The sequence below is a fragment of the Artibeus jamaicensis genome, unplaced genomic scaffold (genome assembly GCF_021234435.1).
Source record: "Artibeus jamaicensis isolate MK-2021 breed Jamaican fruit bat unplaced genomic scaffold, CSHL_Jam_final contig_76, whole genome shotgun sequence".
NCBI classification, from domain to species: Eukaryota; Metazoa; Chordata; class Mammalia; order Chiroptera; family Phyllostomidae; genus Artibeus; species Artibeus jamaicensis.
The window spans coordinates 23802871-23918830 of record NW_026521954.1 but is presented as its reverse complement, the minus strand read 5'-3'; the positions used below and the strand labels follow the sequence as shown (position 1 = coordinate 23918830).

The following is a 115960-nucleotide window of genomic DNA, read 5'->3' as shown; positions in this document are numbered from 1 at the left end:
CTAGACGAGAGAGAAGACCCAGGAAAGAGCCTCGGGCTGAGCAGCCGGCCCACAGCCTGCCTGGCAGGCGGCAGCCGGGCCCCGAGCCCTTCCGTGGTTTCAGAGGCCCGCTGTCGCAGGGCGGCCACACGGACCCCACACCTCTCCTGAAAGGGTGAGCCCCTTGTTTGTTTCCCACTGCTATGGCCTTGAGAGTAATAAAAATGCTGGAGGAAACACACTGTATAGGAAGGCAAGTTTCATTTATTCAAATTAAATTATAGTATGAGTTTCATATACAAATAAAATCTGTGTAAATAAAAATACAAAATGCAACCAATTTCAATCATGTAAAAATGGAGAAATATTTGTATTATTATATATATTTTCCCTTTAGCATGACCACACTGCACAGTAGCTAGTGCTGTCTATACCCCATCGGCTGGCCACGGGCTGGTCAGAGTGGCTTCCCCAGCCTCTGGCTCCTGTGGTGCCCACTACCACGGCGCCTGCTCCCACGCTACAGTCCGCTTCCCTGTGAGCCGGCGGCCTTCCCTCCCAAGCCGAGCTCACAAGGCTTCCAGCTACAGCCGCATCAGGAGGGAAATGGTCCCGCTGTGCCTGGGCTGAATAGAGAAGGCTCTCTCCTGGAGGAGGGCCTGCTGGACTCAGGAGGAGCCCCTGATGCTGAGAAGCGCCAGCACCAGCATCACTGGTCCAGCTCATTTTCGTTCCGCAGCGTCTTCATCGCCAGCCCCCACAGAGTCATGCTGGAGAAGAACTGGCCTTCCGAGTCTCTGTAGGCTGTGGCTGACACCCGGCCACCCAGAGGCTCGCCGCAGTGATTGTCCAAAGTGGCCAGAGAGGAGCGGATTGTGACCATGCCATCGGCTGGCAGTGGCCCATCACTGGTGGAGGCGTCCACGGCCGAGTAAGCGAAGGCCTGATGCTGCACGTGCTGCCCCGGGGCCTTGGTGAGTTTGCCAGGATCCAAACCGAGCTTCTCCTGGTCACTGACTCCGTGAGGCTGAGTCAAGGACCGGAACTTACAGTAGGAGCCGGAAGGGTGGCCGTCCAACTCTGTCACCGACTCTTCCACTGGGTGGCCAGGAGGCTTAGCAGATGCGGGCACCACAGGCACAGACACGTCTTGGGGAAAGGAGTCAGAGAGCTGGGCCTTGTCCAGGTCCGAGGTCTCCAAGGCGTGGGCGAGCTCCTGCAGAGCGTCCGGGCCCTCGTCATCGGGCCGACAGTGCATCCGCCGGTGCCGCCGCAGCACTGCCGAGCGGGTGAAGCACTTGTCGCAGATCTCACATGTGTATGGCTTCTCCCCGGTGTGAGTGCGGACGTGCCTGCGGAGGTCCCCGGACCCCCCAAAACACTTCCCTGGACAAAGGAAGAGGGGTCTTTTCAGAAGCGGGTGTTGAGAGGACCCCCGCCCCTTCCGGAACATGGAAGAGCCAGCACTGAGGGCGGAGTCCAGCCTGCCACCATCTGCTCACTCTGGAAGTCCCCACACCACCCACGGCCTCTTGGTTCGGGGGTATCTCCGTGGGACTCTGTCCCCGTGCACGGGAGCACCTTGCTGGGTAAGCTGGGCTGCCCGCCCCTGCGGCTCTGGGTGCTGGAAATCTGGTCAGTTTCATTTACGTTTTTGTAAATCTAGCACAGCCGATCTACACCATAGAAACAGCTTTTCTAAAGGCATTTGCATATTCAGCTGTGAACTTAACTTTACACATATTTCTCCTGGCTCTACGTCCTTTCTCTGTGGATATGACAGGCAGGAGGCATTTCCACGATTAGAGAGGTAAGGGGAGCAGAGGGGGAAACCTGTCAATAACCTCACGAAGTCACGGTGCATTTACAAAGCAGTGAGAACGGCGCACGCGCATACACACACACACACACACACACACACACACACACACACACACACACACTTCACTGCTCCCTTACTGTACGTCACTGATCTGAACCCTCGGCCCTCCAGCCCTGGTCAGTACGGTGGGCTCTCTACACAGGGCAGCCTTTGGGGCCTACGGTCCCCTGGAGCACAGAACGGGAGTGTTTCCACCGGGACAAGGGACATGGTGGCCAGAGAGCTGACCCGGAGCCCCTTGATATCCAGTGTAAATGGAGCGGCCAGAGGGGCCGCAGAGACCCCAGCAGAGAAGGTCTCAAACGAAACTGCTGCGATACCGCAGGCTGGAGGAAAACAGACGTCTGTGTCCTGGAAAGTGTAGCGGAAGCTGGGAAGGGAGAGAGCGGGAAGGGGCGTGAGGTGCCAGGGAGGGGGGGCAGGGAGAGGGGAGGAGAGGCTATACACATGCAAAGCCCAGAATGTGAAGCCATGGCAAAATGGAACCTGTCTTCTCAACTTAAGGAAGTGAAAACACACGCACACATTAACTTGTACATGAGTGTGCACTGTAGATTTGCTAAGTGAAGGAAGTCAGCTACAGAACACCAAGCAGCGTGTGATTCCGTCTCCATGAAATGTCTGGAGGAGGCAAATCCCCAGAGACAGAACGAGGCTGACAGTCAGCCAGGGCTGGGATGAGATGGGGAGGGACGCCAGGGTGCGGAGTTTCTCTGGGCTACAGAATGGTCTGCAAGCTGGCGAGGGCTGTACAGCTCTGTGACGGGCAGACCCTCCGATGGCTCACTTTACAGGGGCGGACTTATGGCGCGGGACTTGCACTGCAGTACAGCTGTGCCTGGCCATCTGGACCTGCCTCGCAGGAACGCCCTTGCTCCCTTCCTCCTCGTCACCCACCCCCAGGGCTGACAGCAAGGTGGGGAAGGGGTGGAGACAGACGGGGGGTGGGAAGAGAAGGTCCTGCCTTGCTCCCTGATGCAGGGGCCTCGGCCAGCAACAGGTCCCTGCTGGGGAGCGAAGAGAAGACGTAACCTGAAATCGGGTGGATGGTGGTAACAATGACGTGGGACTGACACCGTGTGGCAGCAATTAGAGACGGCACTGGTGACAGACGGTGACACAATTCTGCTTTCTAAGTGTGATGGGGACAGTCATGGAGCTGCCTGACTGAGCCCAGGAGACCTGCACACAACTGAAGCAGGGACAGAAACAAAGTCGTCCTCCGGTTACACCCGGGTCCTGCCCTACTTGAGATCCCAATGACAACTGGAAGGAGCCACTCTGCACAGTCCCCCGATTCCAGGCTTCCCATAGCTGGCCTCGGGGTGTTCCCCCCACTTGTTCCCATCAGTGTCAAGTACTTCTTGTCACAGGTGTGCAAACACACACACGCCCCCAGTTCTTCAGAGGCCGGAACATGCTGCCATCACAGGTCTCGTGGTCCGTACAACGTCAGCTCTCCCTCCCCTACCTCGATGACTCCACTGATCTGTCAAATGCCTGTGGGAATGACCTTTGCCTCCTGACACTCGATCCCAGGAAGCCCTCCCTCTCAACCCCGGTGTGAGCTCTGATGCTGCAGAGGACGGACTAGCTGGCTGCCCCTGCCCTGCTCTCCGGGCGCTGCGCCCCCTGGCCCGGACCAGGAGCGAGGCCCTGGGGCTCTAAGTCACCCGGAACCTGGAGCATCTTAGCAGAGTTCCGGACACCTGAGACACTCAGTGAATGTCTGATATATGAACACGGGAACGAGAGAGGAAGACCACGAGACGCTAAAGAAACAGCAGGGCTGCCACTGTACCCGTGAGGGAGGGACGGCTGACCCGAGGCCCCGGCACAGCCCAGCGCTGCGGCCGGCAGACACCCACCGCAGGCCGCACAGCTGTACGGCCGCTCCCCGGTGTGCCGGACCCGGTGCTTCACCAGCTTCCTCTGCATGTTGAAGGACTTCCCGCACTCGTCGCAGGTGAACACCTTCTCGGCCGTGTGCGTCTTCTTGTGCTCCTTCAGGTTGCTGAAGTTGCTGAACCCTGGGGAGGCCGGCACAGCAGTCAGCTGGGGCTGAGGGTGTCTCGGTCAGTGATCTTCACACACAACAAAGGCACACACGCAGCCATACCTCGGCCGCAGATGTCACACAGGTGCGGCTTCTCCCCCGAGTGGATGACGATGTGACGCTGCACGTCCCCAGAGGCTGCGAACCTGTAACGCAATGAGGAGATGCGGTCAGAGCCGTCCCTCACTGCTGCGTGTCCTCCTGACTGTGGGCCGCTGCGGGGAGGCCGGCTGCCCGGCCATTCCTCGGAATGCAGTCAGGAGCCTCCTGGTTTCACCTAAAACGCACATTAAAAAGACTTGACTGTTTTCTTCTTTTTAAAGGAAAGCAGAAGACACTGCTAACACTTCATCTTCTTAGTTGCATTAATCTTTCTTCCTCGGGGATGGCCACCACCTGGCTGGCAGCGACTCCTTGGGTGTGGAAAGCTAGGCCCTCTCCTTCCCCCGCACTCATCAGAGGAGGGTCGTGCAGTGCTTGGCCGAAAGGGAGGTGTGGGCGGCCGGGCAGCTCTGACCTGCTTTCCGCCCAGACGACTGCTCTCCTGAGACCTGAGCAGCCCCCACGCCCATGCTCCCGCAGTGTGTGCGACATCCTGCGCCAGCGTACTTGGCCTCGGTCCCCACGGGTCTCTCCCTCCCAGATTCTTGAGCAGGAGAGTCACAGGCAAAGAACTGGTGCTCCCACCACAGCACCCGCACACAGTGGCAGGTGGCTAACACAGTGAACGAATGTTTCAGTGAGTGACGACAGGGTCACGTGCCTGGGAGGGACAGTGCTGGCTGATGCCTGTGGCCCTGGCAGGGCCATTAGAACGGAGCACGTGGGCTCAGACAGTGACCCCAGGGGGTGGGACAGGCCTGTGCACACAGGAGGGACCCTCCTCAGACCACACTCCATCTCCAGAGCAAAACTACCGCCAAGCCCACGCTCACCTCCTGAGTCCGAACCCCCCCCCCCACCGTCCTTGGGCTGGCCTCCTTCCGTCCTTCCTGTTGCTGGCTCCCAGCCCTGAGGGGCCCACGTGGGGCCCTTCCTGTCACCCCGTCCCGAGGTCTGGGCACCCAGGTTGCAAGTCTCACATTCCATGCTGGACACTCACCTGCGTGGGGCATCCATCTATGTTCACAGCCATTGTTAGAAAAAGTGGAAATTTTAGTACAAAATAATTCTGTTTCATGTAAAACCCATTTCTAAGTCCCCTGTCCTAAATTTTCTTTCTTCACATTAACATCTGTTCCTGTTACTCTCATGGGTCGCCTGCTGGCCTGCAGAGGGGGACCGGGCCTGTGTCCCTGTGTGGCACAGGCAGCCCCCAGGAGGCTCGTGGACAAACTGCTTTCCAAAGAGACCGGGCCGCAGGGTGCTCCCCACGGGCCAAGGACCGGCCCAGCACTGACCTCTTGCCACAGACTTCGCAGATGTACGGTTTTTCCCCAGAATGCCGTCGTAAGTGAGTCTGCAAGTTACCTGCCTGCAAAAAAGGAGAAGAAAAGCACACCGATAGCGAAAGGGTTTTTACAGACAGTTGTATACATTCAGATGGAAAACTGACAGGTCTGGCCAGGTTCCCAGAGGTCCAACCGCCAAAGGAAGACTAGACGCGCAGGACTCGGAAGGAGCCACGTGCGGGGTGAAGGGCCGCCCGGTCCCAGTGGGGGGTCCCCACCTAGCGTCTGCTGACCCGGACTGGCTCTTGACTGTGCTCCTGGGCTGAGGGCTGCGTGTGAGCCCCCACTAGCCCCACTGCAGGCCTGCCCCATGCTTCTTTCTTAAAGGGGGCAACACACAGTACAGGCTGTGGTGGGGGTCGCTGAGCTTGTGTTGGAAACAGACCTTGATGTATTATTTGCAATATGTTTAAAGTTGGACCATCTATATGCAAGGATCACTTGGGGAAAAACTAGCACTTGCACAGTTATTTCATATTAATTGTTTATTCCTAAAAACATATTTTTGTTTGTAAAGGCAAGACACTCTGAACAGCCGTTCCTCCGCAGCACCAAGCTGTTCTGACAGGTTTGTAATTTGGCCCTTTGTGCAAAAATGCAAATCAGGGGTCACAAGAGTCCTCCGCTGCAGGGACTTCATGTCCCTGACTCTGACACTCGCAGGACTCTGCAAACACCTAACTCGTTTAAATGGAGGTCACCAGATGGACTTCCAAGTACTAATCAATAGGAAGTCAATGTTAAATTGCCTAGAGTACGGTGAACTTGAGATCGCAAGTGCCTCGGCTAGTGAAACTGCCCCTGTGTAATGCTTCACATTAGATCTGGAGACAGAACCCCCTGCCGTAGTTTAGGTTAACAGTCTCAATCTCTCACACCACTTGATTTTTTTAGAGTGTTCCATTGAAAACCAAACACTGAACTGAACAAATATACCCACGTGTAAAAAGCACAGGCATGCACAAAATAATCCAAAACAGGGAGAATGAACAGCAATACCCAACTAACATGCCTGGCTATGTAAATGTGCACATTATGTTTTCTATGGACTGCAAAGACAGTTCATGGCTCTGGGTTTGAAGGTGGCTCTGAAGTCCACGTGTGGATGGAAATGTACAGGAATAGAGAGTGTGGCCTGGATTTCCTGTGGTGACATGGAAGACTCTGTGTGTCCATCAGACTCCGGGAAACAGTGCGTTCAGTACCACCTTTCAGAATGTGACACACGGCGTCCAGCACAAGTAACACCCCATTCTCATTACAGAATCTTCTATTACAAAGTCATGAGCATGTAACTCTGTAACATAACAATGTCACACAAACACACCCTATGACATTTTAGGTGAAATGTTCACATTAAAACTATAAATTATTACACCCATGATATTACCCTGCCAACCACACTCAAGCAGGCCTTACTTCTGCCAGCTCCTGTATACGGTTTAGACAAAAAACCCCTCAGGTTTACTTCAGGTAACCAAAAAGAAAGAACTTGGACAATTGTTGGGAAGTATTTTGGTAAAATAACTATGAACCACACAACAAAGCAACCAACGTCAGCAGCAATATGCATGTGGTCTGCGGCCCTCACACACGTCCCCAAGGCGACCACAGTGACGGTGCGAAAACCTAATTTTCTGGGTGAAAAGCTGAGGTTCAGACGGAGCGGCTGCGGCTCCGTCACACAGCCGGGCCCGGAGCCAGCTCTGGTTTGTGGGAGTCTGAGGGCTGCCTTACGTGAGGGGAAACACTGAGGACGCGCACGTTTCTGTGCGTAAACTAGCTTGTGCTTGAATGTCAGTGTGACCACCAGGCACGCTGCCACCAGGACACGGCACACTGGGATCACAATAAGGCACCTCTGGCTGCTTTCAATCAGCCACTTCTGAATTTCAGGACAGTGCATGGGTCATACGACAATTCAAATGCCACCACCTGCTCAACCGTGAAATCGGACCCCTTGTTCAACCATGTTGTAAACTATGTCTAATGACTGGAGTTCAGCCTCCGAGCCCGCCCTCAGCAGCGCCGCCTCTCTCCTTTCAAAGCAAAGCGCAGCTGTTACGTGTTTTCCACGTGATACGATCCGACGGTCTTCTACTCAATATCACAATGAGCAACAGTAAAAAATCTTACAAAGTGTTTCTTTAACCCTTTAATAGTGGACATAAATCATAGAAATAATGATCTTTTCCCACATAAATGATATAAAAGTAGATTAAATAATGAAAAAATTCTGGCAAAAAAGTCCAATGAATGCATTCAGATAATTTATACCAAATTACATGGCAAACTGGGGCCCAGACTGTTTGACCTTTACTTGTTTTTGGTTTTGGTAACCTTTGCTTTGCTCTAGTTATGTGCTAAGTTCGCAGATCGGGCCCTGGAGATTGCCTATGGTTGGATCCATGAAGAGCTCTAGCAAGTGGCAGTAATAATAGCGACCGTTAAAGACAAAGACGTTACTTCGAATGAAGCACTCGACTTGACCATCGCCACGCCCGCACACAGCAGCAGCGCCCCCACTGCACCGAAGGGCAGGTCTGGCGGGGGAGTCAGACTCGCCGACAGCGGGCTGCAGACCCTCGCTGAGGTGCGTCTGTGGACGGTCCAGCCCGGCTGCCTCGGAGCTGACTGGCTCCACCATAGAATGTCGGCCACAGGAAGGGTAGCTTCCTAAGCAAATACACTGTTACATTAGGGTGCGGGTGACAGAGTTCTGAACAGAAACGCTCCACTGTAGAAAAGAACTCTGACTTGCTGAGAGATTTTTAAAATGTTCTGAGCCCCTTTAGCATGTCCCGGGACAGCAGCATCTGAACAGGAGTGAACCACGCACGCCAATCTCTACCAGAGTGCCCTTCTGACGGCTGCTGACTGTTCTCGCAGACCAGTCAGTCAGGAAATCACAGAACTTTAGAGATACAGGGGGTCTCAGATCTTACAAGTCATCTAGTTCAGTTTTAGGACTTAAGGGTTTCACAAGGTGATAAAAAGGGGGAAATCTGGTGATTAACACAGAAATCACCTACACAAAAAAGATCATCACAATGACAAAGGGCATTTAACAGCAGAACTGTGGGAACTACCATCTCAAGAGCTGAAAATTTTATAACTTGGGAAAAGTTCATTAAACTACAGTACTCTTATTTTTGCATTTTCACCAAGGATGGAGTGAAACTTTGTCACCTCTGGCACACGGCCACATTAGTGCCTTGGGGACCACGTATCTAGGCAGCCTCCCACCGGGGGCTGTGGCCCTCCACCTCTGAGGGACCCTGCAGCCACCGCTCCAGACAGCGCAGTGGGAGGCCGCAGCACCTCCCGACCTGCCTTCCTGCAGGGCTGCTCCGGTTCCCTTCTGCTTCCTGGGAGGGACACACCACTGGACCCCTCTCCACGGACAGCAGAGCACACCCAGTGCACTGACGGGTGGACCCGACCGGCACTCACAGCCCCGCAGTTTCCTCCTCCCGACGCGCCTGTCATCCAGCTTCCACTCTGCACAGGGGACTCCCCGCTCCCGGCGGAGACGCCTTCCTACTCTACAGTGTGACTCCTACTTACTTCCCGAGACCCAGACAGACGGTGTCCAGCATTCAGTTGTACGTATGTACATCCTGTGGCCCAGCCTAGGATTACAGCAGTTTCTCAAAGTCAGGGTCTGATGCTGCTGATCATTGTGAAGATTGTAGTTGGCTTTTTTTTTCAAGCTAACCCTATTAAATACTAAATGAATCAAACAGCATAAAAAATCAATCCTCACTGGCCAATCTACTTTCTAACTTTCGAATCTTCCAGAAGGGAAAACATTTACAAAGTCACTTCTACCCAAGCAAACTCTATGGCAACTGCATGGGACCCCCCAATCCGCCGCGACCGCAGACATGTATCCCAGGTCATTGTGAGAAACAGTGCTGGCTCGAGGGGAAGGGTGGGCAGCGGGCTCCCATCACTGAGCCTCTCTACGTAAACGACGTGACCGTTCTCCTGGCCTACAAGGCCAGATTTTCAAGCTTATCCAATGTCTCCTTGTCTTCAGGGGCCCCCTAAGCAATCTCTCAACCTGCTCACGTCCCCACCTCGAACAACACTCCGTTCACGGGGAGAGGACCGCCCTCTCCCACGTGTTCCCCCTGCCCACGTGCACTCCGCTCACGGGGAGAGGACCGCCCGCTCCCACGTGCTGCCCCTGCCCACGTGCACTCCGCTCACGGGGAGAGGACCGCCCGCTCCCACGTGCTGCCCCCTGCCCACGTGCACTCCGCTCACACGGAGAGGACCGCCCGCTCCCACGTGTTGCCCCTGCCCACGTGCACTCCGCTCACGCGGAGAGGACCGCCCTCTCCCACGTGCTGCCCCTGCCCACGCGCACTCCGCTCACGGGGAGAGGACCGCCCGCTCCCACGTGTTGCCCCTGCCCACGTGCACTCCGCTCACGGGGAGAGGACCGCCCGCTCCCACGTGTTGCCCCTGCCCACGTGCACTCCGCTCACGGGGAGAGGACCGCCCGCTCCCACGTGTTGCCCCTGCCCACGTGCACTCCGCTCACGGGGAGAGGACCGCCCGCTCCCAGGTGTTGCCCCTGCCCACGTGCACTCCGCTCACGGGGAGAGGACCGCCCTCTCCCACGTGTTGCCCCCTGCCCACGTGCACTCCGCTCACGCGGAGAGGACCGCCCGCTCCCACGTGTTGCCCCTGCCCACGTGCACTCCGCTCACGGGGAGAGGACCGCCCGCTCCCACGTGTTGCCCCTGCCCACGTGCACTCCGCTCACGTGGAGAGGACCGCCCGCTCCCACGTGTTGCCCCTGCCCACGTGCACTCCGCTCACGGGGAGAGGACCGCCCGCTCCCAGGTGTTGCCCCTGCCCACGTGCACTCCGCTCACGGGGAGAGGACCGCCCGCTCCCACGTGCTGCCCCTGCCCACGTGCACTCCGCTCACGGGGAGAGGACCGCCCTCTCCCACGTGTTGCCCCCTGCCCACGTGCACTCCGCTCACACGGAGAGGACCGCCCTCTCCCACGTGTTGCCCCTGCCCTTGTGCCCATCACAGAGCTTCTGCGGTTTCACTGTACTGCACGGTTTGCACATCTGTCCCTTCCTCTGGGCTCCCTCAACTTTGTCCCCCGCAGGGCTCCCAGACACGGCAGGCTAGCAGCAGACACGTTCAGAATGAAGTCCTTGTTCACAAAAATGTTATCATTTCCCTATGAAATAAAACAACGTGCATCTGAAAACCGTAACTATACATAACTCTATACCCGTAAAAATCTGATAAAAACACAGACAAGAGCAGAGACAAGGGTTTCTCTAGTTCCCACCAGACAGGGCTGCCTGCAAAGACTCCACCTCACGCTGAAACTGCCCCGCCCCCAGCAGAGGCGGGGTCTGAGGGTGGGCGGGCCTGCGCCCAGGACAGGGGGCTGGAGGCGCATGGCAAGATGCCTGGATGCTTTCACCTCACAGGCTGGTGACAAGGAGTCGCGGACGGGGTCCAAACAGGAAGGGGACAGAACCTAAATGATCGGAGTTTAAATGAATAAAGGGCTTTCCAGTCCATTTTTTCATTTAATCCTAATAATATTCCCTTGACATAGTATTATTCTCATTTTAAGAATTATTAAAGTGAAGCCAAAGCAGCTGTGACTGCTGTAATAACTGCGGTCACTCTCTCAGGTCTCGCCTGTCCCACTGCCCCGAAGCTGTGACAGTAAACGGGGTGTGGTTTGCGAGAGCAGAGGGACTCACGAGGAGAGAAAGGAGGTGCTGGCAACGAGACAGGAAATGACGTTTCCTGAGTGCCAAGCATGTGCCAGGTTCTAAGCACTTGATCTTATCAATCCATTCGCTCCTCACACTCAAGCCAGTGGGGACAGCCCTTGTTTTACAGATAAGGAAGCTGAAATGCCAAGAGGTCAGGGAGCCTGCCCAAGGTCACTGAGTGAGCCACTGGCCGGGCTCGGATTCAGACTGCCGGGCTCCAGGGCCCAAGCTCTGAACCCCAGGAGAGGCCGATATGAAGAAGCCCCAGCTAGAGCGGCGACCAGAGGAACGATCGCTCTGTCCAGGCCTCAAACTCACTGCACACCTAGAGGGTGCTCGGCATGGCCCTGGATGGTAAGTAAGACACGGCCCTTGCCTCGACTAACAACCCAAAGGGAGAGCACAAAACGTGCTGAACCGCTGCTCGCAGGGCACAGGCAGACTGAAAGCCATCAGGATTGCGGGTCTGGCTCCGTGGGGAAGGCAGCAAAGACGGCGCTGCTCTGGCTGTTGCCGTGGCCCAGCAGGGCCCGCCTCCCAATTCTCACGAGACCAGCAGGGTCCCAATCGAGGCCTGCCCGACATCCTCTCCCCAGGAGAACAGCCTTGCACGTGCTGCCGCTGCAGGATTTACCCGCGGTGTGTCAGAGCAGCTGCGCGGTGACTGTGCCCCTGCAGGACTGTGCTGCTGGGCCCCAGACAGAGCAGCCTCTGTCTCCTTCATCCCTGGAGCTGACCGCCGAGCCCGGCCTGGGGGGAGAGCAGTTTCCTCCTGTCTCAGGAGGAAAAAGCGGTTCCCACAAGCCTGCATCCAAAATTTCCTCTAAAACATTCCATCTCTAGGTTCCTTTGGGTCTAGCACCCAGATCAGCGCAATGCCCACCGGAGGATGTGAGCATTGGCGGCACGAGAGAATGAATGCAGGCTGTCTGAAGAGAGGTCAGCTAAAGGTAGCAAAAGCGGAGAATGAAAATTGTCTGGTCTGTTTCCAACACCCTAGTATCTACAGCCCCAGTAGGAATTGGAGGACATGTGTCTTAACGCAGCCCGGCACAGTTTGCAGCCTCCAGGCAGAAGCTCCACATGGTCTGCTTTACTCCTGAGACAACATACTAGGACCGGACCCGCTGTGGGATGCAGGGGTAAAAGCGGGAGTCCTCGCACCGGTAAACAATGGCATTATCCCCCCAGGGCACTTGAAAATCATTTTCTCCTGATAGAGTCTGAAGTCTTTTAAATTATGGGTCTCCTCAGAGGCTTCTCTTACAACCTCCAAAGTGTGTCTTATTCTTATCGAAAATCAACACTGGGTTTCAGGTTTCCGAGTATTAACAATAAATAAAAGTATTCCCACCTGAGAGAAATGTTTCCCACAAATGTTACATTCAAAAGGTTTCTCACCTAAAACAAAACAGAACAATAACTTGTGAAATCAGTCATAGTATTTGCACAGCAGTTTTGTTTGAAATGTTCAAACTACCCCGTGAACAGCCACTCTCGGCAGAGACGTCACCACACAGAGCGTGAACACAGGCGCCCCCATGCCCTCTGCCCTGCTCATCTTGTCCTCAGGTGGTAAGTAGAAATGACATGTGAACCTGGACTTGACCTATGGTGAAGTCAAACTTACTTACTGCATCCAAACCCTGCCTAGGTTCTGGGGTCTTTCCCTTCAGCTGAACGCCAAACGTGAGCTCTCTCACCAAATGGCACGAACCTGTCCCCAGGTCCTCCGGCCTGACACCCTCGCTTCCCCATGAACTCCTCACAGAGCCAGGGTCGCATTCACACCACACACGGCGTGGACACGGACAGCCCCCAACAGGGAGGGACCTCCCGACAGAGCGACATGGAAAAGCCCCTCGCCTCTACCTTTCAGCCTTGGCTGAACACACCAATGGGGGGAGCAGGATGACATTATCAGAGCCACCTCGGACTTCAGGAACTCTGAATGACTACGTTTTCGTATGGAATGGATGGTAGAGAATGGAGCTCTACTACAAAGAAATCACAACAGTTACGAATAGTCTCTAGAAAATGATCAGTTTAATAATATACTTCGAGGTACCACCTTTAACCTGGGTAACTCTAATAAACAAAGTTGGAAGACCAAGAACCTTCCAATTCCCTCTTCCCCTCAAACAAGTGGCTGCATTAAGATTCTCTTTTAAAAACAACCTATGTCTTCCTACTGCATTGCTGGGACTTGCAGGCTTCTGGGCTCCTGCCAGGATACTTTTATTGGGTTGACCAAAAAGTCCGTTATGTTTTCTCCATAAAATAAAAGACACGTTTTTCATTTTCACCAATAACTATTGATTTGGATATTTTGAGCATGTCAGCTATCTCCCGCTATTTATTGGCCTCTGGTGGGTAGAGGCCAGGGGTGCTGCTCAGCATCTTCCATCCAATGCATAGACAGCCCCACAGCAAAGGATTATTTGGCCAAAATGTCAACAGTACCAAGAAACTTTGCAAACCACTTTTGATGTGTTTGATCAGTCACCACACCTTCTCCAGACACTGCAAAAATCTTTTTTGTGTTTCATTGGCTTTTTGACCTTTCTTAAAATAATAAAGTATAATATGCTGAAAATTTTGTGTTTTCTTCCATCTTCAATATTAAAATGGCTACACAAAAATTCACCAATTTTGATGTTTTTAAAAAAATGTACGTTGATGTGACAACTGTCACAATACAATCTAATACAATTGTTTCAAATAAAGTTGAAGACAACTAAGTGCTACTAGAGCCAACTTATGGAAAACCACAAACATATATGTTGGCTAACTTTTATTTTTTCCCCTGAAACTATTTGATGGCTTCCTCCAGGATGGGCGGGCAGAAAGCTTTTGACTCTGAATAATTATAATCACATGAATCCTGTACCTTGGGGCCACATCTATGCTTGAAATTAGGGGGTAATAGATTAAAGCCCCCCTTATGAGATCTGAGAGTATAAAAAAAGAGATCGACCACTAAGCCCCCCGAGCAACCAGGAGTAACCCCCCACTCCAGTGGCTGTCCCACTGTTCGCTCTTAGCAGCCCTTCACACTGAGACCCTGTGAGCTCTGGTCTGTGTGGCTGGACCTCTCAGCGTGGTCCACATGAGAAGTGAAAACCGGGTGACTGCTAAGACACACAACTAGACACCACCTTGGCCACCAGAGTGACGACAGCCGTTAGCCGACTCCCCTGACCACGTGGGGGAGGAGAAGGAGGAAGAGGCAAGCGACACCCTACACCACAACAGGAACAGCTCTGGCCTCACAGAGCCCCGGAAGGGTGTCCCTGATCCTCGGTCAAGAACTGCTGCCCTCTCAATCAAGGACTTAGGTTCAAGTGAGCACCTTCACCATGATTTGTGACTATTGTCACTCAAATATGTTCTCACACAATAAATAATTTTTATTTCCTTCAAAACTAAATGGGTCTCTCAAACAACAATTACAGTGATTGTTAGGCTCTAAGAAATTTAAGCAAATAGAATGACCTAAATTAAATTTTTCTCAGAGCAAAACTGAGTCACTGATACTGCCTTGATGTGGAGTATACTTCTGAACTCCTAGTAATCATAATGGTAGTACTTTACCTGCAAACACACTACAGAGGCTTTCACAGATATTGAATGGGCCTCTCAACCGCGCACGGAGGAAACACCGAGGCCCACCAGGCATCAGAGCAATGACACAGCGTCACCTCGGTAACTGCAGTTACACGAGCACTGTAAAAGCAGCTCTTCTAGAAAGTCTATTACTTCTCATGCCTGTGAGATGACTGGCATTTATTTGTAATGTGTATTGGAGTCATCATGTTTGAGTGTAGAAAAAAAGCTATACATATTGTACAATGTTAATGTATATATGCTGTTTAACACTTAAAAAATATCTTTGTGCAAGAGAAACATCGATCGATTGCCTCTCAAATGTCTCCAGCTGGGGACCTGGCCTGTAGCCCAGGCATGTGCCGACTGGGAATCCAACTTCGAGACCTTCCCATCCCCAGCCCGGTGCTCAGTCCACTCTTTAGAGAGCTTCTAGAAAAAACAAACTTTTTAGAAAGGGGAGGAGGTATGAATTAAGGTAAGAAAACTTTGAAAAATCAATGTTCAAAAAAGAAGAACTTCCATTTGAAAATATCAAATGGTTGAAACTGATCCTTATTAAAAAGTTTACCTCCTAAATCCCAAATCACAATTAAAAAAATCTGATATTCAAATTACTCTATAGAGAACTTTTAGAATTACTCAAACTAAGTTATTTTAGTCTGAATTGACCTATATTATGCTTTTAAAGAATGAACTTAAAATAAAGGAATAAACTTAATCTAATTCTAAAGAGACAACTAAAGTATAGCTTATCTGTTTTAGCACTTCAAAATAATTTACTATACTTCTTTAGAGATGGAAAGTTTATCATATAAAAACATAATTAAGGCCCTGGCTGGTGTGGCTCAGTGGATTGAGCACAGGCCTGTGAAGCAAAGGGTTGCCGGTTCAATTCCCAGTCAGGGCACATGCCTGGGTTGCAGGCCAGTTCCCCAGCAGGGGACACATGAGAGGCAACTACACATTGATGTTTCTCTCTGGCTCTTTCTCCTTCCCTTCCCCTCTCTCTAAAAATAAATAAAATATTAAAAAAAATAATTTTAAGGCCCTGGCAGGTGTAGCTCAGTGGATTGAGTGTGGGCCTGTGAACCAAAAGATGCGGCTCGATTCCCAGTCAGGGCATATGTCTGGGTCGCAGGCCAGTTCCCAGTGGGGGATGCATGAGAGGCAACTATACATTGATATTTCTTTCCCTCTCTCCTTCCCTTCCCCTCTAAAGATAAATTAAAAAAACCAAAAAACCAAACATAATTAAGCCCTGACTGGTGCGGCTCAGTTGGTTGGCAGCTGTTCTGCAAAATGGAAGGTCACTGGTTCATTCCTGGTCAGGGCACGTGCCTGGGGTTGTGGGTTTGGTCCCCAGTCGGGACGTGTGCGAGCGGCAGCCACGAGAGGCTACGGATCCATGTTTTGTCTCACACTGACGTTATCCTTCCTCTCTTTCCCCCTCCCTTCTCCTGTCTTTTTTGTTCCCTTTCTCTTTCTCTAAAATAAATAAATAAAATCTTAAAAAACAATGTAATAAAAATAAAAAATGTGACATCTTTTAAAACTGGCTCAATAGAAGCATCTAAAGAACTTTAAGAGGCATCACCAAAAGTGTCGATGACATCACCAAGTGCAGGCCACCGCGTGCGGTCGTCCGCACCCTCCCCTTCCCTTCCGCCTGCGGGCACTGAATCAGGTTACCTGTATGAGACCGTTTGTGAAGCTCCAGATTGCTCGGGTGTTTAAAAGGTTTTCCACACAATTCGCACGAGTACTGCCTCTGGGACTGGAGCATCTGGGACTGGTCTTCTGGCGCCACAAGCTCTTCAGGCCTCTCCGTTTCCTTAACGCAATTAAAATTCTCAGAACTGACCAGTTCCTCGCTGTCTCTGTCTTCAGCACTCGGACTGCTCGCTTTCTCTACAGCGCTTTCACTAGCAGAATCGATCCTCTTTGTGATACCCTCCTCCAACTCGGGTGCAGAAGTCTGCTCTGCAGATTTCTGTGACTTCAGGAAATTGAGCTTCTTAAGGTGAATGGCCTTTTTGAGCCTCATCTGTTTGGTGGGTTGCTGGAACGTGTCGTCTGCCTCAGGGTCCAGGGCAGGGTCACCCGGAGGCTGGGCCAGGAAGGTGGAAGGCAAGTGCTCGGTGGACGGCAGCGCGCATTCGGAATGAGTCACTGCAGAAGGCTGGTTTTCCACGGCTGCCAGGTCTGTGGACGGGCTGACACTGAAAGGCTGCTCTATTAGTCTCTCGTGACTGGGACAAGTGGCTTGTTTATAGTACTGCTTACTGTACAAGTTTCTGAGTTTGTAGTAGTAACTTGGCTGTTTGAATGGCAGTTCTGTGCAGCTGCTATCCAAAGGTTCAGGGGCTTGTTTTGAGGCTGCACCTGCAGGGCGGTGAAGGTGAACTGACGCTGGACCCCGAGAGTGCGGCCCGTCCAAGACCTCGCCGTGCTGGGCGTCTGCCGCACACCCCTGCAGTAAGGGAGGGGAGTAGTTCTCACTGACGACACAGTTAGTGTCAGAAGTCAGAGTGCTCTGCGGGGAGAAGGCACTGTCACCAGGGGTGCCAGGGGGCTGTTCCATAGTGGCCGACTTCAAAAACGTGTGGCACAGATTCAGAACGTTCTGGACTTGCAGACACTGCGCTATGTCCAGCATCACCTGTACGTTGTCCTGGTTGAGATCCAGATGAGACGTGTACATGAAGTCCAGGATCTGCCCGATGCCACTTACACTTTTAATGTCCAAGTGGAAAACATCATTCTTCTGGCCTGAGGAATTCTGGAAGAGGCTCCTGGTGACAGAGGAGACATGTTCATGGTGACAACAATCATACGGCCTATAAATAATCCTCGTATTAGTTAGTATTCAAAGTCACTGTCCTTTTATAAATGCCAGGATTTTAAAATTAAGTATGTGTTACCCTTTTTAAAAAATTGGCAAGGCATCCAATAATGCAATTCAGATAAATAGATTTAGTGTGCTGAATACCCAAACTTCCAAGTAGACCTCAAAGTAAAATTCTGCAATATCCTCATGGCTCTTTTTTTCAACCGTAATTACTAGTATGTATTAATTACCTATAGAGTACAGAAAACTAAAGGACACGCATTTTTAACTATTTCATGTTTAGTCTGACAAATCAGGTATTTTAGGCCATAAAACACATATAAAAATATTTCCATATCTAAGTGCCTTGAGTCACTGACTCCTACTCCCCCTCCCTCTGCCCTGGCGGCCACCGCCCTGTCTGTGTCCGTGAAGGTGGCTGCTCTAGGACCGTGACACGTACCCACGTCCCATTCATCACTCATTGAGCTGTCGGAGGTCGTCCGTGAGCCAGCAGTGAGAAAAGCCCGAGGAGTTCAGGAGGGAAGGGGCGCACTTCTACAAAGGCCACGCGCTCTACTCCAGGGGCAAGACAAACCCGCCAGAGAAGGAATCTGCACTAACACCGTTGGAGACGTTTTACGGCGCAGTCACCTGTTCCCCAGACAGCCTCCAGCTCTCCTTTTTCTTCAGGGAAGCACAAGTTAGAGGCGGGGCCGGGAAAACACCGCACAGTCGCTGTATCACGACATCTAAACCCAGCCGTCCTGGGAGGGCAGAAGAAAGGCAGAGCCTGGCTCCCAGACCACTTCCCGCGAGGACGAAACGTGCCTCCCACCGCAGTGCGCTACGTCCTCACAGCACACGCAGCGGCTGAGATCGGACCTGGTGACTCGGGGCTACCGAGGAAAGACTACAACCCGGTCCGTGGGCAGTTACCAGTGCGGGACGTGTTCTATTAGGAAAGGCATCGGAGACAAGCTTCGGTGCTTACGGAGGGCTAAATACGGAGAGCTAAATCTAGTTAACCAGGACACGTATGGAGAACTCTTAACTCTAACGTTAAAAATGAAACATTGTTGCTTGACGTTACCATTCGCAAGTAAATCTTTCATCTGGGCAAAAATGATTATAGGGGTTAGCAAACTGAGTTGGAAACTGTTTTCTTAGTCAAATGAGAAACAAAAAGTAAAATGTTTTAATAAAAAAAACAACAGCACAGAGGCTGTTTCCCCTCTCTGATTTCTTATCACAAAAAAAGTTTTTACCAGAAATTTTGTCCTAAAAGGATAAAAAGTATATATAAAAGACTGACGTTAATTAGAACAATTAAAAAATCAAAGGACTAAAATGATTTCAAGCACCCCAAATATATATATTTTGTTCAAAGTCTCTTTTGCTCTGAGGTCACTGTAAACACAAAAGCCAACAACCCACAATGCTGGGCACGGAATACAATAAATGACGTGTTATAGTGCTGTGCACCTGAAACCGTATAATTTTATCAGTCGATGTCACCCCATAATTCAATTAAGAAAACCCCACAATGCACCACAAAAGGGGAGTGAAATCCAAGGAGCAAATAAAGCTGGGTGCAAACGCTCCCACCCGAAGCGCCCCGCCCGGGCGCCGCACCTGAAGCACTGGCTGAAGGCCGCCAGGACGTTCTTGTGCGCTTTGAAGCAGACGCCCCTCACCACCAGCGTGCAGTCGCAGAGCAGGCCCTGGATGCGCTGCTCGTGCAGCTGCTGCAGCAGGTGGCAGCCGTGGGCAGCAACGGGGTCCATGCTCGGGGCACAGGAGACCTGCAAGGCAGAGCACAGACGAAACAGTGGATTTTACGGCAACGTGGAATGAAAGGGCGCCCAGACCGGCAGACCGATCTGTGGATCCATGGTTCCCTGCCGCGACGCCGTTTAAAGACAAACAAGCAAGCAAACAAAAGCAGCTTCTGAAGCATCTCGATCAGTGCTGTTCAATAGAACTACCTGCAATGATAAACATGTCCATATCTGCACTGTTATCCACACTGAGCACTTGAAATATGGCTTGTACAATCCAGGAACTGAACTTTTAATTTAATTAAATTTATGCTTAAACAGTCCTATATATAAACACTTATGGGGTTAGAAAAAAGCCAACTGGAAAAGACCGAATCAGCATTTACTGAGCACTTGTATAAGGACGCTGAGTTAGAAGTTGAGGGAAGTCTGGGGCTTGGAGGGAGAGACGGGTGAGGGAGAGAAGAGGGTCATGCAGAACCTTGCGGGCCCTTCCAAAAACCATGACTTTGACCCTGAGTGAGATGGGAAGTCATTACGTGGATACAAAAGCTCATCGCCCACCATCTATTCCCTGACTGCCGTGTGCCAAGTCCTAGGGTGACGAGAACGCACAGAACACACTGGGTCCCCGCCCTTGTGAAGCTTCACTTGTGGGGCAGGGGGTGTGCCCACAAGCGAATGACACCCAGCTAAACAAGATGGTCTGAGCTGGACACCTGGACACACAGGTGAGTGAAAACACGGGCTCTGCTGTGCAGGAGCTCCGTGTAGTAGGAGACGATGTATGGACGGGCAATATGGGCACACTTCCTTTTATCCTGCTTCACTATACCGTGCACCGCGGGTGTTGCATTTCTCACAAACTGGAGGAGGCCAGACCCTCCTCCACCAGCAAAAAGACTACCACTCGCTTTATTGCAGTGGCCTGGAACCGAGCCCACAGTGTCCCTGAGGTGTGCCTACAGTGGGGAGAAACGGAGTCAGACCGGGGTCAGACTATGGAGGTTAATATGGCAGGCTGCTGCACCAAAAACCTAAGAGGTCACTATCCACTTTGTTTGTTTCCATTCCCAGTGCAAAAGCATTACCGAAAAATGTCGCTAAACCAAGAGGCCAAAATCTGAGCTTTTCAACAGGGCCCCTTCTTCTGTTATTATTATTATTTATCATTATTATTGCTTTACCCCCCATGACTCCAAGATGTGCCAGCCAAAACAGGCGGAGTTCTCAGCCAGGGCCGCACCCTGGCCCACTCTCCTCTGCTACGTGACTCTGGGCAAATGACTTCTCCATGCCCTGCTCTCCTCGTCCTCTCTCACAAGTTACTGAGCTAAACGTGAGAACCCAGAAGAACACTGAGAATAGCAACGGGCAGATGTAAGTACTCAGCAAACGCTGTTGGTAAGGAATGCCGGGGGAGCCCGTTCAAGATGCAGACTCCTGGACACCGCCCCAGAGTTTTGTTCCATTGATCTAGCATGCGGCCCAGGCGTTTGCACTGTAAGCATCTGGGGACCCTGAAGCAGGTGGATTGGGGACCCTTGCCTTGCTCTCCCCCCAGAAAGCCTCCGGTTCTGGTAATTCCTGTCCTGGGGGAACCTTATTCACTTCTGACTCTCCTGCCTTCCCCACCCGGGCCAGCTGAGCTGTCACTGACTCCTGGAAGCCTTTCCTGCCACTCGTAACATGTGCCCCCTTCCCTACTGTTCCTCCTCCAGCCTGACTCTGGGGCACCCCTCTAGGATCTCACAGCACCCCATACGTACTGCCATAAGATTGTCACTATGTTCTGTCACCCGTCACCCCAACTCTGCTGTGAGCTCTGCAGGCACTATCTTACTCATCTTGCCTGGCCCCTAGCACATGCTCAGCCGCAGAACCTCCTGCCAGCTAACCACTGTTGGCAGCGAGTGGTGGGCAGCGGTTTTATCCACGTCTTTCGACTCCCTCTACACTCCCCAGAAGGGTGCTCCTGAATCCGCTGCACTCTTCATTCTCACCACGTCTGTCTCCCTCACTCACAGAAATGACCCACCTGACTTCACCAGGAGGCGGAGCTGATGGACAGATAACCTGACACAACCTGAGTGCCTTTCACTTCTTTGGTTTCGAATTTCCCACTCCTCTCCCTCCATCCCCCCAGCTTCTGTGCCTCCGCCTTTCCCCAGCAAACTCCCCTCTCCCCTTGCCCCCTCCAGGACTTTGCTTTGTCCCCTCCCCCACTCTTCATTGCTTCACTCTGCCTTCCACTGGTTCACCAGATTTTACAAACATACAGAGACCACCCCATGTTGAAACAAAACAAAACAGGACAACAAAACACACCCACTAGGTACAATTATTCACCACAGCCTCTCACACAATGTCTTTTCAAGAGTGGGGAAGAGAGGGTGAGAGAGAGATGCAAAGTAACATGGATGTGAGAGAAACATCGAGAGAAACCTGGATTGGTTGCCTTTTGTACATGCAACCAGGGACCAAACCTGCAACCCAGGCATGTGCTCTGACTGGGAATTGAACTGATAACCCTTCGGTTTGTGGTACGAGTGAGCCACATGGGTCAGGGCGCCTCTCATCACTTTCCAAAGAGCAATCTACACATCCTGCTTCACTTGGGGCTCCCTCTTGACCTTGCAGTCTTGCCGCCATTCTCACTGTGCCCAAACAGACTTGCCCACAACGTTCTGTCCTCTGCTGCATCCACCTCAGCCTCCCCCAACAGGTGCGAGTGTGGTCTGCCTCCCTCCCTCCGCAAGTCCTCCATCCCCAGGACACGTCTGCTCCCCTTACTGCGCCTTGATCTGACCTGCTTTGCTTCTTCCTCCGCAAGACCCCCAAAGGTTAACGTCCCTGAACACTCCACACCCGCTCTTTCCCTTCCTTGACAACCACATCTATTCTTGGCTTTCATCTGTTCTAAGCAGACAAGTCCTAAATTTGAACCCTTAGCTTCGAAAACCAGTTCCGAATGTCTAACTTTCTGCTAAGCATCTCTAACTGTATGACCCCTCAACTCAGAATCTCCAAAACGTGTCCCCCCATCACCTCACCCTCAGCTCCATACCTTTTCTGATCCCCCCATTTCTCTATGGGAAGCTTAGTTTCTGGGGTGTGGGGTCTGGGTGATGGCATGACCTCCTGGTTCGAGGTCAGGGTGGGATTCAGCGGTGGTGTCGTCCATAGAGAGATGCCGCAGCACTGGGAGTTCACGGAATCACCCGAAAGGGGGGGGGGGGTTGTCCGCAGTGCTGAATCCTCAGAGGCCCCACACAGCCAGATGACGGAGTATGATTACCTACACCACTTCACTGGCTACCTGGAAAGGAAAGGGTTTTTGGTTTATTATTACTGGTTATCATTTACCAACTACATAGTATAGGCTGGGCACTGTGCTAAGCATATTACCTATGCTATAATGCTGTAAGAATCTCAATATTACCACTTTGCAAGGAAATTAAGAATTGGGGAGTTTCCTGCCTGGTGTGACTTAGTGGATTGAGGGCCAACCTGTGAGCTGGAGGGTCACCAGTCTGATGCCTGGGTGGCGGGCCAGGTCCCCAGTAAAGGTATGCGGGGACAACCAGTCAAAGTGTCTTTCACACATCAATGTTTTTTTCTCTCTCTCTCTCTTTCCTACCTTTTCCCTTTCTCTAAAAGTAAATAAATAACATCTTTTAAAGAAAGCCAGGATTTAAATAAGTCCTGGCTCCTAAACCCTGTAGTCTATGTGTTAGATTCTGCTATCACCCATGAGAAAAAGAATGTCGGAAAACGCAAACAAAACCTTCCTCCACAGACTTAGGGGCAAAATGCAGCAAATATTCTGTATCTGCATGAAACATTTTCTAGCTATACAAGAGCGATAAAGGGAAAATTGTTTGGGATGACTCTTAGAATTATGATGACATGCAAAATTACAAATCATCCCAAAATTTACTTTGACAATAAAAAGTATGACTAATCTGTATTTTTTAGTGTAATCCTCTCATTGCTTCATGATGTTAATCCTGTAAGTCCCTTATAGGAAAAAAACTCTAGAAAAAGCATCGGTAATTTATGTTTCTTATGTGTCCTATGCATAACAAGTGGAAGTAATAAGGTATATAACTAATATAAGTAAAAATAACAAATATGCATCAAATGTTTCCCATATGCTACCAGACACTATTCTAAGCCTTTTACACATTAACTCACTTAATTATCAGAACAATGGTAAGACAGCTACTACATTACCCTCAGGTCCTAGATGAGGACAATGAGATGACAGTGAGGCACCTGGCAGACCACAGAGGGCCACAACTTCTCTGATGCTCCCCCCAAGGGGAAGAGGGTCTGCCCCCTCCCCTCGAATCTGCGCAGCCTCTGCCACAGTCAACAGAACAGGTGAGAGTGAGACCCGCAGACCCCGGCCCATTTCGCGGCCTGGGCGGTGGTGCGGCTGTAAGATGCCCATGGAGAGAACAGACGAAGTGGGAGAAGGGCTCTGCTAGGCCAGCCGATCGGCCATCCTTCCCAGGCACCAGCTACGGCAGCAAAGCCACGGTAAACCCCCAGACCGGCCCCACCACAAGCTGACACCAGTCTTAGCTGACATCGCAGGGAGCTGAAGAACTGCCCAGCACAGCCCTGCCTGAATTTTGGACCCATACAAACGTGAGATAAAATGAAATAGTTTTAAATCACTAAGTTTAGGGTAAATTGCTGCCCAGCGATAGATAACCTGACCAGGTACAGAGAGGATGGTCACAGGGTCAATAAGTAACAGGTAATCAATATGGAGTAAAGTTGTAATTTAAACCCAGGAAATCTGACTCGACAGCCCACAGGTTAACTCCCACTCCAGGATGTATGTGACAGATCGAAGGCCTTCCCTGGATCAATCGGCTGCCTCTGCAGTCTACTGCTAGGCCTGAGTGTGCAGGTGGCCCACAGACAAGCAGGGCTTGAGGACCAGTGCAAGGAACACCAGGCGCCCTGCTGTGACACAGAAGCTCGGCGCTCCCTCTCCCCCCATGTTTGCAGTGAAGTCACTCGGTGACAAGGAGCACACTCTTCTTTGGTGAAATCACGGACATCTGTCTCACTGCTCAGTGTACCTCTCGTACCTAGACAAGGCCCTGGACACAGGAGGCGCTCGATTCTTAGTTTCTGGATTGATATGCAGGCTTCAGTTTTTTCATCTGTAAAAATGAAGGGGTCCCCCACTGGGCTAATCTCTAAAGTTTCTTCCTGCTCTAAATGCTAAAAATCTATACTGAGAACGTGATGGGGGAAGATGAATGGCACAATCAATCAATCAATGTAAGAAAAGGGAAATATGAGAAAAGAGAACAAGAAAAACACAAAAGAAAGCTTAGGCAGATGTATGTGAAGGGGGCTGCTGAAGGGAACAAGAGCCGGAATGGAACTTTATGCCCCAGAGATGGCTCCCGGGGCCGAGGCCCTTCTGTTTGGTAGGATGACCTACCCACCGGTCAAACGCCAGAGAGACGGACTTGGGGAGGGTTGTTCAGTGGGGCCATCAACAGAGAACTCCCCCAGGGTCCACAGCCCACATCCCCCATCCCTGGCTTGCCTCGCAGGGACCTGTCTTCCTCTTTGGCCACCCTGCTTTTCAGGTGGCACATTCCCACCCTCCACCCCAACTCCAGTGACAAGTGCCCCGGGTCCAAGCAAATCAGCCTGTAGTCCTGCCCTAGCTCCACATGACTCCACGATGCTACACAGGCCAATTCAGTTAAGCCAGTGTTCTGGGCCTACTATGTGCCAGAGAGCAGTGTGAGGTACACTTGCAGGGTACACTCCTGGACCTCCACAGGCTATATGTCTCGGTGTCTCAGTATATGTCACAATGTTCACTTAACTTCACAGTGTCCACTCTGTGCCAGGCACCGAGGCACGGTCGTCCACGCCTTCAGGAAGTGTCAGTCCAGTGGGAGAGGCAAGTGTAGATACACTTGGAGAAAATGCAAAATTAATGTGGGGCAGGAGGGCTGGGGAGGCTTCCCCGAGGTTGAGGCATCACGCAGACACCGGCGTGCCAGAGAGAGGGATGAGCGCTCACCCCAGTCACCAAGGGAAGCGAACGGAAACGCTACAGCAAGCGCAGACAAGGAGGAGGCGCCCACCCGCGCCCTGCTTCGAAACCTCTTGGCCCCTTGCCCCTTCTCTAGGAGACGGTTCCCCTCCTGGTCCACTCCAGTGAACTCCGTCTGTCCTGGTCTGACACGTGTCCCCCACCCCAAATTCCTGTGCTGACTCCCCAGGACCTCAGAATGAGGCTATGTTTGAAGATGGGGCCTTTAAAGGGGCGATTAAGTTAAAACCCACCCCAGTGAAGCTAAAACCCGAATCCAATCGGACTGCTGCCCTTCTGAGAAGAGGAAACCGGACGCTGAGACCGCGGGGACGCTCCTGCACAGAGGAAAGACCCGGTGAAGACGCAGCGGGAAGGCGGCGCCCACGCGCCGGGAAGGGCCGCCCAGGAGGAGTCCACACCGCCGACCCCTCGGTCTCGGACTTCTTCCTTCCAGAACCGGGAGCAAATAAAGGCCGTGGTGCGGGCCGCTCCCCCCCGCCCCCGCCCCCGGAGCAAAGCCCACACACGCCACCTCGGGGGCCGGCTCCCCGAACGCCGGGTGCCTGCCGCTGTGGGCCAGACTCGGCAGCAGGCCCGGGGCCGGGCTCCTGACTTCCGTCTGCCCCTCCGAACACCCACCGAGACAGGGGCCGCTACGGTCCTCACCCACATGAGGGACGGGCCCCGGGGCTCACAGGGTGAAGGGCTGAGCTGGGCTCCGCGCTCAGCGACGAGGAGACCAGGCACTCGGGAGCCGAGAGCCGGAAGCGCAGGGCGGCAGGGCCCGAGCCGGAGCCCGGGTGGGGTTTCCAGGCCGAGGGGGCTATACGAGGGCGAAGGCCCCGCTGCCGGAGCCGGATCGGGTCTCTGCGTCCCCAACCCGGAGCTCGGTGCCGCCGCTGGTTAACTTCGCAAGACCCGGCAGCTCTCCGCCACCACACTCGGGGTGCCCCGGGAGGCGGGAGCGGCGGCGGGTCCAAGCCCCGTCCGGCCCTCAGGCGCCGGCCCCACTCGGGGCGCTCCCGCGGTGCGGGACCCGCACACCCTGGGGAAACCGGCCTGCCGGCCTGGCGGGCACCTTACCCCCGGACGCCGCTCTCGGACCCGCCGTCCGTCACCAGGACCCTCAGCACAGCAGCGGAGCTCTGCGGGCTGCGGCACCACCCGGACAACGCCCCCTCGGCCGGCCGGGCCCGCCCTCCCGCTTCCGCACCGTCACTTCCGCAGGCGCGCCTTGTGGTCGCGGTGCGCATGCGCGCGGGCGGCTCCAAAAACGAATTTCACGCCGCGAAGCTGTTCAGGGAGGTGGTGGTTACGCTGGGCGGGCTGTCGGGGCGACTCCACGTGCTCCCCGCGGCCGGTTTCAGCCGTTGGCGGACGCGGGCTGAGAGGTGAGGAGCGGTGGCTCAGAGGTCCGACCTGGGAGGCTGCGCTAGAGCGTGAGGAGGGGAGGGCGGCGGGGCTAATGCCTGCATTTCCATCCACCAAGCCGGTCCCTCTGCTTCACGCATATGGAAGGAGGAAATCCATTCAGATCTGTTTGTGTTCTGCAGAGGTGAAAGGAGTTCTGGACTTAGAATGACCAGTTCTTCTAGGTTTTAAAGTGGAAAAGTTCTTGTGCAGGAAACCCTCCCTGTCCTGGGCGAAGCAGGACAGTGGGTCACCGCCGGGCTGCACAGCTGGGGACAGGGCTCTTCTCTGGGAATTGGGGAGCTCGGTCCTTGCGGAGGAGACTTCAGGGCATGGGGTTGAGAGCACGGATGCAGGGCCACATGTGAGTCCAGGTTGGCCACCAACTGGACGTGTGACCATCTTAATGTCTTTGTGCCTCAGTTCCCTTGACTCTCCAAAGGGAATGATGCAGAACCTAACTCAGGGCTGTAGTGAGGTTTACAGGAGCACAAACGTGTTAACTACCAATGACAGGGTTTGGCACATAGTAGGGTGCTCAATAAAAGTCAGGATGTTCTGCAGCTCCCACCTCCGAGGAGACAGGTAGGGCAAGGAGGTGGGCTGTATTTGCAAGGCTGACTTTCCTGCAGAGAGACCCCACTTGGGACTGGTTCACACAGCACCCCCGTCCCTGCATCTAGCATAGAGCCTGGCAGGTGGGTTCTGTGAACCCACAGAGGGTTCCACAGAGGGTTGTTAAACCAGAGAAGGGAAGCTGTTTAAGACATAGGGGGTGACATGGGAGGTTAGGTTGACTTCTCCCAGCCTCAGTTTGCTCATCTGTTAAGTGGAGATAGATGTACTGTCTTCTTGGAGGCGTTGCAGAGTGCAAGGGAGTGGTCCTGTGTAGTGCACATCAAAGCCTCCCGGGTTTAGGAGGGATGGTGGACCATCCCGACTTGTGTGTCCTTCCCTGCACAATACCTATGGTCTCTTGGACCTGTACCCCTGAAAGAAAGGGCTGGTTTGGTTGGCCTGACCCCGTGTTTCACAGGGGAGAACTTGAAGTTCAGTGGGACAGTGACTACATTCAGGTCAGAGTGCTCACTGGGGACCGTGCTGACATTGCCAGTCTGGCCTGTCAGATGGACTCTTGGAGGTGGTGGTGATGATGGGGTTTAGGTCTGTGTGTATTCGTGTTTGAGAATGTTTTAAGAATTGGGAATGTAATTTTTGTAAAAAAAAACATACAAAAACACAGGGAGGAAGGTAAAAAAAAACAAAAACAACCCACCCCAAATCCCAATCCTGGAACTAAACCTGAGGTCATGTTATCAGGGTCATGGTGGTACAGTAGCACCATGGTAGGGAGCCAGAGGAGCCCAGGGTGCATTTTTGGAGGATAGATGAGTGGATTGCAGGTCCTGTTTAAAGAAGCATGGGCTTAGGTGGGCACCGGGTGTCATAACATTGATGTGCAAATTCATAGGGCACAGGAAATTCTACCATTGGGTAAGGATGAATCTTCCATATTGTGTATCTTACTTAACTTTTGGCACAATGCTCTAAGACCCATTTGATATGTAAATGGGTTCAAGTTAGGATACCTTGAGGTCATTTAGTTTGCAGTTGGCAGATATGGGCTCCAGCTCAGATCCTCTGGCCCTGCATCCAAGCCCAGTTCAACAGAACATGACTACCATCTTGATAAATTCCTCACAGTTCCCATCCTCTCACTGATTCTGTCTCTGCCCCTCAACTGAGCATCACTTTCCAGTACCTGACACGCTCCATTAGGACACGGGTGGTTTGGCACAGTGTGGGCTGGCCTGAGAATTAAGACATGGGTTCTCATGTTTTCAAATGGAAGCTCACTTGTACAGCCTTTGAATTTTTCTGGGTGAGGGTCTCAAGATCCTAGACGCCAAGTAGTGGCCAAGGACACGACAAGTCAAGATGAGAGGCAGGATGGGAGCTGCGGCGTGTCGCCTGGCTGTCAGGCTGCCCCTGCCACGGAGTGTGCCTCCAGGCAGATGGCTCACCCGCGCCGAGTCTGGGTGCCCGTGTGATCGGACCTCTTTGGGGATGTCAGTGCTGCTGTGGTCCTAAGTGTGAAATGGCTTTGTGGACAGCTAGTGGTCACGTTCTGTCATTCTTCACCCTTTTCTCAGGTTAGGGCATGTGGCAAGAACTCAGTGAATTGAACAGACAGACGAACAGACAGCCAGAAGCTCACACAGAGGACCTGGCTGACTTTAGGGGAGGGCACCTGGGTGTACCTGGATCCCAGTGTGCACTCGTGTGCTCTCTGCCGGTCCAGAAACACTGCTTTCTGCTCATCATTCTCTGCTCTCACATGCCTGCATCTCTAGGAGAAAGGACACACGGAATCTCTGTGGCTGATGGGGACCCAGCCATGGGCAGTGAGAGTGAGGAGCCAGGGAAGGAAATGGGAACTCTTACTTACGTTCAGCCCCTAAAGAACACCGTCTTTTTACACTTGGGGCCAAACACCAAATAACACCCGAGCCCAGCAGACGGTGTCCTAAGTCTGCATGCTGCAGGCTTCCAGCTCTCCCCTTGTCCAAAGAGGAGATGTTACACGTTTCCAAACACATCATTTGAAGGTTTAATTGTTTAAATTTCTTTCATGTTTAGTCTTACAAAATTTTAATAACTTTAATTTTTTGTTTTAGGCAATGCTTGCTATCTTCAGTTGGAGGGGCTGATGTCACATGGTGTGTTTTTGTAAGTTTTGTTGCATTTGCACATCTGAAATTGTTAAGCCTTCACTAAGACTGGGGACCCCTGTCTGCTGTGCAGTTAGGATGGTTTTCAGCTTGCTGTTCTGTGCGGCCCACCCCCATACAGACAGACAGACACACACATGCAGGTGTTCCCTGCATAAATGACAGGTGTTTCCCCAGGGGGCTAGGTCAGGTGTGAGGCCCAATCAAGGTGACCCTTGGCTGGTGCTGGGATAGCCTCTGGGCTCTGAGTAAGTGAGCAGTAAGCTCCTTCCAGGCCTTACTTCTCTCATTAGCCGGCAGGCGGCCACGGTGTTGCCGTTTCATATCAAGGGCAAAGACGCAGGCAGGCTGTGGAGCCGGAGGAAGGCACCGAGAGACCGAGTGCAACACCTGTGCACGTTGCCCTTTCCGCATGGAACAGGCAGTGCACCGGTTTCTACACGTGAACATCTGAAAGGGGTGGGGGCGTCTTTCCTGTGGCCGTGTGATCGAATTCCAGTCCTCTCCTAGCCGATGTCTAGTCTCCGGGGCCAGTCCGCAGAGGGGCGACATGTTTTACACAGATATTCCCAGCATCCTTTTTGTCAGCATCACTGGCTCCTTTCGGTCTGTACATCTTGTTTCCGCGTATCCTTCTCAGGTCTTTAATTCCAGACCTTTTATGACAGGATCTCAAAGCTTGCTGAAGCCTCCTCTTCCCTGGTCCCCCTCACCCAGGAAGCAGAATAAACTTCAACAAGGAAGGTCAGAAAGCTGTAGGGCCCAGGGCTGTCCAGCCTGTGGCCCAACACAAAATTGTAAATTACTTAAAACGTTATGAGATTTTCTCTTTTTGTGATTACATGTTGCAGTGTATGTAATGTGTGGCCCAAGACAGCTCTTCTTCCAGTGTGGCCCAGAGGTGCCGAAAGGTTGGGCACCCCTGCCTAGGCCATAGCTTAACTCCAAGGGGGTATTTGTCATTGCTGAGTTGCATTAAGAACGTACTTACACATTTTTCAGCAGATATTTGACTTATTGCAGCTGTTTCTGCCTTGTGTGTGCAATGGCCCGCTGTTTCTTGGTGATGAGTTAATGGTGTGCCCTTGTTCTCGTACCAAAGTGCCCCTCCTGACTGTTTATTTGATGCCATGGTGCTTGTTCCAGCCTTTGTTCCCCCTGAGGGGCCGGACAGCCACTGTCCTTGCTGCCAGTCACTAACTGACCGCCCTTCTGCCCTGCGCAGAACGCTAAGGTTGGAGGGAGCTGGGTCGTGGTGCCCGCCCCCCAGGACTTGCGACAGTTTCACACACCTTCGCGGCACCCAGATGGGGAGGTGGCATGGTTGCTGCACAGCCCAGAGCGCACAGGTGTGTTGCCTTCCTTCGGATTCTGTGCAAGGCTGGAGTCAACCACATGCCCTCCCTCGCTCATCTACCCTGATGGCGAGTATGGGGGGGGGTCTGGGCCAGGGCCTGCATTCGTACGTAGCCCCACAGGCAAGCTCCTGTCCAGCAATGCTCTGAAGGGCCACAGGCCCCCACGAGACATCGGCTGGGCCTTGTAAACCAGGAGCTGCAGCCAGGACGTACATTTCCATTCCAGGCTGAGTGGCTGGAAGCAGCCCTGGTCTCTGCTTGGGTATGAGCACCAGAGCAGTGACCGGCCCCTTGCATCGGCGGAGGGAGTGATTCAGACACCAGCCTACCCTGGGCTCCGAGGGGCCCTCGTTTGTGCTGAAGGGTTTGGGGGTGAAGTCTTACCTTAAGCAGATGGCCCCAGTTTCCTTGAGCTTTGCCCCAATTTTCTGAGTGAGCGAGTGCTGGGTTAAACACTTCTCAGTAGTTTTGCTGTGACATGTACTTATACTGTAAAGCAACAGTACTCTTTAAGAATCTAGTGATTCAAAAAGTACGTACGCATGGCAAGTTATCGTGATTTCTGTCACACTTTAGATAGTTTTGCATTTTTTTGGAGCAGAGTAGCAGCTCTGTGGGGTTTTAAATAGTGGTTGTGTATATCTGTGTTGCCGTATGTGATGCCGACCCAGTGCTGGGTGCAGGGAGGTCTGTGTGCCCACCAGTAATTCAGCCCCCGGCAGTGAGGACGGCCATGGGGGTCCCCCTGTTTATTGCACCGACAGGAAGCCCACAAAGGAGGCCCCTCACCTGTTCCCTCTCTGCTAGGCCCGAGGGCACAGGTCCCGTATTAACACCTGGGGGTACGTGGTAAAGTCTGCACAGACGCTTCTTGTGCTCATAGGGATTGTTTGCAGGGTGCTTCTATGCTTTCTAAAGCTCCCTCATCCCCCCTCGTTGTGTTCTTATTGTATCAGTATTTGGGGACCTGAAATAGTTGGCAGTACACACCTAAGGGTGAGAGATTGTGGGGGGTGGAGAAAGGGAGAGAGAGAGTTACGAGAAAAGGTAGCTATTTCACTTAACGCCCCCCAAACTTCTCATGTGTAGAGCTGGCCACCAAGTTCAAATTCTAGTTCTGCTGCTGTGTGACCCTGGGCAAGTTACCTACTCTCTCTGTGCTTCAATACCTCATGTAGGTGGAATGATAGTCTCCCCGTTGGAGTGTTGCCGTGAGGATTCCCGTTAACGTGGGTGAAGCTCTGAGAGGACCCCGAGCGGTGAGCAAGCCCCGTGAAAAGTTAGTCATTGGTGCTGTCGTGAGTCACAGTTCTGCTTCCCCGGTGGTGGAGGTGCGTGGAGATTGCTAACCACCTTGGACTCTTGTCTGTAGTTACCTTCCTGTGAAACGCTGGTGGAAAAGTTAGCCGTATGATTGTTTATTGGGAATAAAAGTATCAGATTACAACGATGATTACTCTTTTTTCCCTTCATTTTCAATTTCTTTCAGGGCAAGACTTACCCTCTCTCGCGCGTATCACAGCGCTCAGCTAAACATGGTGTTTTTTACCTGCAACTCGTGCGGCGAGTCCGTGAAGAAGGCGCAGGTGGAGAAGCACCTGGCCGTCTGCCGGGGCTGCGAGTGTCTTTCCTGCATCGACTGCGGCACGGACTTCTGGTGAGTCCCGTGTGGCTCGCGTGGGCCGGACGAAGGCCCAGGCCAGTCTGGGGGGCCGTTTCCACAGAGCTTTGAAAAGCAGGCATGCTGGAGGGGAGATATGGTGAAAAAGGCGGGAGTGGGTGCTGGACCGCTTGCCCTGCGTGGACGGGTTAGGGAGAAGACCGGAGGAAGGGGAGCTGTGGCGGTGGGTGCGCCTGACCAGCCAGTGTGGCTGCCTGTGAGCCTGTCGCCAGGGCCTGGGCAGGGGCCACGGAGCAAGGCTGGGGGGCCGGTGTGCCGACCGCACTGAAGAGACGGCCGGCAAACCAGAAAGGGGTGCACTGCTGCACAGTGGGGGGCGTGCGAGAGGAGCGGCCAGGCCCTGCCAGGAGATGGGAGGTGGGGGGCTCCCGCTCCCCGAGTGCTCCGACACTTCCACTGGAGGGGGGGGGGCGGGGCTGGGGGAAGACCTTGTGTGCTCTCCGGTGGTGTCTCTGGGGGGCCCGTGGGCAGCTGGCTGACCTCCTCCGTCTTCTCAACCTGCCCTCCCCCAGAGCCTCCGAGGGTCCAGTGAGAGGGTGGCTTTGCTGCCTCTGCCCACTGGCCTCTGCGGCATTTGGATGCTATTTGCCAACAGTACATTTTAATTCTATGTTAGAGCAGTGACATTTAAAAAAACATTTGAAAACTGCTACAGTTCTTGTTCATGCCTAATCCTAGGAAGAAGCTGGATATATAAAGCGGGTCTTTCTCACTGGGGGGTTTGCCCCTGACCTTGTCCCGCATGTGTCCCTGAAGGGTTGTACGACTTCCAAAAGATCGAGGCAGAATCGAGATTTTCCTTCTTCCCAAGACTCTGAGATCCAGAACTTTTAATGATCTAACATAATGTTTAAAAATACCTATTTTTATTGAAATATAATTGACGTATAACAGTGTATTAGTTTCACGCGTATGTTATGATTCAGTATCTGTATATACTGCAAAAACGGTCACAAAGTCTAGTTAACATCGACCTGTACATAGTCCTGAAAAGTGTTTTCTCGCGTGATGGGGACTTTTCAGCTCTGACCCCTCAGCCCCTTTCAGACGTGCGGCGCGGCATTGCCGACTGCGGTCCCCGTGCTGTGAGGCACCCTCGTGCCCTTTCAACCTGGTGCGGTGTTTATTGTTTATATTGGGGTATGTCAATGTCCAGCGTTCTGTTAGTTCTGGTCCCACCATTTCATACCAGCTGTTAACTTACCCTCCCACTGCTTCCTGCCTGCCTGCTGTGCCACCTGGAAATCTCGCAGATCTTGTGACTTGAGATAAAGCCACCTGTTGCAGAGAATTTTTTTAATTCAGTGTGGAGTCACTTATGACTAAAAGCAAGTCCCGCTCATCAATTTGGTTTAAGGCCTTTGGATATAAGGTGGGTGGGAAGTTCCGTGGCAGGTTCCGTGGTGGCCGGTTTGGCGGAAAGAAGCCGTGGGTGCGCAGCAGGTTGTGAGCAGAATGAGTGAAGCAGGTGGGGGCGCAGGGCAGTGGGCAGGGAGAGCAGCACGGGGCCAGCCTGCGACAGCCTCCGCTCTGGGCGCCATCTGACGGCGGAACCTCTGTCGCCTCACAGGGGCGATGACTACAGAAGCCACGTGAAATGCGTGAGTGAAGACCAGAAGTATGGCGGCAAAGGCTATGACGGCAAAGTTCACAAAGGCGACCTCAAACAGCAGGCGTGGGTTCAGGTGAGGTCTCGTGCGTCTAAGAGCTTCATCCGAGGACACCTTCCACTCTTCTCTGAAGCCTGGGAGGCTGGAGCCAAAACGGCACGTCTGAGCACAGGCCACGGCTGAGCAGCCAAGGCTTGCAGAAGAGTTCTTTGTTTCTCTGTTGATAATTGCAGTGTCGTTTGTCTTTAATCCGTATGTTTTGTACACTTCTTGCAAAAATATTTTAGAGTCCTCACTAGCTTTCACTTTGCTGTGAAGTTTTTATAACTCAAATCCTGTAAATTTGTCATGTCTGTTGGTATCCAAACCAGGCAAAATACAGACGTTTGCATAAATGTGAGGAATTTTCTACTTAAATAAAAATGGTACCATGCACAATAAAAGCGACAAAGCAACAAAATCCCTAATTCATTGAGAAGTGTAACTTCCAGAATGTTGCTCACCATTTACGGAATAGATGACAGGAAGAGGGATTCAGAAAGGAAGGGAGGGGAATGAAAACAGATGTCATCCATGTGGAAGTTTTGTATTTTCCTAGAAACCAAACAAATAACGGTCACTTCCTCCGTGACAGAGTTTGAGCATGAACTTTCCGACAGCGGCCAGCTCACTGAGGCACGGACTCCTGGCCAGGGGAGGGCTCTGTTCGTAAGGGTCGCCAGAGTGTGCCCAGCGTGGACCGTGAGGCCAGCGAACCCCCCTACGATACTCAGGCTGGCCTCTGTCAGGCTGTTCTCTCGGGTGCTGCATCTGTCGTCCCCCGCAAAACGGAGGACGCTTGCAGGCCTCTGAGCTGGAGGAGCCTGTGTGCTTGAGCTGCACCACGTGGCCGCCGCAGCGTGGAGGAGGAACTCTCTCCAGCAAGTGCCCTCCGCCTCCGTGGAGGCAGAGTCTCGCTGGCGTGCAGCCAGGTCCCGGTGTCCACACGCCTAGTCCTTTTTGCCCATATTTTGTGGTATCCATTTTGTCTGATTCTTGGAATCATTTTTGGTTTGTTCACATTTTTTTTTCCAGTGTTGCAAAATGGTGGTGAATTATACGTGATGTGAAGTTGAGCAGTTTGACCATTTTTAAGCTGCCAGTTATTGAATACTTTCACCATCTGTGGTCCTTTCCCAGCTGAGTGACGCTGACAGCCCTGTCAGAAACCACTGTCACTGAACCGTCTGCGAGGGTTTATCTGTGGGCTCCCGGCCCCCCGGTCTGTGCATCTGTGCCAGTTCCGTGCTGTTTCGATGGTTCTACCTTTGTGTAGAAACTCTGAAACCGAGGTGCCAGACCTCCAATGTTCTTGTTTTTCAAGATTGTTTCGGCCACGGTGCCCCTTGGGACCCCCATGTGAATGTCAGTGTAGAGTCTTCTATTTCTGGGGGGACAGTCACTCGGATGTTGATAGGGATTGTGTTTGAATCTGTGGATCTCTTGGGTGGCACCGAACTCTTTTTTTAAAAATATTTTATTTATTTATTTTTAGAGGGAAAGGGAGAGATAAAGGGGGAAAAAAACACTGATGAGTGGTTGCGTCTCATGTGCCCCTAACTGGGGACCTGACCTGCAACCCAGGTATGTGATGTGCCCTGGCTGGGAATTGAACCTGCGACCCTTCGGTTCACAGACCAGTGCTCAATCCACTGAGCCACACCAGCCAGGGCGGAACTGACTTCTTAATAAGTCTTCCCATCCACGAACATTTCCATTTATTTGTGTCTTCTTTTTTCCAGCAGCGTTGTGTAGTTTTCAGTAGATATTTTTAATAAATTCTTTGGTTAAGTTTGTGCCTAAGCAGTCTATTCTTTTTCATGCTATTGTAAGTGGAATTGTCTTCTGAGTTTCTATTTCAGGTTGTTATTTTGTACAAATGCTCCTTGCCCATTGCGCGTCAATTCTGCAGGTCTGCTGCCCGTGCTGAGTGGGTCTGAAGGTTCTCTCCGCGGAGTCTGCGGGGTGTTCCACGTGTAGGAGACCGAGCTGGCTGTGAACAGACGTCGTTCCGCTTCTTTCTGATTCCAATGCCCTTTATTTCCTGTTCTCACCCGATGGCCCTGGCTAGGATTTCTGGTGCTAATATGGGGAATTTGGAAGCGTAGACATTAATGCAGAATCTGTGCTGGAAATGTGAATTCTGTAGCCATGGCGACAAGAAACTCATGTCAGTTTATTGCTTTTGTATTGTCTTCCTTTTTTCCAGAAAATTAATGAATTAATAAAAAGACCCAATGTCAGCCCCAAAGTGAGAGAACTTTTAGAGCAAATTAGTGGTTTTGACAACATTCCCAGGAAAAAGGCAAAATTTCAGGTACGTAGTTGACAGGCGTTCCTGACCGGAGGGGGGGACAGGCCCAGCGGTGACAGCTGTGGGCCGTCGGATGGGATGCATGTTGCTGTTTTCTCTTTGTTCCTTGTAGAACTGGATGAAGAACAGTTTAAAGGTTCATAATGAATCGGTTCTGGAGCAGGTGTGGAATCTCTTTTCCGAAGCTTCCAGCAGTGTAAGTCCGATCTCATTTTAGATTTGTAGTGTGGCATAATGCTTAGTAACAGTGCGATGGGAATGTCTTATTTTTGGAGGTCAGGACAGCCTTCTTTTTCAGAGCCTCTTTGGGCCTTCATTTATGGGAAGGAATAAACTGAATGCCTTGCAAAGAAGAGTTCCTTATTGTGCACAGAAAGGTATTTGACCCCAATGTGTGATAATGGTGGCAGCTAGCATGGAGTGATTGGCTTAGAAATCAGGCAGCGGGCACATTGGAAAGAACAGGAGCTTTGGGTGTCTGACAGACCTGGACTGAGTTCCTGCTCCTCTCCGCCAAACGTTCGATCTCAGGCACGTTAATTAGCTTCTCTGAGCCTCAGTTTCCTTTACTTTACAAAGTGGGTCATCATAGTCATTCATTCATTCATTCCTGACCAAGTGCCTGATCTGTGCCAGAACGTGAACAAAACTATAAACTACCGCATGTGGTGAGAGTGCCGTGAAGGGAGGTAAACAAGGTGGGGGCCGCAGAGTGACTGGGTGGTCTTTTAGGAAAGGGCAGGAGGGTCACAAGGGTGCCTTAATGTGCTGCAGTTTTAAAATAGATGAGACTACACAGCATTCCGCCTGGTGCCCAACTCTCAGTTGGCACTCGATAAGCGTCTCTCTCCTTCTGGTGGAGGGAGAATTCCACAGGGATTAGTCGGCCAGCTGCCTGCCGGTCAGATTGGTTCTGTGTGTGAGTTCCCAGGTGGGGATGCACCCGCAGAGTTTTGGTGTGCTGTTGTGTCACCGCACTGTGGGTTACACTGTTAACTGGATTTTTTTTCACGTTAATTCAGTTGCACTCTCTTCCTATTTGGATCTTACATCCATTTGGAAACTTACATCATTAGTAGTTTAAAAAAAACAATGGGTTTGGTTGGTCTTTTATTCCGGTCATGTTGTTAGGAGTTGATTTGCTTTATATACAGAGAATATTTAATTTAATTTAAGTGATTTATTTATTTTGTAAAAGATTTTATTTATTAATTTTTTTTTTAGAGAGAGGGGAAGGGAGAGAAAGGTTGGTGTGTGGTTGCCTCTCGTGCGCCCTCTACTGGGGACCAGACTTGGCCCGCAACCCAGGCGTATGCCCTGACTGGGAATTGAACGTGTGATCCTTTGGGGTTCGCAGGCTGGTCCTCACTCCACTGAGCCATACCAGCCAGGACTAGAGAGAATATTTTAGACAGCAGATTGAGATATCTAGCATTTGTCTCAAAATGTCAAATTGGGCCTTTGAAACCCTATAACCAATCGTTTAATTGGCCTTTATGTGGCATCTATTTTTGAAAGGTTATTTCCATTGCTTTGACTAAGAATCAAAGATTTGAAATGATTTAGTTCAACTACAGAGTTGTTTTTTTTTAAGTTCTTTGCAATTTCCCTTTTGAAGCTGCGAACTTTGTAAGAATGAAATAAATTGGTCAGTGAGTAGCTCGGGGTAAGCCCGCGTGTGTCGTGTGTTGCCTGTGCCCCGTGGACTCTGCAGCACAGCCCGTGCTTGGTGTGGGGCGCGGGTCCGGAGGCCCTGTTCGCTCTCGTCTGTGCTGTCAGCCTCCTCCTGCTCCGCGCCGGGCAGTGGGGGGCGCCTGCCCTGCTCCGCTGGTGGTGCTTTCCACACCGGTGCATCGGCGCTTGGTCGCGGGATCCAAGGCCTGCCTCGGGCAGCTCGTCTGAGAGCTGGTGACAGACATCTGCGTCTGTGGGTGTGAGCTTACCAGGTCGCTTCTGTCACTGGGACAGAAGCGAAGGCAGTGCGGGGGGACCACGGGGGAGGAGAGCCCGGAGGGAGGTAGGAGGGAGATGGGCAATGGGTTCACCACGCACTGTCGAGTGGTGGCTGGTGGGGTAGAAGTGCGTCTCCGCCTCCCTCGCTCTTCCTTTTCTCCAGTGGGTGTGGGTGGGGAGGCAGGTCACCAGCCAGAGACTTGTTCTGAAACAGCGGGCCGAGGTCTGTGGCCCTTGGTGGTTACAGTAACTGACACGCAGTAGGAACAAAATTGTGGGGTAGATGGGAAGCTTCTTTGCCCTCTTCCTCCTCCCGAGTCTGTTCTGAACTCATCCTCTGCTCCTCCCCCCACACGCCTGCACCGTGTTATCTCTCTGAGCCGCCGCCGAGAAGGCTCCCACCATTCAGTCTACCGATCGTTTCCTAGATGCTGCTTCTCCTGCAGAGGCTGTGCCTGGCGTCGGAGTGAGGCGTGACTTCGCGGCCTGCCCGTGCTCGAACTAAAGCCAGTCTTTCTGTATTTGGTCCAACTTGGGGGCAGTAGCTCCCTGCTTGGGACCTAGTCTCTGGAGGGGGAGGACGGAGGTGACTTGCTGGAGTCAGCTAGCTGATCACTCACAGGGGCGGGACTAGGCTGAGGGCTGCGGAAGTGGCAGTTAAGCGACTCCCCAGCGTTGCTGCCACCACTGACCCGCCCCCTGCATGCCAGGCTCCCCTGGGCTCATGGCAGGTCCGCAGGTGGCCCGGGAGCAGGGCCAGCGTAGCGATCCCCAGCACATTCTGAGTCTGGGAGTGCAGCGGGCACTGGGACGAGCTGTGCCGCAGTCGTTTTTAGAAGCAGGAGGCCCGTGCTGATTGAGTAAGGGAATGCGTGCGGTGAGTGGGCAGGTGCTCTTACCCAGGCCGTGAGGCTGGCTCCTCCGTGTCTGTGTCCCTCACTCTGTCCGGGCGCCCCGACGGCCTCTCGGGAACCGGCTCATCTGAGTGACCATGAGGCTTTGCCTCTCTCTGGCAGTTGGTCGCTCACAGGGCCCTTCTTGTGCTTCGGCCTGGTGTGCTGAGCGTCCCTGCACTGGGTTCGTGACATTTCTTTTCTCGTCTTATTTGTACACCAGCTGTATGAGAAGGGGTCACTGACTTCGTTTGATAGACAAGGAGACAGGTGCGGAGCAGATAGATAACTTGCCCCGTCTCCCCAGGGCGGGAACTCGGACCCGAGTCTGCAGATACACAACCCTTCTAGTCTCTGCCGCACACAAGGGCTCAGCTTGCGTTGAAAAGCAAGGCGAAAGTGGGCCAAAAGTAACGGCCTGGCTGAAGTGATCGAAGGGTTCCTCCCTCTCCCAGGCGAATGGAAGGGTCTGTCCAGTGCAGAGAGGGCGTGGGCAGTCCCCCCGGTTTGTGTGTTTCTGCCGCGTGCTGGCTTGTGTGGTCTGGTCACGGCTCCGAAGTGCCGAGTGGTGAAGACGGTTTCTTCTTGGAACAGGCTGTGCGGTAGATACACTCAGTGAGTGAACAGGCGTGTCTGGAGTGAGTACTTAACGTGTTTCTTCGTTTTGCTTAATAATAAGGAACCCGTCAGTAAAGGGCAAGATCAGCAGCCACCCAACCAAGTGGCGAAGCCGCCTGCGGAAATCTCCACCAAGGTGGCACCTTCCAAAGCAAGTGACACCGTGCAAGGACAAGGAGAGGCGAGGAAAAATAAGAGGGAAAGGAAGGAAGAGCGGCAGAAGAACAGGAAAAAAGAAAAAAAAGAGCTAAAATTAGAAAACCACCAAGAGAATTCGAAGAGCCAGAAGACTAAAAAGCACAGAGTGAGACGCGAGGCGGAGCAGGAGGCCGGAGCCGGGGATGCCCCCGAGGCCGCTGGCCCCCCAGGGAAGAAGGGCCACAGGAAGAGGAACAAGGGCCGGCGTGCGGAGGAGGGGGCAGTGGATGCAGCCTCGGACCCGGCGGAGACCGAGGCCGGCCCAGGAAAGAGAAAGCGGAAGCTCTCCGAAGGTGCGTGGTTAGCTCAGGCTGTGAGGCTTGTTAAGGACTAGCGCTGTGGACTTGGGTGTGTACAATCTGTTCGACCTTGCGTGTTGAACCAGGTACGACAAAGAGCATAAGCTTTGGGGTCAGGCCAGGCTGGGCTCAGTCCAGGCAAGTGACCTCACCTCTCAGCTCCCCGTGCGCCCCCAGCCTAGCGGAGAAACCCCACACACTGGGTTGCCCGGGGACCAGCACAGTGATGGATGGACGTGTAGCGGATGTCATAAATGCCAAAACCTCTCTTTTTAAAAAATCTCTGTTTAGTTGAAGCAGATTCTAAGAAGAAAAAGATAAAGTTCCCAGGACATTCTGAGGGCGGAGAACCAGAAAACCACGAAGCTACTCCTGCGAAAGGTACCACTTACAGCTCTAGCCGGGTGGGCCAGCTCGCTGGAGCCCCATCTTTGTCCACCTACAGTTGTGGTTCAGTTCCCGGTGGGGGCACATACCTAGGTCACAGTTTCGATCGCCAGTGAGGGCATAGGGCGAGGTGACCAATCAGTGTGTCTCTCTCACATCTCTCCCCCCGCTTCCCTCCCTCTTTACCCCACCTCCTCTGGCCCTCACCCCTCTTCTTCTTGGTTGAAGATTAAAACTAAAAAAGGTATCACTCCCATCATTTGGAAAGCTCTGCCCTCTTTAGGTTCGGGAAGGAGACGGTGAACCAGGGCCTTCTGGCAGGTCATACCCTCCAGAGGCATGTGGGAGAATTTGAAACTAAGGTGTGACCCCACGGTCATCCGTGAGAAGTGTGCGAGTCACCCTTGCAGGGTCTGTCTTGCCGTGAGGGGAAGGGGAAAGCAGCCAGGACCGGGAGGAGGTAGGATCTCTGGAATCGAAAAGAAACCCGGCACTGCTTTCCGAGACCTGGTTCCCTTCCTTTCTGCCAGCCAGACCCGGCTGTTCCCCTTCTTTTCTGTGGGTTTGTCCCTGGTGTCTCCTTGTTTGGAACTCCTTGGCCACCCCTCTTCCTCAGCTAGAACGTGTACTTGTCAGAACCCAGTCCCTGGCCTTTACGGCTCCTGTTAAATGCTGCTGCCTCCACAGAGCTGCCCTGTTCCTCAGGCCGGAAGCATCCCCTGGGGTCCCGCCAGTTAAGAAGAGATCCGAGGACCCAGTGGGATTTGAGGCTTTGTTGATGGAGGTTCAGTGACGGCCCGCCCAGGTCTGAGCTCAGAACCCACCCTCCAACTTACTGTGTATACAGGAGGCTTTTACAACAGTTTTGGGGTCATCGTCGATTCTCGTGAAGCCGTGGAGTGAGTCTTAGCCCGCGTGTAGCAACATCTGTGGCCGTCCTCCCGCTTTCCAAGTGACGCTCCTTTGCTCCTCTGGCTCACTGGGCTTAGCTCCCTGGTCCCGGTGGATGCTCCGTCTTGCTGCGGTTGCTCAGTGCAGCTGCGTCTCTTCACAGGGATTTGTGGTGTTGACGGTGTTTGTGACGCTTAGGTAACCCGCTTGCTCGGAGAACAGGGCTGGTGGAGGGTAGCCGGGCTCCCAGGCTGCGGGCCTGCTGTGAGGTGCAGGGGCGCCACCCACGCAGGGTTGGCTGCTGCTCAGGGGAGCAAACGGATGTGCGGAGGTCATCTCTTTGCCCTTCCGGCAGCGGGTAGCACAGCAAAACAGAATGTTTTACATGTTGTTCTTTGTGTTGCAGGTAAATTCAACTGGAAGGGGACCATTAAAGCAATTCTGAAACAGGCACCAGACAACGAAATAGCAATCAAAAAATTACGGAAAAAGGTATGGCCCATGAACCTAGGTACATAACTGGGGAGAATGAGTGCTTTATTTTAAAATGTTCAATTCTTAAAACTACCCAGAATACTATAAACTTGCGTGTGTGTGTCAGTGGCTTCCACGTTGCCTTGCAGATCCATCTGGCCCAGTGGGGCGGGGACGGGCTGAGTCCTGTGGCCCCTCTGCAGCCGGAGCAGGGCCTGCTTTACTTGGAGATGGTTCTAGGTGGTGGTTTGCTGACTTTTGATCTCTCCAGAGCAACGGTTTTTAACTCTTGATTGACGTGTGGCCCACGGGCAGCCAGGCGCTCACACACACGCGGCTGCCTGGATTTTCACAGGCAGAGCCAGCCTGGTGTGACCGGCGCGGGGCCTTTTACTTCCCGCCGCGGGGCCTTTTACTTCCCGCCGCTGCCCCCTCTGGGTTAGAGGAAGAGCGTGTGAGGTCGGTTCCTGGGACAGGGGCCCTCGTCTGACAGCTGTTCTTCCCTGTGAAGGTTTTGGCTCAGTATCACGCGGTGACGGATGAACATCACAGGTCTGAAGAGGAGCTCCTGGTCATCCTCAATAAGAAAATCAGCAAGAACCCCACCTTTAAGTTACTAAAGGACAAGGTCAAGCTTCTGAAATGAACATTTTTATATTTGTAAGTTGAGTGCATTCTGTTGATTTCTTCTTTTCACTGCTGTTTGTAAAATGTGTAATGAATAATAACTCACATTTTGCTTTCCTAACCTGGACTTTTAAGTTAAGAAGAATGTATATTTTTGGTAGAACTTTTATGAGAAAATAAACTATATTGTCCAAACTACTAAATTTGCGATGGTGAACATAATTATACATATTCTTATGTGGAAAGTATTTTTGAATGTCACAAGTCAAAAACACCCCCCTGCTTTGCTTAGACTAAAACCTATTTGTTTTAACTACATCCTTTCTGTGCGAGGTTACACATCCGTGGGTGTGTCTGTGTTGGTGAGCGGTGAGCCCGAGTCACAGCGGTCCTGCAGGCGTGGCGCACACAGCTGTCGTGCGAGGTGACCCTTCCCTGGTCGGGGCGCTGGACAGTGTGTCCGCTCTGCGGAGCCCCCAGTCTCTCTCAGCCAAAGACAGATCTGTCCGCAGCTACACCAGGCGTGGCCCGGGGCCAGGGCCCGGAAAACAGCCCGTGTGACCGCACCTGCTGCTGAGCCCGCTGTGGCTCGGGTCCCCTGGCTGGACCGAAGTGCTTTTAGATGTGCTGTCCCAAGGCCTAGCTCACTGTGCTGGAGAGTTGTGCTGGGCCACGTCCGCTATGTGAATAGGCTTTGGCCACAAGCCCCTTAAAAGTGGAATCGCCCTCTTATGCAGGGCTAGCTCGTAGTCAGCACCTCGTCCTGCAGGGGATGGGACGTGGCGGAGGTGGGCTGGGGCAAGAACGGGACGTGGTGGAGGTGGGTTGGGGCGAGGGGGATTAGCGGGGGAGGGGTGGGACAGGCGCTGTTGGCCCCTCTGTTTGGGATGGGCCTGAGGCGCCAGCTGCTGCTCTGGACTCGCAGCTGAGCCCAGCAGCTCTGTGGTCGGTTCTGATTTGGGACGTGCCGCTGGGGAGTGGTGGGTGGGCTTCAGTGGCACTGTGCTGATTTGGGATGTGCCGCTGGTGAGTGAGGACCGAGGCCTCTGAGTCAGGCCTGCAGTCAGGCCCTGGCCTGGTCCCTTGACGGCCTCCTTGAAGCTCACTCCTTTTACCTGGACGGTGATAAAGGTCCCTCTCGAGGGGTGAGTGAACGCGCTCATTTGTGTAGAGTACACAGCACTGTCCCTAAAACCTAGTGGAGACGCATTCAGTGGTCACTTTCACTATGGTTACTGTCTTCAGTAAGAGTGTCTGAGAGCCTGGGACATTCTGGAAAATGGGGAAGTGAACCCTGACCCAGAGCGTGTAGTCAGGGGCGAAAGCAGAGCCCACTGTGACTCCAGAGGCCAGTCGGGAGGTGCTTCTGCTCTTGTGCTCCTCTGCCCCTGCGCACAGTGGGGGTGCAGGGCCACTCTGTGCCCCTCTGCCCCTGTGCAGGGCCACTCCCTAAGAGTCACATTGACGTACAACACCATAACATCTTTTCAAGATTTGTGCTGATTGGATTTTTTGTCAGTTTTACCGTTATGCTGGAAGGCAAAATCTGACAGAATTAAAACATAAACTGAGAGGTCCTCATTTCTGTCACCCCTGACAGTCATCACCCAAGGTTCTCAAGGCTTACAACTTGCCAGCAGCACAGGGCAGAAACGGGGTTGGCTGTTCAGGAAAGTTAGCGGAGCGTCTGCGCTTGGGGCTGGGGGAGGCGGCCTCTTGGTTCCCTCCCAGGAAGAGGAAGCCAGGCTAGGGGGCGGTTCTGATGGGCAGGTGCCGAAGGGTCTCTTTGTTGGAAGTGGCAAATGAGGGCAGGAGGAGCCCAGGCGCTCTGGCAGCACAGCAGGACCCACAGCCACCCCGTCCGGCACGGGGACTGCCCTTGGGCTTTGGCAGCCGCCCGCCTGGCACGGACCCGGACGCAGCGTTGGAGCTCCAGGGATTTGGAAACTGCTCCGGTGGTGCTTGAGGCAGGCCTTACCGCTCCGTCTTCGTCTAAGGTGAATGTGAGATGGAATTCTTCCATGTTCTGCCTCTCCCCGCGCAGGTCCGGTGGGTCTGGCACTTGGGTGTCCCCAGACCTGCCAGGGACACATTTGACACCTGCCCTGGTTTTCTTACCTGCCACCTTTCTGGCATCCCTGGCATTTGTCACCATGCCCTGGCCATTTCCCGTGATGCTGCTCACAGGCAGGACCGGGGGAAGACGGGCTGCACGTCCACTTCCAAGCAGTGAAGATGCGTGACCGTCAGAGGCTGGGGCCCTCCTTAATGTCAGGTGCGCCCTGCATTTTACAGTCTGATGAGGCAACCGGGGCTCAGAATGGGGAGGCCAGGCAGGAGTGAGCCCCGGGCCACCTTCCCTCTGACCAGCTGTGACGGCCAGGCGCGGGCTGATGGCAAAAGTCCAAGAACGCAGCTCCCGATGACAGAGGGGCATTCGTGTGGAGAAAGACTAAAAATTGCAAAGTCACCCATTTGCCAGCTTCCCTCTGCCTTGGGCACGACCAGTGGCTTGCTCTGGAGGTGAAGGAAGAGGGCCTTTCCGAGGAGAGAGGCTTTTAAGGGCCCTGCTCCTCGTTCTGTCCACAAACCACCTCATTGTGTGGTTATGAGTAAGAGCTAATAAAGTCAAGGTGAATAGCGTTTTGTAGATTTTTATTAGTATCTTTCAAAAGCTCTCATCCTTCTAAACATTTCTCTATGAAAGTGAAAACTTAAAACGGACCAGGTCCTATTAAAACAATTTACTTGGATAATCTCACTAGCCTGTAATTACCTCTTTTCCAAAACAGATTTATAGGAATCGGGCAGGGGAGGAAGCAGCAGTCTTTATAGACTGTTGTATTCTGGGTAACACGTTCTCAGTATTCTGTTAGTGGGAGCTCCTGACTTCGTCCCACTGTGGAGGACAGACCCTCCTGGCTTCGCGTTGGCGCGTCTCGGTGCTGAGCCCGGACCCCAGCACACTGCGGACAGTTGCATGCGCGCCTTTCACGTGGGTACAGGACGCTGACACCAGGGCACTCCGCCCCTCGTGGGGAGAAACGAGATGGATCGGTGCACTCCTCACAGACAAGACAAACGGCGTGTTCCACACATTCGCCAGGGCCTCGTGCTTCCTGGGGCTCAGCACGCATTCCACCTTATCCCTCCTTCCTTTCACGGAATGGCGAACACCAGCCTTCTAAGTGCCTTTTCCCCTTTCCCACTGGGTGAGCCAAGGAGAGCGTATTGGGTTTCTCACTTCGTATTGATTCCTACTCATACTTGGGTGGGAGGTCGGTTCTGTAGTTAATCTTTGTCCTCGGTCCAGTAAGCTGGCTTTGGGCAGAAGGTGCACGTGAGAAGGCTGTCCCCTGCCGATTCAGGAGAGGAATCCCTGCTCAGAGGTGGGTGGGGAGGTGTCACAGTTAAAGAGATTCTGTTGGGATGCTGTCTCATGTGCATCAGCTTTTGCTCTTCTTCACAAACATGTATTGGGCCCTGAATCCTCCAGTACCCTCGACGCCTGCAATTCCTCCATTGTACCTTCCTGTCCTTGAGACTGTACCATGTCACAGGGACGGAAGAGATCATTCCCGAGTACTCGCCCCGGCCTGGGCTCTGTGCCGAGTTCAGAGAGGGGGACTCAGACCACCCCGAGGCGAGCCCAGTGAGACGCCATGGAGGTAAATGGTTGCAGCGTGTCCCTGGAGAGGGAGCCAGCTGTTCCGCCTGGGCTGGGCACGGAGGGCGTTGGGTCAAAGGCCCTCTGGATTCATTCTTGAAAGGTATTTTCTGCCTCCTTGCTATATCGGGGCATCTTATTCTTCCACCTGCCATTCCGCCCACCCTCATCTGCGAGTTTTCGCCCCACCCATGTGGGAGGCATTGGGAGGTGACGGGCTCTGAATGGGGCTCCACGCACCACAATGATGAAGCCGGAGGTAGAGTCTGACTTCGCATCTGCTTAGCCCAGGGCCTCTCTCTCCAGCAGGTGATGTAGCCTCCCTGAATCTCGGGGTTTGGTCTGTCACGCTGACTTCCTAAGATAGAATGAAGTTAAAATGACGTACGCAGGCCATGTGGCACACAGGAGGTGTCTGAGAACAGCCCTCCTCATGTGCCCGGATGTGCACAGGCCACAGCGTTTGCCACCGAGGCGCTGGCTCCAGGGAGAGGCCCGCCCTCCGGGCCCCTCGTCGCGTCTGACACGCGGCTCTCCAAGCGCCTGGGCTGCCCCGAGAAGACCCATATGACCAAACTGGGCAGGCAGTGTGACCACAAGGTGACACTCTGGTTCAGTCAACATGTAACCATTTTGCAGGACACAGATACAGTTAGTTCACTTTTTTAATATAAACTTTCTGTTGTAAACATACAGAAATGTCTAAAAACCTAGACAGACAACTCAGAAAATGCACACAGCTGTGCCAAATCAAGGAAATGGACTGTTTATAGCCCAAGGGAAACAATCTTACTCGGTGTAGCCTGCTTTGAACTGTATGTACACGGAGTCATGGTGTACATAGACCCTTTTGCGTCTGGCTTCTCTCTCGACACTCCCTGGGATTCAGCCATGTGCTTTGGTGCTGTCTTTGTACGTACGGTAGTTATTCCCTCTGCTGCTGGTGAGGTGCTGGACTGTTCAGGGTGCCTGGATTTCCCATTTCTGCTGAGTGCAGACCTGAGGCTGGGTTGCCCAGTCATCCGGGGTATTTCGGCTTTGATGGATACAGCCACAGGGATGCTTCCCGGAGTGCTTTCCTGTTTACGCTGCTGCCCTCTCTGTGTATGAGGAAAGATGGAGTTTATTTTGCCCCCAAATGCACTGCAATCGAGTATTTCTCAAATTTCCATCCCTGTTTCTGTCTTCTCAAGGTAGTTGTGTTTTTTGATGCTGTCAGGTAAAATCCCTGGGGCTTAGCCCTGGGTTATACAACATTGGAAAACGGCGTCTCCAGGTTTTCACAACACATCTCAGTCCTGAGTGATGCTAAGACTAAATCAGAGTAGCCCCTTCCCCCAGCTCAACAAAAGGCATCTTCTTAGACACTCTGCCACTGTCCTTTTCACAGTTAAAGGAACTCAAGGTCTTGCTCAGCTCACTTATCATTAGATCCTCAACTTCCATCACGTGGGCATGGACCGCCCTTCGGTCATGGTTACGAAGCAGTGCAGACAGGCTCCTGAGAAGCACTGGACGCACTGGAGAAAAGAGCAGCTTCTTTGCAGTGAGGAGGCCTCTCATCCGGAGGCCGGGTGAGCTTGTTTTTTGCTTTGGGATCCAGGGAAACTGTCATTCCTTCCCTCTGTTACATGTGATTAAGCTGCCTGTTTGGTGGTTTCAATTGGAATCGCTGGGTAAAGACACGTTTGTCAGAGTTGGGAGGTCAGACCTTGCTTGGAAGGGGAGGCCACTGTTGGCCACAGAGCCTCACTGTGAGCTGCAGAAACCCTGCCCTCCTGGCTCGCCCGTGGTCACCTTCTGTGGGGCGCTTCCTCTGTGGAAGGCAGGGCTGCCTGCCTTGGTCTGGCCCCAGGGTTGCAGGTAACAGAAAACAAGTCAAGTTGGCACTGATTTTTTTTTTAAATGACCTTTTTATATTTTGGCTGAAAAATCTGTGCCGTCTCAACAACGGAGAGTGACCACAGGTGAGGTGATGAGAGCTTTCTCTGGGCCATGCTTGTTATCAGCACTTTGCATGTGTTAATATATTTTGATATTCTTAACCCCACTTTGCAAGTGAGGAACCTAAGGCAAAGGAGGGGATAGGTGGCCTTCCCAAGGTTGAAAGGGCCAATAATGACAGACCACTGGGACAGTCACCAGGCAGCCGGCTCCTAAGCTCACATCCTCACCTAAGTGAACTAGAGCTTGGCTGGATTCGGGACTTGAGATGATGCTACTGAGACCTCTTGGCTTGGCTTGCATTCCAAAGCTTCCTTCCTAGTGGGCTCCCTCCCTGTCTCCATGGTGGTAGCCCCAAGCCCACAAGGACCTCACACCACACCAACGGCTCACCAGTCCTGGGGGCTGACTTATCTGGGTGGGGCCCAGAGCCCTCTCCCAGCCTTCTGAGAACTCTGCGGGCAACTGAAGAAAGCAGGAGAAGCAGTTTCTCAGAGGAAGGGATGCTGGGCAGACACACATGTGTGGCCACCCTGAAGGCCAGTTAAGGCCTTGTGGGATCCAGGGCCACAATGCAAAACAGAGGAGCTCCTGTTAGGTGCCAGGTGTTTGCAAGGCACTGGGGAGCTACCGAGACATGGTGGTTGCCCCTGTCAACTAAGGAGAAAAGTGGCAAAGGAAAACCCCAGCAAAGTAGCTGGAGCCCGAGGAGAAGGGAATACCTGATTGAGAGGTGAGCAGGAGCCGGACCTGGAAGGCCTGGCAAGCCCCATTAAGTAGTAGTGAGTAGCAACAGCACTGCTTGAACACATGCCGTGTGCCAGGCATTATGCTAAGCAACTAGGATACATTTATTTTTCACTCTGGTACCTGCTGTGTCATAGATGAAGAAATGGATACTTAGCACAATGAAATAACTTGTCCAAGACCCCACAGTGATGGAGCCACACTGAATAGTCTAAAAATGCCTTAGATTTAACCATGCTGCTAAGGGGAGGCCAGCCAAGGTCACAGTCCAGTCCATCCTCCCCACCCACTCCACTGCCAAGTAATCTACACTGCAGATGAGAATGTCTTGGTTGCCAGCACCCTGCTATCATGTATCTGTCATCAAGGCGCACAGAGCACACATTTAAGAACTTGAAGATGTAGTCATTAGAGACTGGATTTTTCCCAGCCTGCTTTTAAGTATCATCAGTATGGTGTTCAAGTAGTGCCCTTTAATATATCAGGGGAAAAAATGCTGGATGGTTTCCAGATCCAAAGACAAAGGGCTCTGAAGCCACCAAAGGGGAAACCGGATCTGACTTGAACATACTACATGTGGAAACCCCAGGACTGCTGCAGTGCTCTGGGAATATTCAGTTACAAGGGAGACCCAGCACTGACCTTTGCAAGGACCTCCTTGCAAAAATACAGTCTTCTGTTGATTGTCTTCTGTTGAGACAATCAACAGAAGACTGTATTTAATAGAAGGAATTCATTTCCTGCTAACAAGGCTTCTAATCCTATACAAGAGAGAGAAGAAAGGAGGGCACAGACCCCAGATGGCTTTGAAGAGATGAACGTGGTTCTTTAGGAGTCCAAAAAGAAAAAAAACAAGAAAGAAGGTATTGTGTAAAAAGGCCATATGATCCAACCAGTAGACACTTGACATTCTTACTATTTCTTCCGCAAATACCCATGACATAGAAGATCTAAGGAGTGCCAACTGAGTAAGTCAAATTTTACTTCCTGGGTAGCTTTCTGGGTTATCCACTCCTGTATCTGACACACTTCAAGCCACTGTCCCTGCTCCCCACACCTCCCAGCAGAATGCACCGGCCTTTATTCTGTGCTGGAATAACCCTATATACAGTGTTTCCACACATTGTACTGAAATCGTCTCCTCTACAAGATTGTAACTTATCTCTCTCCTCAGCATTTTAGCAGATGCAGCTGTTCAGGGAATGTCTGTTGACATAAGAAAATGCTTCCATACATTTATAAATACTTCAACATATTGTAGTGCAGCTCTGAGCCCCTCTTTGGTCCAGGAGCTCCTCAAGTGTAACAACACGTCTTATTCATCTTTCTCTCCATTGTCTAGCACGGTGCCTAACAGTTCCAAGCAAACAGTTGGTGCTCAGTAAACATCTGAATGGTTAAGCACACTCAACACAAAACACAGTGGGAATGTAATAGGATTCTTGATACAGAAAACCTTGTCAATTAGTGACACAGTGTTTTTCGATTTATGAGCATGAGTGATGGGAGATGGCAGTTTTCTGGGAAAGTATAAATTTAGGTCGCACATTCCTAGCTGGTGGAATTTCTCAAAAGTTGGGAAAACGGTGTTAACATGAACAATACACAGATGCTTCGCACTTAAACCCCACAACAAATCTAGGAGGTAGGTATAATCCCCGGGGTGCAGAAGAGGAAAGAGACCCAGAGAGGTTTATTTCTTGCCCGAGTCCATCCAATGCCAGGCCTGAGGCTCAACAGCTGGTGCCCAGGGTCCTTTCCTCCTCCGAGGTCTTGCTGGAGAGAAGTGAGAAAGAAGTTGGGGTCTGAGAGTCGAGGCCTGCACGAGGAGGGTACTTCGCAGCTTCGGGCACCTGCGGAAGCAGAGAGCACGGCAAAGCAGGCGGCGTCCGTAATATCGGTCCTCCGGAAAAATGGGATATTTTCGGCCGTGAGAGGATCATCATTTGAAAACTCAAATCATTTAGCGGATCTGAGGGCGCTGATTGTGAAGCCAACTCTGCTCTAGACTCTCACCAACTAAAACCTTAGAGGCAATACCGTCTCCAGTACTCACAGAAAGAAACCCGACCATCCGGAAGTCGGTACCGGAAGTTCCGGTGGGTTCACGTCACTTCCGTCACGCTTCTTAGGGCCCCCAAGATGGACGCTCTCCGGGCCCGGGAGCAGCTGCGGAGACGATACCTATTTTCGCCCGACGCCGAGGCGTCGCTGGACGGCGAAGGCAACGCCAGGCAGGGTGAGGCGCTCTTCCGGGCGCTCCCGGAAGCGCGCCGTGGTTTCCGGGCCGAGGCACCCGGAAACGGCCGGCTTTGCGGGTTTCTCGCAGCCCTGCCGGGTCAGGAGGGGCTGGGTTTCGTTTCTCAAGGCTTACCAGTAGTTTGCAAGGAGGCTATTTCGTGTCATAAAAGATCCTTAGAGATCACGTAGCCCCGCGCATCTTCATCCCAGGTAGCGCTTTAGGATTCCCAGGAATGATGATCTAACACCATTGAAAACACTCACTGGTTCTGTTTCTAAGAATCGACCAGACGTACTTGTACGGGTAGCCCAGGACGTGTGAGCCAACTGTCACACCTCAGCATTGCTTGTAATAGCAGACAGCTGCCTGAGGACTTGCAGGCAGACTTTGGTCTGCCAACTTGGGTGATTTTCAGAGGGCGGCACAGAACGGTGGTGGTATGCCACCCTTTGAGTACAGACGGGATGCCGTGCGGTGTGTGTTTTCCTGTAGATGCGGAGAGTGTAGAAGAATCCAGAAGGGGATACTGGGGGTTGCTTCTGGGCTGGGGAACTGGGAGAGGTGGATTTCATTTTACACCTTTTTGCCCTGTATGTTGTAAACCATTTGCATTTAATACCTCCTAAAACAGAAAACATGACCAGGCATGCTGGGTCATAATTTTTGAGGGTATTATCTCCGGGAATTTGTATTAGGAACAAGTTTCTTAGGAATCGGAAAGGTTGAGAGCCTCCAATGTATACCAGGGGCATGTCAGTCACCTGGGGAACTTGACCCAGCTCGGGCTGCAGGTTCTTTCATATTGTGTCCCAGGACTAGATCCAGCGTGCCCTTTCCAATTCTGCCCTTTCCACTTAACAGGCTGTGTTTGTTTAAAATAAATAGTTACGAGTAGTATTTTTGGAAAATCACAGTTTCGTTTTGTGCTCCAACATATTTGCCTTTTGCATTTGCCTTAATAGGACTGATTACTTTCCTAAATGAAACCTGAAACAATGTTAAAATTCTTACACTGCCAGATGTTGCCATTCTTTCTGAAGGACTGAATATGTAAATTTGATTTCAAAATTTATGGAGAAGAAAAAAGTTGACTATATAGAACATGTTTTATAGTGAACTGCTAGTAATTATTTCTGCAAATATAAGTTGATATTAGTGGTTTTACAGAAAAAATTCATGCTATGCTGGAAGAGAATCTGGTTTTTAGAAAGCCCTAGGAAACTTCTTTACTTGGCTTAAAAGAGGTTAATTTATCCCCAAGAACTCATGGTAATTTGATAAGTAGAAATCTCCCTTATTTGCAGGAGCCTCTGCAGCTGTTGAGAAAAAGCAGAAACCTCTTCCAAGACTTAATATCCATTCTGGATTTTGGATATTGGCCTCCATTGTGGTGACCTATTATGTTGATTTCTTTAAAACTATTAAAGAAAACTTTCACACTAGTAGGTAAGAAAATTTTGCTGCTTCATATGTTAAACACCCTTGTCTTATTTTTCATGGTTTATTTTGTCCATTGAAGTCTTCAGATGCTTAGCAGGTACCTGGTGTCTGCTAGGCCCAGTGCTAGGAGGTGCTGGTGATAGCTGGGTGAGTCAGAGAGCGCATGCTCCGGGCGTGCAGTGGAGTGGGTGAGACAGGAGTTACTTTCTTGTGCCTTTCAGCACAGGTGCATTGTCGGATGGGGAAGGTGGTATATGAGAGAAGGACCTAATCCATTTGAAAATCATGGGAGGAGAAAGTAGAGACTGGAGGTCTTTGCAAAGATAAAGCTGGGGAGCTCTAGGAGAGGGGACTGAGAACCGTGGTGTGAAGAGATCTCTGAAGGCCCCTAAAAAAGGAGCATGGCAGTATTTTCCCCGGAGAGAAAGAATGTCAGTGGCATGACAGGGATCCTTGTTGGGGCTTGAAGCACTGTCCTGAACACGATTTTGTTGTCTCGGCTGTTCTTTGTGTAAGTACTGTCAGTACTGACATCACAGTGCCCTGATTGGCCCCAAGTCACAAAGCTGGTCACGCCAGAGCTGAGTTCAGACTTGGGTTTTGAAGATCGTGCTCCTTACCACTGCATCCGGCCTCCCACAGTTCTCTAGTGCAGAACTGTGTCGTCATTAAAGCAATATGCAACCTTGACATTGTTGGAAGGCCACTCAGTGCCTGTGAACTGGACAGTTCCAGCCCCCTGTGCCCCCTCTGTCTTCTACATGAAATGCCGGTTTTCTTGTGGAGAAGCAAACAATAAATGGGGGTATTGGGTTGAGTTGGGGGACTGACTGGGAAAAGGACTTTGTTCCCCAAACCTGGCCTCCTCCCATGACAAGCAGGGGCCGGAAGGAAGAGGTCGATGGGGTCACACACACCAAGTCAGGTCTCGGGTACAATTAGAAGCGAGAAAGAAGACGTTGTTTCTTGGAGGATCATTGGAAATCTTCTAAAATGTGAGGGTTTCACTTAGAAATTGTTTATGAGAGGCGCCGTGAACTAACCACCTTCCAAACTGATTTTCAGCATTCTGAGAAACGCCCTCTGGAGGAGTTGGTGGTACCCGTTATCACCGTCACACTCAAAAGTTCAGAAACAGACAGAAAGCTGCTCTCTTTCCTGTATTTTTTAAGAAAATGTGTCCGTAACCATGGGTCTCTTTTGCTCAGTTAGTTATGAAAGTACATGCGCATATGTACTTAAAGTTGTACTTTTCTGTCCTGCCGTGGGTCCCAGGCTCATCCCTTCCCACCCTGTCTCCCAGGAGACGAGACTTTCTGAGATCTGGTATGGGGACCGTGGGTCTCTGTATTCCTTTTACAGTTGATACGCTCGCAGAAATAGAGTTTTAGGCCGCCAGTGAAAACTCTTACAGTATCTGCTGATTTGCTAAGCGCTATCTACCCAGGCATCGTTTTTGTCTCTACAGCTGGTTTCTCGTTGGCGCTGCCTTGCTGCTTATCAGCCTGTCCATTGCGCTTTTCTGCATTCTCTACCTGGAGTGGTACCGTGGGATCGGAGATTACGACGCCAAGTATCCAGCGCTGATACCCCTCACAACTGCCGCCTTCATCGCAGCGGGGATTTGGTGAGTTAACTGGGACACGACAGACAGGAACAGAAACTCTGTTGCTCCGGCACTGATGTCCATGGTACAAATTTCTGAGCAAAAAAAGGGGTAACGGGAAAATAGTTCCCCTATCATTTCTAGTCTCTGGTTCCCTTTTCAGTAATACCTTTCTTTATGTTTAGTTATTTAAAACACAAATAGTGAACTTGAACAACAATAAAAACAAAAAGCGCCAAAGCCCCCCCGCAAATGCTAACAGTGCTTTATATCCATATATCCTGCAACTTGCTTTTTAAATCATTGTCACTGTGAAGCGTAATACACACAGTAAGTGGGAAAAATGAAATCGCTCAGCTGAGTGAATCATGAAATGGGCACTGACGTAAACCCCCCAGGGCTAGAAAGGGAGTCAGGCCCGCACCCACAGTCCCCACCCACAGTCCCTTTCCCCCCTCGCCGCCAGCGCCCCGCCCATCCCACCACAGGGAAACAGCGCCCTGGCCTCTGTGCTCATTGCTTCCTTTGGTGTCTCTTGAATACTCTTTGTTTGGTCTGAGTTTTTGAGCCATATACAAATGTATTCTTACATATTCTTTTACATTTGCTCTTTCTGTGTTAAATTACGTGGATTTATCCATGTTGTTATGTGTAACAGTTACTCATGGCTGTTTGGCAGTCCAGCCTGCAGCTGACTCCCAGTGTGTTTTCCACTGCGGACAGCGTTTGGATTGTTTCCGGTTTGGTGGTGCTATTAACGATGCTGCTGGGAACATCCTAGTATATGTCTCTTACGCATAGGTGTGCTTTTCTGTTCTGTACGTGTGCGTGTGTGTGTGTGTGCGCGTGCGCACACGCACGTACACACACATTCTTTCATACTGGGGCACGCAGGCGGCCCTCACTGTTTTCGGTGGTTGCGTAGTTAGCACCGCATGGACATCCCTTCACTTGTTCAGCCAGCTTCCTGTCGTTGGGCTTACAGTTGATTTTATTCTTTTATTTCTATAATGTAAAAATGCCAAAATCAGGGTCCTTTTTTTGTTAGTTAATAGGCACTCGGTGAAATGTTTATAGAGGTGTACTTGCTCACTGAAGAAAAATCTGTTAATCACAGAAAGTACAAAGGAAACACACCCCATGACCCTGCCAGGCAGGGAGAAAAACTACTCTGTGTGCGGGAGTGCTCACTTAATGTCGCTGTTCGGTTCTTGATTTTGGAAAAAGCATATGCCCAGTTTAAATCTACTTTTTAATGACTTACTTTTCTGTAGTTGAAGTTGAAGGGCGTTTGACCTGGTGCATTGTGATGTGGCTTCATCAACCCTTCAGTGACGTAGGCAGACAGGTGTGTTAATTTGCATTTTCTTGTGAGGCCACTGTCACCCTCAGAAATGTCATTTTATTTTTCAGAGGAGTATAATTATAAGTATTTTAAGGTTCTACTTGCTAAAACGTTGCATATTAAAATCAGCAACTGTCTGAAGTGTTTAACTGGCTATTGTTTTTCCTCGTTAACTTCTGCTCTTCTGAGTTCAGTCCACAAAGATCAGCCGCGCCCGGGAAGTGCTTTATTCTTCCCTTGGTGATGGGAACAGGGCTTTTCTCCGCGGAGAATGTAATAGAAAGTTATAGGTGGTCACTTTTTCATCCTGTTTCTAACTGTAAAATGCATTTAACTACCCTTTTCTTAAAAAGATTTTATTTATTTATTTATTTTTAGAGGGGAATGAGAGAGGGAGAGAAATATCAATGTATGGTTGCCTCTCATGTGTCCCCTGCTGGGAACTGGCCTGCAACCCAGGCATGTGCCCTGACTGGGAATCGAACTGCGATTCTTTGGTTCACAGGCCCGTGCTTAATCCACTGAGCTACACCAGCCAGGGCTAACCATTGTTTTGCCCTGACCATTTGACTGCGTGCGAGGCCGTGAGAGCAGGCAGTGGCTGTTTCAGCCCGTGTCCCACTGGAGACGCCGGCTTTCAGAGACTCCGGTTCCTGTGAAGCCAGCCCTCATTGGGAGACCGTCAGTGATTCCAGTTCCAAGTACTTTTGGAAGAGATTGTGATATTTCCAGTATTTGCGAAATCACATCTCTGAGAAAAAAATATACATGTTCTTTAAATCTGGATTCTGTAGTAGAATATACAAAGAGGGATGACCCCCCCCCAAAAAAAAAAAAAACCCTGGAATTTATTTATAGAAAAGTGTGTAATTACTCTCACGTGCCTAAACTTCAGTCACCTTCAAAGTGCGCTCCATTTGATGCAGTACACCTATCGAGATATTTTTTCACTACTCAAAAACAGTTTCTGAACTTGTCAGTTTTGATGCCTTTTAGTGCTTCTGCCATTTTTTTGTTTTCCCCCTTCCACATTGGCAAAAAATGTCCCTTTGAGGACTTTTTCATTTGGGGAAACAAAAAAAAATTGTTCAGGGTGAGATCAGATGAATAGGGAAGGTGGGGCATGAAGGTCACGCCGAGTTTGGTCAGAAGCTGCTGAACCCCTGGGGCAGTGTGGGCAGGTGCGTAAATCACCCATCGTGAAACGGGCAAGTGCACTGAAAGAGTCTTCAGAAAAATCCACTGAAGCTGAACGCAGCCTCTCACAACACCACCAGGTGGTACGTGGATGCAGATGGGTGTTCCTAGAACACTCACCTAGTGGAGGAAGCCTGTCCTACAAGGGGCCAGCCCTGCAGAAGATAGTTCTGAGGGGGTTTTTGGTTGCCCCTCACATGTGTATAGATTGTAGCAGGAGTCGTCAGCCGTGTGTTTTTGACTTTTTCTTTCAGCTTCAACATCGCCTTATGGCCGGTGTGGTCATTTTTCACTCCGCTGCTGCTGTTTACCCAGTTTATGGGAGTTGTGATGTTGATCTCACTCCTTGGCTGATTCCCGAAGGTAAGGTCTCTGGGATGGTGTTGCTAACACTGACCGCCTTCGAGAAAGGCCTGCACGACAGTGCCCGGTGGCGCGGCAGTAGCAGACTGCCCGTGACTTCCCTCTGGCGCGCTCGCACCGGGCTGCTCACCCGCTGCACGCAGACTGAGACCCCTCCCTCTGGTGCGCTCACTGCGGACTGCTCCTTAGAGGCCGCGCGCCGCCGCGAAGGCCCCGTGGGGAGGGTGCGTGCGCCATCCAATGTAAAAGAGTCCGCGCAGTAGGCCTTTCTCTTCGTTACCGAAGTCAGCTTACATACAAGGGAATATTGGCTACATTGTTCTTCAGAATTGGGAATTTGGGGAAAATAAGAAATTTTACCCATTTTGGGCAAAAAATATTGTCATTTTCTACCTCTTCCGTCTGCCTCATCAAAGTCTGATGGACGCCGTGTGAGCCTTTCCCCTCGGGGTGGTGACAGAACTTGCAGGTCCCGCGGCCCTCCTGGGTCACTGCCCGGCACGGGGCCCATTTGCCGAGTGTCCCTTAACTCATTTGTTCACACTGTGTGTGTCGAAAGTGCTCCCTCTCTGTGCTTGGGGACATGGTGCAGAGGACAGAGTGGTCTCTGCCTCCACGGCACCAGCAGCAGCATGTGGAGGGGTCCGCCTCACAGGCTGGTTACCGGGGAAACTGCGTCCGGCAAAGTCGCAGTTAATACACCAAGGAAACCACCAGGGTGCTAAGGAAAACCGGCGCTTTGGCTCACGGCCAGCATGCCCTCCCCTCGGGGCCCTAAAGGGAAGCTCCTGTGACCGCAGGGGAGGAAGAGGATGCCACCCGGTGCCACCAGGCTGAAGAGCTGCCAGGGCACCTGTGACCATACTGGTGCTTGGCGTCCCCTCTGCACATGGGCCTGCAGAGGGGCTGCCAGGGCCCTCAGTGCACCCCTCACCCCTGTTGGCAGGTGTCACCACGGGCACGTGCCCTCACCTGGCCGCTGCTCCTGCTTCTCCCCAACCCCCCCCGGGGTGCGTCCTCGTTCCAGGTTGACTTTGCACAGTCAGGGGGCTTTGGACTTGGTGCTGCCGTGGGTGTGTGGTTGGTGGAGAGACAGGTGGTGTCACAGGCATTCTGATGTTGCGTCCGACAATGTCGTGTGTGCTACCTCACATGGAGCCTACATGCTCGCTTTCTTTCAGGTTCAAGGGCAGGAGAATGTAAAGTGGACGATCAAGCATCCAGCTAGCTGAAAGCATCCCACACGTGGAAAAGCTACAGTGTATTTTTGCATCTTGAAGTAAGCGGCTTTCTGGGAAAAATGGTCACTTCATCGGACTGTGATTGAAATTAAAGTAAATTATTTCTTTTGAGCATTCTTAAACCCAAGTGATTATTGAACTTTGCAGATTCAGCATAGGAATGACTGATTTGCGATGCTAATCTGTTTGAATCATTGGAGAGAATACTGGCGTAAAAATTTAAGTGAAGTTTCGTTATAGGTGCATAACATGCTCCTGACACTGTAGATGGCTCGTCGCTCCGCGGGGAAGGGGTGGCCGTCCGTGTGGAGGACGGTGGGGTGCGGGCCTGCGCCTGTGACCCGGCCTCCGTGCTCGCTGGGCCCCGGCTTCCCGGTGCCTTCCTCTGGCGGGAGGGCCAGCGGAACGTGTCTAATGCATTCCCTTCACTGTAGGTTTTATCATCGTGTAAATTGTGGGTTTTAGCATGTCTAACACATCAACTTTTAATGATTTTTAGGTACGTCTAATCTTTCCTGAACATTTAATAAAATATTTTTGTAACCTTCTGGGTTTGGTACGTACAGACTCTGGAGTGGATTCTGTGTTCAGCTTTCAGCGCTTTGAATGAGCTGTAGAAATACGGCCTCTTTTCACAGCAGGCTACTCTGCTCTTCAGAGACCCATGAGGACAGTGTTCACGTTTCCGTGTGCAAATGTGTTCACCTGGACTGCAAACACCATTGGCATCGTGACAAAGAAAGTACCTGGTGTTGATTCTTTTCCCCATAAAGCAGCGGTGCCCCACCTTTTGGCACCTCTGCACCACACCGGAAGAAGGAAGGTTGTTTGGGGCCACACGTTAAATGCATTACGACATAATCACAAAAAAACCTTACGTGTTAAGTAAGTTGACAGTTTCATGTTGGGTCACATTCGTGGCCATCCTGAGCCACCTGCCGCCCACGGGACTTCTGGTGAAGGGACTTCCAGAGATGATCCGATTCGGTCCCCACACGTCTGGCCCGGTCACACCCTGTGCCTCCAGCTGTGAAGTGGGGGCGATGTGTGTCTTGCAGGGTGGTGGGCAGTAGGGAGAATGTTGATGAGACACCTGTCGCAGGGCCTGACACACAGTAGGTGCCCGCTCAGTGAAGGGTAGTGGAGAGGGACAGAGAGCAGACCTGGGACTGGGAGCAGGAGGAGGCAGGCCCGGTCGGCAGCAGGCCCCAGCCCGGCGCCTGTGCGTGAGGGCGTGGGGAGAGTTGCACTTAAAGGCGGGAGTCAGCCAGGGATGTGGGGGGGCCGGTGCACGGCAGAGGCTGCGGACCCTGGCAGCAGGGTCACAGAGCGCCAGTGCAGACCCACGGGGGGACTGGGGTGGGGCCAGAGGCCAGGGCCAGCAGCGAGGCCCACAAACCCTGTGCCCGTCGGCCAGTCCGGATAGGCTATTTGAAGGGGCAGTTATCTGTGGGCAGGTCCTGCAGAGGAATAGACTGTATTCGTCCACCCGTCCACCTGTATGTCTGTCCATCTACTGCTCTGCCTTTTCTCACAGAGCAGTTTCACTGCTTGGGTGGAAATCTAATAATGGGGTTTTCTAATTAATACAGTTCGTTAAGATCCATTTATGCTGATACTGTGGTCACCTAGGACGGTAAGATGACCCTGTTCCTTAAAAAGAGACATTTTGATACATCTGTTTAAACAGGATTGTGCCTGGCCCTTATTTCTGTTAAGTAATCAGTACACAGGTTACTTGGGGGCCTTTTCCCAGTGTTATAACTTTTCAATAAATAAAAACAGTGTCAAGCAATAATGCTTTGCTCCTAAACAAGCACCCACTGTTAACATTAATGGATAATTAAAGTCAGGGTCAGTTGTAATCTTGGAATCACAGAGACGGTGGGAGGTGTGTACTCTCAGGACCACCCCTGACTGATGGTCCCAAGCGTCAAGACCAAGTTTCCAACCCGGCTGGCACCCGAGTTGCTCAGGCCGTGAGTGACCTGTGCGTAAGTTCAGTTCAGTGTCTGACACATAGTAGGTGCTCAGTAAATAACACAGTGTCTTAGGTACATTGTATTTGGCAGGAACTTCCCAAAGTGCACTATATATATGAACTCACTTTATCCTCAGAGACACTTGTTAAAATGGTGACCATTAAGAGGTCTATTTTACAGCTGACAACGTGGAGGCCCAGTGGGGTTTAGCGACTTGTCCAGGGCCACGCAGCGGTAAGTGACGAAGGCAGGAATCAAAGTTCCCAGCCAGCTTCAGAACTCACCCACGTAACCACCGCTTGACACTGCCTTCCCCTAAAAATCCACGTGGACATGAGCTGGTTTGTGAAACAGCGGACGTGAACATGCTTCGTAAAACTGCAAAGTGGGCCCCAGCTGGTGTGGCTCAATGGATTGAGTGTCGACCTGCAAACCAAAGGGTTGCTGGCTCGATCCCCAGTCAAGGCCTATGCCTGGGTTGTGGGCCAGGTCCCTAGTTGGGGGCACATGAGAGACAAAAAACAAGACAAAACTGCAAAGTGGACCAAATGCGGAAGGGGTCATTACAGTAGTCTGGGCGTTCATGGAGCCCCTGCGACCGTCTGCAGGCACGAAGCTCTCCCTCTCCCTCCCAGGTTCCCGTGGCACTGGGCACAGACCCTGCTTCACCCTGTCCCCAGGTCTGACCCCATACCTGGCACGTGGGCAGTGTTCAGTACACAGTTCTCAGTGGAGTGGAGACAATGCCGGATGCTAGAGAGCAGGATGATCAGACATTATTCTTGCCTTCAGGGAGCTCAGAATTGAAAAAAACAGTTAAAAATTGATTATGACGTGGGTAATAGAGGGATGAGGAGGTGGATGAGGACTGAAGGAGGAGCAGTTGCCTGGGGCTGCCTCAAACTGCAGAAATTGCGGTCTCACGATCATCGAGACCAGAAGTCCAGGGTCAGGCTTTGGCCGGGCTGGTTCCTTCTGAGGGCCGTGGGGGGGCCCTGTTTCAGGCCTGGCTCCTACTCCAGTCAGTCTCAGGTGCCCCTCGGGCCACAGACCACATCTGTCAGTGTCTTCACATCACCTTCCTGCCAACTGCGCCTGTCTTCAAATGTCCCCTTTAAAGGACACAATCCTGTTGGGTCTCGGCCCACCCACATGGCCTCCACCTGACCATCCGTGAAGACCTCATTTTCAAATGACCTCACGTGCACCAGTGCTGGGGGTGAGGACTTTGACATCTTTGGGGGGCACCATTCACATGTATTGAACACCTACTATGTGCCGGTCACCTCTGTTCTGTGTCCCGGACGATAAGCCGCGGGCAGAACTGGCAGCATCCTGCTCACAGAGCTTTCGTCGCGGTGGGAGAGGCAGGCCGCAGGTGTGTACTGCAAGGAATGCAAACGAGGGGGGTGAGGGGCCAGAGCACGGGGGACAGGACGTGCCATGGGGTCCTGCACACCCACTGGTCTCAGGAGGAGGTGAGGTCTCCTTGCTCATTCACGCAGCATCCATCCATTTGTGCACTTGCTGACCCTTTGGTGTATTTACTGAGCGTCCATCTGGTGTGGCTCAGGGGACATCAAGATGATGCACACATTCCCTGGTCACCACCTTCTGCGTGACCCCCATTTCGGTGCACGTGCTGCACCCTTGCTCTAGAACAACCTCCCACCCTCTGGCCCCACCCTGCCCCATGTCACCTGGCCAGCTCCTGCTCCACACTACAAAGACAGCAAGTGCAGGTGCCCCCTCCTCTGGGAAGTCCTCACCCTCCCAGGCAGACTTGGGACTCACCTGAGCATCTCATCCAGGCGGGGCCTGCTCAACCCCGCAGGGGCTGCTGGCTCCGTCTCATCCGGAGCCACAGGCTCCTGAGGCGCTGCAGACAGAGCCCCACACTGATGCTCCCCAGCTTCCCAGGGGACGCCGGCCTGCTGCACGTGTCTCCGCCAGGGTGTCAGCTCACCACTGACTGTCCAGGGCCTGGAACAGAGCCTGGCAGACGACTGAGAGGTGAAGACACACTGACCCCACGCAGGAACAAGTGAAGTGCAAAGTTAAGTGTGGGCCAGGCCAGGCCCCCTGGTGCACTGCCCCCTGGGCCCAGGCTGCCCCGCACCCAGGAACCTCTGGTGGTCAGCACTGACTGTGTAATTTGTTGGACCCACTGCAAGATCAAAACGCGGGTCCCCTGTTCAAAAACCGAGGATTTCAGGGCAGCAGAACAAAGTGTTAAGCCAAGGGCAGAGGGTGTCTCCTGCACGCAGGGCCTGGCCTTGCTGCCCAGGTGGCGGCCCACGAGGCTGCCTGCGCGCCTTCCCCGGCACCTTCGTCGCAGCTCACACCCGCCCTCAGCTGTGCCCCCCTTAGGACACTCTCGCAGAAACCTCCCAGGCCCTCCCCTTAGCCACGTCTCAGGGGGGGACTCGGGAGGACAGCTTCCGGCAGGCAGGGGGGCTAAGGGGGGGCTCTGAGGGAGAACCCGGGGCACCCCACCCCTCAGGTCCCGAAGCAGCTCCTCATTCCCTAGTAGGAGGGAGGGAGAGTATCTCTGTTCTTGGGAAGTGGCTCTTGTCCTGTTCGCATCTGGGCGTCTCCCAGCAGACACACAGGCACAGCAGACAAACATAGACACAAAAAGACGTGCCCTCCCCCTGTTCATACAGATCTAGGGACAAGCGACGAGCCTCGAAGGCAGCCGGCCAGAGACACACGGAGAAAACATACCACAGAAATAAGCAGGGACGAGGACAAAGTGACAGGCAGAACCACGCACGCGGACCCTCCCAGGCTCACCTGGACCTCTGCGTCCACAACCCAGGCAACCCAGACGCCTGGGTACAGCTCCGGAGAGCGCACGCCCCGTGGAGCCCCGGCGCTCGCCTCGGCCGCAGCCACGCCCCCCGCGCCCACTCCCGCGGTGGCTCAGGGCGACCCCCGCGCTGCTCCCAGCCTAGGAGCCGGCGGGAGGCACCTGTCGCTACCCAGGGCTTCCGGGGACACCGGGCGAGGGGCCCTGGGACGGGAGGAGGAAGACGCGAGGGCGTCAGGGAAGGGAACGGGGCCGGGGACAGCGGGCGGGTCCTGGCACCCAAGGACCCAGCGGGAGGACGCGCGGGCGTCGGGGCAGGGCTGGCTGCAGTCTGAGGCCTCAAGGGCTGGGCGCGGCCGGCGTGGGTCGTGGAAGGCGTGGGAGGGCTGCCTGGGGCATCACAAGGTGAGGAGAAGCGAGCAGTGCTTATCGGGAGCGCAAAACAGCCGGGGTCAGCCCGGGTCAGCCGGGTGGGGTCGGTAGTACGCGGACTGGGTGGGTGCCTTGGCCGAGGGCAGACGGACGCGAGAGGGGAAAGCCGGCACCAGAGGGGGATCTGAAGAGGGCAGCTGATTGGGAGGGAGAGGGCGTCGGGACAACGGCCGAGTCAGGGGCAGCAGGTGGGGGCCACCCCGGGACTGGGCTCCCTATGGGTCACTCAGCGATGCCCCAGGGCCAGGGGGCGCCTGCCTCTCCCCGGGCGGCGCGGAGCTCCCGGGACAGAAGTTCGCCGGCGCCCGCAGCCAGCCCGCAGCCCCAGATCCTGGCCCCGGGATCCCCGGAGTCCCCTGTGCCCCGGCGGGGCGCCGTCCGTGCCAGCGTCCCGCAGAAGCTGGCCGAGGCGCTGAGCAGCCAGTACGGGCTGAACGTGTTCGTGGCGGGGCTGCTGCTCCTGCTGGCCTGGGCCGTGCACGCCTCGGGCGTGGGCAAGAGCGACCTGCTCTGCGTGCTGACCGCGCTCATGCTGCTGCAGCTGCTCTGGATGCTGTGGTACGTGGGCCGCAGCACCGCGCACCGCCGCCTCATCCGGCCCAAGGACACGCACGCCGGCGCGCGCTGGCTCCGCGGTGAGTCTCGAGCGCCCGGCCGTCTTCCGCTGCATCTTTCCCGGCCCTCCCCTCCTGGCCTCGGTTCTTTCTCTTCCATCCGTAAACCCGCAGGAGGACCGGAGCCTCCTCTCTCTGTGTTGCGGCCTGTCCGCACCTCGCCTTGGCTCACTGCCCTGCGGGGGTTCCACGGACCCCAGCACGGAGGCCGCGTTCCCCATCTAGGCACTCCAGGCCTTCTGAGATCTGGCCCCAGGTGGCCTCCTTAGTTTTTTCTCCTCTCCTGTGCTCCAGTCCTCAAGGCTTTTCTTTCCGTCACTGCACTTCATACTTCCCTGACTTTGCATATTCTGTTCCTCCCTCCCCAATGCCTTTCACCTGCTCTGGTTTCCAAAACTGGGCTCCACCCCTCCCCCAACCTCTCCCCCATCCTCTGTGGTAATGTTTTCCTGCCAGGGTACACTCCGCTCTACTTGTTGACACTTCTGTCCCCTCTGCCAGAGGGGAGATCTATGATGCCACCTTGGGGCCTGGCTCAGAGCAGGTGCTAAGAACATGCGGTTGAGATGAACAAAGACACGAATGAGCAGTAAATGGTCAGGCAGTGGGGGGTAGACACGCGTGCTAGGCACTCACAACACACTGACCGAAACTTTGTGAAGACAGGAACCCACCTCATCCCCTCAAGGAGCTTTCGCCCTTAGAAGGGATCTGGACAGATGCAGGTCAGTGGGGGGAGGCAGTGGGCAGCGGAGAAGGCCCCCGTTCTGAGAAACCTTCTTGGGAGAGGCCAGGCCAGGTGCAAACGCAGCACTCGCCGACTTGCTGCTCAGGTTTAAATCGGAATTGGATGTCTCTCTCAGAAGGGTGGCTTTCACTCTCCTTGCATGACCTTGAGCAGGTCCCTTCGTCTGCCCACACCCTAGTTTCAGCGCGTGGGGGACAGGAGTCACGCCTAGTGGGACCGAAGACTGTTGCGCGCAGGTGGGCGTCCAGCACGCTCTTGCTGTCCTTCCCACCCGCACTCCCTCCGAATGTCTGCCCCTGTGCCGCCATCGCCCCCCTGCCCACCCCGTGGGTCGCGTCGGCTCTCTGTGGAGAGCTCTTTCGGTCCTGGCCCATTTCTGCCCTGTATTATGACTCGCTGGATGTGAGCCTGGTCGCCCGGATGGGATTCGAGATTTCTCAGGCTCAGGGGCTGTGCCCAGTTCATCTCACCTTTGGAGGAAACTGGGCACAGCTCCAGGACGGCCCAGGTACCCGAGATGGAACGGTCGTCTCAGGGAGGCCCAAGGTCTTGTGACTCCGTGAGTGGCAGACATCCAGTCCCACGTCAAACAGACGGAAAGGAAGAGTGTTTATTGACTTACACGGGCTGAAACAATGTTAGAAGCACAGGCTTTCTGACCTGGGCTTCCCGGAGGGGAAGGGTCCTTTCTTTGTTCCTCCCTCCCTTCCTGCCTCCTCCCTCCTTCCTCCCTCCTCACCCATCTCTTCCTGTCTCCTTCAGCCTTTCCCGACCCCCTTGCCCTCTCTCCTCCCTTCCTCCCTCTCTCCCCCGTTTTTCCTCACTTTCTCCCTCCTTCCTGGAAGGCTCCAAGCACCGGGGCCTGAGTAGGTGGGGAAGACTGGGGGAGCCGGGGGGAGGAGCAGCGTGAGGACGCAGTGTCAAGGCTGCCATCTGAGATGTCTGCCGGGCACCATGTCGGGCAGAGTGCATGAGGCAGCAGAGAGAGGGCACGTAGTCGGTGATCACCAAGTGGTGGCTGCTTAGGCACTCAGCAAGTTGGATAATGGAAGTGGTGCTGGCTGCGGAAGGCGTGACTTGAAGTCTCGGCTCTGTCACCATCCCCTTTCTGAGTCCCGGTTTCCTCATCGGTAAAATAAGACTCCCGGTTGCGTCTCAGGGAGGGGCTGGGAGATGTTGCATGAACACAGTTTGCAAAGCACTGTCCGCCCCTCTGTGGCTCATGAGAGAAGCAAGAGGCCAATTACCCCCAAAGAATGTCGAGACTCCATGGTGCCGAGGGACCCGCCCTCTGTCCTGGAGGAGACCGAGGTTTTCCCCGGATTCCCAGCTGGAAAGTTGGGTCCACTCAGCTCTGCCCCGGCTTCTGGGACGGCTTTAGAGGCCCGCAGCTCCGAGAAGGAGCCGCCCTGTGGAATTCTGGGCATGGAGGGTTTCAGAGAAAGGTTTTCGGTCTCGGTATGGGTCATGGGCTTTGCTCTGAGCAGGAACTACCCTGTCCCGCCTGCCGGGGATGAGACGGTTCCGACCGCTGTGGGCTGGGTGCAGAGTGTCCGGAGGCTTCGGCTGGAGTAAATCCCCAAGGTTTATTCGAGGGTCCCAGAGTTTGCAGCCTCAGAACACAGGTAGGCAAAAACCCAGAGGTGTTCCAAAGAAGGAAGACAGGTTCACAGCTCTCGAAAGAAAAGTCATGTCCTTGACAATAACCAGTCCTGTGCTGTTAGCCCCGGAGCTGGCACAGGACGGCTGTCAGTCGGATGTCAGGCGGTTTGGAGGGTGGGTGGCGGGGGCTTGGGTTGCATCCTGAGTCCTTTATGGGGGGCTATCTGAAGGTGTAACGTGGGCACACAACAGAGCCCTGGCCAGGTGGCTCAGTTGGTTGGAGCGTCAATCAGGATAAGTAAATCAGGCACCGCGGACTGGTGTATATCCTGGTATTAATGCAACACCGGGAAGTTCAAAAGTTCCAGTTCTCAGGCTACCTAAGACGACAAAAGGAATTGTTTCTTCATCCCTCACTGTTCACATTGCTAATATGTTAGCAGCTTGATTAAAAGGACTCCGTTTTATATGTGCCCTATCTTCGCTCTTTCCACGCTCCCTTTGGAACAACAACAAAAGCTGACCTGCGTTTAAAACTGTGGTGCGCACGATGGGTCGGGGCTCCAGCTCCTCTGTTTGCTAAGAGACCGGTTTCTTTTGGAGGAAAGGGCAGCAGCCTCCACCCCTCCCGCCAGTCCTGCGTGTGCGGTGAGCGAAACCCAGCAAAGAGCTGCTTCGCCCCCTGACACCCAGGCCCCGTTTCTGCTCCTGGTCTGCTGGAGGACGGCAGCGGTAAAGGTCGCCTCTTCTTGTCACTCGTTTCTGTCCCGTCTCAAGCCCGCAGAGGTGTTGTCAACACAAAATTATGGGAATGCGGACGATCAGAACAACACAGCTGTGTTTGTTGCCTACCTTTGGAACGCTGCCGCATTAGAAGCCTTGGCCCAGTTATTCGTCACGGTGACTGCTGTTTTGTGCGCCGTCAGCTGTTCACACAGTGCTTTTTTCTTAGAATGAGGCACGCAGGGGCGCGCCTCACAGGGCCTCTCTGTGCAGCTGCTGCGGGCCGTGGGCTGCTCAGAGCGCTCTGCCCATTGTCCCTCAGGGGCCTGGGAGCCACAGGGCAGAGTGCACTGCCTGTAGGTCAGCCTGTGGTGGCTTAGTGCTCTGTGGTGACAGAGCGGGAGCACAGTGTCTGTCCCCATGGGTGAGAAGGTGCAGTTGGCTGAAGGAGCTGTGTCTAAGTGCAGGTGGGAAGAGGGGCAGGGCATGGTGGGCATGGTGGCAGAGACCAGGTGGAGGGGCGGGAGACTGGGGTGGGGAGGACAGAGGCTGCAGGACACAAGGGTGCAGCAGTCCCCACGCTCAGGGAGCCTGCAGCCTGGCCGAGCAGCCAGGACGGACGAGCAGCTGCTCAGCGGGCTTCTGGGCAGAGGCAGCAAGTTCATGGCTGCTGGCCTGGGCTCCACTTGGTTTTCTCTGCTGAGAGCGCATGCTCCTCTTACTGGGATAGCCTTGCCCTGCCCGCCCCCCCCCCCCCGTTTCCTCGTCCCATCCGGCTGGGCTGCAGCAAGCCCGACGTCCAGCAAGCCCAGCTGGGGTCAGTTTTTCTTTTAGAAAAGAGTTCAGTGGAGACACAGTCAACATACGCTCTACGATTCCCCCACGCAGAGCCCACCACTCAATGGCTTTTAGTTTATTCACTGATGTGGGCAACCATCAGTCACCATGGCCAATTTCGGAACGTTCTTGTCATCGCAGAAAGGAACCCTGTGCCCTTTAGCCAACACCCCCATACCTGTGTTCCCCACGAGCCCCAGGCAACCACGGATCTACTTCTGCTCCCGGGGGTCGCCTGGTCTGGACATTTCCTGTAAATGGAATCATGTGACGTGCCGTCTTTGTGACTAGCGGGATGTTTTCAACCTCACGGCGACTCCTGAGGAGGGTGTCGTCACCCCCGTTTACCAGACCCGGAAGCTGAAGGGGCTTCAGAAGGCGGTTGAGCCCCCCTCGCCGGCAATACTCGAGCAGAGCGAGAAAGGGGCAGGTGGCATGGTGTTAACAGGTGACGGGCAAGGCCCAGTCCCCCCCTTTCATCTTGCTCTGTCTTCTCCATCGCACAGAAGGCCCTTTGGAACTTGCGGAGAATGACAGGGCAGGGCACGGGGGCCACGGCTGGGGACTTCTGTGGTGGCCGAGCAGAAACTCGGGCCTGGTTTTGTTCAGCTGCCTGGACTGCGCTCCCGTCCCCTGCCAGGCACTGGCTGGGCTGTGGTGGTGGCAGACGATGCTGCCCGCATGGCCCTGCACCAAAGGGGAGGTCGAGGGCGACGCAGACTGCGAGGGGCAGCCTGCTCCGTGGCTCTGAGCAGGCACCCCAGGCAGGGGGGCGCGGGGGGACCCTGGCTTCCTGCTCTGGGGTACTTTCACTTCCCCTCCAGTCCAACGAGGTAAGACCTTTAGAAATCGTCTGTGTCCTCCCTGTGCTCCTCTTGTCCCCTGGGACCCTTCTCTTCACCGTGAGACCTTTGGGAGCTTTTCCGCCTCCACTTCCCACCCAGTCCCACTGCAGTTCACTCCGCATCACAAGTCTTTGCAGAGTGTGTCAATCACGCCTTTCCGGACAGTGGTTCTTCCTGCCCTGGGGCCTTACGCCCCCCGTCCTGTCTTCTCTTCTGTTAGCCTGTCTATCTATCTAGCGGACCCTCCACTCACCCATCTCCCCCCCATTCCCCCCTTCCCTCCGTTATGTATCCATCCATCGCTATAATCTCTTGCCAAGTGTGTTGCTCACTGTTGTTCCCCCGGCCCCGCCCCTTCATCTCTGACTATGAGGACTGACTGGGTTTTGGTCAAAGCCCTTTGTCAGGGAGTTACGTGGGTGGACTCCGACCCCCCACGTCAGCCCCCACCCTCTCCCTCGCTCTGCCCTTCTTCATGGACTTGCTGACCTTTCTCTACTAATTCATTTTTTTCTGTCCTCCCCACGAAAGGGAAACTCACTGAGGCCACATACTTCTTTTATTGACGTTTTTATATCCCCAGTACCCTCCCCAGTGCTTGGGCCCTAGTTGGTGCTCAGCAAATAGATGTGGAACGAATTATATTTTGCCTGTCTTCAAACACCCTTCCGTCTTTTGCCCAGACAAGCCGGTGACGCCTTGGCTGGGAGTGGGATCTGGAGTGGCAGTCCTTTCCTTGCCGGGGACTCTAGCTGCTTGTCCTAGGGCTTCTGGTGTCCCAGACTGCGGATGAGAAGCCTGCTGCCCGCTCGCTCCCTATACCTTGTGCGCGTCCCAGCCGACGCGGGATCGTGCTGATGTGTGTTTGTTTCCCCTGGGAATCTCGTTGGCTTACCTTCGAGCCCCTGGCAAATGCCTCCTGCACGAGGGAGTCTCCAAAATATATATCTGTTGTGTCAATGTATGGACGAATGAATCCTCGGGTGGTGGGTGGACAAATGAAGAAAGGGCTTTGAGAGTGTGAGTGGGTGCCCAATGTATTTACCACGGCCCCTGAAATGTCACCGACAGAGACGTTCGAGACCAGCGGTTCTCTCGGTGGGATCCCAGACCAGCAGCATCAGCCCTGCCTGGCAACTTGTGAGAGATGCAGTTTCGGGGGCCCTGCCTCCAACCTGGGGGTGGAGCCCAGCTCTGTGTTTTAACAAGCCCTCGGGCTGATGTGTGATCCAGTTTGAAAGTCACTGCTGTGGACCAGTCTCATTTTACAGACGGGAAGGCCGAGAGTGGGAGCCGGGAAGTGACTTGCCTGGGCTCCCTGGACTGGTGCCCGGGTCCCCACAGCTCCAGCCTGTGATCCTGCCGCCAAGACCGCCTGCCTCGCCCCCTCTCGCTCTGTGTCTTTGTAATCAGCACAGACCACGCATTTGTCCAGCCATTTCAAAGCCCTGGGATTGAATCTCCCCTCTTACAAAGATTCTGCTTTCACTGGGGGTTTTCCAGGATTTAAAAAAATGTGACATGGAGCTATTTCTATAAGGCTTTGAGCAAAGGCCTGGAGACAGGCGATTGCATTCCTGTGCACGGGAGGCTTCTGGGCGGGGCTGTAATGTTACAGCTTGCAGTCGGCCCCTGCCCTTCGCTCTCGCCCCGTGAGCCCTGTCACTCACGATCCAGCTTCCTCCTGCTCCTGGGAGAGAGCGTGCAAACGGTGGTCAGTGTTGCCCGGAAGGGGGATTAGGAAGTTCGACGTTGATCGAGTCCCCATTCTTGCTAATTTTTTCCTCTGTTACAAGTTTATGTATTTTGTGCCTTCCTTTTCAGTCTTTTTCGTACATGTGTATTTTTTGTTTGTATTTATTTTTTTTGGCCCAAACCGTGCTGGATAGACCATCCAAGGAAGTTTTCTTTTCCATGGCATGCGCTAGAGACACTCTCCACAATGTTACTTACTATAGAGCCCTAACCTCTCCTTTAAAAAATAAGCTGTCCGTTCTGGAAAAGTTTCAGGTTTACAGATGAGCTGCAAAGACAGTGCAGTGAGTTTCCGTACACCTCTCTGCCACACTCCCCCATCTCTGTTCTTCAGGGGACAGAATTTCAGGACTAGAGGACTGAGCTTTCTGAGCAGAACAGTGACTCTTACGTGGATTGGTTTTGCAGGTGGGGTGGGGGGAGCGTCTGGAGGCCTCTGGTGCGTCGGCCAGTCTGTTTCTTGTATGTCATGTGTCAGATCCTGGGACGTGCAGGGGTGGGGCCAGTGACAGGACACTGTACTGCTTCTAGCTTCAGCTTATTAGGCCGAGAGTAGAATTTATCATATGCCTCATTTTTTTTGGTAAAATATACATAACAAGACTTACCAACGGAATCATTTTTAAGTGTCACGTCCAGGAGTGTTAGGTACATTCACACTGTGCAGTTAATTTCCAGAACTCTTTCGTCTCGCAGAGCCCTCTACCCACTCAACCGCAGCCCCCGCTCCCTCCGCATCCGGCCGCCGGCCACCGCCATTTACTTTCTGCCTCTCCGAATACCCACTCCGAGGAACCTTGGACCAGGGGAGGCATACAGTGTTTGTCTTGGTGACCGGCTTGCTTCCCTTGGCATGATGTCCTCCGGGGTCACCTGTGCTGTTGCCTGTGTCAGAGTGGCTTCCTCCTCGAGGGTGGACCTACTGCACGGATGGACCCTGTTTGGTTCGGCCATCCGTTCATCCGTGGTCGGGCATGTGGTGTGCTTCCACCTTTGCGCTGCTGTGAGTGATGCCGCATGAACACAAGTGCAGAAACGGCCCTTTGCACCCTTGCTTCCGGGCCAGTTCGGTGCGGACCCAGAGGTGGGGTTGCTGGGTCACCCAGAAATACTACTTTTATGCACTGTTTTCCACAGCATCTGCAGCATTTTGCATTCACATCAAAAGTGTGCGAGTTTCAATTTCTCCACATCATCGCCAGCCTTGTTATTCTCCCCCTCTCTCTGTCTCTGTCTCTCTGTCTCTGTCTCTCTGTCTCTCTCTGTCTCTGTCTCTGTCTCTCAGAGTCTCTGTCTCTCTGTCTCTGTCTCTGTCTCTGTCTCTGTCTCTCTGTCTCTGTCTCTGTCTGTCTCTGTCTCTGTCTCTCTGTCTCTGTACCTCCCACCCCCTCTCTGTGTCTTGCTCTCTCTGATAGCGGCCACCCTGCATGGGCGCTGCTTTTCATTTGCATTTCCTTACTGATTAGTGACGTTGAGCATCTTTTCACATGTTAATTAGCCACTCGTTTTCTTTGGAGAAACATCTACTCCAGTCCTTTGCTCAATTTTTAATTGGGTTGTATTTTAAATTGTATTTTTAAGATAGATTCTGGATACTAACGCTTTATCAGATATGATTTTTAAATATTTGATGGAGTCCTCTGATGGACAAGGGTTTTTTAAATTTCGATATAGTTCCAGCGTCTATTCTTATTTTTGCCGCCTGTGCTTCTGGTGCCTTGGCCAATAACTGGTTGACAAGCCCAACGTGGCGAAGACCTGCCCGTGCCTCGTCCTGAGAGTCTCATGGTGTTAGGTTTTGCGTTCACGTCTCTGGTCCCTTTGGAGTTCACGTTTGCACACGGTGAAAGGTGTGGGGCCAGCTGACCCTTCCGAAGGTGGGGTCCGGTTTCCCTGTCATGGTCGTTGAGACGACTGTCTCTCTCCATCCAACGGCCCGGTCATCCTCGTTGGAGACCACGCGACCACCCCCGGGAGGGTTTAAGTGACCTGACTTGGAGTGGTCTCGGGAAGGGCGGTGCTGACCTGTGCGTGTCCCCTCATTCAGGCAGCATCGCACTCTTTGCCTTCATCACCGTCATCCTGGGAGGCCTGAAGGTCGGGTACTTCGTTGGATTTTCCGCGTGTCTCTCAGCCACCGAAGGAGTGTTCCCCGTCACACACACGGTCCACACGCTGCTGCAGGTAGGCCACGGGTGATTGTTTGCGTGACCGAGGGCGCGGGGGGGCCCCGGGAGGGATCGGTGGGGTAGCCCTAGGGGAGCCTCCGTCCACCTCGGAGGCTCTGTCCTTGTGAAATGGCGCCCGTGTCCCTGGGCCGTGGTCGTGGGAATCCTACGAGGCAGAGCCCGTGCCGGTGAAGAGGTGGAAATTCTGCGGGGCCAGACTCCCCCGGGAGGGGCCGGGGCCGTTCCAGCCTCAGCGTTTCATTGGGCTGTGTAACGACTCACACTCCCGACCAGTCGCCCACCGAAGGCCTGCAGTTCGGTGGTTTGGTACGTGTGTGGGCTTGTGCAGCTGTTCCCACAGGCCAGTTTTGAACAAACTCATCACCCCCAGGAGAAACCCTGAGCTGCCGTGGTCACACCTGTGGGCCATGGGGACCCTTTTATTTTGTTTGCCTCCTTGTGGACTAAAAGCTTTCAGAAACGTGTGAGAGGTCCTGTCTGTGCATCGGTCAACTCGGTGTGGCTAGGAAGTATATGTCATGAAGGCCTTTTAAACATACAGCTTCGAACCAGAAAAGTGCCGCGTTGCCGAGGGGCTCGGGGGGCGCCCCAGTGTGCCCCCCGTCCCGAGCAGAAATCCCTGGTGACGGCTGTGGGAGGGCGGGTCCCTGCGACTCTGATAATAGAAGCAGTGGTTACGATTTCTGTGGCACCTTTCCTCTGTCACTTCCCGTTGCGCATCCACAAGACCAGGTGTTGGAACGCCCTGCTCACTTCTCAGGAAGGGGCTGCAGGGCACCGAGGACCCACGACTTGTCCAAAGTCACGGCCAAGTCACAGTGATGATGACTCTCTTCCATACACGTTACCCTGTGAGACTGTGAACTTGGCCCAGGGACGCTGTCATTGCTCAAAAGATTTCTGGGCTCCCAGTTGAAGAGCATCCTTCAGGACCGAGTTTCCGCCTTGCTGGGACGCCAACAGCGCCAGTTAAAAATGCTTTTATCCAGAGCGGTCTCCACTTTGGACACACCCGTGACTTCAAATGCTTCTGGGGAGTGAACATATGTCACAAGCGAAGCTCTCTGAGAGGGTGGTCGGGCGTGCACGGCAGCGGCTTGGCTCTGGATGCGGGTGGAAGAGGGGACCAGTTTGAAGGGGTCACCTCCCAAACTTCAGAATGTGACTCTAGGTGGAGAGAGGGTCTTGGCAGAGGCAATTTGGGCTAAATGAGGTCATATGGGTGGCCCCTGACCAAATGTGGCTGGTGTCCCTATCGGAAGAGGAGATTAGAACATAGACACACACAGAGGGATGACCAGGGGAGGACCCGGAGGAAGATGGTCACTACACACCAAGGAGAGAGGCCTCGGAAGGCCCCCACCTGCCAACCTTGATCTCAGACTTCTGGCCTCCAGGACTGCGAGAAAACATATTTCTGTTGAAGCCGCTGGGTCTGTGGTACAGTGTTATGGAGGCCCAGCACGCAGGAGTTGACCGTCTGTTCGTCCTGGGGAATCAGATCCCCTCATGACGGTCTCAGAGTGGTGCCGCCGACAGCCTGGAAGCCCTCCTGAGACCTGAAAGAGCTTCCTCTGCCCTCCCTCCTTCCCCTTCCCTCCCTCCCTCCTTCCCCTTCCCTGCCCCATTATAAAAGCAGCAGTTAGGTAGCTGTCTAGCTTAGAGTTCAGTGATCATTACAAATGGACTTAACTGTTTCCCTGTTGTTTTAAACTGTCAGGCATTTCAAGAATCACGCCCTGAATATGTTTTCCTAAGCAGAATAGTCAGCCTCAGGTAAAACGATGGAGAAGAGATAGCATGCATAAGCGTGTTTTTGTCTTTTGTGCCGTCTGATTTTCTTTTTATAGCACTTAACTGAAAAATTAAGATTAAAAGTGCCCACCAATTGTGTCTGGCACAGAACAGGCGCTGGGCAAGTGCTCGTTTCTAAAACAAGGCCCAGGCCGTTGCGGGAGCTCCGTCATGCCCCGGATGTGGCCATCGCCGAGCGAGCTGGCTGTGGGCAGCGTTCACGGGAAATGTGCCCGCTGCAGCTCCACGCAGTTGACCTGGGTCATTTTAGTAAATTGCTCAAAATACCCTCCGGAGGGGTTCTGACATCATCCCCACCTCACAGATGGGAAGACAGATGCAGGAAGACCCCTGACTTGCCGAGGCCAGTTCTGGCGCACAGGTCCAGTCACCACTCTCAGCCTCTCCCCCGTATTCTGCTGGTGACCGAGTGGCCAGGGGACTGGGCAGTAGGTGGAATGAACTGAAGTGACCAGCCCAATTGAGTTTGTTCTGCATTTGAAGCACCCAGCCTTTGGTTTTCAGCTGCTGGCCCAGTCACTGTTCAGAGGGTGGCATAAGCAGGTCACTGGGGGTGACCACAGGCAGGCTACTGGTCCCCAGACACCCTGAATCATCACGACCCCATTTCCTCCTAAACCCGAGGGCTCCCCTCTGATGCTCATGGCCGTGCTCCCTGAGCCCTGTCCCCACCGGGGAATGGCACTGCCACCCGAGATGAGCACAGCGACTTGCCATCCTTGGGGTGGGAGGTCCCAGACGTCCCCAGCATTCACCACACCTGTTCCTTAAGTTTTAGAGTTTCAGACATGTGCGAATACAGTGACAGTGTCCCACTGATGCGTCTTTCTCTTCTCCCCTTGTTTCCGTCTAGGTGTATTTTCTCTGGGTGCATTCAAAGGACATCATCCAGTCTTTCAAAACACTGGAGAGGTAAAGGCCATGGCTCCTTGCTTCACTGCTGCGCTGGGTGTTCCGTGGACCAAACAAAACTGGTCAGTGCCGTCCTGCTCGGGCTGCAGATATGAGACCACCACTCCCCTGCATCCTGACAAGCAGATCCCCCACGAGTGCCCAGAGAGGTGGCCCTCTGACCGTCAGTCCCTTTCTGGGACAGCCCTGGAAGGGTGGTGATGTGGGTCTGAATTTTGGCTCCACCTCCTTAGACACTTCCCCTTTATGAGCCTCGGTTTTCCTCATCTGTAAACTGGAGACGCTGGCAGAGCCCGCCTCCCGGGACTGAGTGAGACCGAGGACACAGCGCTGGGGCCTTGCACACGCGGGGCTAATGCGAAAGACTGATTTATGTGTGGCGGCTGGATAGAACTAGTTTAATAGACTACTGAAGCGGGAGAAACTTACACCAACCTCATTATGCACAAAGGATCGGCTCCAACAAGCTGCTAGGCACTTACTGAGCTCCTACCGTGTGCAGGGCCTGCTGCCCGCACTGTTGGGACATCCCAGGGGGGCGTGTGCCGTTCAGTCCCTGGAGTCCTGCACTGACCGGCAGCCTGTGTTATCCCCTGTGCAGCCCCATGCAGTGGCCTTGGCAGTGATCTTTAGCCCCAGTCTTCACACAAGAAGCCCCATCTCCTGCTCGGGGCGAAGCAAGGGAGGGAGGAGGGGGGAGGGGTGAAAGTGGGAGGGGAATGGAGATATGAGGTCATGAGGACAGAATAGGGACAAGTGAGGTCCAGGCCCCAGGAACCCAGAGAAGATGGCTTTAATGTCCCTTCAAGCAGGACAAAGACCTCCCCCTGCCTCACATTTAATCCCTTTGTGGATCTGTGAGGGTAACTATGGTAACTTCGGGTGCGGCAGCAGGTTCCAGCAGGTGAGGGGCCATCCCCCTGCTCAGCCTCCCAGTCCCAGTTTGTCCTGGCTCTTCTGCTGGGGAGGCAGGAGGGCAACTATGCCCCCTGCTGTCCCTGCCATCGGCAGGCTGGGCTCTGCCAAGGCTGAGCGTCCTTGGGATTTTGTTCTGGGTCATGGGTTTGGCTTCGTCTGCTCCACAGTTATCCTCTAAAAAGTGCACTTTACTTCCCTGATGAAACTTGGAGGGATGGAGTAGAATTTAAAATGACCGTGGTGCCACTGTTATGGACCAAATGTACTTGTCCCTCAGGGCGTGTGTAGGAGCCCCAGTGTGCTGTATTTGGAGGCGCGACCTGTGGGAGGGGATTGGTTGTGAGCCTGGGGCCCCCACGCAGGAATCAGTGTCATTATAAGAAGGGGAGGGGGCAGCAGAGCTCATGCACACTGTCCGCGTGCTTCCCGAGGAAAGGCCTCGAGAGGACACGAGGAGAAGGTGGCCATCGGCAGGCGAGGGAAGAGCCCTCTCGGGGACCCGCCCCTGTCGGCACCTTGGTCCTGGACTTCCGGCCTCTCCAAGTGTGAGAAGGAAATGCCTGTTGTTTGGTCGGAGCAGCCGGAGCTGACTAGGGCGGCCACCACCCAGACGTGACCGCTGGGAACGTTTTGGTCCATTTCCTGCCAGTCCTTTTCCCCCGTGAATAGATACATCTCGTTCCTTTCTTCTACAGCCGTGGTCCTGCTGTGGTTCTGCTTGTGTGTTTTAGTTCGCTGTCGACCTTCCCTCCTTCCCCCACCCCCGTCAGCCTCTCTCTACACCGTGACCTTGCCGACTGCACAGCTCACCACTGCCACAGTTCCCCTAACCTACGCCCTGCGGTGCTGGCCAGCTGGTCGTAACGGTGTCACAGACTGGGGGCTCCAGCAGCAGCAGCTCGTCATCTCACAGTTCTGGAGGCTGGAAGTCCAAGGTCAAGGTGGCAGCAGGGCTGGTTTCTGATGAGGCTTCTCCTGTTGCCTGGCAAGACGGCCACCTTCCCACGGGGTCTCCACACGTCCTTTCCTCTGGGCAGGGAGGGGAAGGAGGAGGCAGAACACTGGTGTCTCTTCTCCTTCCGAGGACACCAGTCCTATTGCATCAGGGTCCTTGTGGCCTCACTTCACCTTAATGACCTCCTTAGAGGCCTCATCTCCAGTACATTCCCATTAGGGCTTCACCGTGTGAATTTGGAGGGACACCATCCGTAACACCTGTTGTTGGACAATAATCTTTCCGAATATTCAGTCGTTATTATAAACAGGACTGGGATGAACATCTTCAGTCAGAAATATTTCTGAACGTCTCTGGTGATTTGCATGGGTCCGATTCCTGGAGGTAGGATCGTTGGGGAAAAGGTGGGATGTTTTTGGCAAATGCTTGTTGGGCCCCCGTCTGTCCCTGGGCACTTCTGGCTGGAGAGAACGAACTCCCCGCTCACCAAGCGCTTTCTTTTGCGTGTGTTACGTGGGAGGTCCTCTCTCACCACAGTCCTGTTGGTTACAGACCGTAGGTGTGGTCACGGCCCCATGCAGCAGATGAGGAAACTGAGGCTCAGACAGTGAAACAGAAGTCCAAGGTCAGGCAGCCCAGCCTGCCTGGGCCTCGCTGGGCGGGACCAAAGGTTGACCGTCAGTTCTGTGGCGTCGCAGCGACTTCAGGGGCAGCCCGTTTGCCGGGTGCGGCCTTTCTCTTGGCTTTAGTCACTTATTTAACCACAGCTGCAGGGCACTTGGGTCCGTTCCCCTCCAAGGAGAAAGGGGTCTTTGTGTTTGCTTTCTGGACCTGTGCTGCCCCAGGTGGCGGCTGCAGCTGCCAGCTGCAGGTGACTGCAGAGCCCTTGAATTGAGCCTGGTTCAAAACGAGATGCGCTGGGGCTGTAAACTACATGCCTGATTTAGAGACTAGCATGACAAACAGACATAAAATATCTCCCTAAGATTTTTTGGTGTTATACGTTGTTGTCATAGTATCTTAGATATATTGGATTTAACAAAACATTGTTGAAATTATTTTCGCTTGTTCCTCTCTGCTGATTTTTAAATGTCGCTGCTAGAAAGTGGAAACCTACATGTGCGTGCCTTGACTGTCTGTGTTTGGACAGCGCTGCTCTAGGCCATGTACCCTGGTGTCGCCTACCGGGGGCTTCCATCTGAGGGGCTCGGAGGGGCAGGCCACAGTCCTGCTCCGCCTTGCTTGTTGAGTGATTGGAAACAGTCTCTGCCTGCCTCTGGGTTTTGTCCCTAAACAGGACAGTGAGTGGCTTGAACCAGAGATGCATGCGGCTTGATGTACCCTGTGAAAGGTTTTCTTAGGCTCTGCCGAGGAAGAAATGACAATCAGCCACAAAGTCAGGCAGTACAGAGCTTTATTGGGGTTTGCACACTGGGGCAAGGTTCCCTGGCCCACAGAGTGGGGCTGGGGAAGTCACGCCCAAGCAGGGAATGTGGCGGGGTTTTATTTTGGTTGGCTGTCTTCGTGGGAGCTGGGGATTGGTCCCCTTTGAGCAAAGTGGCCATACATCATTGGTGGTTCTCCTGGGGCTCAGGTTGCTATGTGGATAAAGCCCGCCCTTTCTGCTCTCTGGTTTGATGTCAGCCGTCTTTTCTGGGTTGTAGTTCAGCTGCTGTTTTACCCTACCCCGCCCATCTTAACACCCTGTTTTGCTTGAAGGTCCCAGTGTTAAACATTTTTGAGTTACTCTTCAGCTTTAGGGGTAGCTTTAGGCTCTCCTAGAAACAGTGGAAGATTTGGCAATGCCACGTGGGCATGGTGACGAAGAGCTAGATTGGAGTGGGAGTTGTGCCTTTAGAGGGCCCTTGTCCTCTCAGTTTGCCACAGTCCCCACCACTCCCTGATGTCACCCTCTACCTGCTTTCTCCATCGACATTTTGGGCCAAGCCCTGAAGGCGTGGGAAGTTGCCTACCCTGGATTTACTGTTTCCTTCTAGTCGTTTCAAACAGTTTCCCACTGTCCTTTACTGTCAGTATATTTATGGACTTTGTCCCGATCCAAGAATTCCTCTTACTGCTTGGAATCGTTTTCTTTCCCTGAGGGTGAGGTTAGTGAAACAGTCATTTTGGAAGTGGAGCTGAAAATATAAACTGAGATCAGAAATGGCTCCTGGGAGTCTTCTCTTTTTTTGTGGTCTGGGGTTATCGGATCCAAGCAGGAGAAAGGCAGCCTGGCATGAGGAAATGTCGTTCTCCTTGAGTTTGGAGGATAATTTCCAGATCAAACCAACAGCGGGGTGGCAGTTCACAGGGAGCTCACAGGCAGAACAGTCTGCAGCCACGGGTGGTCCCTGCAACCCCTCCTTGGGCTCAGTGGGTCTGGACTTGGAGACCCGCCATTTGGACAGGGAAAGAGGAGAAGAAAGGGGAGCGGTGTGCATTATAAGTCAAAGAAAGCCAGCCAGCCTGAGGCAAATGGCATTGTGTGCATTTGTGAAAGACTCTATACAATGCCTCCTAGACACTCCCTGGGAGGCTGGCCCCAATCTATAGCAACTTGCAAGTGAGGGGCCAGCAGGTGCGCAAACACTGGCTCAGACATCCCTGGGAGGCTGCTTTCTTCCCCAGTGGTGCCTGGACAATTCGGGGCTGGCAAAGGAAGCAAGGGTTTGCCTGTAGGCTGGGCTGCTTTCTTCCCCAGTGGTGCCTGGACAATACGCGGCTGGCAAAGGAAGCAAGGGGTGTAGGCTGGGGTGGAAACTGAGAGGGGAGACAAGGTCAGGGTTGAGGACCCATTTGCACCATTTTCCTGCAGACGGATCATGGACAAGGGTGTTTTCCGTTAGGCAGGGAGGGGGCGTGTTTCATCTGGGCCTCTGCTCTCCAACTGAGGAGCGATCTGTTGCGAGGAGTGCCCCTCAGATCTGCAGTATTTGCTGCACCTGCTACATGCAAGGCTCATTGTTAACTACCCTGGAAGCTACCCATGTGCATACCTCTTAAACAAGCAGGCAGGGGGAGACTTTGCAGGTTTTGAAGCATGCAGTGACCCCCTTGGAACCATCTTCTCTACATATCGCCCCTCTCTTCCCCAGAGTCCAGGTACACCTTCCACTTCACCCCTTTTCTTCTTCCTCGGGAGGCCACATGGCATGGAGGTGAGGGCAGGACCCTGGGGTCAGACTAATATAGCCCTGCCGCTTAATGACTCCTCAAACCCCACGTCACTGCTTCCTCTATCTGGGACCATGGCCTCATTTCTGAGCCTGTCAGAGACTGCAGAGGCTCAGCAATGTCACGGAACAGGCTTTTTGTGTTTTCACTCTGCCATCCTCAGTGGTTTAGGGTTTCACCCCATGCTTCATAGTCACATTATAGCTGTCAACACTCCAGCATTCATGCCTATGTTCAAGGCTAGGAAAAAAGGAAGAGTGACAGTAAGTTGGCTTTTCTTTTTCTTATCACATTCATTAAGAAAGCAGAGGCTTTTCAGTACCTCATATCCCACTGGCCACATTAGCCACACCTAGCTGCAAGGGATGCCAGACAGCAAGTCTCTGGCTTGATTCAGTGTCTTTAGAAGTAAGTGGCAAGGCAGAGGGGGTGATGGTGATCGTTGGGTTGGCCAACCAATGGTAAGAGCATACCCAACTCTCCAGATTTCCAATGTAGCCCTTTCATCATTCCTTCATTGATCTCTTCCCTTCCAGAAGAAAAGATTTGGGGGTATGGTAGGGTTGGTTGCCTGCTTTAAACAAATTTTCATCCCTGTGTCCCTGATTTCAAGGTGGTTTCTTTTCATCCAATAGACAATGGGTCGAATACTGGCATGTTCAAGATTAAGGCAGAGTGCCAAGACTGTGGTTTTGATAGTTCCCAGGGAACTGTCTGTCCCTCGTAGCCAGAGGACCCACCCAGAGACTGAGCTGCCAGATGAAACCAGAATCCTGACTGAGAAGGAGGCCTGTGTGTGTGTGTGCGCGCGCGCGCACAGTGTCTGCGTCTCGCCTTATGGGGCTGGGAGGGTCCCAGGGCTGCTCAAGAGCTGAGACCTTGTGTTTTTCAGATTTGGAGTCATCCACTCGGTGTTCACCAACCTGCTTCTGTGGGCCAATAGCGTCCTCAATGAGTCAAAGCACCAACTGAACGAGCACAAGGCACGGCTCCTCACCCTGGGCTTTGGAAACATAACGATAGGTGAGCGGTGGGAGGGGCCCTGCCACCATGCTGGAACATTCTGGAAACCTCCAGGGACCAGAGCAGTCAGAGATGGAGGCGCAGGCTCCAGAGAACCGCAGAGCCATCTGGCTCCGCATGAACCAGACAATCTTCTGTTGTTGAAGGTCTTTGAAAATCTCCTGAGCCTTCCCCCTGGCTCCATAAATAGGGTGTGCTGAGCGTAATTACAGGTTTCTTCAGTGACTCGGGGGCTTGTCAGAATCGCCCTTTTCATAGTCCAGGTTAGCACGGAAATAAATGTCTTTGTTTACAACTATGCAAGATTGACGGTTGTTTCTGACTATGTTTAATTAAGCCCTTCTTACCAGTTCTTTCTACTGAAAGTATAGCTTTTAAAAATGCTTAGACATCTAATGATAGGTTTTGTTCCATTGGTTTTACTTCATCTGAAGTTTTCGTTTAACTCTACTCTGCTTATAAGGTTGGTGCACCTTTGTTGGCCCTTGTCCCTATGAGAGAGCGTTTCGCACTAAGCCTTCCATTTTCTTCCAAAGTCCCTTGGCATTTGTGACCTGTCCCTTCTCCACGGGAACACTGGTGTTGAGAGGAGTGTCGGTGAGAGGACAGCCCAGTGTCCTGGGACCTGGATGCCTTGGGTTTGGGTCTTGTTCCCATCCCATACTAGCCGTGTGGCCTTTGGGAGCCATTCAGCCTTTCTGAACCCCCCTTTGCAAAGTGAGAGCGCCCGGGCTGCGTACTTTCAGAAGCCCCTCCAGACTTACTGCGCTACACATCTATACCAGCTGTGGGGGGTTATGAAACCCGCACCCACGCTCATCTCCCCACCTCCCCAACCAGCAGCCCCTTTTGGGAGGGTCCTGCTCTCTTCCAGCCTCATTGCCTCGCTGGTGTCAACAGCAGTAATGGCATTGACAACGATAACAAAAGTTTTGTTGAGTATCTGCAGAGTGTGCCTGTACTGTTGGCTCGCTAATTCTTGTCCCCACACTCCAAGGTAGGCAGGGTGGACCTCGTAGGTGAATGAAGCCATTTGGTCACAGGGAAGTTAAGTAACTAGCCCAAGACCACACTGTGACTAAATGATCAAGCCAGGATTTGGACCCTAGCGATCTGGTTCCAGACGCCCCCGTGAAAGAGGGGGTTCGATCGGTTTCTTAGAAAGGACCCCATCAGCTCTAACACTCTGAACCTTCCCTCCTGGTTTCTTCCCTCCTGTCTGCATTGTCCCACACTGCCTACGGGGAAGGGCAGCGTTCTGCAAAAGTGAGGGGGGTGAAGCTACCACGGAGCTCCTCCAACTGATTTCACACATCATATGTGTGCGTCATAAGTCACAGCAGTGACAAAATGCATGGAAATAAATCCACAACGATACCGACCCAGAAACCCAGTTAAATGAGTTACCATTTGGCTGTTTCTTTGTAGTGTGCTCTTTATTTATTTATAGTTGAGATCACATGGCATGTATTTCATCTTTGTTTGGACTACAACCTAGGGTAAGAAACGAACTTTACATTACAACCCAAATGCACACACACCTGTGTGTGCACATACGTGCGCTGTGAATAGTAATATATCAGAGACACTCTCAAAGTTCTAGTGTATTTAAGTCCACTCATTCTGCCTGTTCTATTCCATTACAACTCTATTCTGTGAAAAATTGGTGGCTACTTTCTAAACTGACTTTACCACTGAATGCCGGGTTGCGATATGCATTAAATATATTGGATATAGAATTTGTTCTCATGTTTTTCTCACCCTTATTGCAATGTGATTATTTCCTTGTGTCACTGAAATACTACTTGATTAACTCCTAATCCATTGTGCAGATGTGCCAAAATCCACTCAATTTCTGAATTGTTGCACATCGAGGTATCTCTGTCCCTTTCTCTCTCTCACGCACACATATGCACACACATTTTACAAAAAACTCACACAATATTAAGTGTCAATTATATCTCAGTAAAGCCAGGGAAGGGTACACATAAGTGTGTCCTTTACTGAAAAAATAGCAAAGAAAAATCAGCTGCCACTTTTCCTCCCAGAGGCGACCATTGTTAACATTGACAATATTTTCATTATGTCTTCCCAGACGTTTCTGTGTCTGTCTGTCTCTCCACTATCTGTAGATCTGTAATTTACAAGCACAGAGTCGTGCTCTGGCCGCTTTGGCAACAAGCTGCTTTCGTTCAACAATGTCTTGTGAATGTTTTCATACGTTGATAAGTACATTTCTAACCACCACACCATTTACGATGCGTTGTAATAGTCCAATGTGTGGACAGAATATGATTCATGTAATTAATTCTCTTTTGGTGATATTGGTGGTTGTCAATTTAGCCACGATATTAAACATGATAACAGCCACAAAATAAAGCTTTTAATTCTATGGGAAAAGCCAGGCGTGAGCCCATGGTGAAAATATGTCTTTGTGCTTTTCCGTGTCCCCGTGTGCCCCTCCCGTCCCCAGTGCTGGACGACCACACGCCTCCGTGTAACTGCAGCCCCCCGACTCTCTGCTCAGCCATCTCCCACGGTGTCTACTACCTCTACCCTTTCAACATCGAGTACCAGATCCTGGCTTCCACGATGCTCTACGTCCTGTGGAAAAACATCGGGCGCAACGTGGACAGTCATCAGCACCCGAAGATACAGTTCAAGTTTCACGGGGTCACAGCGGGCTCGGCCCTGGGCCTGGCCGCGCTGGCCGCCACCATAGGGGTGGTGGTGGTGTATCTCGTCCAGATCGGGCGCTCCAAAACCAAGAGCGAGTCTGTGCTCATCATGTTCTATCTGTACGCCGCCACCGTGCTGGTGCTCATGGGGGCCGTGGGCCTGGTGGGGATCTGGATCTACAGGCTCGACGAGCAGTCGCTGGATGAGTCCAAAAACCCAGCCCGCAGACTGGACGCAGACCTCTTGGTGGCCACCGCCTCGGGCTCCTGGCTGCTCTCCTGGGGCTCCATCTTGGCCATTCTCTGTGCCAAGGCTCGCCCTGCGTACACCTGGTACAACCTGCCCTACTCCGTCCTGGTCATCGTCGAGAAATACATCCAGAACCTTTTCATCATCGAGTCCACTCACCGAGAGCCCGGGAAGCTCTCCGATAGCATCAGGACCCTGCGGGTGGTCACCATCTGCAATGGCAGGGACGCACCCCTGGCTTCTTCTCGCCTCAAGAGCGGAGCTGCAGTCGGGGACGATGTGGCTCCCCAGGACAGCCAGATGCCACCTGCAATCGATGGAAATATGTGCCCGAGAGAAGGCAGTGGCAAAGGGGACAAGGGGCTGAGCTGGGAAGGGGCCCAGGGCCCGGCCGGCCGCCCTTGTTTCCTGCGGGGTAACGTCAAGAGGAGCGTCTTGAGGAATATCGCAGCCTTTCTGTTCCTCTGCAACATCTCGGTAATCTGCATCAAGTTATTTATTGTTAAAAAATCAATGAGTTTATTTATTTTTGCCCTTTCCCAATAAGGAATGGAGGCAGGTTGTAATCAAAACAATTTGCTGTGAGGTTGAAAAGTGAGGTTGGAATGCAGGTCCATAGTCTATAAGCCCATATACTGTGCATCCGGCAAGGGCTGGGACAGGGTATGCGCAGGGAGTAATAGGAGCGGGGGGTGCGGGGGCGGACTTGGATGAGTAGGGGGCTTGAGACGAGGACCAGTCCTAATGTGAAGTGCTCCTTGCTGCAAATACGGAAAGTCTGACCAACAGTATCCTCAGTCTTTAAGACAAGAATCTGGAGGTTGGCTCCTGGGGTTGCCTGGTCACCCGGGATCCAGGCGCTGTTCACCTTCCCACTCGACCGTGTTTGGTGTGGTGCTTCTTGCCATGTGGTCATATAATGGCTATAGCAGCACCGGGCATCACGTCTGGTATGAAGACAGGAAGGAAGAGGAAATAACTGGTGCCAGGCAGTGCCTTTCCCATGGCCGCTCTGAGCTGCAAGGGCGGCTGGGGACTGGATGGTTTGCTCTCCAGCCTCTGTGGTGGAAGGTAGGGAGGTAAAGAGAAGTCTCGGTCAGTCACTTGGTATCGTCCGCTTCAGCCTCAGGGAATGGTTGGAAGCGTTCCTGGTAGTCAGGGCCAGGAAAAGACTTTTGGGCAGAGGGCACGGCATGTGCAAAGCCACAGAGGCAAAAGAACGCATGGCCCATCTGAGGAGCACCTGATAGTGTAGCCTGAATCCCACACATGAAGCAGAGCAGCAGGGTGAGCACTGGGGTGAAGTGTCCGTCAGGGGGTCAGCTCCATAAGCCTGGCCGAGGCTGGTCTGCGTGCTGGGCGCCCTTTCGTTTTGTGTTTTGGAGCGATGCCCTTAGTGGCAGTGGGTGGGCAGGATGGGGAGAGGCGAGACCAGAGCAGCAGCCTGGGTCAGAGCCCCTGCAGCCGCCCAGGGAGGACATGATGAGAGCCTGAACCAGAGCAGTGGTGGCAGGGATGGAGAGACGAGAGAGGGACGCACAGCGTCGTGCGTGGTCGGGGTTTGTTCTAGAGCATGTGGAAGGGTGCAGGGCTTGGTGAAAAGGAGGGAAGCCGCCATTGGCACCCCACAGGCCTCTGCAGGGACTGGCTGCTGGGGTGTTGGGGGCGTCCAGCCGGCGGAGCCCACCCTCATCATGGTCGGCGCCCTGCCGTGAGCAGAGATGCAACCATTGCCGCCATCCTTCTCTACACTTTTCTGACCTTGCAAAACCGAGGTTTTGTCTTCAGAAAACAACTCTCTGCTCTCCCCACCCCAGCCACCAGCCTTCTTTTGGCCTCTGAGTTCAGTGACTCCATGTAGCTCACGTTGGTGGAACCACACGGAACTTGTCGCTTTGTGATTGGCTCATCTACTTAGCATCATGCCCAGCAGGGTCGTCCAGGTCGGAACGAGTGCAGGGAGGGAGGTGTCGACAACAAGGCCCCACTTCTGACTTGGGTTCCTGGGTAGCTGGTGATGCCAGCGATGGAGCTGGGGACTCTGAAGGGGCGGCAGGCTTGGGAGGGGCTCCAGGGGAAGGAAGATGGGAGCGCAGCGCTGGACACGGTCTGTTGTAAGACATCCAATGGGTGCGGCCAACGGGCAGCTGTTTTGGTTTCCTACTGCTGAGTAACAGGGGATCCCAAAGGTGTGACCAAACAGCAGCCACTTTATTGGGTCTGAGGACTGTGTGGGTTGGGAAATCTGGCAGGGCTCGGCTGGGAAACACTCCTGGTCCGGGTGTCCACCGAAGCTTGTGGAACGGCTGGGCTAGAGGTCCAGGATCCGGTGCCTTGGGTGCAGGTGGAGAAAGGCCGTGCTCTGCCTGGACCCCTGGCTGGGGCATCTGCACGGAGACTCTCCGGCATGGTGGTCTCAGGGAAGGTGGACTTCTTACACGGTGGCCCAGGGCCCCAGAGCCAACCCTCCAAGAGACTGGGGTGCCAAGGGGAGGGACGAGGACCCGTTTCCCACTGGGGTGAGGAGCACATTACAGCCAGCGTGACAGCGGACAGAAAGGCCTGGGTTTCGGGAACGAGGTCCAGTGGCCTCTCCTGCCCTCTTCCTCGTCGTCTCTCTCCTTGTCCCTCTCTTCCTCCTGCCGGGGCCTGCTGGGGGCCAGGCACAGCTGTGGCTGATGTCACGGGACATCCCCGGGGTCTCTGGTCTTCCTCCTGTGCAGCTCAAAAACCGGATGGCAGGACTGGTGACAAACAATCAGATGGGAGAAGACCTTATAGGGACACGTGCTCTGCAGAGAGTAAGGAGGGAGGGTGAGCAAGACAGAGCCTGGGCGGCCAGTGTAGCTCGGCCGGCCGACAGGCAGGGAGGAGCTGGTCGCGAGTGTCCCCGGCAGAGGGAACAGCCAGTGGGAAGCCTCGGTGGGAGTGAGCCTGACTCCTTTGAGGAAGAGGAAGGTGGGCCACGCAGCGGGGCTGGGTAGGTGGGCGACAGGTCGGGGGGCCGGGTTGGGGGGTTGGAAAGAGATCTGCTAATGGAGGGGTTTGTAATCCCATGTAGGGGGTAGATTTTAGTTATGCTGTGAAGACTTTGGGGGCGTCATCAGGAGAAAGACAATCTCATCTACCTAAAAACTCACTCGGCCACAGGGTGGCAAATGGATCGCAGGGCAAACGTGTAAGCAGGGAGACCGGTCAGGCCGCTGAGGCGAGGATCTGGGTGGGGGCCGAGGGCCGTGGCCTGGGCAGGCGGGGGTGGAGAGGACCGGGGGTGGGGAGGACTGGCGGTGCCGTTCCAGAGGCGCGGTTGTCGGGACTCAGTGATGGGCTGGGCGGCAGGCGGGTGGTGATGACAGTCACAGGGAAAATGGGGTGACGCCCGGAGTTCTGACGGAGCACCTGGGAGGAGGACACTGCTGGTGCCATGGTGGGGGGTGGGCAGGTGTGTTGAGTGTGAGATGAACTCAGACACCCGAGCAGCCGGTGGGATCCGCGGGCCTGGGTTCCCGAGGGTGGGCCAGGCCGGTGATGTAGTGTGGGAAGTCGCGGTCTGTACACCGGGGTGTGTTGTTTGTAATAATGTGGTGGTGGGGGGGCGTTGTACAGACAGGACCCTGGGACTGACGGACAGGGAGGAGGCCCCAGCAATGGGCCTGGGGGCCAGCTGACATTAAGAGGCTGAGCCAAGGGGGGTGAGCCCGCCGGGGTGACGGGGAGGAACCAGCAGGGCGGCAGGAGGGCCCCGCAGGTCACAGAACCCAGGTAACACAGTGGGACAGAGGGGAGAACGCGCAGGAGTTCTGGACGGAGACGCCAGTGGAAGACACATGGGTCAGCTGCCTAGTGCAGCGTCAGAAATCACCCGCATGCTGAGCAACTTAAAACTGCACGCACGTTCCTTATTTCACGGTTTCTCTGGGTCCGGAATCCAATCCCAGCTGGGTGCCTCTGCTTGGAGCCTCTCTTTGGCCGCAAACTGCCCGTCGGGGCTGCTGTCAGTTCAAGGCTTGACTCTGGGTGGGGAGGGGACCTGTTTCCAAGCCCACTGTGTGGCTGCAGGCGGAGTCAGTTCCTCGCTGGCTGCTGCCCGGAGACCTCCCTCGGTCCCAGGCCATGTGGCTTCTCCATGTGTCGATCGCTTCCGCTCTTGCAGGATGAGTAAGAGGGAGTCCAGTGTCCTTTGTAACCTAATCTCAGAAGTGACATCCATCGCTTTGGGCGTATTCTGTTTGTTGGAAGTGAGTTACTAGGTTCGGCCTAACTCAAGGGGCTCCGTGAGGATGTGACTCCCAGCAGGTGGGGTCACCGAGCCTGCCTGCCACGGCCTGGGGTAGAGAGAGCTGCAGAGGGGTGCAGTGTGAGAAGCAAAACTGGGGGCTGAAAACTTGGGGGGAGGTGGAGGAATAGGGGCAGGGAGGCTGAGAAGGGGTTGCCAGTGTGTAGGTTCTCTGAGCAACAAAAACAAGAGGTCTTTGCTTTAGGTTTTGCAGATTAGTTGCCATGTTATCGTCCTCTGAGCCTTCTGAAACAGGCGGTCCAGTTCCCATCTTACAGATGAGGAAACCGAGGCTTGAATTCAGGTCTGGCTCCAAAGCATGGTTCTTCCCCCTGATCTGGGGGATGTGGGCGGGGCCTGGGCTGCCTGTTTATGCTGAGGACAAGCAAGAGAAAGGCCACAGAGCTCACAGCCCAGACCTGCGTGGCCAGGCCCTCTAAGCACCGTTTTACAGAAAGGCGACCTCTCCTGCAGGCTAACACCGTGGGCCTGGGAACACAGAGAGAGTTCCTGCCCAGACTGGTTATATCAAGGAGGGCTTCCTGGGAGCAGTGGTGTCTTGGTGTTAAAGGGAGAAACCTGGTTCTTCTTGCCAATGCAGTAAAGAATTATAGAGCAGTAAGACTATTAGCATACAGGAAAAGTTTATGAGTGCTAAGTTCTAATGGGGGAGCAAAAGCAAGTGTGGAAAGAGCCTGGTGGCCAGAGGCTGAGTAGCCAAGGGCCCCCCATGTGGCAAAAGGGCCAAGAGAGTCCTTTGTCTTGGGGACTTACACAGTGGGCAGGATGGGGGTGAGGGGGGTCCATATTGATTGACAGGTAAAGCTGGTGCCGGCTTTCCCCTGGGAGACGTGACTACCCAAACACAGGTGTGCGTGGGGGTCTGTTAGCCTGAATCCTTATCTCGCTCCAGACTCCATTTGTTCATTTTGCATAGGAGACGTGAAGGAAGGCAATTAAGCAAAACTGTTTTATACACTTTTTCTTTGTGCACTGTGGACCCACCACCCCCTTCCCCTTCCAGGCCTGGGGATGAGGAATACATGGCCTCAAAGTTTTCCTTTTCCCAGCTAGTGGAGATGCTACACGCAGACCTCCAAGGGCTTCCCCCGCCCGCACTATCATGGTTCTGCTTGTGTTGTTCGGAGCGCCTGGCAGCCCAGGCTCAGGACTGCTGGGTCAACGCGTGAGACATGTCTCCCTCCTCCTCCCTGCCTCTGTTTACTATGTATCCTACCTAAGTGCTAACGGCGTTGCCTGGCAACCAGGATGCCAGCTGCTGGCCAGCAACAGCAGTGCTGTCTCCTGTGTCATCGGGACTTGGAGGAGGGAGGACTTAGCAGAGGGAAGCCAGGGAGTCCTGCTAGAGGACCAGGCGGGAGCAAAGCCATGAAGACCCGGGAAAGAAAGGCGCGTCTGGGGACTGGGCACACCCTGTGGTGCAGAGGCTGCTATCGCCGTGACAGGTGTGACTGTCTCCCCATCCGGGAGGGCACCCGGGATTTGTTGGGACCTCCCAGGTGGCAGCACTGACGGTCCCCCTTCTCTTGCAGCTGTGGATCCCGCCCGCCTTTGGCTGCCGCCCCGAGTACGACAACGGACTGGAGGAAATTGTCTTTGGCTTTGAACCCTGGATCATTGTGGTCAACCTCGCCATGCCCTTTTCTATTTTCTACCGCATGCATGCAGCTGCCTCCCTCTTTGAGGTCTATTGTAAGATATAGTCCCGTCCACATCCAAGGCTGGGAGAAGGCGAACAAGAGGACCCTCTGGGGCCACCCGGGAACGAATGGCCAGGCTGGGCAAATGCTGCCTTACCAATGGGAGAGGTCTGCCTTTTGTCTGCGGTGCTTGGGTTTCCTGGGGGCTGGCGTTGCCCACTCCCCTGGCGGCACGTAAACAGGTTAGGTCGAAACCAGTGAGGTGGCTGAACTCTCTCCCAGTGAGGTAGTTCTCATCAAACCCAAATTATTTTATCTCCTTCTAAATGGGGTCCTCTGGTTTTGAAGAGTGTGATCCCAGTTTGGAAAAAGTTTTACCCAGCTTGCTTTTCATAAAAAGCCTTTTCTGTGTGCAGTTTATCGTGTTGCCACATTCGGACTTTGACTGACCCCTTGGGTGGGCTAATCGCCCCTAGATTTTATTCTTCCCAGAGCTGGTGAGTGTGGGTACCATCACCTTTAGTGGATATAGTACTTTCTGAGTGTGTCTCATTTTTGAACAGTTATCGCTATTATTCGGATGGAATGTGTGCATAGATCACTATAAAGACATATTTCCTACCTGAAATTTTGGCACATTTTTTGTTTGTGGTCATTTTGAAATTTTTAAAAAAATATGCATTTTCCTGTTTTATTTTTCTCCCTCACTCTAAGTGCATACATGGTTTTTATAGAACATTTGGATATTCCGGAAGATTAGGGGGAACAGACTCGCCTAAGGCACTGTCACTATTTTGACAGCCTGGTGTGTTTTTTTTAGCCGTGTGGTGTGTACGATTCCCTTCGTTGCTGTTGTGATTATATTTGCCAAGGATGAGGACACATCATGGATTTTGTAAGCACTTCCCCCCACCTAACAAACTGGCACAAACCTTTCTTCCATGTTGCTGTAAACTCTTTGTACATACCATTTTAATATGGTGTTGTAGTCTACCAAGTGAATAAGTTACCACTGACTTGGTTTCCTACTGTTGGTTTTTGAGCGTCTCTAACTTCCTGTTTTTGTAAGTGACTCTGTGAAAATCGGCCATATTCGTAGAGCATTTGCTACACTTAGAATTGCTTCGGTAAGACATATTGTTAAGATCAGAATGCCTGTACTAAAGATTAATAATATTTTGAAGCCTCTTAAGGAATGTTGGCATTTGGGAAGCCTTTGTAGATGTTTGTTCTATAGTTACTTTAAAATCATAATAAAGTTAGTTAACTGACTATAAATACTAATATTTTTTCATCTGAGTGTTTTTCCCCCCGACAGCACAGGCAATGAGATATTGAGAAACACTGAATTTTTAAATGACTAAAACACTTCATGTTCATTTTAGGGAAAAAAACTAAAAAAATGGGCAAATAGATAAAAACAGAGTAAAACATCACCTAGCATCTTTTCCGTGCAGGGCCATGGCTTGGCTCCCCAGGAGACAGAGGGTCATGTTTGCAGACATTTTTCATTGTCACCACTAGAGGGTGCTACGGGAACGCTGCTGAAGATCCAGGACGCACAGGAGTGGCCCCACCGCAGAGAATTAATCTGGCCCCAAATGTTGAAAGTGCCGAGATGGAGAAATTGCCGTTAACTTTGGGTACCTAGGTACCGGTTAGTGCACACACACTCACACACACACACACGGATGGATTGTTTTTATATGCACCGAATTTGCGTGAAACTTGCCTTTTTTTCTCTTACTACACCAGCGTGCTCCTTAGCTACATTAAGGTCCCGGGGACATTGATTCTGACCCTGCTGTGTGCATGACTCATCTAGGGAGCTGTTAGGATCGCTGCCCTCCCATCCATAAGTTCAACTTCAAAGGGGCCGGAGTGAGACCCGACCTCGATTCCTCTTCCTCTGAGCTCTCCGTTGCAGGGGCTGATGCCCTGGGCACCCAGCGCATCACGAAAGATGATGGGTACTCACCTGCGGCAACCTCGCCGGAAGGAGCCTGTGCGTTTGGGAGTTTGAGCTCATTCATCTCCCACCTGCTGTCAAGCCAGGATTGACCTTGTGTTTTTCGGGTACCAGGAGGGGCACACCTAGGGTGCCACCCAGGGCCACAACCAGCCCCGGGGGCCCTGGGTGTACGTGAGAAAAGGCGCCCTAGCCACCGGACATCTCACACGCCCTCGGACTGACCCTACCAGCATCCCCCTCCGCGTCCACGCCGGGCAGCCAATTGGGCTCCTCGTCTCTCCACTGCGACCATCGGCCATTAAACCCAGCTGGAGCAACTTCCGCCGCCTGACCTCACCGCGTGACCCTTGCACCCCACTTCCTGTCTCCAGGGAGGCCCAGCTGCGTGCCGACCTGGTCAGGCCAGCGTCCCCACCCCTCGTGAGCCTTCGGCCTCTAAAACTCGCTGCCTTTTCTCTCTGTTATCTTTAAAAGAAAGCCAACGCGGTAAAAAAGACCCGTCAAACAACCACTTGAGAATATGTGTACAGAACAGTCCAACAGCTGACAGAGAATTTCACTTTTCACCCAGTTATAAAATGCTGCACGTGGCTTTCAATGAGGAAAAACGGAAGCCACCAGAAAACAGCTGCGGTTTCTGCCCTGAAGGTTCAAAGCTTTGCGGTGGAAGAGCAGAGCCAGCAGGGGGCGCTGGTGCCCGTCATTCTGAGTCCTAACCAGAGCTTTCAGGTCAAACGAGGCCGGTTGGTGGTGGACCTGAGGATAACCAATGGGGGAGGGTCGCCATGTGCCCCGTGCATTCCGGCCACGGCTCTGGACTCCTGTAGTGCGTGTCGCAGATGACTGTCCCCGTTTCCAGGTGAGGGTGGACAGGATTCTGAGTTCTCACGGGGAAACTGAAACCAACCAAGATGGTCCCTCCACCTGCCCCCAGCCCCCGCCCCCTGTGCACCATCCTTGCTCCCTCTGGAGGAACCTGGGGGTTGCTGCAGTCCCCAGATGGAGGGTGGGGTGGGCTTGGTGCCCAAGCCGAGGCAGCGAGGCAGCGGGCTGGGAGGGAGGGCCCTTCCACGGGGTGTGATGGGGAGTGACTGTGACATTAGCTCCTCCTCAGAGCAGGCCCCGGGGACCACGGGGTGGGCACAGGAGAAGGATGCCTGGCTACAGGGCTTTCATGCTGCAAAGAGATGGAGACTCTGGTGTGGTGTTTCAGCCACACGAATAACAGACGAAGCACGGCACCGCGGCTAGTAATGCTAGTTGTCTAAAAAATGTAAATTAAATCAAGTCACCAGTAAAACCCCTGTCATGGCTCCCGCTGCTTTTGGAAGAAAGTGTTCCACCGGGATCGTCATGATCAGGCCTCTGTTGCTTCGTCTTCCCCTCGTGCCCATCTCCTCCTCTGCCGCCCCCTCCCCAGGCTCCCCACGGGCACCACGGCAGCCACGCATGCCTCCCTTCACTTTCTCGAAGACGCCAAACTCTTCGGCACCCCAGGACCTTAGCACGTGCTACTCTCTCAGGAATGTGTTTCTTTGGTCTCTTGAAATGGATCCGTCTCTTTCTCATCCTTTAGGCCATGTTGGAGTGGTCCCTACACAGTGAGGTGGGCCCTGGTCATCTGTATAAACACGTGTAAACATGTGTGCTGTTATGCTTCACTGTGGCCCCCTTTGCCGCAGGCTGTTTGTCTGCGCCCGTTCCTCCTGGAGAGGACTCTCTACCGTGTGACGGGAGGGACTTTGCCTCTTCCTCTCCCAGGCTCTCACCACGTGGGTTGCATGAACATGGGTTGCTGTCCTCTCAACACTGGAGTGCTTCAGGGTGTGGGGACACACCAGGGACACGTGAGCACTATGTTGGGGTGCTTCCTGGAATGGTTTTTAGGACCTGGGCAGAGGCTCTGCCTGCTTCTGGTACATGTCCAGCCCTCCCTGCACCTTTAAGGCTCATTGGTGACAGAGTTCAAAAGAGCCACAAATTAGGATGTATGTCCCCCTGCTCTGGATCACGAGGGGAGCAGTGGGACCCAGCTCTACAGAGGCTTCCAGGTGGGCTGTGCCCCTCCCCCTCAGACAGGGAAGAACCAGCTGCCATTGGCTTCTTCCCGCAGTGACAGGAAGAGGAGACCTGACAGCCAAAGGTGCTGCCCACGGGTCTCTGGCAGGTGTTTCTGGAACGCCCGTTTGGGGCAACTGGTCTAAGCAGAGCGTGATCAACTCACTCCACCTTGGCTGGAGGTGGTGTTGGAGGTGGGGACGGGAACAGTTCTAGACCAGGTGCTGAGGAACTATGGCCCTTGAGCCAAGAACGGTTTTTACATTTTTAAACATTGGGGGGAAAATCACAGCAGAGCCACGGCACGCTGCAAAGACAATATATGGCCCATAGAACCTATGTTGTTTACTCTTTGGCTTTTTATAGAAAACGGTTGCTGGTCTTAAGAGTGAAAGGTAAGTAGGGCCTCTGCTGGACAGCCCTGGACGGGTTTTGAAAGGGGTCGGGTCTGCCTTTCTTCCCAGCTGAACGTGAGGGTGAGATGAAGCCGGGCCCAGGGAGCCTGCAGGGGCAAACGGTGGCTCCCGAGGGTGCCCGCACCCTGACGCCTGCAGCCTGTGACCCTGTCTGTCACCTTTCAGGGCAGGAGGACTCTGCAGGTGTGATTGAGCCCAGGGTCTGGAGGGAGAGAGGTTGTCCTGGATTGCCTGGGTGGGCCCCATGTCATCCAAGTGTCCTTGGGAAAGGAAGGCACGGGGTGGGCAGTGTGACCACAGAGGCAGAGATGGGAGTGAGGCGGCCACAGGCCAGGGATGCCGGCAGCCGCCAGGAGCCAGTGGAGGCTGGGCTCAGGTTCTCCCCCGCCTCTGTGGACCGCCCCGCAAACACCTTGATTTATGGTAAGTTCAGTGAGGCTCGTTTTGGACTTCGCACTTCCAGAACAGTAAGGTAGATTTGGTGGTTTTAAGCCATTGAAACAAACTATACAAACTTAATCTTGGCTCCCTCTGCTTTTCCCCATCCTTACCCCACCGCCCTACTGCAAGCCACTGACATCTCCTGATGGGTCGTTTCTCCGGTTCATCTGCTGCCCCCCCACCCTGTCCTTCCCGAGGTGGCTAGAGTGGCATCTGAGAAGGCAGATATGCTCACATTCCCTTCCCTGCTCTGCTCCGCCGGTGGCTTCTTCTTGCTCTTGACACAGAGGACAAAATTCTCCCCTTGGCCCCTGGGGTCCTGTGTGGCCCTTCTTGTCCACCTCTGCAGCCTCGTCCCTGATCACCTCGTGCTTCCCTTTCCTCTGGGCACCTCGCACCGACCAGCCTCTCAGTGCTTCTAATGATGTACTCCCTTCCCTCCGGCCCCAGGGCCTTTGCACCAGCTGCTCCTGCTTCCTTTAATCTGTCATCTCCATCCCAACAAGTTTCTCAGGGAAGCCACACTCACCTACAGGGTGGGCCTCCTGTCCCTGTGGGAGCTCTCCCTGCACCACCTACCTGCTGTGCCCCCCCCCCCCGTCCCAGGCTGTGATTCCTTTCAATCACGGGAATACCTATGAAACTGAGTAGCAGTCATCCTAATCTTTGTTTTTGCCACTTAACTGGAAGCCTCGAGGGAGAGACAACATCTGCTTTTTTCCCCAAGTGCCTCCTGGTGCCCAGTGCCCGCAGAGGAAAAAGGATATAAGGCCTTTTGAGATGAAAAAGGGGAACTGAGAAATGGTGTCAATACCACGGAAAGCTCAGCTCAAAGACATGTTTCATTTACCATTTGGCCTCGCGGGTTAAAAGTGACCCACCCATATTTTGCCGTGTGTAATGCACACCCCTGTTTTTGGCCCAAACTTCCAGGGAAAAAATCTTTTGTTTTAATTTCTTAATTCAATTTTTATTTATTTATATTTAGATATTTGTTTTTTGGATTATACAGGAATTTTAGCATTTATTTTTGGACATGTTATGGTACCAGAAATTTTATGTACTGGTAACAAATTTATGATATTTCCGCATCAGAGAAGGCCAAGAACTTTTCATCACTGTCAACTTCAGAAGTTATTGCTTTTAATGCATAAGCATAAATAAAAGAATTAAAAACATGTCTCTAGATACGGAATTAGTACTACCCATGTATAATGCACATCCTTATGTTTCTCTCAAAAATTTGGTCAAAAAAGTGCACATTACACACAGCAAAATACTTGTTTTTGGAAACACTTTGCTTCCTGAGGTCGCCTTTCCCCGGTGCTCCATCCTGAGCTCCGGAGGGACTTCGCCCTCCGGATGGGGGGCCGGCGGCAGAGTTGCGGGGACTGCCCGAGAACCCAGACTATGACCTTGGGGGGTGGGCGCTGAGGCTTCACCCCCGGAATTCCGATCTGGGGCTCCGGGTCGGCCGGTGCAGGAAGGAGCAGATAGTAACTGCAGCACATCCTGCCTTCCTGTAGCGACTTGCCGAGATATCCCTGATTTTGGTTGGAGACCAAGGCGCCCTGTCTCAGGTGATGAATTACGTTTGTTTAAGCCAAGCCTGGGCGTTCTGTGCCCTTTTGCCTCGTACTTGAAACAGTTTGCCGTTGGCCTTGTAGCCGGGGCCCGCCGTGTGATTCATTTCTGGCTCATGAGACAGAGGTCCTTCTGAGATTTTCTTCACTGGTGACAGGCGGGACACACCTGAAGAAAAGTCCCCCTGACGTAGCTCTCCCTCGTTTTGCTCCTGGAGTTTGAACTTCGTCGTGGTGCCCGGAGCTGTGACAGCCGTCCTGTGACCATGAGGCTCCAAGGGCACAAAGCCACAATGGGCTGAGGTTTTGTGCCCCCCCCGCCCCGCCCGCTCCCTCTTAATTTCCTGTCCTGCTGGAGAATTTAGTGTCTTCCTTGCAGAGGCCACGAGCAGGCGGGTGTTCTGGCCCGGATGAATGCATTCCTGATCGGTATATGTGTTTAAAATGTCTTTTATTCTGAGATAATGTCACACTTAGAGAATTGTATGACAAAGAACTGTGGCTCCTGCCCTGCACCCCAATGAGAGCAGGCCCAGGGGACCCCTGGCCTGGGAATGAGAAATGTGGGCGAACAGAGCCCAACCCGCCACTCAGGACGAAGCTTTTCCAGCTGACCGCAGACCACCGGAGAGAACCGACGTTTGCTGTTTAAGCCGTTCAGGTGGGTGGGCTGTTGGTTACTCAGTGTCACGGTGACAAACCCTGGCTGACACCGACTTACGGTTTCCGAAGTACGGCCTGCCATCTGTTTATAGTATCTCTGCATAGTGTCACCGTTAGCATTTAAACACTCTCCACTTTCAATTACAGTCGACACTGATATCGTTTTATACCAGTTTCCGGCGTCCAGCATAGTGGTTAGACTGGGACAGAATTGACAAAGTGACCCTCCGGGTAGTCCGGGTGCCCCCCACCCCCGCACTGTTGTTACAGTATTACGGCAGTACCGACTATTCTGTTCTACTCCGCACCCCTGTGACTGTTTTGTGACCGCCAACCTGTACCTCTTCACCTTTTTCACCCACTGCTCCTACCCCCTCCCTCTATGTCTCCATCTCCGAGATGAGGAGACTGAGGAGACTCGGGCTCAGAGCGGTTAAGGGACGTGCTCAAGGTTGTTCCAGAGCTACTGAGCCAGAGAGGAGGGATTCGAACCCAGGGCTGGCTGATGGGCAAGTCTGTGCTCCTTCCTTCATCTACGTCTGTGTGCCAAAATCTGGCTGAAAGATGTCATCCTGCCTGAAGGGGCTGCTTTTCGCTTCCTGTGTTTCTGAGTCTGGGAGAGGGCGGGGACCCAGGCTCAGGTCATCAGCGTGTGAATGGGTGGGCGGCGGCTTCCCTAGCCACAGGGATGGCTGCTGGCGGTGGGCCGGCACTGTCTGTCTGGGCTCTGGTGAGCCAGCTGAGTGCGTCAGCGGGGCTGTGCCCGGCCCTCAGCGAGCCAGGCCTGCCTCGGGGTAGGCTGGCCTGCGCTCTGTCCATAGCAGCCCGGGTAGCAGTGGCCGCTGACCCTGCCCTGGTCTGTGGACTTAACTGTGTGCCTCGGGAAAACAAATCCAACGAACACCTCTCTTCAGGAGAAGAAGGATCAATAAGTTAAATAGCAGAATATTTGGATTAGGAAACCCCCGTGAGCTAAGAAGCTCCGAGAAAACCCTCTTAGTGCGATTTGCTGGGGCTGAGCTCGCAGGAGGATCCCTGCCCTGCTGCCCACCTCCGAGGGCAGGGTTCTGGCTGGGATCAGATAAGAGCGGCAGAGTTTATTACCTACGGACTTTATCAGCCGTCTGGGAGTTGGCGAGAGTCTGAGCTGACGAGGCTGGGCTCTGAGGTTGGCCGGAGACACCCCTTGGTTTTCCGCAGTTGGCTCTGCCCGGCTCTTCGGAAAGGTGTGGGAAAGAGCCTGGCGGGGGGGAGGGCAGCCAGAGCTCACGCTGAACCGTTGTCCCCGGCAGACAGGCTGCTGCGGCAGCCCTGCCGGGGAAGGAGGCGGGGATGCTGCTGCGGCTGCCGGCTGCCGGCTGCCTGCTGTTGCTTGGTGTGCCTGAGGTCGCACTGATAGAAGAGCTGGGGTAACAGAGGGGAAGTCTCAGAGTCCTGAGGATCTGGCCTTTCACACATGAACTTCATGCCTCTGAGCCTTTGCCCGTGCTGTTCCTCTGTGCAGCTCCCCCCGCCACCCACCCCAGACAGCCCCCCGCCCCGTCCTTCTCACGCCACCACCTGGCTCACGCACCTTGCTTATTTTTTTGTGCTAGGCAGGGCTTTTTCCGTTGCAGGTGATGAGGGAGACTCAACTCAGACACGGATTAGACAAAGGGTGGTTTCCTGGCTTTTGCAACTGTAGAGACCAGGCTGTGACTGGAGCCAGAGGCTCAGCGCCACCCTTTTTTTCTCCGAATGAGACCGGGTTCCTTGATTGAAGAAGTTCAGCATCGAGAAGACCCAACGGCCACATGTGGCCACGAATGGCAACAACCCAGTGTCATGATCGCTGCACAAGTAGGCAACACAGGGGCCCCCGGAGCACAGGGCCTACCTGGTCAGGGGGGCTCCTGGACAGGGGGGCTCCTGGACAGGTGCAGCTGAGTTAGCGCTAACGCCCCACAGCGGGCAGTGCCCCCTCCACACGGTGACCAAGCTTCGCTCCCTGTGCTCCGGTCTCCGGGCAGCGTTCTGTTCAGGATGTTCCCCACCTGGAACTCTTCTCCTGCGTGTCCTGCGTTCTGTGGAGGAGAAGGCAGTCCTGTAAGATGCCCTCTTCCTTCCTTCTCGGCTCCTGCGCACCCGGCTTCCCTCCCCTCCGTCGCGTCACTTCCACCGGAGCTTCTAGCCTTTTAGTCTCTCTGCACTTGGCTCCTTCCGCTCTTCGTTACGAAGACGGACACAGTCTCTTCCTCCTGGGACCACTCATTCCTTCTGCAGCCTCTCCGGTCCAAACACGCGTCCGCCTTCTGACTCCCCATCGCAGAGCCAGGGCACAGCCGCCTCGAAGGGCAGCCCAGCAAGGATGGGCACAGGTGCGGCCGGAGGAGAGACGGGGGCTCGGAGCCGCCCTAGAGGACCTCTGTGGGTCTCATTATACTTGCCTGTTAAGGCAAAATGTGATGAACCCATTTTGAAGTGAGGGCACGGAGGCGTGCCCAAGATCCCTGTCCCTGGCGGCCATGCTGTTCCTTGTCTCTGTTTTCCCGTCTGTCCACTTAACTGTGCTTCCGACCCAAAGAGGGACTTCTCTCCAGGGAAGACTTCCTTAAATACCTCGCCCAGGTCCACCCCTTGCCATGTCTGTCCCACTTCTGCCCAGCACCTGGAACAGCTGCAGGTTTTTCTGGACGATCCTCAGGTTAAAGTCTGTCTCTGACACTAGACTGTAACCTCGAAGAGGGAGAGGACAACACATATTTTTACACACTTCTGCATTTCCCGTGAACAAAACAGCCTTTGGGACATAATAGGTGCTCAATAAATATTTGCTGAATGAAAGAATAAGGAACTGAAATTCAAACCCCTGTCTCCAAAACCCACGCTGTTTTCTGACCTCATGAGTTGGTGTTCTCGGGACAGGTGGGGATGGGAGGAATTCCCACAAGACCCATCAGGGAAATGACTCTGTGTGTGTGTGTGTGTGTTGGAGGGACACTGGTAGTGGCATGACTCTAGGCTGTCTACAGACAAGGAGGAGCAACAACCCAAGAAGCAGGGGTGGTGAGCGAGGGCAAGATGACTGAAGTCCTAAAGGGCCTTGCAACACCCTGAGGTCTGAGGCTCAGGGGCCATGAGGAGCTCCGAGGGCTCTCTGTTGGGGGGGCTCTCTGTTGGGGGGATGACATGATTGTAGGCACTTTTGACAAGGGTCACTGTGCCCGCCATTGAGTGGAGGGTGGACAGAGGATCACAGCACCAACCCAGGGAAGAGTCACCATAAATGGGGGTGGGGGGGTCCCAGATGGGGACATCAGTGGCAGAGAGGAGTGGCCCAGCTCCAGGACTCCAGGAGACAGGGGGACAGGTGGTGGGTATGATTTTCCAGTTTGGAGCGTAGACATTTGGGCAGATGGCCTTGCCAACTCTGACAAACAGAAAGGTAGGGGGAAGGGTGGAAAGGGAGGGGCTGTTGAAGGCTGAGTGCGTAGAGCCTGAGAGCTGGGTCAGGTGTTGCTGGGGGTGGGGGTGGGCAGGCGGGTCTGATTCGGAGGGGTGAGAATCCAGCCCCCCCATCTAGGCCCCACAGGAGGTCTCAGACGGAACCTTGCAGCAAGCTGAGGCCTCCTCCACTTCTCTCCAGCTGCCTTCCGCTGAGCTTAACACCAGCCAGAGACCTGGAGGTTCACAGACAGAACTTTCCAGCTGGGGAGGCGTGGTGAGATCCTGGAACACCTTCCTGGTGTTTTCCCACCATTAAAAAAAGTAATTTAGGCTTTGGGCCATCCATTCGAGTCTGTTCCCTCTTCTGCCAAGCGCTGAGGCGCTAGGACGCCGGCCTCCCCAGGCCGCGACAGCCCCGCTGGGAGGGTCTCGGCGCTGGGGGCTCCCTTCCTCTTCCTTGCGCCTCCCGGGTCCTTGGCAATTATCCCCCAAAGGACGAATGGCTCCAGGGTGGGCATGGCGGTGGGGAAGCGGACTCTCGCCAGAGGTCAGGGGAAGCCCCCGAATCTTAGGAGGAGAGTGTGGAGGGGAGTGAGGGAGAGCTTCCCGGGCGCCACGCCTCGTGTGCGGGCGGGGGCGGGGCGGCGGAACGGGGCAGGTGGGCCTTCTCTGCTGGGCTTCCCCGAGCGCTTCCACCCCCCGGAGGGGTGGGCATCATTACTTCTTTTTGTGGATGAGGAAACCAAGGCCCACGGTGGTCAGGTTAAGACTCAAGGTCGCACAGCCAGGAAATCAAGTTCGAATCGGGACCCAGGTCTGTGAGAAATCCGAAGTCGTCCCCTTTCCCCTACAAGCGCTCTCCCCGCGTCTAGAAGCCAGTGCCTCCCCCGACTCCCCAATCCTCCGAATCCTCCCCTCTTTCCTATTCCCCAAACACCGCCAGGGCCGGGGCCAGGGCCAGGGGGCTGGGCCGGGACCTCTTTATTTTGCTGGGGCGTGTTCTCCGCGGCTCGCCGCACGAATCTGCCACCGGAGTCCCACTAGGACCTGCGGTTCGTCCACAGACCCGGGCGGACAGGGACAGCGCCCAGGCACCGGTGGGGCGGGTGCGCTGGAGAGCCGGGAGCGCGGAGGCGCGTGGGCTGGAGCGCAGGTCCCCGGAGCAGCCCGGGACCCAGGCGGCGCTCGCCCCGTGCCTGCCGCTCCCGGCCCCCGCCCCCTCGGTGGTGGCTGGCTCTTCGCTTCTCAGGCTCGGAACCCGACACAGTCTCCGCTGCTTCCCGGCGCCGCCGCGCGCTGCGGACTCCCAGAAACAGCCCCGCGGGCCCCCGCCGCCTGTCCCCCGCGCTGGCCCTGAAGGGGCGCAACGCCGTCACCAACCCGGAGGTGCCACCAGCCCGAGGCGAGAGGGGTCCCCGCGCGATCCGGGACCCTGTCGCAGCTCATGGTGAGCGTCCCCCAGGGTTTGAGGATCCCTTAGCCGCGGGTACCCTCGCGCTAGCCCCGGGTGCCGGATGGGGTCGCCTGGGGGACACAGGGCTGAAGTTGGGAGCGCGCGCAGCTCACCCCTGCTGCGGAGTCCGACATGCTGCTGCCGGGGAGCAATAGCACCGCGTGGTTCGGGCAGCAGCAGCCAGCTCCGGGAGGCGCCCTGCGGGGCTCGGGGGCGGCGGCACCGCTGAGGCCCGCGCAGGTGGTCACCGCCTGCCTCCTGACCCTGCTCATCGTCTGGACCCTGCTGGGCAACGTGCTGGTGTGCGCGGCCATCGTGCGCAGTCGCCACTTGCGCGCCAAGATGACCAACGTTTTTATCGTGTCTCTGGCGCTGTCCGACCTCTTCGTAGCGCTGCTGGTCATGCCCTGGAAGGCTGTCACTGAGGTGGCCGGTCACTGGCCCTTTGGGGCCTTCTGCAACGTCTGGGTGGCCTTTGACATCATGTGCTCCACCGCCTCCATCCTGAACCTGTGTGTGATCAGCGTGGACCGCTACTGGGCCATCTCTAGGCCCTTCCACTACCAGCGCAGAATGACCCAGCGCGTGGCCTTGGTCATGGTCAGCCTGGTCTGGACCCTGTCCATCCTCATCTCCTTCATCCCAGTTCAGCTTCACTGGCACAAAGTCAAGACAGGCTCCTGGGGTGAGGTGGACCCGCCATCCCACCTGGCCAACGGGACGCCCTGGGAGGAAGCGGGGGAGCAGGAGGTGCAGGCAGAGAACTGTGACGCCAGCCTGAACCAGACTTACGCAATCTCCTCATCGCTCATCAGCTTCTACATCCCCGTGGCCATTATGATCGCGACCTACACACGCATCTACCGCATCGCCCAGGTGCAGATCCGCAGGATTTCCTCCCTGGAGCGGGCCGCGGAGCACGCGCAGAACTGCCGGAGCCACGCGACCAGTACGCCCGGTGCCAGCCTGCGGGTATCTATCAACGCGGAGACCAAGGTCCTTAAGACCCTGTCGGTGATCATGGGGGTCTTCGTGTGCTGCTGGCTGCCCTTCTTCATCCTGAACTGCCTGGTCCCCTTCTGCAGAGGACACTCGGAGGGCCCTCTGTTGAGCTTCCCCTGCGTCAGCGAGACCACCTTCGACGTCTTCGTCTGGTTGGGCTGGGCCAACTCCTCCCTCAACCCCATCATCTACGCCTTCAACACTGACTTCCGGGAGGTGTTTGCCCGGCTTCTGGGGTGCAGCCACCTCTGCTCCCGCACCCAGGTGGAGACGGTGAACCTCAGCATGGAGTTGATCTCCTCCAACCAGGACACCGTCGCCCACAAGGAGATGGCAGCTGCCCACAGCCACGTGATCCCCCATGCCGTGACCCTGGGGGACAGGGAGGTGGGCGAGGATGAGGAGGGCCCTCTTGATCCCACGGCCCAGATCTCTCAGGCGCACCCAGATGGTGACCCTGCAGCCAAGTCTGCCTGGGAGCTGGACTGCCCGGGGAGATTTCATTGGGCAAAGTAATGCCTTTTACCCCAAGTGGATTCCATTAAACTACATAAGAAATGCCCTTCGTGGATCCACAGAACCGCACCAACAGTGGGAAGCACTCGGAACACGGCCCTGGCCAGACGGCTCGGCCGGTTAGAGCGCCGTCCGATGGGCCTGGGCCAGGGCGGCAGGTCCCATTCGGTCAGGGCACGCACAGGAATGAGCCAAGAATGCACACGTGTGTGGAGCAGCAAAGCGACACTTCTCTCTCGCAAGTCAATTTAAAAAACGGTTAAAAAAAAGAAGCGTGTGGAGCACACACACATGTGTCCCGTGTTGCTCAGTGTGTCATCTTTCCTCCCCCCACCTGGTGTCGGAGGTTTTGTGCTTAGAAACCTCCCCTGATTGGTTTGCAGCTGAAGGACTTGGCAGGCGCAGCTGGTAAGAACTCAGGCACATATACCTCAGTCTGCCTGTTGCGGACCGATGGTCCTTTTAGGGGCAGTGTTTGGTTCTTAAAAAAAGAAAGAAGAGTGGGACTTGGTCTTTAAAAAATATACTCCTCTATGCCCTTTTAGGCAAACGGACGGCTTTTTCAGGGACGGGTTCAGGGTGCAGTGCTGATGGGGCGTGCCGCTGTCCCCATCTCGCTCCCTGCGGCCTGCGTTTACGTGGCGTCCGCTCTGCGTGCCTTGCCCACAGCTGAGGAATTCTTCCTGACTCGTTCTGGAGTGTAATAAACACAAATTATGTGTGCAGTGCGGTGGTTATCTCTGCTTTGCCAGGCCGGCTTTTAGGCTGACTGTTGGAGAAATCATGAAGCATGATCCTTTCGAGGCTGGGAAGGTGCCCTGGAAACACACGTTTATTCTCTTGACAGACAGCTGGGCCTTTAAGGTGCACTCTGGGCCGGGGGACCTTGAAGAGCATCCGCTGTTTCTGAATGTTTTTTTATTGGGTACATACGTCTTGAGTCTCTGTCGAAAGCGGCTTCAGTGCTGTGGCATCAAACGTGGCCGGGTCCAGCCTGGGCTTCAAGTATTTTTTTTCTGGCTTGGCAGCTTCTTTTTAAAATAATATAGCGCAGAACAATTCTTTGATTCCCACGCAGTTTCCGTCAGTTCCGTGAGAAGATCATTTGGAATAATAACAAGACCTTTCTCAACCTCGTCTGCAGTGCTTTTGAGTCACGTGGCTTTTAATTAACCTCGCTTTCTGAAGGACTTGGACATGTGTGTGCTGATAAGCTTTGAGAAACGAAACCCATTTCCATACTGGAACTTTTGTTTGTAGACAGTGAGAAATGAGGGGATGCATTTTAACTAGAATGTAGGAGGTAGAGATGACAAGTGAGTGAACTTAACATTGGAGACTCTGTTGAGTGAGGTGCTCCCCAAAGCGCCCAGCAAGTTCCAGTCATTGCCCTCGTCCTCTCTGTAGTCTGCACAGAGCGGGGCACCTTGCCCCAGAACCACACCCGCTGAGCATGGCTCACGACCATCGCACCTAAGAGTGAGCACTGTTCATGGAAGCGGATGAAATGTCGGCCGTGGAATTTCTGACAGTCAGCCCCTGCTTTGGAGCAGGCTCATCAAGGGCAGTTTGATCACTCTGGCTCTCTTTTGGGATAATTTTATTGCCGGGCTCTTGAGCAGCCGTGTCCTGTTCACTGGGAAATGCACGGAGCCCAGCCCCTAGTGCTTAACAAGTATCTGTTGAGTGAACAGCTGACCGTTTCTTGAATGGGGAAATTGAAAGCAAACCCCACTTGGTACCTTAGTTTCTGTAAATGACTCGGTCAGGCTGATGGGGAAATCTGAGGTCTGTGTTCAGTGTTTGACCTCTTGTGACCCGATAGCTGAGTGGACCATTAGGGAAACACAGGGCCAGTGACCAGCGCCCCGCTCCACGTTTCAGGAAATGGCTGTGTGACCTTGAATGACTCAGTCAGCCTCTCTGGGCCTGCCTGCCTCTGCAAACTGAAAGACTGACCCTGTGCATTTCCCCCCTTGTGCTTCACTCTGCAGCTGGTAAGGACGGGTCTCGGGTGGCGCAGCAAGCATGGTGGCTGTTTTCTCCACCGGGCTTCTCGGAGCTTTTCCTTCGCATTGTAAAACCGCAAACAATTCTGCATTGTTTCCCCGATGGCTTTGACCTTGTGAATCCTTGTTAAAGGTGGACTTCCTTCTTCCTGGCTCTCAGGAGGCCATCATGTCAGGAACACAGCCTGAGAAATCCCTATCGATCAGGAAGTCTCTAAAGTACAGCTATTCTAGCAAGGCTGTGAGAAGCAAAGTCTTTCGTGGGAATGTTCTAGACCCCGGTTCAACTAATTTCTGTGTCAGGAAAGATGGGTTGTGCGAGGACTTTGGAAACCCCTTCTGCAAAATACCATCCTGCATGGTTACTGACAGCTACTGCGTGCTGGGCGCTCGTCACGTGCTCCGGTGTGTTGGGACTTCTCTTTTCGTGGGTAGACAAGCAGGTGCTGTGCCATGAGTCTGGGGTGTCACGTCAGGTGGTGACAACTGAGCACCGCTGGCCCTGGAATAAACCCGGGGCCACACCTGGGCGAGTGCAGTGATGAAGCCACTATCTATTTAGGGTGGTCCAGGAGGGCCTCTCAGACGGGGCGTGTTGAAGAGAGACCCAGATGAAGAAGCAAGAGTGGGAGCAGAGCTGGTGTCCAGGCAGAGGGAACGGTGTGTGCCAAGGCCTGGGGCGGGACTGGGTTTGGCATGCCCGGGGGGACGGGGACAAAGGTGGCCTGTGTGGCTGGAGGGCGTTGTGAGGTTGGCGCTGAGACTGCAGGCTCTCCGCAGACCCCTCCTGCGCTGGGTGCTGCTTCCGCGCCAGGTCGCTTAGGTTCGCAGACCTGAACAGACCTGGGTACAGGCACTCTGATCGCCCCATCTCACAAGGGGAGGAAACGAAGGCACCAGGGGCTCAGTCACTAACCTGGGGTCACAGAGCTCATGAGTGGCCGAGCTGGACTTGAACCGGGGCAGCCTGGCCATGGAGTCTTCAACTGCCCAGCAGTGGTGGAGATGGGGGCTTCCTGGCACCCCCAGACAGCAAGTGCAGCGTGCCTGGGCCGGAATGTTCCTCGTTCGAGGGGTAGCTAGCTGGTTGCTGCGGCTTCTACCCACCGGGGAGCCTGCCTTCTCTGCGCACCTGTGCCGGACATCCCTTCATGGGGAGCGCAGGCAGCAGAGGGCAGCGGGTGAGAGCCCGTGTCCTGAGCCCTTCCGTGGTGGCCAAGCACTGCCCTGATTCTTGTGTCCGCACGTCAACCTCAGGTGCCATTATTTTTCCATTTTGCAGATGAGGACAGTGGGGTTCAGAGAGGGTAGGTGGCTTGTCCAATGTCACATCGCTAGGCAGTGGTGGGAGCAGGGTTTACACCTGGGCCGGTGGTTCTCAGTTGGGGTGATTTTGGCCCCCAGGGGACAGTTGGCCATTTGGGGTTGTCACAACCGGGTGTAGGACGCTCCTGCCACCTAGTGAGTAGTGGCTGGGGGTGCTGCCAGACGTCCCATGGTGACCTGAGATGGCTCGAGCCAGGCCGACAGAGTCCGGGCCCCCGCTGCCTGTCCACAAAGCCACAGTGCCCAGGCTTTGGGACTTCACAGCCCTGAAAGTGAAAACCACGACCAGGTCCCACCTCATGCCTGTTGACTTGCGGATGACCCGCCAGGCCATCAGTAACTGGACAAGCAAGTGCTGGCGAGGACGTGGAGAAAGGGGACCCTTGTGCACTGTTGGTGGAAATGCAGACCAGGGCAGCCACTGTGGAGAGCAGTGTGGCGTTAACCTCAGAAAAATTAAACGTGAAACTGCCTTTTGATGCAGTGATTCCACTTCTGGAAATACATCTGCAAAATCCCAAAACACTAATTGGAAAGAACGCGTGCATCCCTCTGTTCGTCGCAGCATTTACAAAGCCAAGGTGTGGATGCAGCCCAAGTGTCCGTCAGCGGATGAGTGGACAAGAAAGCCGTGGTGTGTTTACACAGTGGAATATGACTCGGCCGTAAAAAAGAAGGGACGCTCACCCTTTGTGGCAGCGTGGACGGACGTGGAGAACGTTACGCTGAGTGAAGAAAGCCAGACAGATAAGACAAGTGCCATGTGATTTCACTTATATGTGAAATCTAATGAACAAAATGAACTAACAAGCAAAATAGAGACAGACTCATGGATAGAGAGCAGGCTGGCCACTGTTGAGGAGGGTGGTGGTGTGGAAGGATTGAGCAAAGAGAAAAAAAAGAAGGAATTCATGGACACAGACAAGAGTGTGGTATTTGCTGAGGGGGTGGGGGAGGAGGAGGAGGGTGGGGAGGGATAGATGGTGGTGCACAGAGACTTGACCTGAGGGAGCGAACACAGTGTACGGACACGTGTTGTGGGATTGTGCACCTGAAACCTGCGTGACTCTGGGAACCAGTAAGAAACACACTGCACAGCCCTGAGTTCACAGCTCAACCCTCCCACCCCCTGGAGTTGGTGGAATTTGGCCGCCGCTCTTGCTGCAGTTTCTTCAGCTGAGATGCACACCCCAACCCCACAGGTTTGGGTAAAGATTAAAAATGAATGTAACACTGAGGTCATTTTTGTGTCATTCTCTTTTATTCTTTTCCCTTTCTTTTTTTTTTTTCATTTTCTTTTAAAAGGACTCTGGTCTGACACATTTGAAGAAGGCTTTGGGGGTCCCTGAGCTCGGGTAGAATAACATTGTCCTGGAGGCTAACGGCTGTGACAGCCGAGACGTGTCTCATCCCTGCTGTCCTCTCGGCCTTGAGCAGGGGTGTCTGGCACGGAGTAGGTGCTCACTAAATGTCAGTCTCTCCACCTTGATGTGCTACACACGCACACAGTCTCACACACACACCTTGTAGGTGCTGCCATTGAGCGAACGCATCCCGGGGTCGGGGTTGCCCACTGGCAGGGTTGGCGGTGGGGTGGTCCTCACAGTGGTCTGACCAAAGCCTGCAGGGCTGAGAGCCACACAGGAAGTGTGACCATCACTGAGCACACGCAACTGCTCTGTTACACCCAGCAAAGTGTGTCCACAGATTCCCCAGAGCTCACAGCGCCCACGAGGACCTTCCAGGCCGTCTGGTGAGGAGAAGAGGCAGCTGACCCTGGGCGGGATCCAGAGACTCAGCCACGTCTCTGAGCCAGAGAGAGTTACCCTGAACTTGGAGGTGGCCTTCGCTCCTGCACCCTCTCCACCACACAGGGCCTAGAAGAGGTGTGACAACCGGTGAGCAGGGAAGTGCTTCCTCACACCTGGGTCCCACTCTCCTCGTCTATTCCTGGCTCTGTGTGAAGGCAGGAACGACCTGTCCCCACCTGGAGAAGGCCCAGGCCTGGTTGGGGAGGAGTGGAGTGGCAATGAAAAAATGACCCTTTGTCGCTGGGGAAGAGCAAGGACCCCTTGGCTGTGTCCACCTCTTGGAGGTCTCCCACATGGTCCCACCAGCATGGTGGCCTCAGGGCAGGTGGGCTTCTTACACAGTGGCTCAGAGCGCACAGATATGTACCCCGAGACTGGGAGGGCCAGGTGGGCGCCGAGTCTGCTCTAGGACTTGGCTTCCACGAACCACAGGGACTCAGGGACCCCTGAGTCCAGCAGGGACCTGGGTGGGTCCCTGAGGCCAGACCTTGCTCAAGGGGATGGAAGTCGACCTCAGCTTCTTGATGGGAAGGGTGTCTAGGACTTTGCAGAAGAGATGTTTTACAGTTTCTGTTTATTAAAAAGTTACTTGGACATAATTTCAGACTCAGAGAAAACTTGTAAAACATTACAAAAGAATTCTTAAATACCCTTGATTCAGGTCTCCAAAACATTAACATTTTACTAAGTTATTTGTTCTCTCTCCATTTAAGACATGAGGCCCATTTACCCCTGAATACTTCACACTTCAGAACACGTTTGCCTCCAGGTAAGGGATTTTCTTATCCAACCCACAGGCCTTATTCAGACGCCACTATCAAGTCCTTTGTAACAAAATAACCCAAGAGCACGGGTTGGCTTTAGCTGTTCCATGTCTTTGGGGGCACCCTGAGTACGAAACGGTTTCTGCCTGCCTTTTGTGGCGTGACTTTTGTGAAGCCCACCCAGCCAGGTACCAGGTAGACTGTCCCTGATTTGGATTTGTCCTGTGTTTCCTCCTGGGGACACTCTGGCCCTCGCTTTGGGTGGGCGCACCTGGGAAGCGATGCCGAGTCCCTCTCTGGGCGGTGTGCCAGGGTGTCCATGATTAACAGTGGAAACTTTGGCCTCGGGGTTATGGTGGTGTCCCCTGGAAAGTTACTATTTTACCCTGTCTAATTAATAAGTGTCCTTTGGAGAGATGCTTTGAGGCTATGACGATGTCTTATTATTCCTTAAACCTTCTGTCATTGGTTTTAACATCTATTAAGGGTCCTTCCCTGGATTGATTCTTACTGTGGTTGCCAAATGGTGTTTTTAAAAAATTCCACCATGTTTTTATTGCTGGTTTTCTACTGTGAGGATGGGCATTTATTTATTTATTTATTTATTTAACAGCAGCGTAGACTCTCAGATCCCTAATTTTTCCAGTAGGTTATCACCCTTTACCCTCCATATTTATCACGATGCCCAATTGGTCCCTGGTTCAGCCAGTGGGGATGGGCTCCCGTATCCTTCCTGTGGCTCTCATTATCCTTTGAGCAGTTTGCTATTTTCTTTGGTCACAAAACACTCCAGACTCACCTTGCATATCCCTTGCCTGAGCCCTCTCAGCAGAGAAGGGTACAGAGAAACTCTGACCCGGGCATGACAGTGTCACCGTTACTGAGCTGATGTGGCTTCCAGGTCCGCTCAGGGGACAGAGCTGGGACACGAAGGTACTCAGAGGAGTATATATTATATATTATTATGTATGTCTATGGGCATATATATTAAATATGCATATAATACATGCACATTCCCACCAGCACCTGCTTTGTGCTCCTATGTGTAGCTCTATATGGATGTTAAGTCCCACGGGCTTGTATCATTCCAATACTTTGTGGACATATTTTAAAATAATTACCCCTGGTTCAAATCCGGACCCCCTTAATGTCTTAGTTCATGAGACCTGGAAGTTGAAGAAATTAAGTTACCTGCCGAGGTTTTTCCCCCACCCCGTGTTAAGTCAGTAACTTGCTGGCAGTGCGGTTTGTCGGCAGGGTCACGGGACCTGACACAAGTGGCCCATGGAAAGCCACACACACCGTGAGAATTCGGACACTGTCCCATCTCTAAGCTCCGTGAGCGCATCCCTGCGACCTGAGAGCTCAGGGCAGGACCTGTGTGCATCCAGGCAGCTCAGGGACCAAGATCTGGGACAGCGAGAGAGAGAATCAGCAGTGAACCCGATGTGGCCACACCTGGCACAGGAAGGGACGGCGAGATCCAAGCGCGATAAGGAGACGAAGCTGGAGAGCAGGGCCGGTGAGGGTCCGACGGGACCCGGGAGCTCCAGGCCGACTTGAGAGGCCCTCAGAGGACGAGACTGTCCCCACTCACACATGCGGACAGAGCTGGATCCGAAGTGCAAGGAGGGTTTTAGGGGTCTCGGGTGGGGACAAGTGTATTTTGCACGTAGGAGGGATGTGGACTGTTGGGGACCAGAGGACAGACGGGAGGCGGCCTCCCGGTCTCCACTCCACGTCACTGCCTCCACTGGAGTGTGGGCTGAACCTGGTGGCTGGCTTCTGGTAACAGAACAGGGCCCAGTGGAGGAATGCCCGCTCTGACCTTAGGTCTCGCCAGGACTGTTCTGCCATCTCTCCCACTCTGTCTTGCCCGCTCTTTCTGGTTCTGATGGAAGCCGGTGGCCATGTGGGAAGCAGTCCCGTTAGGCGGGGCCTGTGGCCAGAAGCTACAGGAGGCCTCTGGCCGACAGGCGTCAGGACCTGCCAGCAGCCACGGGGCGAGCTTGGAAGTGAAGCCTCCCCGGGCTGAGTCTTCGCATGAGCCTGCAGCCCGGGCCGACACCCCGACGGCAGCCTGTGAGACACTGTGAACCAGCAGCCCCAGCCAAGCCCTGCGGGGCCTCATCACCCGCAGAAACGATGGGATACATTTCTCGCTGTTTTAAGCTGCTAAATATTGAGCCACTTTGCTACTGAGGAACAGATTCTGAGAGAGAAGAAAAAGGAGAACAGTAGGGGGTGGAGAGGGGGTGCCCCCTGTCTTTGGCACCCATTTCCAGAGGCGATCGCTTGCGCCAAAAGGCTCACATCTGATGGTTCTTCCATGTAACTGTGTTAATGGCCTTTGTGCTCCCCCCACGATGGCTCCTGTTACGATGATGATGATGATGGAACGTTGTTTACTCGCTTCTGGATTAAGTACAGATTCTGAGGACCTTGATTAATTCTGATTGAAAGCAGTGTGGGGAATGGTAATTTACAACTGACCACTGTTGGTTCTTAGGGAGACAAATAGCATTTCAAAGGCCTGTTTTGTGTTTGTGTTTGTAGCTCATGAAGGTTCGTGAAGTCTTTTCTGTGTGAAGTGGCAGGAAGCCCTTTTCAAAGAAGAGCTGAGGGAGGGGAAGGAGGCTTTAAAAATGAACTGAAAACAAACCCAAGGGTGCTGGGCCTTCACTGCTGCAAACTCCTCCGGCCGGGAGGGGGGCTGTGAAAATAAAATGGAGAATTTAAGCAACTTCCGGTAAAATGGTTTGGACCTTTGAGCCACAGAGAAAGAGCGTTGGCTCAGGAAGCAAGAATCTGGGTCTGAGTCCCAGGTGTGTGATTTGAAGAGAATGATCCGACATTTCTGAGTTCTCTCCTCTCCTCTGACAACGGAAACCACTGGGGTCATTATTAATGTGAAAAGTACTTATTGCTACAATGTGCCCCTACCAGAGGCCACGCTCGGTCCTGCACTCGGGTCTCGCTGATCCTTGGGGTCGGAGCGAGTCTCCCCCCCCCCCCCCGTGGGCCGGGGACGGTACTGTGGGCTGGTGTTTGGTGGTGGTGGAGGGGGACGGTGCTTCTTCAGGCTCCTGTTTGCACCCGTGCACGTGGGCCATGCAGACAGGTGTATGAGGTGGGGACCAGAGCGGAGGTCGGATCTGCCTCCCCTCAACCCCAGATAACGGCCAACACCGATGGGCTGGGCATTGGGCCGAAGGGTTTCTGGGTAGAAACCCATCAGTCCTCCCCTCAGTTCCGAGGTACGGCTGCTTCCTCGTCCCTGCCGTGCAGAGCAGCAAGGGCACCGGCTTCTCCACCAGGTGCAGGCAGAAGTGCAGACCCCCAGGGGGAGGCGCATAGACTCAGGGTCTTCCTGTTTGGCGAGCTGCGGGCCGACCTCGCTCCCCGACACTCCAGTGTCCCCTCTATGCTGAGTCACTCTCAGTCTCCCAAGGGCTCCCCTGCACCTGTTTTGCTTCATTTGCACTTTTCTGGGCTCAGTGTGTGTCAGAAATGGCCTCGCTGAGAGCCGGACAACGGGTCTCTCCGATGGTTGGGTGGAGGGAGCGACGGGAAAAGACCTTTGCATGCCCATGGGAGGGGCGGCAGCCTGAGTTCCTGATCCCAAAGGCCACAGGAAGGGATTTCCCACCAGCAATGCTCAAGGACGCACATGTCCTCCCCACGCCTGCCTTTTATTTCCTTGCACAACTCCAGGCCAAGTTCATGATCTCTGTCCCCGAAGGACCTCAGGGGCAAAGAGGGAGAGCACCCTGGGCAGGGGAGTCGTGACAGCAGGCGCTCACCGGGTGTGTGCTGCATGCACAGTCTTAGTGGGGTTTCACGTCCCCACACGAATTCGGGGGCAGGCGGGGTGGGCAGCACTGCTGTGCACATGATGAGACGGGGACTTGCCCAAGGCCGCACAGAGAGTGTGGCACATCTGAGACGCAGACCCAGGCAGGACCCCAGAGCCCACTGTCCCCCCACCACACCTGCCACCTGCCTGGGGGGCTATGTGACTCAGGCTTCTGGGGGGAGGGGAATCCCCCTTCTCCTCCTGGTCCTTACGGCTGGTTGAGTAATTAAAATAACGTAAAGCAGATTCACTGGAGAAAAATCAAATTTGATTCATGTGCCCAGGGACTTCACACGGACTTGAAGAATTACAAAGACAATGTACCTTCCAAAGGTACAAGGAGGTCTCTACATCACTCTGGACTGAGAAGGAAGTAAGACAATTCAGTTACAAGGAAATGAAAAGAGTTAATGTTTAATAGGAAAATATTTGCAGGGCCATTTGGAGAAAACGGGTCACAGAGAAGACTTTGACCAAACAGGCCCCTCCCATCTGCCACACCTAGCGCGCATTAAACGGCTCCCAGGTGCTAGATCCTTCCACGGCGCCCAGCTTACATTCCCGCAGGTGGTGAGAGGCGAGGTCAGAAGTTCTTCCCGAGAATTTGGGCGTGAGAACAGCCACCCTAAAAGAGTCAATATTCCAAAGAGGCATATTTCGGGGTGGCACACTCCGCTCCCCTTCACTCCCTTAGGTCTGAGTCCTGGGGGTGCAGGGGGTCCTCAAATACTCCATTCAGACACGCCCCTCCTATCTATTCTGGGGCAGCCCTGGTCACAGACCCTGTGAGGTTCAGAGAGCATTTCTCTGACTTGAACACTGTCGCTGGTAGCTGTCCCCTCACTTCTGTCCTCCCCCACAGCTGTGCAAGGCCTGTGGCCCTCGTGAGCATGGGGGCCCCGGTCATCGGAGGCACGGAGTGGGAAGTGGACCATACCCCTCAGTGGGACAAGGGTTCCCTTTGGTCTCTCAGGGCGCCCCACCGGCATCTGGTCCGCCGGCCCAGCGATGCCCTGCAGCCACACACCTTGTCTTTCGACCAGAGTCAGACAATGTCCCTCTGCTTCCGGAACTCCAACCCCCACAGGCCTCTGGGTTTGGGCGTCTTGGTCCAGGAGGCAGCAGACGCAGTGAGGAGGAGGTTGGGCCGGGGCGATGGGAGGCGGCCCAGGGAAGTCGGTCCGGGAGGCGGTGGAAGCTGACTCCTGAGGGTGGGCTTGAATGCCAGCCCGAAAGGTCAGAGATGGAGAGCCCGGGGGCGTGTCCAGCAGGAACGTGTTCAGTGATCAGAACCCCCCGGCAGGCAGACAAATCGGACAGGGCGTGCAGAGGATGAGAAAGAAGAAGAAGGATTATGGAGATGGGAGATTGTCTCTTGGCTGAATTTATTTTGTGGTGGAGCAAGGGGTGGGGAGGCTACTGGGTTTTATGATTGAGAACAAAAAACTTGGTGGTCCGGGGTGGGGGGCGGCTACCAATGCACGCCCTGGGTACTGGGGCAGGGGCCCCAAAGACGGTCACATCCCGGTTCCCAGGACCGCGAGTGCACCCACCTTGCAGGGCAAAAGGGTGAGTGTTACCTCGTAGGGCAAAATACGTCATGAAGATAAGAATCTGGAGAAGGCGAGGTTATCCTGGCCTGTCCCTCCGGGCCAGGGCACCACCAAGGCTGAGCGGGCATCTGCTGGCCAGCTCCCGACTCTGTGCACCGCTTGTCCCTGGGCTGCAGGCTGACAGGCAGCCTGGCACGGTTG

The 115960-nt window shown here is 53.7% G+C and overlaps 5 protein-coding genes across 12 annotated transcripts; 4 read left to right on the top strand and 1 right to left on the bottom strand.

Moving 5' to 3' along the window:
* Nucleotides 1-215: 215 nt before the first annotated feature.
* On the bottom strand, nt 216-26608 carry ZBTB49 (zinc finger and BTB domain containing 49). Of its 5 annotated transcripts, none has more exons than XM_053672414.1 (9): nt 26517-26608; nt 22419-25310; nt 19206-19375; nt 16433-17535; nt 12489-12535; nt 5318-5391; nt 3981-4063; nt 3730-3891; nt 216-1365 (listed from the first exon to the last, which is right to left on the bottom strand). In XM_053672414.1, the coding sequence occupies exons 2-9, from the start codon at nt 22434-22436 to the stop codon at nt 689-691; spliced, it is 2334 nt and encodes a 777-aa protein (XP_053528389.1). In that variant the 5' UTR covers nt 22437-25310; nt 26517-26608; the 3' UTR covers nt 216-688. The 5 variants fall into 5 exon arrangements, with proteins under 5 accessions (XP_053528389.1, XP_053528391.1, XP_053528390.1 ...); XM_053672416.1 differs by lacking the exon at nt 26517-26608 and adding an exon at nt 26100-26503; XM_053672415.1 differs by lacking the exon at nt 26517-26608 and adding an exon at nt 25685-25865.
* A 78-nt stretch (nt 26609-26686) lies between these two features.
* Nucleotides 26687-43103, top strand: LYAR (Ly1 antibody reactive). Of its 4 annotated transcripts, none has more exons than XM_037126958.2 (11): nt 26687-26824; nt 29522-29573; nt 32112-32192; nt 32423-32590; nt 34185-34299; nt 36473-36580; nt 36690-36773; nt 40103-40532; nt 40830-40919; nt 42223-42308; nt 42802-43103. In XM_037126958.2, the coding sequence occupies exons 4-11, from the start codon at nt 32469-32471 to the stop codon at nt 42934-42936; spliced, it is 1170 nt and encodes a 389-aa protein (XP_036982853.2). In that variant the 5' UTR covers nt 26687-26824; nt 29522-29573; nt 32112-32192; nt 32423-32468; the 3' UTR covers nt 42937-43103. The 4 variants fall into 4 exon arrangements, with proteins under 4 accessions (XP_036982853.2, XP_036982850.2, XP_036982852.2 ...); XM_037126955.2 differs by having other exon boundaries at nt 32112-32264; XM_037126957.2 differs by lacking the exon at nt 29522-29573 and having other exon boundaries at nt 32112-32264.
* Nucleotides 43104-51403: 8300 nt separating this feature from the next.
* Nucleotides 51404-59268, top strand: TMEM128 (transmembrane protein 128). Its single transcript, XM_037126947.2, has 5 exons — nt 51404-51514; nt 52822-52963; nt 54426-54584; nt 57360-57468; nt 58650-59268. Exons 1-4 carry the CDS (start codon nt 51418-51420, stop codon nt 57457-57459), a joined length of 498 nt encoding a protein of 165 aa, XP_036982842.2. The 5' UTR covers nt 51404-51417; the 3' UTR covers nt 57460-57468; nt 58650-59268.
* Nucleotides 59269-64167: 4899 nt separating this feature from the next.
* OTOP1 (otopetrin 1) lies at nt 64168-90973 on the top strand. Its single transcript, XM_037126800.2, has 6 exons — nt 64168-64570; nt 73107-73243; nt 75917-75975; nt 81915-82045; nt 84519-85450; nt 90803-90973. The coding sequence occupies exons 1-6, from the start codon at nt 64168-64170 to the stop codon at nt 90971-90973; spliced, it is 1833 nt and encodes a 610-aa protein (XP_036982695.2).
* An 11168-nt stretch (nt 90974-102141) lies between these two features.
* On the top strand, nt 102142-109007 carry DRD5 (dopamine receptor D5). The gene has a single exon (XM_053672257.1). It carries the CDS (start codon nt 103055-103057, stop codon nt 104438-104440), a length of 1386 nt encoding a protein of 461 aa, XP_053528232.1. The 5' UTR covers nt 102142-103054; the 3' UTR covers nt 104441-109007.
* Nucleotides 109008-115960: the final 6953 nt, after the last annotated feature.

Coding starts and splice junctions, on each gene's coding strand:
- TMEM128 (XM_037126947.2), top strand. CDS start 51,418: ATGGACGCTCTCCGGGCCCGGGAGCAGCTGCGGAGACGATACCTATTT. Junction 51,515..52,821: donor CGAAGGCAACGCCAGGCAGG/GTGAGGCGCTCT, acceptor CCTTATTTGCAG/GAGCCTCTGCAGCTGTTGAG. Junction 52,964..54,425: donor GAAAACTTTCACACTAGTAG/GTAAGAAAATTT, acceptor TTGTCTCTACAG/CTGGTTTCTCGTTGGCGCTG.
- OTOP1 (XM_037126800.2), top strand. CDS start 64,168: ATGCCCCAGGGCCAGGGGGCGCCTGCCTCTCCCCGGGCGGCGCGGAGC. Junction 73,244..75,916: donor CGGTCCACACGCTGCTGCAG/GTAGGCCACGGG, acceptor GTTTCCGTCTAG/GTGTATTTTCTCTGGGTGCA. Junction 75,976..81,914: donor TCTTTCAAAACACTGGAGAG/GTAAAGGCCATG, acceptor TGTGTTTTTCAG/ATTTGGAGTCATCCACTCGG.
- ZBTB49 (XM_053672413.1), bottom strand. CDS start 26,105: ATGTGGGTGAGGACCGTAGCGGCCCCTGTCTCG. Junction 5,392..12,488: donor GTGGGAAACATTTCTCTCAG/GTGGGAATACTT, acceptor CCTTTTTTGCAG/GCAGGTAACTTGCAGACTCA. Junction 4,064..5,317: donor TGCGAAGTCTGTGGCAAGAG/GTCAGTGCTGGG, acceptor ATTGCGTTACAG/GTTCGCAGCCTCTGGGGACG.
- DRD5 (XM_053672257.1), top strand. CDS start 103,055: ATGCTGCTGCCGGGGAGCAATAGCACCGCGTGGTTCGGGCAGCAGCAG.
- LYAR (XM_037126954.2), top strand. CDS start 29,554: ATGTCACATGGTGTGTTTTT. Junction 34,300..36,472: donor AACAGCAGGCGTGGGTTCAG/GTGAGGTCTCGT, acceptor CCTTTTTTCCAG/AAAATTAATGAATTAATAAA. Junction 36,774..40,102: donor TTTCCGAAGCTTCCAGCAGT/GTAAGTCCGATC, acceptor CTTAATAATAAG/GAACCCGTCAGTAAAGGGCA.